This window comes from Macrotis lagotis, chromosome X, assembly GCF_037893015.1.
Source record: "Macrotis lagotis isolate mMagLag1 chromosome X, bilby.v1.9.chrom.fasta, whole genome shotgun sequence".
NCBI lineage: Eukaryota > Metazoa > Chordata > Mammalia > Peramelemorphia > Peramelidae > Macrotis > Macrotis lagotis.
Window position 1 is genome coordinate 651040561 of NC_133666.1, and position 144179 is coordinate 651184739.

The following is a 144179-nucleotide window of genomic DNA, read 5'->3' on the forward strand; positions in this document are numbered from 1 at the left end:
CACTTTAGGGCGGCTAGGTGGCGCAGTGGATAGAGCACTGGCCCTGGAGTCAGGAGTACCTGGGTTGAAATCTGGTCTCAGACACTTAATAATTACCCAGCTATGTGGCCTTGGGCAAGCCACTTAACCCCATTGCCTAGCAAAAACCTAAAAAAAAATCCACTTAAAAAAATATAGATTCCTCTGAGCAAAAAGGAAAGTTTATTTTTAGCTTTTCTCAAGAAAAGAGGACACCCCCAAGTCTCACAAAGATAGTGACGATCAAGGAGCTGCCCTGAGGTGACAGTCAAGCAAGATTATATGGTCTAGTGTGATTCCCCCCTCCCTAGCCCCCTCTCTTCCAACCTGACTGGTTAAGGTTTTCAGAGTTACAATCTTTATACGAAAAATCTACCCAGCAACAAAGAGAAGAATGAAAGGTTTAAATAAAATATTACCTCACCGTCTAGATGGCAAGGGTATCAGAAGAAGATTTCTAATGACTTTCTGTTAAATAAATTAATGTCTGAGTATTCAAGGTCTTCTAAGGAACTCTACTATCTCTTTAGTTTAGCACTTATCAAACAAGAGAAGGCAGGCTACTGTTCTCACAGTCTATTATCAAACAGGTGACTAACTAAAACTGCAAGTTCTCTTCCCTGGCAGTATTCCAATATTTCCCCCCCCCCCCAACAGAATCAATGCAAGGTCTTTCTGGAAATAGTCCACTGTTTCACTTCCTAGCAGAATCGGGAGGGTGTCTGACTGGGAATGCAAGGCCCTCTCTCTCTCTCTGTTCTAAGAATAGTTTAAGAGTACTAATCTGCCTTTTTTTAAAATGACTTTTAACCCTGAGAGGACTTCATTAGGAATGTTAACTCTTAAGATGGAATATTCCTCTCAATCCCTCCTCTTTTTCTAAATATATGTATACCTATATATTTTGGCATCTGAAGTACTCTCACACTATCCTTGATACTCTCTCAGGTTCTATTCTCTCTCTTCCAGTCCACTTGGGACCCATCTTCTTTTTGGAACCCTGAGCAAACAACCCATACACACACACATATCATAAACACAACAGAAGAAGATGAACCCATCTGGTTTCTCTCTCTCTTTTGCTCTGGATACATTCAATATCTTTCTGTATCTACAGAGTTCATTCCAATCTCCAATTCAGATGACTTGTTGAGATCTCCTTCTCTGGTAAAGGAACATCTTAACACAACATCTTATCAGACAGATTCATATTTTCATTAACAAACCATAAAATTCTAAAGCTATTAAAATTCACATTTCACATTGATATACATACTTTACTCTAACAAAAATACAACTTCCATAATTGTTTGCAAGTGAATATGTTGAAAATTGTTAACTTGAGCTTATACCATTTACATTAGATGACCATCTTTGTACAAAGAGTATCCAGCAAGTGACATACAAATAGCCTTAATCTCTTGCTCTTCATTAAAATAATCACTCAAGTATCTTTAACTAAAATAAATTCTTCTTTCTTCCCAAAGTGTTTCTTAACTAAACTATAAGTAATTCTTCTCCTGATATACTCAACGGACTTACATTCCCTTCTCAAAGTAGCACTTGAAACTGCTACTGCAAGAAGTGTATCTTGAGATTATATAACCTTCTTTATTCTTCTTACTTAAATATCCTTTCCCCAGCACAAAAGAAAAGAAAAGAAAAGAAAAGAAAAGAAAAGAAAAGAAAAGAAAAGAAAAGAATCTTTATTCTTCTCCAAACATATAGCTAACAGCAGAGGTTAAAACCACATGCTGGCCTATCTAGTTATTGACTTCCACTTGACCTAAAATTTCTATATCAGATTAACTTTAATGATTTACTATAAAGATCTGGGACATAAAGGAAAATCCCTTTATAGATATAATTTTGAGTGTCAGTTTCTAGGCAGAGGTCATGCGGATAGTCAAATGCCTTAAGTCAAATCTTAGATTTAACTGATGAGACCTTATTCAGATGTCACATTTGGGGAAGTCAAGTCAACAGGATCCAACCTCAGATTGTGCTGAAAATTCACCCCTTTGGCTTTTTCTTCCAATACACCTGTCATCTGTGTAGTGTTCAAACCTCCTTCAGGCTTCCAGACTTCAAGAGAGCATTGACTCAATAGCACTTCCCTTGCTGATCATATCTGATGTTAGACACAAAACAAAAGCCAATTAAAAGTCCCATGATCTGGTTCAAATCCAACCTCAGACAGGTTCAAATCCGACCTCAGACACTTAATAATTACCTAGCTCTGTAGCCTTGGGCAAGCCACTTAACCCCATTGCCTTGAAAAATCTAAAAAAAAAAATCCCATGATCTAAAATAGTAATTCCATTTAATTAGATCTCCCGAGTGAATCCACTTCACAAGGACTAAATGCTAATTCTAATCTGGATTGGGGGGAGGCGGTCACAATCAATCAGTCCCCTTCCCTACACATATATTGACTATATCTACTCTGAGTGTTCATGTCATCAAAATACATTCAATAAAGTGACTTTCTAAACATTCAAAAAGCAGTCAAGTTACCCCAACATCTGGAGTATTCTTTGACATACCAAAAAAAAAACTTCTTCACAAATATGTTTCATAATTCAACTAGAAGGTCTATCCTCCTGGTGGCACTAACTTCTAATCTGCAGACCCACATCCCTTTGTCTGAAATCATATCTGTTTTATTACTGGACAAAGATGGTATATTAGAGACCTCTTGGATATCCTGCTGTATTACAATAAATAAACACTCCCTTTGGCTAGGACATTATTCTAAGAATTCTCACATAACAATTAGCCAGAGACTGTCATAAAAAAAAATCACAAATTATTATTATCATTATTTTCTTTTCCATGTTGCTTAGGTGCTTTTACTTCAAAGCAAATAACCACAACTTTGAGATTATAAATATAAATATATATATTCACACAAACATTACCACAGAAATTCCAATTTATATATATAATTGTCAAGTTCTTATGCAAACAATTCTCTATAATAAACCTGTTTAATTATTAGTCATGTTTGAAATACAAATTATTATCTTTTAGAATTCATTCAATCCACTAGTTGAATATCTAGAATATCTCTAAATTTAACAAAACAGTATCTAGAATATCTTTAAATTTAACAAAACAGTAATAAGTGTAACACATTAAGAACTAGATTTCACAAAACAACCCTTCCATTATTACATTTATACCTGGACCTACAGTTCTAGAGCAAGGTCCGACACATCATTTAAAAATTTCAGGGAACACAGACGGTCTTTGATAACTTCCCTCATTATTCCTATAAAGCAATCAATCATTAATTCCAGGTTTGACCACATTACAGTAAAATAGTTTATATTTCCAAAAGTAGATCACATATTTGATAACACTTTTTGTTGGTTTTTTTTTTTTTTTTTAGTTTTTTGCAAGGCAAACGGAGTTAAGTGGCTTGCCCAAGGCCACACGGCTAGGTAACTATTAAGTGTCTGAGGCCGGATTTGAACCCAGGTACTCCTGACTCCAGGGCCAGTGCTCTATCCACTGTGCCACCTAGCCGCCCCTTTGATAGCACTTTTCAACAACTTATTCATTGATAAGTGATCTAATTAGGATTACACAGCTTTTAATTTCCTAATCGTTTTCCAAAACTCACATTTATACAACATTATTGGAATGGATATCTTGCAGTTACACTATCCTTCTAAATCTGCATTTAACATGGGGGAAGAAATCTGCAATTTTACTTTTTAAAAATTTAAACATTAAATCCTTAACCTGCATGAAACATAAAGTGTCCACGCTGACATCTCATTCTCTTAAAGCAAAACAAAACAACAGGTTTTCTTAAAGTTAACCTTATAATTATCTTTTACATGCAAACCTCTTCTAAATTTGTGCTTTATAAGCTTATTTATCTCTTCTTCCAAATTCTAAAATTCTCCATGAATTTCAGTCTTATACATGTGATAATTTCAAAAGCCCAATGTATACTTTTTACCCATACTAGTGTTACATTTACATATATAATTTCTTCTTAAAGAACAGACCTCAGGGGTGGCTAGGTGGCACAGTGGATAGAGCACTGGCCCTGGAGTCAGGAGTACCTGGGTTCAAATTCGGCCTCAGACACTTAATAGTTACCTAGCCGTGTGGCCTTGGGCAAGCCACTTAACCCCATTGCCTTGAAAAATCTAAAAAAAAAAAAACCAGACCTCAATTCATTCATTGTTCATTATTGTAATGCAATTTTAAATTCTCAAAAAAAAATGTTCAAATCTGTTCTTATAAAAAGTTTACTAATTTTTCACTACATATTTCAATTTCATGTAGTTTCCCTTTACTCCCTAGAATTTCACAACACAGAAAAATTCTTAAGACCAATGATTAGGTGGCTAGGTGGCACAGTGGATAGAACACTGGCCTTGTAGTCAGGAGTACCTGGGTTCAAATCCGGTCTCAGACACTTAGACACTTACTAATTACCTAGCCATGTGGCCTTGGTCAAGCCACTTAACCCTGTTGCCTTGCAAAAAAAACTTAATAAAAAAAGACCAATGATTGCTAAAGATCCCTTTTTATGATTACAAGATTTTCTTTATACTTCTCTTAAATTCCAAAAGTCATATTCAAAATAGCCTTAAATCATTTTCTTTTTCAAACCCCCAAAAAAGTTGCAAATTCTTTTTTCGTCTTTATCAGTGCAATTCTAACTTCTCAATGCTCTAACTTATAAGTTAGATCAACATTTCTTAATATTAGAATGCTTTATGTCCTGGGAATTGGAGATTCCCCTCAATTTGTGATATTAAAGTAATATGTATTAATTCTTTACCTTTACTGTTTATCATTACTCACTCACTCACCCCAATTCCCCTTGTTTAGTAATTCTGAAGCTTGATAAGATAACTCACAATCTATCTTTAATGCTAGCCTCCACCAAGGCCATTCTGTCCCTATCTATTACAGCATTTCCATTAATTCTTTTTCCATCTATGACTCTGGAGGAGCCATAAAATATTAAAATAAAAAAAAAAACCAAACCCCTTAATTGAATTTGAAATCACCTCCCAAGCCTCCAAAATCCCTAAAATCAATCCTCTTACTTATACAATATCAAACCTGCTCAAATATGCTGTCTACATGCTTTAACGAATTTCCAAATGATTCAAAAACCCCAATTGTCTCTATGCTTCTCTTCCCTGTACTTTCAGAACCTCTTACATTTTCCCTTAATATTCTGTTCTACTATTCTTTTTCATTAACTCTTTTTTTTAGGTTGTTTTGCAAGGCAACGGGGTTAAGTGACTTGCCCAAGGCCACCCGGCTAGGTGATTATTAAGTGTCTGAGGCCAGATTTGAACTCAGGTACTCCAGATTCCAGGGCCGGTGCTCTATCCACTGCACCACCTAACCGCCTCCTCATTAACTCTTTTTAACTGTAGTTAATACTGTTCTGAACTCACTTTATAAACCATAGACATGATTCTACTCTTCAGAAAACATTTTCCATTCAAAGGATTTAATATTCAACATTTCTTGATTTTAACTGGTAAAATATTGAGAAGGCAAACAGCTACTTAAAAAAAAATCTCACAACCTAATTGGAATATTACCAGCTCCCTTCTTCAGACTGAATAAACCACATAACTTTTCTCATAAGGAGGCAGGTCCAAAATCTTTCTTGGGGGCTCTTTTGATCTTAGGTTCCCCCCCCCCACCTTTATTCCATTACTCTCTATAATAACTAACATTACCAGAATCTCAAAAGTATAATGTTGCCTTATCATTCTGGTAAAAGATTAAATATTTAGTTTCCCTTTTCTGAAATTTCTGTGTAACCAAATTATATACTTTAGAATTAACCTGACTCTCTTGACTTTCTTGGATTCACTTTTCTCAAAATCTTTTTCAAATTAAAATAACAGTTCTTTCTGTGACTTCATTATTTAACATATTTAGTAATTTTCATTGTCTCTCTAACTTCAAAAATAAGGTTGCTTTTTCTTAATAAATTCCCTTTTTGCTCCTGTTTCTTTCCCAAGGTCAAGAGATAACAAACCAAAAAAAAAGACCAGGCAAGGGGCTTGGAGAAAAGCAGCAGGGAGGGGGAGGAGGGAGAGGAGGAGAAAGCATTCTAGCAACACAGAATCATAGTGAAAAAGTGGGGAAAAGAAAAAGTCAACAGCATTTATCATTTTCTACACTTTCCCCTGATATTTAATTTCTTATTCCAATTACTAAGTTGAAGTCCCAAGGGACTATCTCCTGGCACTTCTGGAAGGATTACAATAATTTAATACTGCAGGTATGCTTTGAATTTGACCCTCCCATTTTTATAGCCTAATGTTGTCTCTTGGAATTTCTCCTAGGAAGATTTATTTACTTTGTTTATACCCTAGAGCTCTCAATCGGCACTTCCAGACCCTTCACCTTTGCCCTTTGGCCTCTAACTGTTTGGGCTTCCCAGGAATCTCTCCCTGGAATCTCTCCCCACAGATTGCCCGGCAATTCTACAGGCTCTACCTGCGTGAATTGGCCCTTTGGCCTTGAACCACCTGGGCATGGCAATTTAATTGCATGGGAGCATTTCCTCTCTCATCCATTTTTTCTGCCCCAATGAACCCAACCTACAGATTTGGATCCCTTACTGGAGGCGACCAGAGTAGGGTTACTTAGAACCTGCTAGGCTTGTGTACACAAACTTACAGACCCTGGCGCCATCCTCCGATCTTTCCTGTGCCATCTCCTTGTAATCCTGCTTCCAGAGGTCTTCTGGCTTTCAGTTTTGCTCAAGCTAAGTCTCTCTTGGATTCTTTCCCTCACTCCTCAAGAGATCTACCTGGGCACTAAATCACAACCTGATGATAACATCCCAGCATGGCGCCTGCTTGTGCTTATGCCCGAGAGTCTCAGGGAGGGGATTAAGATTTCCCAGCCAATGCACCATAAACTGTGTGGGATAAGAATCCACTTAAAAAATATATAGAGGGTGGCTAGGTGGCACAGTGGATAGAGCCTTGGAGTCAGGAGGACCTGAGTTCAAATCCGGCCTCAGACACTTAATAATGACCTACCTGTGTGGCCTTGGGCAAGCCACTTAACCCCATTGCTTGCAAAAACTAATATATATATATATGTATATATATATTTATATATATATATATATATATATATATATATATATATATATATATATATATATAGAGAGAGGACAGAGAGAGAGAGAGAGAGAAAATGAGAGAGAGACTCCTCTGAGCAAAAAGGAAAGTTTATTTTATCTTTTCTCAAGAAAAGGGCACACTCCAAATCTCACAAAGGTAGTAAAGATCAAGGAGCTGCCCCAAGGTGACAGTCAAGCAAGATTATACGGCCTAGCACGATTGATTTCCTCCTCCCTAGCCCCTTTTCTTCTAACCTGATTGGTTAAGGTTTTCAGAATTACAATCTTTATGTGAAAAATCTACCCAGCAACAAAGAGAAGAATAAAAGGTTTTCATAAAATATTACTTCACCATCCAGATGGTGAGGGTATCAGAAGAAGATTTGTAATGACTTTCTGTTAAATGAATTAATGTCTGAGTATGCAAGGTCTTCTAAGGAACTCTACTATCTGCTTAGTTTAGCACTTACCAAAGAAAAGGCAGGCTACTGTTCTTACAATTTATTATCAAATAGGTGGGTAACTAAGACTTCAAGATCTCTTCCCTGGAAGTATTTCACTATTTCCCTCCCTAAAAAAGTCAATACAAGGTCTTTCTGGAAATACTCCACTGTTTCACTCCCTAGCAGAATCAGGAGGGTGTCTGACTGGGAATGCAAGGCCCTATCTCTCTCTTCTAAGAATAGTCTAAGAGTAAGTCTTTGTTTTAATGATTTTTAACTCTGAGAGGACTTCACTAGGAATATTAACTCTTAAGAGGGAATATTACACTCAATTCCATAGAAAATGAAGTCATAGCAATACTAAATATATATATATATATATATATATATATATATACCAAATGGTATAGCACCTAAATTTTTGAAGAAGTTGAATGAGTTACAGGAGATATTAGACAATAAAAACTATACCAGTAGGGAATCTCAACTTTCTCCTTTTAGAACTAGAGAAATCTTTTTGTTAAAAAGATTTTATTTATTTTGAGGTTTACAATTTTTCCCCCTATTCTTGCTTCCCAACCCCCACAGAAGGCATTCTCTTTGTCTTTACATTGTTTCCATGATATACATTGATCTCAGTTGAATATGATGAGAGAGAAATCATATCCTTAAGGAAGAAAAATAAAGTATGAGATAGCAAAATTACATAATATGACAATGGTTTTTTCCCCTAATTTGAAGGTAATAGTCTTTGGTCTTTGTTCAAACAAATTCAAACAATTCTTTCTCTGGATACAGATGGTATTCTTCATTGCAGACTTCCCAAAATTGTCCCTGGTTGTTGCACTGATGTACTGAGCAAGTCCATCAAGGTTGATCATTACCCCCATGTTGCTGTTAGGGTGTACAATATTTTTCTGGTTCTACTCATCTCACTCAGCACCAAGAACTAGATAAATCTAACCTAAAAATAAATAATAAGGAGGTTAAAAAGGTTGAATAATATTCTGGAAAAGTGAGATATGATAGACCTCTAGAGAAAATTGAATGGGAATATGGCACTCTGACAAAAATTTATCATATCTCAAGATATAAAAACTTCACAACCAAATACAGAAAAGCAAAAATAATAAACATATCCTTTTCAGATGCAATACAAATTACACTCAGTAATGGACAATGGAAAGAGAGATTAAAAATTAGTAGGAAATTAAATAATCTAGGTTCTAAAAAACCAAGTGGATCAAAGAACAAATCACAGAAACAATTGATAATTTCATTAAAGAAATGACAACAATAAGACTAATATGCCAAAATTAATGCAATGTAACCAAAATGGTACTTAGGGGGAAAATTACATCTCTAATTGCTTATAGCAATAAAAACAGAGAAAGAGAAGATTGATGAATTGGACGTGCAACTAAAAAAAACTAGAAAAAGAACAAATTAATATCCCCAAATAAATACCTCATTGGAAATTCTGAAAATCAAAGCAGAGATGAATAAATTAGGAAGTAAGAGTATTGAACTAGTAATTAAAACTAGAAGCTGGTTTTATGAAAAACAAATGGATAAACCATAGATAGGTTAATCTGATTTTAAAAAGGAAAGAAGAAAGCCAATGCAATCAAAATTAGAAGAAATGCAGAAAACTGGGAAACAGTTTTCACAGCTAATGTTTCTGATAAAGGACTCATTTCTAAAATATGAGGAGCACTGAATGAAATTTATAAGCTCATAAGTCATTCCCCAATTTATAAATCATCAAAGATATGAACAGGAAGTTTTCAGATGAAGAAATTAGAATTATTTATAGTCATATAAAAAAATGGTACAAATCATTAGAGAAATGTAAATTAAAATACAGCTATCAGATTGACTCAGATGACAAAAAAGGAAAATGGTCAATGTTGGAGAGGACATGGGCCAAATGGAACATTAATGTACTACTGGTAGAGTTGTGAACTGATCCAACCATTCTAGTGAACAATTTTTAATCATGCTCAAAGGGCAATAAAACTGTGCAGACCCTTTGATCCAGGGGAAAAGACTCATGTGTTCAAAAATATTGTATCTCTTTTTGTAGTGACAAAGTATTGGAAATTGAGGGGGTTGCTCATCAATTGTGGAATGGCTGAATAAGGTATTATAAACGAATGTTATGAAATACTATCATTTTGTAAGAAATCACAAGCAACCAGACTTTAGAGAAGCATGGAAAGACTTTCATGAGATGATGCTGAGTGGAGTGAGCAGAACTAAGAGATCATTGTATGCATTAACAATGACATTGTGAGGTGATCAACTATGATGGATGAAGTTCAGCGATCTAGGACAATCCAGAGACCTATTAAGGAAAATGCTTTCCACAGAGAAAAATGAATGCATGCAAAACATTCAGTGTTCAATTTTTAGAATTTCTTTTATGCTTTTGCTTTCTTTCTCATGTTTTTATTTACTCTCAGTTCTAATTCTTCTTTTACAATATGACTAATATGGAAATAGGTAAAAGATGATTATACCTGACAACTTTTACCAGATTGTTCACCATCATGGTGAAGGGGAAGGAAGGGAAGATGGTTGAAAAATACAGAACTTATAAACTTGCAAATGGATGAATGTTGAAAACTACCTATTATATAATTGGAAAAATAAAATAAAAATTTAAAAGTTGGAGAAAACAATGAAAGGGGTGAATTCACTACAAAGAAGGGGAAATTAAGACAATCAAGAGTTATGTTGCTCACTTATATGCCAATAAATCTGACAAAGCAAATGAAATGAATGCATGAATATCTACAAAAGATTAACACAAAAAGATATATAATACTTAACTCAGTCTTAGAAAAAGAAATTGAATCAGCCATAAATGAAACCTCCTAAGGAAAAATCCCCAGGGTCAACTGAATTCATAAGCAAATTCCACCAAGCATTTAAAGGACAATTAACTTATAAACTATTTGGAAAAAGAGGCAAAGAAGGAGTCCTATCAAATTCCTTTTCTTTTAAGTTTTTGCAAGGCAATGGGGTTAAGTGGCTTTCCCAAGGCCACACAGTTAGGTAATTATTAAGTGTCTGAGGCCAGATTTGAACTCAGGTACTCCTGACTCTAGGGCCAGTGCTCGATCCACTGCACCACTTAGCCACCCCTCAAATTCCTTTTAAAACACAAATATGGGTCTGATACCCATACTAGGAAGAGCCAAAACAGAGAAAGAAATTAAAAAACCAATTGCTCTAATGAAGGTTGATGCAAAAATTTTAAATAAAATATTAACAAAGAGATTACAGCAACATATCACAAGGATCACACACTGTGATTAGGTGGGATTTATACCAGGAATGCAGGTCTGCTTCAATATTAGGAAAACAATCAGTATAATTGACCATATTTATAACATATGATTATCTCAACAGATGTAGAAAAAGTCTTTGACAAAATACAACCCCCTATTAATACCACTAAAGAGCATAGGAATTAGTGGAATTCTTCTTAAAATGATAAATAATATTTATCTAACACCATCAGCATTATCTTGAATGGGGATATGCTGGAAACTTTCCCCCAAAATCAGACATGAAGCAAGGAAGCTCATTATCACCTCTGTTATTTAATATTGTACTAGAAATGTTAGCTATAGCAATAAGAGGAGAAAAAGAAATGAAAGGAATTAAAATAAGCAAGGAGGAAATAAAACTATTACTCTTTGCAGATGTTATAATGTTATACTTAGAAAATCTTAGAGAATCAGCTAAAAAACTTATTAAATTTTTTATAATTTTAGCAAAATTGCAGGATACAAAATAAAATCACAAAAATCATCAGCATTTCTATATATTACCAACAAAGTCCAAGAGCAAGAAAAAGAAATCCCATTTAAAATAACTATGGATAATATAAAATACTTGAGTCTACCTGCTGAGACAGTTACTATATAAACACAACTATAAAACACTTTTCACACAAATAAAGTGTGATCTAAGCAACTGAAAAAATATTAATTGCTCATAGTAGATTCAGATAATATAATAAAATGAAAACTCTACTTAAATTAATCTATTTATCAATGTCATACCAATCAAATTATCAAATGCTATTTGATAGATCTTAAAAACGAATAAAATTCATCTGAATGAACAAAAGCTCAAGGATATCAAGGGAATCAATAGGAAAAAATCTGAAAGAAGGTGGTCTCACTGTTCCAGAATTCAAACTGTATTATAAAGCAGCAATTATCAAAAACAATGGTACAGGGCAGCTAGGTGGCAAAATGAATCAACCCTGGAGTCAAGAGGACCTGAGTTCAAATTTGGCCTCAGACAGATACTCATTAGCCTGGCCTTGGACAAGTCATTTAACCCCATTGCTTTGCAAAAATAAAAAATAAAGCAACATGGTACTGGCTAAGAAATAAGAGTGGTGGATAAGTATAATAGATTAGGTACAAATTACATTATAGTAAATGATCATAATTATCTACTATATGATAAAACCAAAGATCCAAGCTTTGGGGACAAAAACTACTGGGAAAACTAGAAAACACTATGGTAGAAATTGTTTATAAACCAACATTTCATGAACTTCAAAATTTACACATAAAGGGTGATTCCATAAGCCAATTAAGAGAGGATGGAATAGTTTATCTGTTAGATTCATGGATAAGGGAAGAATTTAGAACCAAAGAAGCTATAGAGAGCATTACAAAATGTAGAATAGGTAATTTTGATTATATAAAATTTAAAAAGTTCTTTTTACAAGCAAAACCAAATTAAGAGAAAATTATAATTTTATTTATTTTAAGAAAATTATAAGAAAAACAGAAAACTGGGGAGGGGAAATTTGCAACAAATATCTCTGATAAAAGCCCCATTTCACAAATATATAGAGAACTAAGGTCAAATTTTTAAGAATAAAAGTCATTCCCCAATTGATAAATGGGCAAATAAAGTCAGTTCTAAATAACAAGAAAAATATTAATTACTCATGGTAGACTGAACCAATATAAAAAAATGACAATTCTACCTAAATTAATGTATTTATCAGTATCATACCAATCAAATTGTTAAAAAAAGTTTTCAGACACAGAAATCAAAGTTATTTATACTAGTCATATGAAAAAATGCTCTAAATCATTATTGATCAGAGAAATGAAAATTAAAACAACTCAGTTTTTTAGTTGATTTTCTAAGATTTTCTAACATTATATATGATTTCTAACATGATCTCTCATTATATATGATTTCTAACATGATCTAACATTATATCATCTGCAAAGAACAATAGTTTTATTTCATCATTGCTTATTTTAATCTTTTCATTTCTTTTTCTCCTCTTATTGCTATAGCTAACATTTCTAGTACAATATTAAATAATAGATCACCTCATATCTATCAGGTTGGCTACTATGACAGAAAAAGAAAAATGTTGGATGTTGGAGGGGATGTGGGGAAACTGAGACATTAATGCATTATTGGTGGATTTGTGAACTGATCCAACCACTTTGGAGAACAATTTGGAACTATGACCCAGCACTATAAAACTGTGCATACCCTTTGATTCAGCAATACTACTGCTAGGTCTATATCCTAAAGACATTCAAAAAAAGGGAGGGAAAGACCTATTTGTATAAAAATAATTATAGCACCTCTTTTTGAGGTGGCTAAGAATTCAAAATCAAAGGGCTGAACATCAAATGGGGAATGACTAAACAAACTATAGTATATGATTGTGATGGGATATTATTGTGAGTATAAGAAATGACAAGCAGGATGATTTCATAAAACTGGAAAAACTTACATGAACTGATATATAGTGAATTAAACAGAAGTAGGAGAATGTTGTACACAGTAACAGCAATATTGTTCATTGAAGAAATGTGAATGACTTAACTATTCTTGGAATACAATGATCCATGACAATTCCAAAGGACTAATAATGAAGTATACTATCTACCTCTAGAGAAAGAACTGATATTAATTGAATACAGACTGAAGCATGCTATTTTTCACTTTCTTCCTCTCATTTTTTCCTTTTATTTGAGACTTCTTGTATAAATTGACTAATATGGAAATGTTTTACATATTGTACTTATATATAGCCTATATCTGATTGCTTAACATCTCAGGGAAGGAGTAAGAGAAAGGGAAGGAGAGAGAATTTGGATCTCAAAACTTTAAATAAAAATGTTTCTGAGTTCAGATTTGTCCTCAGACACTTAATAATTATTTAGCTGTGTGAATCTGGGCAAGTCACTTAACCCCATTGCCTTGCCAAAAAAAAAAAAAAAACTGGAAAAAAAGTTTAAATTTTTTTTTAATTTTTTAATTCCCAATTTTTTGCCCTTCCTCTTGCCCCTTCCTCCCTTCTTGAGAAGTCAAGCAAAATGCCAATTTTACATGTGAATTCCTATATTAGCTATGTTCCAAAAAAAAAGTAACAAACAAACCAACCAAGAAAAATTAAAAAAAAAACCCTGCTTCAATCTGCTCTCTCTCTCTCTCTCTCTCTCTCTCTCTCTCTCTCTCTCTCTCTCTCTCTCTTTCTCTCTCTGGATATACCTAGCATTTTTCTTCATGAGTCTTTTGGAATTGTCTTGGATCATTATATTAATCAGAGTAGCTAAGTTTTTCATGACTGGCCATCATTGCACTACTGCTGCTATTATGAACAATGATCTGGTTCTTTTCACTTCACTTTGCATCAGTTCTTATGTCTTCCCAGGTTTTTTTTTTTTTTGAAACTTTCCCAGGGTGGAGAGTTTGAAGGGAAAGATATGAAACATATTGAGCTTGAGATGTTCAAGTGCCATCCAGGTCAATATATCTAATAAGTAATTGGTCATCTGAGATCATAAAACTCAGGAGAGAGATTAAGTTGGATAGATAGATCTGAAACCATTTATGTAGAGATGATGTGAGCTGATAAAATCATTAAGGGAAATAGTAGAGAAGATAAGGGAGTTCCAGAGAGAGTATTGGGGGACACTAATAATTAGTAGTTGATGACCTAGAGGAAGATTAAGCCAAGGAGACTGAGGACTAGTCAGCCAGATAAGCCAGGAGAATCAGAGGAGAACAATGTCCAAACTGAATGATGTACATAATTCTAATGGTCGAGTTTGGCCCTGAAGAAGAAATGTACTATTTTCTTACTGAAAGACTCAATTATATTTGCTGTTTGTTCAATTTACTCTTTTTCTTTCTTTTTTTGGGGTGGGAAAAGGGAGAAACTATATAAACATAGAAACATGATATGGATTTTTTTAATTCCCCCAAATAAAGGGGGTGCTTTCAGCATTAAATAGGAATAGCTATGTGAAGCTCTTTTCACTGGGTTTTTCCTTCCATCCCCAAGATGGTTAGAGATATCTCATTGAATCCTCAAAAAAGCAAAGTTAAATGAGGTTCAGGTGGACCGTGGGTGAGGTGGGTCAGAGAATACGCTTCAGGAGTTCCAGTGGAGATGGTGCTGTGGTGTACCATTGGGAGTTATGACGAAGGGGGTTCCCAGACTGTTAACAACTGCATTGTCTGAGTTCCAACAAGTTCCCAGGTAGAGTGGGGGAAGGGATGCCAAAGGGGCAGAAGGCTTCTAACAATCCCCTGAGACAACACACACCACTTATAGACAAACACAGTGGAGTGTAAATCGATAGAGCAAAAACCTACATCGTCAGTCAAGTGCAAGCTGACCTAGGAAAGTTGTTTAATGGGGACTCCCTCTATAAAATTTGTAGACAGGAGCTGCCTGGAAAGTGGTAGGTGTTATTATTATCATTCCTATTTTGCAGTTGAAGAAACTGAGGCAGGCAGTGAGTAGTTAAGTAAATTACCCAGGATCACACAGCTACTGTCTGAGGCTGAGACACAGCTATTGTCCTAGGCTGGATTTGAACTTATTCTAGAATGAGGGCTTTATCCAATGACCTTAAGGAAGGAAATGGCCTGAGAATGGTGCTGTATGATAAGGTTGGATGATCTGGAAGATGTAGCTTCTTTTGGAGCTAGGACCAGTATTCCACCCATCCCTTTCCCCCCATTTATTCTCTCTTCCCTTCCCCATTCAATTCAGTTCAATTTGACAAGAATTTATTAATCACTGCACACAGTAGGCCCCGGAGATTCACAGACAAAAACAAAATAGTCCCTGCTCCCAGAATGATAAATACAAAATGATTCTGGGTTTGGGAGAAGGAGCAGGGGAGGAAAGGGGTCTTGTGGGAAACGTTGAGCCTAGAAAATAATTCCAAGATGAAGCTGAGGAGGGGAGAACATTCCAACATCCATTCGTCTTCCCAGTTCATAAATGGAATGTACAGGGGACAGGAAGATACTCTCCTCTCCTTTATCACATACAAACAATGACTTCACAAAGGAGAAATTGAACTTGACCTAAACCCATTGCTTTCTCCTTGCAAAAACCATCAGGTCCAAGGAAGGTACATGGATCCAAGAAGGCTCAACCCTTTCTTCTCCATCCTTAATTTTAGAAGATCAAGAGGTCCCTGGGTTTATGAGCATAAAACAATCCCTGGTCAATCAGAGACATCAAAAGTGGACTCCTGGGTCTAGAACTGACCAGGCCAAAGTTCTGGTCAGCCCCATTAGTTTGGATTTCTCAGTCTCTCTCAGTCCACTTAGGAGCCAATTTAGATATCAGTTTCTCTAAGCAGGTTGCTTTCCTCTGCCTCCTTTTGTAGCAGCTGATCCTGGGGCCAGAAGGATGAGGGGCCTGGGAGCTTCTTGATCTCATGTGAATAGTCATTGGTATCCTGCAAGGGAGAAGAATAAGTCAGAATCAGAATAGGTCTAGCCCAAGGATCCTATATTAGGGTCAATACTTAGAGGGTATCCCCAAAGGTCTAATGTGGTTTTAGAAGTTTATAAAACGTTAGATGACTTTTCCCTGTCTTTCTTACAAACTGTTATGAAAATCAAAAGAAGAACGTATTGAAAGATAGATACTTTGGAAACTGGAAATAGGATTCAGATTTCTCATTCCTCCAAGGCCTGGATGGGTCCCTCTGGGAATGGTCAATAAACCTCTTCCAGAATTCTTTCTCCTCAAAGGCCCCTCAGGGAAGGGAAAGGGGAAGGGCTTCTAGACTGAGAATCTATCTGGTAGGCAAGTCAGATGGAATGCCTAGTTTCCTAGGAAGCTGTCAGCTCTGAGAACTTAAGCCACAGCCACCAAGGGAGAAGTAAGCCACTGTGGTGGGCTTTGGCCAGGGACTGCCCCACCCTTCACTCTGCCCAGATTGTTTCCATAGAATCAGGATAAGCAATTATCCACAGGGCAGTGGAAAATTAACCATAGGAAAAACAAGATTACAAAATGGGATGGGGGAGAAGCCAGGAACAAATAATCCTTACTCCCACAGACCTGGTCACCTAGTGCCCCCTACTCTTTTAGTCTTCTTAAACCTTACTCCCCTCCATGTACTGTTTGATCCAGTGCCTTGACTTCCTGACTATTCCATGAACAAAACACTGCATCTCAGGGCTCCAAGCATTTTTTTCTGGTTGATCCCCCATGTCTGGGATGCTCTCCCTTCCTCATCTCCACCTCCTGCCTTCTCTGGCTTTCCCATATAAGGTCTCATCTTCAAGAAACCTTCTCAAACCTCCCTGAATCCTTCCTTTTCTTCATTATTTTCTATTTATCCTGTAGACAATCTGTTTGTATATATTTATTTGATTATCTCTCCCCTTAGATTATGAGCTCCTTGAGGGCAGGGACTGTCTTTTGCCTCTCTTTGTATCTCAATGTTTAGTGTCTGCTTTGACAATTAACAACTGACATAGTATGTTTAGAGGAACAAAAGCAACTCTAGGAATAGGGGTTGTTCCTTTAATGACCTAGGGAGACCTTCACCATCCATTCAGGCTATTCTGTAAGGAGGAAAGCCACATCTGATTGCAACTGCTAACAGGTTAGGATTTTGATCTATATATTAGTGACTAATATTCTTATATCCTTTGATGACTATCACAGAAGAGTAATTAGCACCACTATAATTTGAAATGTTCATTCTTGGCTAGATCTTAAACCTGAGGTTCATCATGTTCAACAGCCTTCCCAGAGGCCATGGGGTGGTCTTCCTGGTCCAGGTTCAGTGAATCCCCCTTCCCCTGTACCACTCCAGCTCCCCCAGTTGTCTGTCCGATTTAGTTTTGACCTTGGAGTTAGATAAGCCATCCTCCAGGGGCATTGACTTAGCCATGGGAGCTACAGATGACATCTGTTTCATGACGTCCCACCACAGAAGCCCGGGGCCCAGGTCATTACGTTTGGTGGGGCCTGTGGAAGAGAAGGAAAAAAGACAAAATATGTAGTCTGAAACTTCTTGGGAAAAAAGGTCAGGAATACATAGACCCTTCCCAACCCCCACCGCTCCAATGACCATTGAGATGACTGCATCATTTATGACCAGTTGGGCAGAGATTGGACATTTAAGCCATTTAAGGTTCCTCTCAGCCTTGACTTTTAAAAAATTTACCTTTGAGATTTGCCAATCTATGTTCTTAAAGTTTCTCTAAGTCATGATTTCTTAACCAGAAGCCTAAGAATTTGGTTTTTGATAAGTATCTTTCAATATAATTGATTTATTTTGTAATCCTATGTATTTTGATACATGCATTTAAAAACAGAGGCTTTTGCCAGGCTGTTGAAAGGGTACAGGATGCACAATAAAGTTAAGAACCCCTATTACTAACTCAGTTCTGTGATTCAATGATGTAACTATCTGTCCTCGTTGACTTAGACACTTTCTTTCCTGGAAACAGGGTGATGGCTGAGAAGATCATCACAAGATCTAGCATGCTGCCAAGACCCCATATCCTCCAGGAAGCCTGGTCCAAGACTGTGTTACCTGTTAAGTAGCTGATTAGGATGCCACCCAGCACTGTGGTCAGTGTGCCCAATGCCCCATAGTACAGGTAGGAGATGGCATAGAAGTCATCAGCAATAGGAGGCCTGTGGGGAGAGGACAGTCATCAGCTCAGCTACCCCTTGCCCCTCTTACCCACCACATTTTCCCAGACCCAGACCCTGCTAGGGATGACTAGCACTGACCTGACCCTATTCCACTGGGATTTTCATCCCCAGATAACCTCTGCCTATTTCCTCTCAAATTCAACCAACAAACATTTTTCTTTGTCTTCTCTTGAAGTTGGGAAGATCTGAGGGCAGGGCCATATCTAGAAGTCGGGTGGGTTGCTCTCAGTAATATTGAGTGCTCTTCATTGGAAGTCTCCATGTATCAGAAATATTGGAGAGAAGATTCCCATTTTCAGAAGACCTCCAGGTATCTTCTAACCCTGGTATTTTATTGTTTCTCCCTCTCAGACTTTGGACTCCCTGAGGGCAGAGATACTTCTCCTTTCCTCACCTGTCTCCTGGGGCAGAAATAGTCCTAGGTGGAAGGGTCCCCATGGTCACAGTGACATTTAGGGCCTCACTGACATTGTAGACGGGACAATAATCTGTGAATGTAGGCAACACCCCCATGGTCTGTGGGCTTGGTGGGTACAGAGTGGCTCCCACAGCCACCCAGAAGGAGAGTAGGAAGCCTACACCCAGGCCGGAGAAGACACCCTGAAAGAGAATCAGAACATCTAAAATTACAAGTGATCTTGGAGATCATCTATCCAACCCCACATTTTACAGATGAGAAAACTGAGACCTAGGAAGGGAACATGAAGAGCCTACTCTCACACAGGAGAATGGGACAGATGAAATGATTGATCAGCTAGTGAGATCCCGTAGCAGGCAAATTCCACTCTCCACCTTGGGAACCAGACCTGATAGATTGTGCAGTTAGCCTTTTGGGTTCTGCCCTTTTAGGACTGAAGTTTTCCCAACTCTCTAATAAGAGGGCTGGTCCCCAAGCTGGCTCTCCTACCCTCCCTTGCCCTTTCCACCCTTCAGGGCTTGGGCATGTGGAAACAACTTACCACAGTGTTGCAGGCCGGAATGAACATGCCCAGGATGAAGGCTCCAAGCAGTGGACCACTGATCACACCCATAACAGTGAAAGAGCCCTGGGCAGGGAAGGGGGTGATCAGGGTTTGCACCTGGGTTTTCTCTCCTCCCTACCCTAGAGACTAGCTTTGCCCTAAGAAAGAGCATAGTCAGTCTCCTGCCAGGAAAGGAGATTTGGCTTGCTAGGAACCGAGAGACTCTGATGTTCACATTTCAATAAATAATAAATGTTTGTATAATTGAAAAAAATGAATGGCATTAGTCCTGTCTGATTCTCTGTGACTTAAAAATAAATCCCTTCCCTCATCCTAGCCTCGTTTCTTCATTTGTTAAATGGGGATGATGGATCCTACATGGTCTTCCTCCCATGGTTGAGAGAATTAAATAGGAAAAAAAAGACAAGAAAACACTCTAAATATCTAGTTCAAGAGTGGGAGTTGTTCTTGGAGGGAAGGGTCACATTAACCCCCCATCTTGGGGGCTCTCCATGGACAGGACAGTGTCTCGCCCTCAGTTTTCCCAGTGGTTCTCTGTCTTTCTCCCTGGAGGCTGTGAGTTGAGGTTAGTATTTGGCCCTCTCTGGCTCTTGGGAGCCAGGTCAGTCTGCTGGGGCATGGACCCTTCCCAGGACTAGGGGCTCACCTGAAGGACACCACCTCCAAGCAGGGAAGACAGGGCAGCCACCGTCAGACAGGCTGAACCATAGATGAGAGCTGGTAAAGGTCAGAGACAAGGAGAGGTCATTAGCGGGACTGCCCATTGGAGGGGAGAACAGGCAGGGATGGGAACCCTAGGATTCCTCTCTAGCATCTGAGTCTTAGGTCTGGCCATCTCTCAGGGGTCTCCAAGCTTGGCTTTGGAGAGCTGACCCTTGGAAGCCTCCATGGTCCAGCCTTTGCTCCCTGAGCACCTCTCCTTCCCTTCCTGCCTTCACCCAGGACTTACATAGCCCTTTGGAGATCAGAGTCAGTTTTTTGGGGCTGAGAGTTGGTAGCCGGGGTTTGATCAGATCCTCCACGGTGACAGCGGCCATGGCATTGATGCTGGTGGATGCCGTGCTGGGGAGACATTAAGCATGAGAACAGGGCCTACCCTTTCACTCCTCAAACTGGCACCACCCCCTCTCTATCTTCCTTGCCCACAGTCACATAGAACCTCAGAATACCAGCCACAAAAAACACCCTGAGAGCCAGAACCCAGAGCCCTTAGGACTTAGAACATCAAAACAGCAAAGTTTAGAACACGAAATATCAGATCTGAGAGGAATCTTAGTGTCTAGACTATAGCAGGTCAGATATGGGCATGACCTTACTACCTAGATCATGGAATGTCAGATCTAGAAGGGCTATTAATGCCTAAAAAACACAATGTGAGAGTGGAGGAGCCTTAGGATACAGAATGTCAGAACCAGGAGGAATTTTAGAGAGAAGAGTGTCGGAGCTTGAGAAGAAGGGTCCCTAGGACATGGACTGTTCAAGCTGGGAGGGACCTTGGAAAGTAGAATATCAAGGCCTGGGATGCATCTAGAACATGGAAAGGCAGAGCTACAAGGTAGCTTACACAGCCTGAGGAATCCAATGAGGAGAGAGTCCTTCCAAGGGTACTTGTCTGTTTGGAGTTTTGTGGAAATATTGCAATGGTCAGCCCCCGACCCCGACCCCGACCCCAGCCCATGAGATATTAGATTTTACCTTAAGGTGCCACTATAAGCACAGGCAAGGAAGAGTCCAGGAACACCGGGATAATCCTGGAAGATGTCTAGCACCAGGTAGGGAACATACTGGGGTGGAAGAGAGAAGACTTGGAGAAGGCCCAGAGTTCACTTGCTCTTCCTACACCTCCCCTCACTGTAGCGAACAAATCCCCACCCAGGATGGCCCCCCTAAGCAATAGCCCCTGCACCCTACTGGGGGAAGCAGGAGGAACACGTAGATTCAAGGTGGGAGTGGGGGTGGAGGGGAATGAGAATCGAATCGAATCTGTGTATAATGGGAGGAGACAAGGTCAGGAAAGGCCCCCCCAACATGGGGAGCTCGGAGAAAGCCATGAAAAGATAAAGCCCATAGAAGGCCATGGCAGAATCGCAAGCACTAGGAGGAGACTCAAGTCCAGTTTCCTCATTTTATATATGAAGAAAGTGACAAAATGAGTTGAAGCAATGACTTGTCCAAGGACATAAAACTAGTAGATGAGATTGAAGTTGGGGGTAGATTTTAGAGAGGGGGAAAAAACCTCAGAGTTTGATACTCTAATTTTACAGATGAGGAAAGTAAGGTCCCACAGGCAGCTAGCAATGGAGATAAGCCTGGGAGCCCAGGGCCTCTGACGCCAGATGCTTCCTGCTAAGCCTCAGTCCTTGCCGCAGGCTGACCAGAGGACTGACCACTACCCAGATAGAGTCTGGGCAGGACAGAAGATGCAGGGCCTCCTCAATGTAGGATCTCTATTTATTCAGCTAAGGTCCCAAGAGCCTTTGATCTACAGGCCAGACCAGCTAAACCAACACTCAAGAACTCCCCAACCTTCACAGCAGATGAGCTATCCTCATAAGAATGGCATGCTCTCTCTCATACTTTATTATTTTTTTTCTTAAGGATATGATCTCTTGATCTCTCTCATCACCTTCAATTTAGATCAACATATATAGCATGGAAACAATGTAAAGACTAACAGACTGCCTTCGGGGGGGGTGGGGGGAGGGAAGGAAGAATGGGGAAAAATTGTCAAATTCAAAATAAATAAATAAATTTAAAGTGGGGGGAAGGAATGGGGCATGTTAAAGGAATTATGGGTTCTAGAGCAGGAAGGGTACTTTGAGGCTGCAATATGGCTCAGTAGTTAGAAATCTGAGTCTGGAGTCTGGAAGACGTGAGTTCAAATCTAGACTCACACACTAGCTGTGGGACCCTGCGCAACTTCTGCTTGCCTCAGTTTCTCCAATTGTAAAATTTTGATCATAATAGCACCTACCCCAACAGGATTGTTATATATATATATACCAGTGAGGGGCTCATATATTGCAAAATGCTTCATCAAGGCTAACTGCCTCCTCTTGAAAGAAACAGGACCAAAAACAGCTAAGTGATTTGTCTAACCTGGGAGCTAGCAGTGATGGGATTGGAACTTAATACTTAAGGTTTCCAATTCAGGGCCACACTTCTTCCGTGTTGGGCAAGGCAAGATCGGAGGAATCTGTATGGTATTTAGAACAAGAGCTGGTTCTCAGATCAAATCTGGGACCACCTGCTTTTTTGTTTGATGTGCAAGCTAAGAATGGTTTTTTGCCATTTTAAATAAAGTTGTATGAAAGCTAGTAACTGTCCGGATATGACCATAATTTTCCAGTTCCTGATCTAGCAGCAGAAGAAAATAAAAATTTATAGAGTACCTACTATAGATCCCTATCCTTTGCCCTAATGTCAAACCTAGTTGAGGCCTTTACATGTTTAACATCTACCTAGTTCATTGCCAGTTGTCTCCTCCATTGGGGGCAGCTAGGTGACCCAATGAATAGATTTGGTCTCAGATGCTTACTAGCTCTGACATTGTGCTCTAAGGGTCATTTAGCGCTAACATTCTGTGTTTCAAAAATCTTCCCATTTCAATGTCCTAAAGGCCTTATATATTACCACTGCCCTTCCTGGCTCATCTGGGCAGTTTCTTCCCCTCTAAGGTGCTCTCCTTGAGAGCCCCAGAAACTGGTCCGTTCTCCAGGTGAATTTACCTGGTCAGGAGCAGAGATGAGGCCAGCCTGCAGCGGATCGCAGTCTCTATACAGAGCAAACATGATGATGCCACAGGCTACAGCACTGCCCACAATGAAGAAGAGTCCCGTCTGGTTGATCAGCAGGGCCCTGGAGATAGAGAGAGGGAAGCAGGCATGCCAACAAGACCCTGTGGTTGGTGGACTGGGGAGCCGGCCCCATGGGGGAAGGAAGGAGGGTGTGGACAAGACGTAGATTGAAGGGATCTGTGATGTGGACACCCAAGGATCAGAGACATAATTATCTCCTGCCAGGATCTGATTAGAAAAAGAATTTGAATGGTTTTGCAGGTCCTGGACAAAGGAGAGATAGAGTTTCCTGACAATGAGAGCTGCCCCGATGTGGACCTGGCTGTTGGGTGGCCCCATCCTCCCCCCCTCCCTCCCAGCACCTTCCTGGTGCTCAATCACTCACAGTCTGGCCTCCTGCTCACTCTTGCAGGCCACATAGCGCTGGACCTGGGCCTGGTTCACCCCATACATGGACAGCCACACTAGGGTGCCCCCCACTATAAAGGTCCAGAAGGTGTAACGTCTCCTTGGGTCCAGGTCAAAGCTGTAAGGAGAAAGTTGGGGTGAGGGGGTGAGAACAGGGTCAGAATGAATCATTAGGAAGATTAAGGGGGGGATCCGGGTATGGAGCCCAGGGACTGCCCCTAATCAGAAGCAGCCTCCAGGACAGGGCTCTGGGAGATAGTAGTCAGGTCCTGTTGGGGCCCATCCCTAGCCCCCAATCTCCTAAGGTGGTATCAAATATCATAGAGTTATAGACTTAGAAGGGGAGCCTCAGGGGTCTTTGCATTCAGCCCCCTCATTTAAAAGATGAGGAAACTGAGGCTCAGAGAGATTTGCCCAGAGTCCCACAGGTAGTAAGAGTCAGAGGAAAAATCTGAGCCAATTCTAAGGTTGGGGAGAAGAAGACTGATTGGTGAGAGTGGTGGGAGTGGATGGGGGAAGAGATGGGGTCAGGAAATAATCTGCAGGCATCATGAACTTTGACATCAACCTGGCTCCCACCCTATGACTCACCTGCTTTCTAGTGACAGCTCTAGTGACTTGATCTAGTAAGCATCTCTAACCTCACACCTTATCTTTTAATGTTATTTTATTTCATTTTTTCAATTACATGCAAAGATAGTTTTCAACATTCATCTTTTCAGTAATCTTTTGAGTTCCACATTTTTCTACCTTGTTTCCTTCCCTGTTTCTTCTCCATGAGATATATCTGACCTCACTCCTAAAGAGATTCTACACGCAATAAGGCTCCTTCTTTTTCTCAACAGTCCTTTGCTTTTAACAACCCCAAAGGAGACACAACAAAGAATTGGAAATAACTGAAACAAGTGAACCACCACCACCACTATAATCACCACCACCATAACCACCACCACATTGCTCCTCGATGACTCATAGTTCAAATCAATAATCCACTCACTTGTAATCAAGGAGTATGGTTGTACAAACAAATCAACTTACTGACCATGAAAAATGTTGTATGCCTCATTTTGCACCTGAGGGCCACTACCTCAGTTCAAAAAGGAAGGAGGCTCTTCCCTCACCTTCCCTAATCAAAGCTGAAATCTGGAAATTCTTCCCTAAACAAATCCAAAGCCTGAACCATTTTTTATCCACTCCAGTCCTAATTCCAAACTCATCCCCCACCACAAATCCTAAATTCATCCTATGACCCTAAGGCAATTTAATAAACAGATTTTTTTAATCCCTGTTCTAATGGGGGCCAATCTATCCTTTGCTCTAATGAATATTTATCATTTCTCTCCTGGGTTATCACACCAGCCCCCTGATTGGTCTCGCTGCTTCCCATCTCTCTACCCTACAATGCAACCCATCCTCTACACCGCTGTCAAAATAATCTTGAATGGAATTTCTTTTTCTAGGCTCCCCCCCCATTGGATTTTGTTATTAATCTAAAGAAAGGCTGATGATTTTTCCAGGACTAATTTTTTTTTTGTCCTGAAACTTTACTGAGGATTTTATTTCATTTAATTGTTTCATTAAATCTCTAGGGTCCTCTGGGCAAATTCTTGGGTCAAATGCAAAGAAGATAGTTTTGCTATCACATTTTTTATGTTTATTGATCCCTTTCTTTTTCTTCTCCCATTGCTCTAGCTAGGGTTTCTATATCACTATCAAATAATAGAGGACCACTTGATGTCTTTGTTTCACCTCTGATATGTCAAACTAATTTTAAGGCACTGGTCAGATCACCTCAGGATGGTGTTCAAAAATCATCAGTGGCTCCCTATTGCTTGTAGGCAGAGGATTTAAATTCCTCATTCCAGGAAGTAAAGACAGCTACAATCTGACTACAGACATTACTCTCTGCTTGTCAAACTTTATATTCCTCATTAGAATTTAGATTTTCTTTTATCATTCACATAACACTTCAAGATTTCTGAAGTACTTTTCAAATATTATCTCATCTGATTCTCACAACAACCCTGGAAGATAGTTATCATTATGATCCTCATTTTACAGATAAAGGAACTGAGGCAGGCAGCAGTGAGGAGCTTTGTTTAGTAAGTATCTGAGGGTGGATTTGGACTAGGTCTTCCTGATTTGGGTTCTGTCTTGGGACCTTTCCCCAGACTTTCTTCTGTACCTGGAACATTCTCCCTTCTCTCTTTCTCTTAGAATCCTTAGCTTCCTTCATGTCTTAGCAGAGGCAGTCCCTCTTCCAGGAAACCCCAATCCCCTAACTGTCCTCTTCAAATAGCCCTACATTTATTTATCTGGATATATACCACATCCCATAGCAGAATGGAAGCTCCAAGAGGTGTATCACCATACAGCAGTTGAGTTGAATTGCAGGGTTTAAACTTATTTCCTAATCATGCCTCTACATCAGCATCAGGGGGTTTCTTAACCTGGGATCTACAGACACAGATTTCAGGGTGTCTAAGAACTTGGATAGGGGAAAAAAATGTCACTTTTATTTTCTCTAAGATCTAATTGAAATTTAACATTTCCTTCAATTATGAAGGATTTCCTTCAATTTTAAAATTATATAATCCAAGAAGGGGGTCATAGACTTCAAAGGAGGCCAGGCACAAAAAAAATAGGAAGTAGGAAGTAGGAAGAACTCCCATATAAATATTATTTAACCCTAATCCCAAACTTATCTCTTCACCCTGTTGCTAGCCCCAACCTCATTCCTCAGTCCTAATGCTAATCCTCAAACAATTTCCTTCTCCATCTCTAACACTGTCTTTGGCTCCTTTCCTGGGTCCCTTGGAGCAGGCCCTTTTTAAACCCAAGGGTACAGTCCAAAAGCAGATTAAAATCTAACTGGGAAATATTTTACAAAATAAATAAAAATATAATATATAGCAGAGATAATGTTAATTTCTGATTTCTAATCTTATTTTTAAATCAATAGTCTTTTATAAATATCCATTTCTGCTGGGGGTTTTTTTTGCCACCCCTGCCTTAGAGCTACATGAAGGTCAAGTTCTGATATCTGGAATACTTTTCCTCTTTAAAATATGAAGTCATATGTAAATCCCATATCTTTCTCATAAGTAACAATTTTTAATATAGAATTTGGTCAAATTTCCCTTCGTAGCTCCAGAGATTCCCCTGTTCCTTCTCTCTATGGGTTCCATGCTACCCTTCTTTCAAGACCCTAAAGTCATCTTTGCTGAATTCTGTAAGTAGATTTCAAAACACTTTGTTTCCCAGAACCTAATTGACTGGAGAGATGTTGCATTTATTTCCTTCTCTATGTTGGCACAGCTCATCACACTAGCCCATTATCATCTCTCTCCTGTGCTGTTATAATAATATTCTAGTTTAAAAAGAAAATGTCACCTGATCCAGCTGTTCTGGAGAGCAGAACTATGCCAAAAGAGCACTGAACAGATAATATCCTTTGATCCAGCACCAATACTAGGCCTATATCCCAAAGAAATAATAAAAACTGGGAAAAGTCTCACATGTTCAAAAATATTTATAGTTGCCCTTTTCATAGGGGCAAAGAATTGGAAATTGAGGGGATGCCCATCTATTGGGAAATGACTGAAAAAGCTTATTAGGAAATGGCTAAATAAATTATGGTACTATTGTTCTGTAAGAAATCATGAGGGGTAGGACTTCAGAAAAGTCTGGAAAGACTTGCATGAACTGATGCTGAGTGAAGTGAGCAGAACATTATACACATTAACAACAACATTGGAAGATGATCAACTATGATGGACACAGCTCCTCTCTGCAGTTCAGAGATCAAGGACAACCTTGAGAACTGCTATGGGCAAGTCTACCCATATCCAGAAAAAAAAAAATTATGGGGTCTGAATGCAAAGCCAAGCCTGCTATTCATTTTTTTAAATCTTCTATGCTTGTCCTCTCTTTTTCATGGTTTTTTTCTTTCCCCTTAGAGAACATCACTAATATGGAAATCTGTTAAACATGATGTGCATGTACAACTTTTACCAGACTGCTTGCTGGCATGGGGAGGGGACAAGAAAGGAAGGTGGTAGAAAAATGTGAACCACAAATTTGCAAATGGACGAATGTTGAAAAACTACCATTGCATTGGAATTTGAAAAATAAAATAAAATTTCAATTAAAAAAAAGTTCCCCTATTAAATCTATCTTTCACCCAGTTGCCCAAATAGATCACCCTAAAGGAAAAGACAGACCATATCACGCCCTTGCTCCAGAAACTTCAATAGCTCCCCTGTACTCTACATTTCAGTTAAATTAGTTGACTTGTTTTTCTCCATAAAAGATATTCTATCTTTCACTTGTGTGTCTTTGCACAAGCTTTGTCCCTTCTCAGTCCTGCTCCAGTCATGCCCATTCCTCCTCCTCACAATAACTGAAATACTCTCTGTCTTCGTCTATACCTCTTGGAATTACTAACTCCCTTCCCATCTCAGGCACCTGCTCCATGAAGCCTTTCTTGACTTCCTTATCCTCTACCCTCCAAGTGCTTAGTACTCTCTCCAAAAATTTTATTTTCATTTAAAAAACATGGTTTTCTCTTTATTTTTCTGTGTCTATGTTCTCTGTTGTAGGATATATATATATATATATGCATATATATATATGTATGTATGTATATGTATATATATATATATACTCCTTGAGAAGAGACTGATTGCTTTGTCTTCCTATCTCTGGTGTCTAGCAAAATTCAGGGTGTATTATATGAATGAATGAATGAATGAATGAATAAAAAGATTTTAATTAAGGGCTCATGACATGCCTCACACTGACCTAAATTGCTGGAGATACAAACATAGAGAGACACAACCTGTGATCTCAGGGATTATCCATTCTAATAGAGAGAGAGAGAGAGAGAGAGAGAGAGAGAGAGAGAGAGAGTCCTAAAGGGTGATCCTGAGGGGAAAGGCAGTTTTGATCTGAATAAATGACCAACTATTGAATCAAACAGTCTTCCTCTCGGGTTCAGTCCTACCCCCTTCCTCACTGGGAACAAGGGTTCTAGAAGTAAGGGGCACACTCACTCATTCAGGTTGATCCGGGAATGATTGTGGGCAATGTCCAACACCTTCTGCACACCACCAACCAGAAGTGTGCCCTGGATCAAGATGGCGACAAAACCGGAGAGCATCACAAATACCTGGAAGACGTCTGTCCAGATGACAGCCTTCATTCCTCCCTGGAGGGCAGGAGTTGGGGGAAGAAAAAGAAAAAGAAGGGAGAGAGGTAAGGCTTGTTCAATATTTCCAAACCTGCTAGGGGAGAAGACGTGTATAGGAGGATAGAAGTAGGAAGAGGCAGAAGATGGGCACTCCAGGGTCTCTCTTAGAGAGGAAATAACTTTTCCCCCAGTTGTCCATTCCTTTGCCTAGCATGGGAAACATGGGCCTGAACAACTTTAGGTTGTTTGGTACAAATTCGGCATATGAAGAAGCCCTTGATCTCTGGTTTCCCACTTGGCTTCCCAGCCTCATTGTTCTTAAAATGTTCTGACCCACTTAGAAGGATCCCTTACATTGGGTCAATTTTTTTATACAGGATTTAGAACTGGAAGAGACATTTGAGTTCATCTCATCCAGCCCCAGGTTACAAATGTATTATTTATTCTAATTTTCATGACAATCCTTAGAGGGAAATGGGAGACTATTCCACATTTTACTGATAGGGAAATTGAGACCCAAGGACTGTCTAAGGTCTCACAGTCAGTCAAAAGTGAAGATGCATTGAAGCTTAAGTCTCCTAAGTACCAGTCCAAGGTAACAGTCTTCACTGAGGAGCCCTGGATATGTCTCCCAATTATCATTAGGTTCATTGTCACTAAAGACAGCTCAAGTATTTAGAGAAGAATAGATCAATGTGAGATAGGCAAGTTGGAGAGAAAATTGGAATGATTGGGACCAAATATTGGGCTGGGCTGGGTCCCTGGAGATGCTTACCACAGTGGTGTAAAAGGTGCAGATGGCACCGGTAGAAAGTAGAGATGCCCAGATATTCAGCCCTGTTACTGGAAGCAAGAAAGTCATAGTAGGCAGACAGTTCAAGGGAAAGATGAGATTATGTCACACACCCCCTGCCTCAGACTGGGGGGACTCTCCAAAGCTAGGAGTCATGTCTGTCCTCAGACTAAGGGCTCCTTGATAGCAAGATCATGTCTCCCCTCAAATTTGTAGTGTCATGTAACCCCCTTCCCCCAGACAGGAGTCTCCCTGAGATCAGGGCTGTGTCTTCCTTCAAACTAGAGACTCTCTGAGGACAGGACCACATCTCCCCTCGGACTGTGGGTTCCCTTAAGCCAAGGCCATGCCTCTCTCTTTGAGGTCTTCTGGCACTGGGAGGTCTCCTTCTGGGTCATACCTTGATTGAGAATCAGAGCAGGAGCATAGATCACGATTCCTGTATACAGCATCTACAGGAAGATAGGGAAATGTCATGCCTAATGGGGACAGCCTACAATCCGTACGTGCTCCATCCATACCCCAGGATATACAGATTCCCCTCCTATCAGAGAGTTTTCTGTCAAACATCAGCTGTCATTCACCAGGCAGGCTGGAGGTGATCTCACAGGCACCCAGACTTTGGGGTGATGAGCATCTAGGACCTCTTTTGGCTTTCTCTGGGGGCCTAGCTCATGTTTTCAACAGAGGAATCTCTTTCTGATGTCTGCTCTCAGTCCCTGTCACTTCTGGTTCTCCCACTTCCATTGCCCTGCCCTAGCCTCAGCCCCCAAGGGGCTTAAAAATCCTGGCAAGGAGGAGCCACCTCAAAGTGGGAGATTTTCATGAGACTTTCCAAGTCCTGTCCAAAGTCCTGGTCACCATTTCTCCCCTGGAGAAGCCAGAGGTAACTCCAAAGACTGAGAGATTCAACCAGAAAACCCAAGGACAACTCAGTTGGGGGACCCAGGGAGTAAAAGTTGAGGAGACTGAGTCTGCAAAGGGGTAGGTTTGGGGCTGGGCACTGTGGAGGGAGGGGACAGAGGCAGCTCACCGTGGCGATGACATACTGGATGGTGCCACACAGACGAACTGAACGGCTAAATCTCAGCTCCAGATACTGAAAGGGGAATGGTAAAGGAAGATCATATTCTCTGAGCCACCTCGGGACTCTGATGGCCTGTCTTTCCTTGAAGAACCTCCACTCAGCTTTCTATTCCTCCTGTTCTCCAACTCATACTTCCAGGGCAGAGAGAACCCATGGACTGGAGCCATCAGAACACTCAGACCTTCAAGCACCAAAATAATCTCTTTTTTTGGATAGAGGAAGAAACTGAGGCTCAGAAAAAGGAGACACTTGCTTGAGGTTGCCCATTCAGGGACAGATCTGGGATTTCCTGGCTCTTAGCCCTGACCTGGGTTTTTTTCCCCATCACTAGTTTGTCTCTTATCCACAAAGCCATATATCATACTACTCTCACCCTGCCTTCATGAAACCCTCTCCTGGCCTGCACAAAGCCACAGTAACATAAACTGATGACTCATGTGTGGACCAGGTCCAAGCATACCCTGGGGTGATGGGGTTCATGCATGTGTGTGTGTGTGTTGGGGGATGCTATCAGGTAGATGGACTGCGTGTGGACTGTCTTGTCCATAAACAACCAAAGCCAGTTTGACCTCTGGGAATACTGGGAATGCTCCTCTCTTGCCTATCTGGGGTCTGGGGCAATCTCTAAGGCCCACCCTTACCCGTTCTAACCACAACTTTGGCACCGATTCCAGACTCTCCTGGGGTGCAGATTGGGCAGGCCACAGAGCATCCTTGGGCAGGTGCTAGGCTGGAGGCCTAAGAAGGTGGCTGTTGGGGAGTGGGAAAGAGTTCTCCTCATCTCCCCAGGGTACCTCAGGCCTGCCAGCTTACCTGATATGTGCTGGTGAGTCCCAGGCGGTAGAAGATTGGGAGGAAGAGGTAGGCAGTGAGAAGAGTATTGAGCACCTGACCCAGACACATCCAAAGGAATTTGAGGCCATAACGGTAAGCCTCAGCGGGCACTCCCAGAACCTGGATGGCTGACATGAAGCTGGCTGCCAGGGAGAGGCCCACCGGTCCGGCTCTCATCTTTCGTCCACCAGTGAAGAAGTCCTCCGCAGTCTTCTGCCCACCCCGGGCCAGCCCGAAGAAGAGCCCGATGGCCGTGGAGACCAGCAGCATGAGACCAAAGACACCATAGTCCCAGATACCAAAGGTGGGCCGCTCGGGGGCCCAGGCCTCCATCCCCACTGGGTCACCTGCCAGGGCTCCTGGCTCTTTTGCCTTCCCTGGCTACACGTCTTGCTTCCCCCACTGGTTGCCTTGGTTAAAGATTTGGCAGGAAGGAAGCAGGGGGAATCAGCCCAAAGAAAATAAACAAGGAGGAAAAGGAGAAAGGCAGCAGAGTGGGGGGTGGTCCCCTGCCTAAAGGGCTCCCTGAGTTGAATCAGAGGAAGGATGCTCAAAGACCCACCTCAAAACAAGGACCCTGGAGTCCTCAGCTTATGAGACACCTCCTTCCTCAGCACCTAACCCCTCAGGGCCCAGTCACCACTTAGTCCACGGGGACTGGGAGCCTCTGTTTCTCCTCAACTCTTTCAGCTTTGGGCAGGGAGTGTCCTGAAGAAGGGAAGGGTGCTATGAGCTTCCCCACTTGTCTCTGGAACCAGTAAACAGCAGCTGGCCTGGCTGCCACCCCTCCTGATACCTGTCTGCTGAGACTAGGGCTGAGGCTGAAGTCTGAGCTGGGAATCCTGGGACTCAGCTAAGGGAAAGGGCCACGAGCTTTAGTAGTTTTCTTAGGGGTTACTCAGGTCCCGCCTACTCATGACATACCCAGGAGAGGGTGTCTCCTTGGGGGAGGCGGGGTGACAGGCACCCTTTAGGTCCTGAAGTGAGAGGCTGGCCTGGGGCAAGAGGGGAAGGTAGGAGTCAGGAAGGGTGTGAGTGTGTGTGAGTGTGTGTGTGTGTGTGTGTGTGTGTGTGTGTGTGTGTGTGTGTGCGCGTATGTGCGTATGTGTGGAAGAGGAAGGGGGAAAGGAAGAAATAAATACTCAAGATTTCCTCTCCCATCTCCACACTCCATTACATAGTGCAGGGCCTGGGGCTCCATCCCTCCAGGTAGGGATTCCTGCAGAACAGACTGGGGAGTGGTGTGGGTGAAGGGAGGCAAACAGATCTGACCCAGAGACGGCAAATTCTCATCCATCACTTTGAGGCCAGGCCAGTGACGAAAAGCATCGGGGGGGGGGTACCCTGCTCCCTCTTCCCTCGCTCCCCTGCCTCAAGGGTTTCCCAGAGCCTGCCCAACTGTCCATACTACCAATGTCCCTGTCAGGGGGGATCTTCTGCCACCACCAGACGGGTCCTTTTGCTCTAGGCCAGGTCTCCAGGGAAGGCTCAGGGACAGAGAATTGGAAGGGAGCTTAGAAGTAAATGAGGAAACTGGCACAGTCCCAGTCCAAGGCCCAGGTTGGTCACTAACGTATTCTCCCGTCCTGGGTGAGGCCTTTCTCTTCTCTGGGACTCCTCCTCACTCAGACTGCAGAGAAACTAGCCCCTGGGGTATCTTTCCCAGCTTTGGGACTGGCTCAACACCGGATGAGAGGATGGAAGGGGAAGGTACTGGAGGTCTTGGGTGGCACAGGGTCCTGCCTAGACCCCAGTGTCCCAGGTGTGAGTGTGGATACCAAAAGGAGCTTGTGTTCCTGTCCATGTATCTCCACTGCCCCCTCCTGGGAAGAGGGATGAGAGCCAGAAAGTCCGAAGAAAAAGATGCCGAACCATAAAGTATCAGAACTTTAAAGACCCTTAGAATGCCAGACCTTGGGAGGGTCCTTAGAACACAAAACATCAGAGCTTGGGGGTCCTTAGGACAAAGGATGCCAGAGGTGGGAGGACCTTTAGGACGCAGGATACTGGGGCTGGGAAGATCCTTAGAACACAGGATGTCAGAGTTGGGAGGACCCTTAGAACACAGGATATCAGAGCTGGGTTAGAACAAAGAGCACAGAATATTCAAAGTATACAGTGTCCAAGGGATACAGTGTCCAAGTTGAGACACTTAGAGATTGTATTATATAAACCCCTCATTTTATAGCTGGGGAAACTGAGGGAGACCTAGAGTAATGACCAGACCAGATCACAGGAGTGTCACAGATGATTAACCTCAATTAACCATCCTCAAAGTGCCACAGAAATCTTGTTTGTCATTATAACTACTGACGGCACAGCCAGTAGAAGCAAGGGCTCCTGGATTCCAGCCATGCCCTCACATCCCTCCAGGTTCACTCTAACCAGCCCAGGGAAGTGTCATATCTAGGAAGGGTATCTCTTGTATCTCTTGGCCCCGAAGCCCTGGATGGAAATAAGCTCATTGAGTTCATGATGAAGGGGCCCCTGGAGGGTCTCCTAATGCAAAGCGGGGACCCTACCTGAATCAGCAGGAAGGATGTGCTGACTTGACCTCCCCCCAGGACTAACCTCCAGTCCTGATCATTAGACACGTAAAGAGATTATGTATGTTGCAGGGGGGTGGGGAGAAGGGAGATCTTGCCCTGTGTTGTATGCCAGGGCACCAGGCCAAGCCCAGCTTGCCTGGCCATTGTGCCTAGGGCTCTGCTGGGAAGAATAATGATAATAAATGAGATTTATACAGCATGGTAAGCTTTGCAAACCTATCTCATACAATCTTCACAACAACCTGGAAGGTAGGGCTACTGTTAGTTTACAGATGAGGAAACTGAGGCATACTGAGGAGAATCACACAATTGGTAAGTATTCTCCACTTTACCACTCGGCTAGCAGGCTCCCAGGTAAGGATGCCCAGATGGGAGGAGGGAGGCGAGCAGCAGTTGCCTTGGTACTCCACAAGTCCTGTGTTTTGGGGTGTGGATGACTACTCAGAGATTGGGCTTGACTCAAGGCAGGGAAAAGAAACCAAGTTTTTTTGGGAAATCCAGACCATCAGTATGCAAATTTCAGCAGAGGCTTCTCCCTAATCTTCTAAGAACTGTGGGCAATCCAGGTAATCTGCTCCTGCCTTCTCCCGAGGCACAGTCCAAGCACAGCCCCTACCCAAGACCTCTCCTGGTTCCTCTTTTGGTTAAAGTTGCTCCTCCCCATGCCCAAAGGCCTGCCTAGTTCTATCCTGGCTATTTGTCTTATGGATTGAGACTCTTCTTTAGTTCAACCAGGAGAAAGGGAGCTCCTGGAGGGAGAGTCAGTTGGGCTTTGGCTGATGTATAGATTGGTACAATGTCTGCAGGGAACATATTGGGTATCCTTGGGAGATTGATGCTGAATTGCACTGAGTGTCAGAGCTGGGAGGGCCCTTAGAACACAGAATGTCAGAGCTAGGAGGGTCCTTAGAACACAGAATGTCCTAGCTGGGGGGCCCTTAGAACACAGAATGTCAGAGCTAGGAGGGTCCTTAGAACACAGAATGTCATAGCTGGGGGCCCTTAGAACACAGAATGTCAGAGCTGGGAGGGCCCTTAGAACCCAGGATGTCAGAGCTGGGAGGATCCTTAGAACCCAGGATATCAGATCTGGGAGGGTCCTTAGAACCCAGGATGTCAGAGCTGGAAGGGCCCTTAGAACAGAGGTCAGAACTAGAAGGGGCTTTAGACTATAATTTCAGACAATTTTTTCGACTAGTATTTCTGACAAAGGACTCATTTCTAAAATATACAGAGAATTGAGTCAAATTTTCAAAAAAAACAAGCCATTCCCCAATTGACAAATGGTCAAAGGATATGCAAAGGCAATTTACAAATGAGGAAATCAAAGCAACCCATAGTTATATGAAAAATTGCTCTAAATCATTACTTATTAGAAAAATACAAATTAAAGCTTCTCTGAGATACCACTTCATACCTCTCAGATTGGCCAACATGACCAGAAAGGACAATGATCAATGTTGGAAGGGATGTGGGAAATCTGGGACACTAATACATTGTTGGTGGAGCTGTGAATTCATCCAACCTTTCTGGAGAGCAGTTTGGAATTATGCCCAAAGGGCAACAAAAATGTGCATACCCTTTGATCCAGCAATACCACTACTGGGTCTATACCCAGCAGAAATGATGGAAAAGAGTAAAAACATCACTTGTACAAAAATATTCCTAGCAGCCATGTTTGTGGTGGCAAAGAATTGGAAATCAAGTGAATGTCCTTCAATTGGGGAATGGTTTAGCAAACTGTGTTTTATGTATGCCATGGAACACTATTGTTCTATTAGAAACCAGGAGGGATGGGAATTCAGAGAAGCCTGGAGGGATTTGCATGAACTGATGCTGAGTGAGATGAGCAGAACCAGAAAAACACTGTATACCCTAACAGCTACATGGGAGTGATGATCAACCTTGATGGACTTGCTCATCCCTTCAGTGCAACAACCAGGGACAATTTGGGGTTGTCTGCAATGGAGAATAAATACCATCTGTATCCAGAGGAAAGAATTGTGGAGTTTGAACAAAGATCAAAGACTATTACCTTTAATTAAAAAAAGAAACATGTTATCTTATTATGTAATTTTGCTATCTCTTATAATTTATGTTTCTTCCTTATGGATATGATTTCTCTCTTATCACATTCAACTTTGATCAATGTATAGCATGTAAACAATGTAAAGACTGGCAAATTGCCTTCTGTGGAGGGTGGGGGGAGGGAAACAAGATTAGGGGAAAAATAAAATCTTTCTTTAAAAAAAAAAGGATATAGTTTCAGAATTAGGAGGGACCTTAAAATGTCAGAATGGGAAGAAATTTTAGAGCCTAGAATGACAATACTAGAAGGACCCTGAGAACACAGCTCATGAGAAGTAGGAGGGCCCTTAGAGCACAGAGTATCTATGACCAGAGGATCTTAGATCAGAGAAAGTCAAATCAAGAATACTTGGGACATAGAATGCCAGAGATCTCAGACACAGTATCAGAGTTTGGGGGGACTTTCTTTCCTACCTAATGTAACCCCTTCATTTTATATTAGAAGACAATGAGGAGTGATCCATAGTCATATGAAATATTGCTCTAAATCTTTACTGATTAGAGAAATTCAAATTAAAGAATCTCTGAGGTACCACCTCACACCTCTCAGACTGGCCAATATGACCAGAAAGGACAATGATCAGTGTTGGAAGGGATATGGGAAATCTGGGACACTAATACAGTTAGTGGAGCTGTAAACTCATCTAACCTTTCTGAAGAGAAATTTGGAATTATTCCCAAAGAGCAACAAAAATGTGCATGCCCTTTGATCCAGCAATATCACTACTGGGTCTATACCTTTAAGAGATCATGAAAAAAGGTAAAAACATCACTTGTACAAAAATATTCATAGCAGCCTTGTTTGTGGTGGCAAAGAATTGGAAATTAAGTGAATGTCCATCAATAGGGGAATGGCTGAACAAATTGTGGTATATGTACATATGGAACACTATTGTTCTATTAGAAACTAGGAGGGCTAGGAATTCAGAGAAGCCTAGACGGATTTGCATGAACTGATGCTGAGTGAGATGAGGAGGACCAGCAGAACATTGTACACCCTAACAGCAACATGGAGGTGAGAGCAATTTTAATGTACTATCTCATTCCATTAGTGCAACAATTTGGGACAATTTTAGGGTATCTGCAATGGAGAATACCATCTGTATCCAAAGAAAGAATTTTGGAGCTTAAACAAAGACCAAAGACCTTTAATTTTTTAAATTATGTAATTTTGCTGTCTCTTTTATTTTTTCCTTAAGGATAGGATTTCTCTCTCAACACATTCAATTTTGATCAATGTATAGCATGGAAACAATGTAAAGATTATCAGATTGTCCTCTGTGGGGGGGAGGGAAGGGATATTGGGGGGAAACTGTAAAATTCAAAAAAAATAAAGTGAAATTTGGCATATTCACAAAAAAAAAAGAAGACAATGAGGTCCAAAGCAGAATCGTGACTTGCCCAAGATCCCAGGGAAGAGAGTTTTCATGGCAGACTCCTCCTGAAATAGTTCCCATTCCCCCTCTGCCCTTACTGTAACAATCCTTATGGGGCTTAGATCCAACTTATCCTTGGGCTGGTAGGGTGTGTGTGTGTGGGGGGGGGAGAAGATAACCAACACCCCCCCCCCCCCCAACCCTCTTCAGTGTTTTTTAACCTCTTCCCCTACAAGCTTCTGCTTACACTTTGGGTGGTTGAGTCAGTCAAGTCAAAGTTGGAAAGGGGCTTATAAGGCTAAATAGAGCTAGGGCTGGACAAGTCCTGCCTCTGGAGCCTCTTAGCTCATCTGTCTGGATGAGGATAAGGCAAAGGTTATGCAGCTGAGAACCCAAAGCCCTTCCTGTGGAGTGCCCATAGCATCTTGCCTGGCACCTTCCAATATGGGGAGGCAGGTCAACAGAGTAGAGGGGAAAGGAGATCAGTCATGGATTTCGCAGGGGTCAGAGGCTCCACTGAGGCAGACCAGTGTCTAACCGAGGTTATTATCTTTGAATGGAGGAAGGGGATTGGAAAACCAAACTGGGGACACAAAATCTAGACTATCAGAACTGGAAAGTCCCTTAGAAATCTGTCATTTTTCAGAAGGGAAAACTGAGACCCAAAGAGGGGAATCAATTGGAATTCAGCAGAGATTGAGACTCCTGGGAACCTTGGGATGTCCCAGAGCCCACAGAGATCATCAAGACCCAAACACAACCTTGGAGAAGGGAAGATGGATCTGACAGAGACTCCTGTAGGCATGATGTTCAGACCTGAATTAAGAATACTTTTGACTTTCCCAAAACTATTCCCCACTCAACCCCAGCTCCTACAGAAGCCTTCCCAGACTGTAAGGAGGTGATGTCTTATTCCAGTGGCACTAAACTGTTTTGGTCAAACACAGAGGAGGAATCAGAGAATATCTCTTGAGTGCAATGAATGGATGAATGCCAAATGGTTTTTTAGGGGAGGGACACTGGGAGGTGAAGGGGGGGTGTGAATGACCACCAGGAATGCTTCAAGAGAGATGGTGTGGTTCAACAGAACAATGGGTATGAGATAACCCCTACCTCTGATGCTTACTTCCTTTTTTTTTTAGGTTTTTTTTGTTTTTGTTTTTTTTAGTTTTTGCAAGGCAAATAGGGTTAAGTGGCACAGCTAGGTAATTATTAAAAGTCTGAGACCAGATTTGAACCCAGGTACTCCTGACTCCAGGGCCGGTGCTTTATCCACTGCGCCACCTAGCTGCTCCTGACGCTTACTTCCAATGTGATCTTCACCACTCTGGTCAACAGTTTCCTCATCTGTAAATGAGGAGGCTAGACAAGATAAACTCTATAAAGTGCCCTTTGAGCTCCAGGGCTATTACTTTATGATTTTCCTTTCCTCTTCTTTTCATTTTAAAGAAGAGGAAACTTGTCACCCCAGAGAAGAGAAAGTCCTGACACAAAGTCACCCAGTGAGTTGTTGGCACAGCCAATCCTGGAAACCAGGCCTCTTGGCTTCCTGGAAAGCTCCCTCTCCCTCCCTCTCTCCAAAGCACAGAGAAAAGCTGAGCAATGCCCTCTGAGGAGTGAGTTGTTTGCCCTGGGCCCAGAGCCCAGGGGACTCTCATCTATCTGTTGTCAGCAGATTCAAGAGAAGCTGTCAAGCCCTAGGGTATTGGACCGGTCCCCAAAAGGAGGCTAGGGCGTAGCTTTGGCTAACCCAAGGTTCCTACCTTCTTCCCTTCTGCCCTTCTCCCAGGTGGTGCCTTCATGGGAGTGGCCGCCAGATAAGAACCTATAAGACTTGCTTTTAAAGTACAAGGGAAGATGGACAGGCCATCTGAGGACACACCAGTCTATTCTGCCTGTCTACTCCTCCTGATACTCACTTTCCCTGCTGTGCAGTGGTCTCAAGTCAAGGTGATCAAGGAAGGGCCAAGATTGGGAGGTAGAGGAGAAAGAGAAAAGACCCTCAGGGAGAAAAATCTGGTAAGATCAGTTCAAGCCTCATCTCATCTAGGACTCCTGGTTTTTCTTTTAAACTTGGGCCCTGCCTAAAATTCTCATTAATCAGAAACAGATTTAGAATAAAGAATGTCAGGGCTGGGAGATTAATTTAGGGTGATGGTGGCAGTGGTGGATGGCAGTGGCGGTGGCAGTGGTGATGTTGGTACTGGTGGTGGTGGGACTTTGTCCTTCATTATCAAAGACCACCAAAATGACATCACTATATTAGAGATAAGTTACAGTGTGTCCAACTGTGACTGAGCAGAATAATACAAGCTCAGAAAGTTCCACCATAGTTTGGGCACAAATAGTCCAGGTGAACACCTGGAGTGTTTACCCTAAACGTATCTCATGTTTTCTTTGAGCTGCTTTAGTTCTGCCTTGCTCACGAAGGGCAGCACCCTCTCTGATGAGGGCATGCCATACTGGGCGGTCCTGTGTTGCACAATCAATTCCAGACTTCTTAATTAAGAGAGAGACCTTGAGTGTGTCCTTGTATCACTTTTTATGAGCCCCCCGGGAGCACTTGCCCTGTGTGAGCTCTCCATAAAGTAATTTTTTTGGCAGGCATATTTTGACATTCTAGCAACATGGCCAGTCCATTGTATTTGTGCTCTCTGTAGTAACGTTGAAATGCTAGGCAGTTTAGCTTGAGAAAAGACCTCAGTATCTGGTATCTTCTGCCCCAGGTGATCTTCAGAATCTTCTAGAGACAATTTAAATGGAAGTGATTCAGTTTTCCAACATGGCACTGGTAGATTGTTCAGGTTTCACAGAAATATATCAGTCAGGTCAGCACAATGACTCTGTAGACCTTCAATTTGGTAGTCAGTCTAATATCTCTTCTCTCTCATACTTTCCTTTAGAACTTCCCAAATACTGAACTGGCTCTGGCAATGCCAGTGTCAACCTCCCTGGAAAGGACACTGCCAAGGTAAATGAACTTGTCCACAGTACTCAAAGCTTCTCCATTTGCTGTAATCTACAGTCTCATATATGGATAGTGTGGTGCTGGTTGATGGAGCACTTGGGTTTTCTTGGTGTTCATTATTAGACCAAAATTAGTTCAAAATTAGCCGCAGGGAATCGATCCATATTTTGTTGCATCTCAGCATCAACAATGTTGAGCTGGTAGGTAACTTAGGACACTGGAAGTCAGGATAGGGAGGGTGCTTAAGAATTCAGAATTTCAGGGTTGGGAGGTAACTTAAGGGTATAGAAAATCAGGGTAGGAAGGGCTCTTAAAATTCAGAATTTCAGGGCTGGGAGGGAACTTAGGGCACAGGATGTCAGGGCTCTTAAAAACAAAAAGTCGAAATTAGAAGCTCAAGAAACTTATTCTGAAACTTTAATTATTCTGAAAAGAAATCTACCCATAGGTTTCACCAGATTATCAAAAGCATTCAGAACACAAACTAGGGCAAGAACTACCGCCATCATCCCAATTTTACAGAGAAAACAAAGAGAAGGAAAGTAATTTGTCCAAGAATGTGCTGCTAGTAATGGTTGTGCCAGATCCAGAGTCTTGGTAGTGGTTTGGGACCCTTTACATTAAACCCAGTTCTCCTTTCCACCATGCCACCTTCCTCCAAGTTTAGAATTGGAGAAACCAAAGAGGGATGGATTAGCCAGGTTCTGGAATGAGAGATTTCATGTTTGGAATTCCTCAAGAAGTAAAGCCGATTTAATGGGACCAGAATCAGCCCTGTGTTGGTCCAGCTCCTGTTGGGCAAGTATGCTCCAGCCTCTGATCTCAGCTCTCCATGCATTGGGTCCCCTGGGACCAGAGGACTGTTTCCCTCTTAAGTCTTCCTCATTCCCACCACCAGTTGGAAGTGGGTCAAGCTGGAGGCTTTGTCTTGAAGGTGCCAATACTTCAAAAGAGTTGGAAGTTCATTGGTGTAGGTTCCCTTCCCCAACCCACCCCTCCACAGTTTCTATGACAATTCTCCTATAGGAGTGGGGAGCAAGCTGGAGTTGGAATCAGGAAGACCGAAGTTCAAATCCCACTCCAGATGCTTACCTGCTACAATGCCAGGCCAGTCTATTTTATTTTTGTTTTCGAATCTGTAAAATTGGGCTAGAACACCCTCTGCATCAGAGTTGTAACCATTGAATGATCATGTTTCATTTAATGAACAATTATTATCTTAAGCCTTTTTCCTAGTGATGAGCCTCCTCACCCTTGGCTACAATGAGTCCCCAGAAAACAGAACCCATGTTTCATCACGAGACCTGGCTTCTAAAACTTGAATTCTGCTGAATGAGGATTTTGGCCAAACCAGTAAGTGTTTTGAGACCCAGTTCTCGGGGAAGTTGAGGTTGAGGGGCTCTGAGTTACAGTGAAAACAGGGAACACATTAAGAGCCCCCTACTACCTAGGGAAGGAGAGGAAAGGAAAAGAGAGTAGAGGAAAGGAGAGGGGAGGAGAGGAGAGGGGAGGAGAGGAGGGGAGAGGAGGGGAGGGGAGGGGAGGGGAGGGGAGGGGAGGGGAGGGGAGAGGAGAGGAGGGGAGGGGAGGGGAGAGGAGAGGAGAGGAGAGGAGAGGAGAGGAGAGGAGAGGAGAGGAGAAAAGACAAGAGAGCCACCAGCTTGCTATATGGAGAGATAAACTGGCCCAGGTCAGAAAAGAAGAACAGATCCAAAGAGGGATTGAACCTGAGACAGCTGAACTATAGCTGGCTAGTTAGCTATATGGAGAGATATATTATATACATACACACCAGCATATATGTGTACACACCACACATGAATCATGATGCACACATGCAACCATCCATGCAAAGGCATATAAACACACATTTTTGTATATATGGATGTAGGTGTATATTTACACCTGCATACACATGCAAACAGGAAAATATATTAGGAAATATAAATAGGAAAATATAAATTAAAATTTAATGACAAATGTAATTGAGAATATCAAATGCATTAATATTTAACAAATCAAAAATGAATGAGAGTTTCAGGGAAAGTTCCAATACTAATTTGCAGGTAACGTACTGAAAATAAAAACTGCTGAGGTGAGAAGTTAAATGATTTGCCCCAGGATCACAAAGCCAGTCAGGAGCCCAGGGAGAACTGAGCCCTTGCTCTGACTCAGTCCAGATGCCTCCCCCAAGGCTGCCTCATCTGGCTTATTTTCCCACAGGATGTATTGTGAAAATGATGCACTCCTTGTCCCTGTACACTCTCTGCTGTGATTCATTCACCTGAGGAAAATGAGATTGGATCTAAAGGTTCTTCCTTTAGTAAAATTCCTAGGAAATAATCAGAATGCAAATAGGATCCAGAGACCAGTCATAACTGACAGATTCTGGACTCAAAGCCTTGGTCCCATTCACTTCCAGCTTTTTTAGGGAGGAGCGACCCTGAAAATATTCAGACCCCAATCCTGCCCAGAGTAAAGGGGTCCCTCAGTGAGCCCAAGCTCAAATAAAAGCCCCAAGAATAAAGTGCTGGGCTGTGGGTGACAGGGTCAGGGATTGGGTAGATCATTCCCTCCCAGGGTACATGCTGGTGACCAGTCAGGGCACATTTCAAGCCTCATTCCCTTTCCAGCCTGAGGCCTCAACTACCTAGTCCCACCTTTCAGTGGGAGGAAAAGTGGGTCTCTCCCTCAAGGAGAGACCAAGAAAAAGGTTCCAGGAGGCCAGTTTGACTAGAGAAAAAGGCTGTGCTTCAATGACACATCTGGTATAATAGGGCATTTAAAGTATTTTCCTCACAATCATTCTATGAGGCAGGTTGTGAAAGGATCATCATCCCCATTTTATAAATGAGGAAACTGAGGTTGTGGAAAGTCAATGTGCCCGATATCACCTAAGCTGTCAGGGTGGTCAGGATTGAAGGCAGCATGGTGCAGAGGAAAAAGACCCTATTTTTGAGTCCCAAATCCCAGTTCCTCGCACCTTTGCTGGGTTTCAGAGTTGTCAAGTAAAGGAGTTTGACAAATATTCAAGTATGTTACTTGTAGTTCTTTTTGTGGTGGTTAAAAGAACTGGAAACTAAAGGAGGTAATCACTCATTGAGAGACAGCTGAACAACTTCTGGCACATGAACGGAATGGAAAACTTTTCTAAGAAATGAAGAAAAGGACCCTGAGAGATGCCTATGAGTGGAATCAGAAAAACAATTCTAAAATAACATTGTAAAGACAAATACCTGGATAATATTCAACAACTGTTATGGGGAAGGATTATAAGCAAGTAAGCACCAACTTTGGGCCACGTTCTGTGTTAAGCTCTTTATATTATCTCACAAGCCTGGGAGTGAGCAAGACTATGATTAATCACTACTCTATACTACAGATGTTACTTCACTCACCTCCTGATGGGAGATAGTGGATTCAGAGAGCAGAATGAGACATGCTTATTTTGTTTTCTTATAGAAATGCTTTGCTTGATTCTGCATGTTTTGTTAAAAGGGATTTTCTTTTCCAGTTGAGGACATGGGGGAGAAAATGGATTTTTATTAACTGAAAAAAAATTTTTAAAATCCAGGTTAGACAAGATGGTTCCTGAGGCTCCATCTAGCACAAGATGATGCTGACTTGCAAAGATCTCTCCTATCACTGGAATCTGAGCTTTTGAAACAGAGGTGTTGAGTCAAGACCCTCTACTAATTACAGCATGCCACCTTTTCCTGGTATGTCAGGGCCAAAGCCATTGTGGGAAGGCCACAAAGGGGTTTCCCAGACCAACTTTTACCAGCCCTGAGGGCACCATCAGCTTGTTTAAATACACTTAGGATGGCATAGTTAGAGAAGAGCGTGAGTTGTCTGAAAGTATGGGCTTGTTCTGCCTTGCTACAAAGTGCGGAACTAGAAATAATGGAAAAGCCAGACATGGTATATGGAGGTGATAGAATGATGGTGCTGAAAAAATGATTAAAGGATGATTTATAAAGGAAGACCTATACAGAACAGTAAGGTGAACAGAACTGGGGCAATTTAATTTACACAACTATGGCAACATTGTAAAGCCAACATAGCATTTCATCTACTCCAGAGGACTTATGAAGAAATACATTATCCAACTCTGAGAGGCAGAAAGGGGCATTTTTCTTTCAGATGTGGTCAATACGGGAAACGTCTTGCTCTTCAGTACTTTTCTAACAGGGTTTTACCCTTGTTTTATCTATTGGGGGGGAGGTGGCGCAGGAGAGATGGACCTTTTTTTAAAAAATGCTCATAGATTTAAATGTTTTAAGAATTTCTTCCTAACAGTAATTTGTTGTTCAGTCATTTTTGAATCATGTCTGACTCTTCATGTCCCCATATGGGGTTTCCTTGACTATATCGGAGTGGTTTGCTGTTCCTTAACTCAATTTATAGATTGTACAATAATTCTAGTCATTGTACAAACCAAGTATTTTATGGGATCCAAGACTGGAGAACTTCTAGAAAAGATTATCTGACACTGCTACTTCCTTACTTTTTCAGGGAATCTCTTAGTAAAGTTTCTAAGGGTAGACAACTATCATTTCTCATCTTTGCCACCCTGTTTCAAAGTTTTCAACCTCATTTCAAAGAGAACTAAAACTTCAGTAACATGGCTGGAAAAACAACAAAATTTTGTTGTTTCTAATTTCTGAGACCTGTTAATACCATCCTTCCTGCAAGATCAAGCCAGTTTTGGCATCACTTCATCACCACCCTCTGCTCCTTGATTAGATGGAGCCACGAGTTCCAAAAAACTCCACTGGAGCAGGGGACCAAATTCTTGAAGTCACATTCAGATGCCCTTTTCATATTTTACTGTATTCAGCACAGGAATCAGTGCACAGTAGGAGCCGACTTGGAGAAGGGATGTGACCTGCCATTCCAACATCACTGATCCAGCTTCTTTTTGTGGATCACGCATAGGGCACCTGTTCTGAGGCTGTTTACCCTGAGCTTTTTTATGGTTACTGTAATGAACATGGGAGGGAAATGGCTTCATCATTTAGACCAAGAGTCAACTACCCTTATGACAGGGATGTTGTTTTCTCATCTGTAAACCTAGGACAATGTTCCTTTATTGGTATCCCTCAATGGCTTTGAACAAAAGACAACTCTCTGATCCTTCATTTCCTTGTATGGGGCCTCTGGGAAGTTTTTAGGCTCCGCTTTGTTTTCATTCATATGAAACACTGGTCTCCCTTGGATTATATAATATATAATATATATATATATATATATATATGACCTCCAAGTCTATTTGTTATTCCAGCTACCTCAGTGTTGAGAAAAGTCACAAAAATTAGCCTGGTAAGAAATCCCCCCCCCGCCCCGTCACTGCTTTCAGTCACCAGTCATGGGCAGTTAGGTGAAATGGATGGAGTACTGGCCCTGGAGTTAAGAGGATCTGAATCCAAATCCAGTCTTAAAACCTATTGGTTGTGTGACCCTGGACAAATCACGTATCCTCTTTAGCCTTGAAAAAACAAAACACCAGTCTGCTCTGGGTTTCCAAATAGGAAATTTATTTAAACAGATCAAATAAAACTTGTGCCTCCTTGCCTCTGCACTTAGAAGAATGTATTGGGCCTCTTGGTAGTAAAACGTGGTTTGTGCTGGCGACGCAGAACTCTGTGGGGCAGAGGGAACTTGATTTTGGAGTCCTGAAAATCAAAGAGATTGTTAGAGGGACCTATTTCACCTGCTTTGCTCTCCCATCTCAATCTTAAACTACAACTTAGCAGGACCTTCACTATCAAACCATGTTTATCAGCTTACTGTATCCAGCACTGTGTTAAGCTCTCAGGCTACACAGAAATGCAAAAATCCCCCCAATATAAAGGGTTACAAAGCCTTTCAGAAGTGTTCTGGACCGGCCTTGTCAACTACAAAGTCCCCAGCTGTGCCTAGGATTTGCCATGTGGACCCTGGGCAAGCCCCCCTGCCTTTGTGATAATCCTGTACTATGTTCCCTCTCACAGGCTCACACCACAACTGTGGGGCAAGACTGTAAAAACACATTATAATCAGAAAACATGGGTGGTATCAACAGTCACACTGAGAACAGTTAGTGACCTGCCACTCACTGTGAATCTGTTTGCCTCAGGAGAGACATTTTGATGATTGCTGCTGACCCAGAATTTTCTAAGTATTTCCTAATATGCATTCTTTTTCTATCAGTACAGAAACTGAGAAGTAGCCTCACGAAAACATGCCATACCTCAAAAGAGCTCAATAAGAACTTGGAAATCCCATATTGCAAGTCTGGTCATTTAACTAAGGCCTAGAAAAATGGAAAGCTTAGAACACGCTACTCCAACCCTGCCCATTTTATAGAAGAGATTTTAACTGGAAGGATCCACTTCAGGAAAATCCTGATGTATCTTAAATTTCACTTACGTGAAACTGCTTGACTGCTGGTCGGCGGCACTTGCTGGCAGGAATTTCTTCCACTTTCATGATCTGGATGGAGTGGGCTCGGGCACGGTGACGGGCCCCCATATCTCGGTCTGCCAAAATAACCAGAAAAGGGTTGAAAAATAGGGATAACCCAATTATCCTAACCATTCTCAAACCCAGAAGACAAACACTTCCTCCTCCTCCCCCAATTTAGTTAAAGCCTCTTTCAAACACCATCTCCTTCTAATGAAGAAGTCTTCACATCCCTAAAGTTTTTTTTCAACAGACTTCATTTCCTGATCTGCATGTGTTTCTTTTGTCCCATTCCAACTACCTGCTAGACTGAACTAGACAGGAACAGGGCCTAGGTCTGATCTTCAATTTTCCCCATCACAGGGCTCTGCACACAGCAGACCTGCAGAAAAGATCTTTCCAGCTCTGACTTTGTGGAGATGGACAAGGGAACCAAATTTCCAACAAGCGTGACCAGGAAGAAAGCTGCCTGTGCCTGATAACCTTGGGGGTCAGCCTCAAAGGGCCATGGCCTGATGGCAATGTAGAACCCATAAATTCACTTTCTGGAGCACTTTCATTAGCTCCAGAAAGGCGACAAGGTCCATTTACTGTCTGCACCCAAGGTAAGACCATTGTTAAGGAAAAACAAAGATCTTTTGGGGTTTGAGTGCAGCATTAAAGAAAAGCCCTCACACTGCCTAGTGGTATAATTCAAAGGGCCTCTCTCTTCTCCCCTCAGACTTGGAATCTCTTAACTGAATGGGCCTATTTCTGTGTTCCTGATTCTCAAGGGCAGGGGGTGGCTTAGTTGATTTTCCTCATATGAGACAAATACTCCACCAGCAGAATGGTGGGAAGGCATTTTTACTGCTGCCTCATCAGCAGAGAACTGTGGGTTTGGTGAGATTGAGTGCATGGTCATTTAGGGGTTAAATTTATCCAGCAAACATTTTAAGTCTATAAATCTGCATTCTTGTCTGAAAAAAAAGTGGTGAGAATGCACTGCTGCATCCAGCCTGCCTCAATGTTGCCACCAAAGGTCAATGATACTGCCTTCACAGAATCTTTGAAGCATCTATAAAATCAGGTGTCCAGGTGAGGACAGCTCCCCTGCAAAGACAAGACAGTCCTGTGCAAGGCACCAAAAGAATGCAGGACAGAGCTACAGGAAAATAGAAGCCCTCCAGTCTCTATATCTTGTTAGTACTAAGGTGGGACCACTTGAGCCTTAGTTTCTATCAAGAGCTTCAGACACTGAGATGCTCATGCTCTCACCAGGCATGAAACATTCCTGACATCTCTAAGGAAATCCAAGGCACCCCCAGAGGGTCAATAAGTAACAGCCCTGTGAAAGATCAAGCGCCAGGGGCAAGCCACTTAACCCCATTGCCTTGCAAAAACTAAAAAAAAAAAATCAAGTCCCAGACTTTTAAACCAGCTTTCCCTACTACTGTCATTAACTTGGGAAGTGACATTTGCCAGGAGAGTTAGGGCCTCTTGGCAGAACTTTAGTTGGGCGCTCATCAACCTCCTCCAAAGAGAGAAAGCAAACAAGCTGAGGAGCCCTACAAAATCACAGGTTTGACTTTGTCTCACAGGCCCAAGCCCTGGCCTCTCCTAAACATTTCCCTTGTTCAAAAGGAGAAACATTCCTTCCTCTTTGTCACACAGCAGACAGTAACTGTCTCTTAAATTTAATCTGATTTTGTTCTTGAAATCTTAGTCTGTAAAAGGTCCCAGGCAAAATCCAGAAATACAAAAATCTCAAATGAAAGCCAAGTGAAGGGGCAGCTAGGTGGCATAGTGGATAAAGCACCGGCCCTTGAGTCAGGAGTACCTGGGTTCAAATCCAGTCTCAGACACTCATAGCCGTGTGGCCTTGGGCAAGCCACTTTTCACCTTTTAAAGTAATTCCTGAATACTTCAGGAGAACTTTCCCAAAAATCTTATGATAAACATCTATGGCTTCTTGTGTTAGTTGGATATTCTCAAATTGGTCTATGCACAAATTCTTAAACACGTCAAGAACCTGGGAATCAGTAAATTTAATGATATCCCCAAATAAAGTATTTCTTAGTTTTCCCCAAACCAGTTTTTCTCCTGACTTCACCCATTCTGTGAAAGATACTAGCATCCTGTCACCCAATGTTCTTCACATTTTTGGATATCATGAGCCCTTCTCAGAATGCTGTTGCCTAAATAACTGAAGGAGATGCTAAGTTTCACTTTAAAAATATTTCCCCCCCTCTTAAAACCCATTGAAATTAGTCTAATGGATTTCAGATTAAGAATCCCTTCTTAAGCCACTGAGTCTCTCCACTTCTTTAATTCCCACAATCCAACTGGTTGCCAAATCCTCTACTGGAATTTGATCTCTTCTGACCCAAACCCTTCTTTCTTGAACTATGAAAACTGCCAAACTGGTCTCTTGTCCCCTTTTTTATTCAAGCTAAAACCAACACTCCCCTCCAAGGATTGCACCATCTGCCCCCAAACTGTGGGAATGGCATTTAACAGTGATCACCCTTTACCCAAATGTTCTTTCAACCTTTTACATCCTTCAAGTTGCACCTCAAATGCCTCCTTGTCACAAAGCCTTTCTTACAGTATAAAATGTTTTTTCTCTCTAAAATTTTAGTACTTTCTATCACAATGACTTGGATTAGTTGTGTCTGAGCCACTGAATGGGATTGGTGGACTGAGTTCAGATCCCAGTCCAGTCTTCCTATCCATGTGACCCTGAGCAAGTCTGTCATCTATTACATGAGGATAGTAGTTACTTCTGTTTTTTTGTTTGTTTTTTTTTTCTGGGGGGGTACTTTAAAGCATTTGTCAAATGTTATCTACTATTATAATCATTATGATTAGCCTGTGAGTTCCTTGGATGAAGATGTATTTTCTCCACTAAAGTTTTACATGATCTAATATAAATACACACATATATATTTCTAGTTTTTTTTGCAAGGCAATGGGGTTAAGTGGCTTGCATAATTATTAAGCATCTAATTTGAATTCAGGTACTCCTGACTCCAAGGCCAGTGTTCTATCCACTGCTCCACCTAGCCGCCCCAATGTATATATATTAAATGGCTTAACACGCACTTGGCTAACAGTAAATAAAAATGTGACAGCCTTATTTCCTCAATTAGACATCAAATTCCTTGAAACACCTCTTGACAACTTTAAATACTTGCATATAGCTGGCAGCCTAAGCACTCAGGAGTGAGTTAGATGGGAAGCCCTGGGTGCACTGGAGATCAGGTTCTCTAGGGAAAATGTTTCCAACAGAAAAAGACCAGCATGACCACATTTGGGCTCACTCAAGTCTCCACCTCCCTCTTCCATTCCAAGAGGCATAAACTGGCAAGGTGTCAGAACCCTGCCAAACAAAAACCAACATTAGTTGGATTTCCATGCCCACTTAGCCTCCCAATCCCAAGAGTATCAGCTAAGAATGTCCTTACAGCACTGAGTGACGGCACCAGCAGTGGTCAGGTCTCTGTACTCCCTGTACATGTTGTGGGTTCCGCTCCTGGAATCGTAACGCAGCCAGATGCCAAAATTTTTCACCCTAAGAGGGGACTTTTCAAAGACCTATTAAATGGAAGCGAACAACAACTCACTAAGAATCTTTAAACAATTCACTTAGCCCAGCTCAGGTTTAAAAAAAAAAAACCCAACCTTCCCTAGAAGGTTCCCTAAGGGAAACTGGGCCATTGGAAAGGGCAGGAGTGCCACCTACAGGTTAATCAAAAATGCTACATGGCCCCACCCACTCCCAGTTTCTCCAGGGAGCTCAGGTACCTGTCCGCAGTATACTATCTCTCCAGAAGACTTCTTCATCTTTTTCAGCTGGGACACAAAGTACCAGAATCGGGACTTTGCTACGACATGGTTAGGCGCAAAGATCCGCATGCGATAAAGAGGCGGCACTGGACTCTTGGGAGTAGGCAGGCATCTTCCAACTACCTTGTACTCTCTCAGCTGAAATGACAGAGCAGTCAGGTCTAAATTCCTCCAACTGGAAAATCAACCAGGTTTGCTACAAGTACCATAGGTCTTACTGGAGTCGTAAAATATAAAGCTTGGATTGACCTTAGAAATCATACTTCACCCCTCCTCCTCAGAGGTAGATGCTATAAAATCCCAAGGCCAATTATAAATCCAATGAACTTTCCATCGAGTTTCTTCCCTTTACCAGTCTTGTGTATACAAGTCAATTCTCTTTCAAAACGGCCTTGATAGATGCTTTATATAAGTACACTGTATATACATAAATCTATCAATCACGAAACTTTTCCCAAAAGGGATACTGCAAGAGAGTCTCGATTTTCAACTTTGCCCATATTTTGCCAGGGCCTTTCTTTTCCTACTCCTTCATTTCAGTAAGATCAAAGATTTTCAGCCATAGCCCAAGAGTTTCAGAATATCCAACGTTCAGTCGATTCTGAATATTATCATTAAAATAGGATGGAACAAAACTGTGGCCCCCACTCCCCCTTGCAGCGAGGGGAGGGGAACAGAAAAGACCACCCTGACGAGGCATCCTCTGACAATCGGACCACCTCTCCCTTGACAAGGGCAGGCCGTGTACAGGAACTTCCAGAGTCACCCCGGGCCCAGGCTCTCTTGCCACCCGTCTCCTCCACCAGCTCCCCAGGGTACCCTTGAGTAATCACTGGTTTTGTTAGATAGACCCCCCCCCCAGCTTTGTCGGCATTCGGGGAAGGGGGACGAGGGCGGGCCCCGACCCTCCTCTAAATGTGGGCAGAGATGGGGGGCGCCTCGGTGGCGGGGGCGCGGCGGCCCAAGCGGGAGCAGGCTCTCCAGGGGACCCCTCCGGCTTCACAGGCTCCACGCGGAGCCGCCATGTTGACCCGAGCCCCAAGGGCCCTCGCGCGCAGGCGCCACCAGAGCCCGTCCGGGGCGCCGGCCGGCCGCGTGGCCCGGGCCATGCCCCTCACCGAAGGCCGGCCTGTCCGGCCGGCGGGCCTCCGGCGCGGCTGCCCTCCCTCCCTTTCCCCAGTCTCAGCCCCGGTCCCGGCGCAGGAAGCTTACGGTGCCCGAGGCCTTCATGGTGCTGCCGCCTCACTCCCCGCCAACCCGCAAAAGGAAGTAAGGCTCGGCCGTGCTGCGTCTCACCACCCTTCCGCTACCGGAAGTCCCGCCCTCTGCGGGAGGACTAGAGACATCTTTATTGTCATAGGCGAAAATGCCTGCCTTTCAATACACTTCCTCTTCTTATTGGATAAATCCGTGTAGTCCTCCTCTCACCGCCCCCTTAGGAGAGACTACAATTCCCGTTCCACCCCCGAGACTTGATTACTACTTCTCCCAGCGGGCAACGGGGCAGTTACGAAAGGAAACCGCAGGGGCTCATGGGCCGCCGTCCTCCAAACGCCTCCTTTCCCCGCCCCGCCCCCAGTGCCGGAAGGGGCGTTAACTAGCGGGGCATCTCGGGAATAGTAGTCTTCCTTTCCCTGTCTTCCCACTCCTCATCCCCCCACACACGTGGCTCTGGCTTCCCGGCATGCACTTTCGAATCCCAGGACCACCCTGGCTGGGTGGTGTCAAAACTAGTGGGATTGGGTTTATTCCAGTATCTTTGGAGTCCTGTTGTACAGGGCGGGACACTGAGGCCGCGCGACACGCCCCTGAAGCGCGTCTGCAGACATCTGAGTCCGGCGGTCAGATGAGGACCAGGATGACTGGAGATGGTCCCGGATGCCAGGCAGTCTGAGTTCAGTGACATGTCCAAGGGCACGCAGTCAAATTTGAACTCAGGTCCTCTTGACTCTTAGGATCAGGTGGCTCAGTGGACAGAGCACTGGGCTTGGGACCGGGAAGTCTCCTAAGAAGCCTCAGACACTAACTGTGTGACCCTGGGCAAGTCACTTGTCTGCCTCAGTTTCCTCATCTGTGAAATGAGCTGGAGGAGGCAATGCCAAACCACCCCAGTATCTCTTCCTAGAAAACCCCAAATGATGTCTAGAGCGTCGTTAACTACTGGAAAATGCCTGAACAAAACCGCCAACTGTGGGGGTGGGGTGGGGGCTGCCCCTCATCCTGGAGTTTTATGTTGAGGTGGGGGTGGAAAATGTAATAAGTTAAATAAACATGTAGATAAATGTCACCTATAAATAAATAAACCTTTATTAGGCATCTACTCTGTGTTGGACACTGCTCCAGAGGATACAAAAAGAGAATAAAGATAGTCCGGGACCTCAAGGAGCTTATCATCTAATGGGAAAGACGACATCCTTGGAAGGTTTCTGCTCTTAAGTCAGATGGAGTCTCCATATTGGTCTGAAGGAAGGTGGCAGTCAAGGTGGTGATGATGGCTCGACATATCTGACAAAGTGTTTTCCCCCCTCAAAAATTATTTTATTTTTGTTCTTGTAGCTCCAGGTCCTAATAAAAGGCCTCACACGGTAAATGCCTGTTGAATCAAATATCCTAGGGTAAACAGCTTTCCCCAATTTGCCTGCTCTTGTAATATGTTTAAATATAATTCCCAGGAGTTTGGGTTTTCTCTTGTAGATTGATAAAGCATTTTTTTTAGGTTTTTGCAAGGCAAATGGGGTTAAGTGGCTTGCCTAAGGCCACAACACAACTAGGTCATTATTAAATGTCTGAAACTGGATTTGAACCCAGGTACTCCTGACTCCAGGACTGGTGTTTATCCACTACGCCACCTAGCCGCCCTGATAAAGTATTTATTAAGGATTTATTGTATGTTAGACACTCTGCTAAAAGTACCTAAGAATAAAAAAAAGATGATTTCTCCTCTCCAGAAGTTTATATTTTTGATAGTGATAGACAAAAATAAAAAAGTTCCCTCCCCACAGGGAAAGGAACACATGCTATCTTTTTCTTTTTTTAAGGTTTTTGCAAGGCAATGGGGTTAAGTGGCTTGCCCAAGGCCACACAGCTAGGTAATTATTAATTGTCTGAGAACGGATTTGAACGCAGGTATTCCTGACTCCAAGGCTGGTGCTTTATCCACTGTGCCACCTAGCCACCCAGAACACATGCTAGCTTGTGAATCATGGGGAACCATGGAAGATATCTAAACAAAGGAAGAAACCCTTAGAGCTGGACTTTTTGGAAACTGGTTCAGCTAACCTCTGAGGAAGGGATGGAGGAAAAAAGATTAGAGGTGGGGATAGTGATTAGGCTTCTTTCCTAACCCCACCAACCTGCTCTAGGACTGAGAACGCTTCTCCCTCTTTAGAACTATCTGTTAGGGTCTAAGAGACACTTTCAGATATTAGGAAGGTGTTTTTCAGCACACTCTAAAAATTAATGAGCGGTACCCTCAAATAGGAAGCAATAACAATCCCCTTTTCTCTTTATTCCTTCCAAGTTACATGCCTGGCCCTTGATATGCAACAACTGTTCCCAGACAGTGTTTTACTGTTCATCCAGCATCCCCTATACCCCTTACATCTAACAATCTCCTGCCACTTGTTCATTCTCATTCTTCCTGTCTTAATCATAGGCTCCAGATAGGAGCAAACTAACCCCAATCCCCGACGGCCTGCCATCTTTCTTAACTCTACACTACCTATGTCCCACCCCAATTCTGATCATTTTATTATTGTGTCCTCTGGAATTCCTGTTCTGTAAAGGGACAAATCTTCTGGACCTTTCTCTCTCTCTGGCTCTCTCTGGACCTTTCTCTCTCTCTGTCTCTCTCTCTCTCTCTCTCTCACACACACATTCTGTCAGCCCTTATCAAGACCTAACTTTCCCCCTGGCAAGGCCCCATTCTTGGCCACTTTCCTCCCTTTCCAAATTGTACTCCCTACTTAGCCAAGTCAAATCTATACTGCCCTTTGCCCTCAAATCCTTTTCCCCCTATGTCTTATTGTCTGTTATTCCTTTCCAAATTCCCATTCCACATTACTCCTGTTATCCACCTCCTCTATCCTACTAAACAACTGGAGGAAGCTGTACAACCTTGCTAATTAGCATTATAAATTATTGTTAAATTTAATTATTATAAATTAAATTATTATTTATAATTAACATTATAAATTGTTACATAATTTCAATTCAGTTCAATAAATTCAGTTTAATTAATTCTACATGAATCTTCAACATAGCAAAGGCATTCTTTGTTCCCTTTGCTAATCCCCTCAACTATCTTGTACTTAAATAGTTTGTATTTCTTCTCTTTATAGAGGGTATCCTATATAGGCCTTGTACTCCTATATACATCTTGGGAGTAGGGATTATTTCATTCCTTCTATTTGTATCCTAAGTTCTAACACAATGCTAGGTAGATAATAGGTGCTTAATCAATGCCTGTTGATTGATTGGTTGAGTGACATAATAATGAACCTTTCACAATCTGGCTCTAAAACATGGGAGTCCAACCTTTTAGCTCTTCTGGGCCGCATTGTCCAACAAAAACTTGTCAAGGGCTACATGTAAATTTAATATATATGATTACATTGTAACTCATCACCAATGGGTAGAATAATAAAATGTAATGATGCCACATGAGTGGGTTTTCGAGGGCTGCATACAGCTTGTGAGCTGAGGGTCAGACACACTTGTTCTGGTCTATTTTTCTAGGTTAATATGGCTTATAGGTTTCCTTTCAAGCATTCTAGAACCCAGTCAAACTTGTCTACTTAATTTTCTTCAAATCCCCCAATTCAGCCTTACATCCATGCCTTTTTACAAATTGTCCTTCATACCTGGAATATACCCCTTACCTCAGCTTCAAAGAATCCAGGTTACCCTTGTATGCTCCAGCATAGAATGTTTAAAAAGGCACCAGACAGAACAATAACTAAGATCAGAGACTAATAGTGGTCAGTCTCTTATCTAGTATGGGACTGCACAAGATATCCAGAAACCTGCAGGTGACGGGGCAGGAGGAAGCTAGGTGTGCTCCAGTTAATGGTCTGAAGTCTGCAAAAGCAAAGGACATACCATCTTCACAGAGTCTGATGCATCAAGAGGCAGAAGTCATTGTGAACCTTAATAATCAGAACCTTGGACTTATGAAAATTAGAATTATTAAATGAATCATGGTAGTCACTTTGTAATAGACCCTAAAAAGAGTTTGATGATTCTTAAATTATCTCTTCTTGCCTCACTTTCCAGATCAGTTGTTTCTGATAAATATTCTTTTAATCTTTCAGTCTTTTATTCTAATAATGAGGCACTTATATGGCACAGCAGATAGGGGACTAGACCTTCAGTCAAGAAGACTGTTCAAATTCTCACCCAGACACACACTACCTTTACAATGCATAAAGTCTGTGTTAACCCATCAGGACTTTGGCACTGATCTGTTGGGGCAGCTTCAGGGGAAAGTGACAGGCTCCCTCGGTCTCTACCCAGGAAGACAAGACTTTGGGATTAGGTGGAATGCACACTTCTGACAAAGAGGAGACAAGGTCATCTCAATAATCAAGTCACCACCATAGAGGCGATAGAGTCAATTCTGGTTTGGAGATTGCATAAGGTAAAAGAGTCAGATAGTGTTAAGGTCAGGATCCAAACTGGGCCAATAGGAAGGAGGCAAAATTTGGAGGTTTGGGCAGCAGGCAGGGCTTGGTGCCAGCCACTCTGGCCAGAGTTGCAGAGGTCACAATATCTCTGGCATTACAGAATGCTACTCTTCCTAAGAGCTCAACTGTGGGGCAGTGTCTAGCCCTCACACAATGCCCCAATCCAGAAACAGTGACTCTGAGTCTGAAGATAGATACAAATAGAAGAAAACATCAAATAGTGGAGAAATTAAGTTAAGAGAAACCCAGGAGAGAAACTCAGAAGAGAGCATCTTCAGAACCTCTGAAAAAGAATGGCTTAGCCCCAAGACTCTAAGAGCAGCTGGAAAGAATGAAGAGAAACATTTTAAAATGGAATTAGAACTTAAATGAGAAGAAAAACTTGGAAGGAAAATAAATGATTTAAAACAAAAAAAAATGTAAATCAACTGCCTGAAAAACAGAATGGATCAAACAAGAAGAAATATAATGATAATAATAAAACTTTATGGCTTGCATAACAATTTAAGATTTACAAAGTACTTTACACATATTTTCCCATTTGTTCCTCACTAACAACTCTCTGAGGAAGGTTTTATTATTATCCCCATTTCATAGAGCTCACACAACCTGTGTGATCCATTATCTTATAATTCTCATTTAACCCTGGAGAGAACAGAAGTCAAGTGACTTGCTTAAGACTGTAGAGGTAGTATGTGTCTTGGTCAGGATTTGAACTCAAGTCTTCTTGACTGTGGATCTAGTCCCCTATCTGCTATGCCATATAAGTGCCTCATTTTTTAGAACAAAAGACTGAAAGATTAAAAGAATATTTATCGGAAACAACTGATCTGGAAAGTGAGTCAAGAAGACTTTTTAAGATCTATTACAGGGGCGGCTAGGTGGTGCAGTGGATAAAGCATGGGCCCTGGAGTCAGGAGTACCTGGGTTCAAATCTGGTCTCAGACACTTAATAATTATCTAGCTGTGTGGCCTTGGGCAAGCCACTTGGGCAAGCCACTTAACCCCATTTGCATTGCAAAGACATAATAAATAAATAAAAGATCTATTACAATATGACTACCATGATTCATTTAATGATTATAATTTTGCTACAAGTCCTATTCTCTTTAGCTATGTAGAGTATAAGTTAATATTTTTGCTATAAAATACATAAAATATAAATTGCTATGGGACATGCATATTATACATACATTATATATGTGTTTTTGTATATAAATGTCTATATACATATGTATGATGAAGATGAAGGAGGCCATGACATCAGGGAGGTGATGCTATGATATGCATGTGAATTAAATATGATTGAGGGGATACTGTGCTAAATCATTAGCCTCACTTTCTCCTTTGGAGTCATTTGGGTCCAGGGACCAGATATGGATCAGGACAACAGGAAATAGCCCTGGGTGTGAGGCAGTCAGACTTAGGGACTTGGCCAAAGCCAAAGCCATACAGGTACCAAGTCAAGTGCCTAAGGCCAGTTTGACCTCAGGTCCTCTTGACTTCAGGGGTAGTACTCTATCCACTCTGCCACCTAGCAGTTATACATAGTTATACATGCATATTTATAGGCAAAAACATATTTCATATGTGTATGTGTCTCTGACATATGTATACTGTCTAGATCTATTGCATATATATACAAATATGCATGTATCTATATTTTTATGGAAGCACATTTATGTATAGCTAGACTTATAAGTATATCCTTTGGGTCTTTTTGCATTAGAATTTCATTCCCAAGCACTGCGTGGCCACTGTTCTTAAGATGAAAGTAAAAACCATTCTAGCATATTGGGTGTCTATAACACAATCAGAGGGAGCAGCTAGGTGCTGCCATAAAAAAGTCAGGAAAATTCATCTTCCTGAGTTCAAATCTTGCCTTAGAAACTTAATAACTATCTGACCTGAGCGAGTCAGTTTACCCTGTTTGCCTCGGTTTTCTCATCTGTAAAATGAACTGAAGAAGGAAATGGTAAACCATTTGTGACCTAAATAGGGTCACAAAGAGCTGGGCATGACTGAACAACAACAAAACATGAGCAGATCTTGTCACCTTCCTTTGCTGATGTAGCCTCTTCACCTGAAGAACACTAGGGCACTTGATTCTGGGAACATTATGATGAAGCATAGGACAAGTTCCTTAGAAAGACTTGGAGTTTGTACAGACATTCTGTAATACTTTCTCAATCAGCTTACCATTTGAGAAAGAGGGATTTCTCTGACTGACTTTGGAACCATTCACATTCCCTTTATCCTCTTCAGCCATGACTTCTTTTTGCCTCAGTTATCATTGAAGAATTTCAATGACTTCCTTGCTCACTGCATCCAATGAGAGACCATATGGGGAGGAGTAGAACCTTAAGGTCATCTCCTCTCAGGGGCTGTGAAGCCCCAAGAAATAGGCTTCTGTTTTTGGATTTTTTGCTGTGGTCTTTTTTTTCTCTGTTCTAGGTGAAGAGAGTGGAGCCTCCTGGTCTAGTGAATTTTAAAGGTCATTGTGGCTGTCTGTTGTAGTTAGCCTAGCAATCGCTCCCCAAGGATCAAAGAGCTACCTTCTGGGTAGGCCATCAGAAACTGAGGCAAGGATTCATCTGGCATGCATGTTGTATCTGGACATGGAGTTAAGTTGAACCTACTCTCTTCCAGATACCAAGGTGGTTATAAGGGACTGCATGTCCCTCATACTTCTGTTTTTGCTATACAGGTGTCATAAATTTTTTAGTTCAGTTTTAACCTATTATAGCAAATTGTGTGGCACTTTTGGATCACTCTGTATCTTGGAAGTAAATTTCCCTTTATAAAAGGTTGAGTATGTCTGATTGTGGCTGATCAGACCAAATTGAATTCTAAAGACTCTCCTACAGGTTGGGAACAAATAGCTCAATTGGAAACACAGTTCCTTGACCCCTACATGATGATGTCATTTTGTGTCTCTTTGAGCATGAAGGACAATAACCAACCAACAAACCCTTCATAGACACTAATTGATATTAAGTGTTTAGATGGAACTAATCAAAAGAGCTTATCAAAGACCTCTAATAATGTAGGGAACAAAGGTGGTGGGGACTTGAGTTCAGTAGAGAAAAAGAGAAAAAACCCTATGGGAAGCCTGAAGGATTGTATCCAGGTCTGGGTAAATGAGGCCAAGGCATATATTCCCTACTAGTTTCCAAATTCAAACCTGATTACTTGATGATGATACTTGAATATTAGGAAATGTTTAATAAAATAAAAACATAATACAATATTAAGGGGAAAAAAGAGACAACCGTCTTCTGGTCTTAAATCATTTCAAACTATTGGAAAAAATGAAAATGGAACTGGCCCAGAAAGCAAGGAAGATGGTTGTAGATTATGTAACTGCTGAGAAAGACGAGTAGACATGGAGCCATGTGGAAGCATTTCATTAACACAAGATTCTCCTAGACAGGTCACTCTCCTGTGATCTCTTCTTGACCTCATTTGGACTGATCTGGTACATGAAGGAATTAGATTCTGATCTGTCTAAATCTGTGTCTACATTGATCTACTGCTTCTGGACTGAAATCTGAAGCAGCTGAGTTGAAAATAGTTGTGGATCAGCAGGGAATATGACATACTCTGCAGGATCCACCAGATAGGAAGACTGATACATAAATGTAATGTGGAAGCTCCACCCAAGATTCTGGTGGAGAGATACTTGCTTGAGATTGCCAAAAACTACACTGATCTTTATGAACCTGATCTGTGGTTATGACAGAAGCCCCTTGTAGAGTGAGTCAGATTTTATTGATGTTGGATTCATAGGTAATGTGTGTGTGGGGGAAAGATGGTCATGTCAACATCTTAGACTTTATACTAAGACATTCTCCAAATGGATTCATGACTTAAATATAAAAGGTGCTATCATAGACAAAAAGAGAAATGTGGAAGAAATTACCTTTAAGATCTGCTTTATTTTTGTTGTTCAAGCTGTGTCTAACTAACAGGATTAAATGACTTTCCCAGGGTCATATAGCTACTAAGTGTCTGAGGTTGGATTTGAACAGGAAGATATCTTCCTGATTTTAGGCCTAGGAGTCTATCTACTCTACCATCCAACTGCCCCAAAGGGTTCATTATCAAACAGAAACAGAGAGGATCCTCAAGATAAAAAAGAAAATTTTGATTATATAAAATTAAAAAGTTTGTACAAACAAATCTTGATATAGTTAAAAATTAGAGGGGAAAATTGGTAAATGGATAAAATGCAACAAGTTTCTCTGTTAAAGGTCTCATATAAAGATATATAAGAAACTTCTTGATTATATTTATCATAAAGCATTCAAGAAGGTCTCTCTCCCCTTTCCTAATAAGGACACCATTAAAGTGTTCTTCTTAGTGCAAACGGTCTCCTAGCAAGTGGTATCAGAGATGTCCCCCTTGTTAGTCAGTATTGAGCAAATTAAAATTTTTAGACTAAGTCATTCTTTGATAGTTAAAGGATATGATCAGGCAGTTTTCAAAGAAAAGTCCAAGCTACCAAATCTCACCTGAAAAAATAATTTAAATTGCTTATGATAAGAGAAATGCAAATAAAGGCAACTGTGAGGTTTCTCCTTTTGCCTATCAGACAGGCAAAGATGACAAAAGATATGTGAAAATATTGAAGATGTTTTAGGAAGACATATTGGTGGGCCTCTTTTTAGGTCTAATCATTCCAGAAAGTAATTTGGAACAATGTACAAAAAGTTGTTATATTGTGTGTAAAACTTTTGAGCTGTTATCCACTTTAAGGTCTGTACTTCAAAGAGATCAAAAAATGAGGAGAGGGTCCTACAACATACAAAAATATTTATAGTAACTCTTTTTGTGGTAGTCAAAAATTGGAAACTAAAAGTATACCTTCTTTTTTTGAGGAATGACTAAACACACTGTGGTATATGAATGAAACAGCATATTTTATACCATAAGATTAAAAATGCACAGTTTCAGAAGTAACTGGGAAGAACTCTATGAACTGATGCAGAGCAAAGTGAAAAGAACTAGGAAAAAAATTATTTTTCAGCATTGAAGAGAAACAACTTTGAAAGACTTTAGAATGCTAATCAATTATAATGATAAACCAAATGTCCAGAAAACTGAAGATGAAACACATGAATCACTTTCTGCTAGGGAGATAACATGAGCTAATAATGCAGAGAGAAACATATATTTTTGGACATGGCTAATGTGGGAACTTGTTTTACTGAACTATGTATATTTATGATGTTTTCTCTTCCTTCCTTCCTTCCTTCCTTCCTTCCTTCCTTCCTTCCTTCCTTCCTTCCTTCCTTCCTTCCTTCTTTCCTCTCTCCCTTCCTTCCTTCCATCCTTCTATCCTTTCCTTCTTTCTTGGGTCAAAACTGATTAGAAAACCTAAGAGGCAGCATTTCTTGGGAAGTGTGGGAGGGACAGATGTATGTAAAATACAACTCTAGGGCGGCTAGGTGGCGTAGTGAATAAAGCACCGGCCCGGGAGTCAGGAGTACCTGGGTTCAAGCCTCAGACACTTAATAATTACCTAGCTGTGTGGCCTTGAGCAAGTCACTTAAGCCCGTTTGCCTTGCAAAAAAAAAAAATACAACACTAAAGGACTGATAGGAAACATGCTATCTATCCCTAGAGAAAGAATTGATGGTGTCTAAATACAGATTGAACTATACCTTTCTTTTGCTTTCTTTATTCTTCTTGAGGTTTCTTTTCCTTTTTCTTTTTTTTTTGGTGGGGTGTCTTTTTTTTCACAACATAACTAATACAGAAATTTTTTGAATGACTATAATATTGAATTGCTTGCTTTCTCAATAGGGGTGGGGAATAGGAGGAAGGGAAAGAATTTGGAACTCAGTTTTTTGTTTTTTGTTTTCTATTTTTCTGAAAGGCAATAGGGTTATGTGACTTACCCAAGATCACACAACTAAGTAAGTATTGTGTCTGAGGTCAAATTTGAACTCAGGTCCTTCTAACTCCAAGGTTGGTGTTCTATCCACTGCACCAATTAGCTTCCCCCCAGAATTCAGTTTTTAAAAACTGTTTTTACATGTAACTGGAGAAAAATAAAATACTAAACAAATAAAATGCATGTAATTATGTATTTTTTTTAGTTTTAGTTTTTTTTTTTGCAAGGCAATGTGGTTAGGTGGCTTGTCCAAGGCCACACAGCTGAATAATTATTAAGTGTCTGAGGTCAGATTTGAACTCAGGTACTCCTGACTCCAGGGTTGGTGCTCCATCCACTGTGCCACCTAGCTGCCCCATGTATTTTTTTTTTTTACAAAAAAAGCCAATCATAAAAGAGGAAGAGAAGGAGGTGATAGGTTCACAATACTAATTGTTGAGTCCCAATGGAACACTGCCTATTTCTATGCCCACATGATTACCAAGTTTTCCTTTCCTATAGCAACCTCTAAAGAGTCTATCAGATTTTGCCAATGGAGAAACTTATCAGTTATTTTCAACATCCATATCTCTCAACTGCCAGCAAATGCCTCTCCCTTAAATTATGAATTTGTTGATGATGTTAATGCTGATAAAAATGTCTCTTCTACACAGGTTATTGTTTGTAGTCCTAAGCCAGAATCTCCTCCAAGACTCTCCTTAAAAATTATTGATATCTTTTACTCTGTGTTGCCTGAGTTGCCTTCAGTCACCAAAGCACAACCAACCAAATGTGCAGATGCCAACATCTCAGCATCTGAGAATATTGAGTTTGATGCTCTTTCCCAAAGATTTAAAGAACTGAAGATCAAAATGTGGAGTTTTCATCCATTCATCTTTTTTTGTGTGTGTTTATTCCTCTGTCTCTGTCTTTCTCTCTCTATTTATTGCCACAGAGTGCCAGGATTTGGAAGCGGAACTAAGTAGTTCTTATAATGAAGATGACATTCCTTGTATTTACAAATGTTTGCTTCTTCCTAAACTCTTTTCCCGCTCTACTGAGTTCTGCCACTTTCCAACTTTTCCTGACTCCAAATAGAAATGAAAATCCTATGAGAACCAAACAGAGAACGGCTCATATCAAAGGTAGTTAGCTCCTTAAAATACTCTTTGTCTCCTGTGAATGGGATTATAGGTTTTGTTCTTGGCTGTTTTGAAGCATTTCCACAGATGGAAAGAAAAATGAAAACATTGTGGGAGAAGCAAGACTTTGTTACACAATGGAATACGGAAGAGTGTAATGTGAGACTTTTCATCCCTAGGTGGACTAAAATGCATGACAATGTATAAGAATGAAAGGAGATTATTTATATATGAGTGGAATATTCCCAGTAAAACTCTCACAGGGTTAATATTCCTAGTGGAGTCTTCTCAGGGTTAAGAAATATTAAGAAAAACAAACTTATTATTGGACAATTCTTAAAAAGACCTTTCATTCCAAAGAGAAGCTCATGAGCCACCTACTTTATGATAAGACTGTTTTTGCAAACTGGGAGATCAGTCTAACCATAGACATTACTTCATTAAGACAGTGATGAAGGTCTCAAGTTACCTCACCATCTGGTGGCTAAAATATTATGAAAACATTTCATTCTTTTCTCTGTGCCTGTTGCTGGGGTAAGATTGTATCCCTGGAGACCCAGCCAATGGGTTAAAGGAGAAGGTGTTTAAGGAGTGGGGACCTGCCTTAGGACCTGCATAATCTTGCTTGACTGTCCTTTGAGTGCATGCAGTTCTTAGATCATGAATATACCATTCTCTTGAGATAAGCAAATAAAAATTTTCTTTTGCCCAGACAAGACCCTGAAGATTTTTTTAGTGTATTTTTATCACATATATATTATTTAGACATATATGCATGTGTGTTTATATATACATATGTTTGTATGCACACACACATATTTTTATTGGCTGTGAAATCATATTATATCTGGATTCAGTTGCCGAGTTTTTGTGGAAAGTTGATGGATGGCCCCTCTTAATTCTACTGGCTTCCCAAGGAGCCAGCCCAGAAGCATCCTTCGTTCCTTAGTTGGAGAAGTGCATTTTTCTTCCACAAGAGGGCAGCCTTAGACAAGGCCCCGTGGGAAGCTGTCTTCTTGTTTTCCTCTGGCTGAGGGAGAAAGTATCTGCTCAGGTTTCTATCTCCCTGAATACAAGTATTCAAGGCTCTCTAAGGGTGTGATCTGGGAATAAGAAGGGAAACCATTAAGATTGTGGGGAGGGGGCAGCTAGGTGGTGTTGTGGATAGACCACCGGCCCTGGAGTCAGGAGGACCTGAGTTCAAATCCAGCCTCAGAAACCTAATAATTGCCTTGCTGTGTGACTTTGTGGGCAAGCTACTTAAATCCCATTGCCCTAAATTAAAAAAAAAAGACCTAGAAAAAGGTTATGGGAACCTTCAATAATTTAATCTTAGATAACTTTGTTGGTATGTATATGAATATGGTTGTTCTCTACTTTGCCCAGACTGGGGCTTCTGACATTATCTTATGTTGTGTTTCATCCTATTAGCCAAAGCTGCTTTCTCCTAGTGGGAAAAAGATGGGAATATTCCTTTTTGTATATAAGTACGTGTACATAAGTTTTAAATTGTGTTTTTTGATATTTTGATGGAGGTATAGATCACATACTAGTAACTCCTAGAAAAAGATAGAAATTTTTTAAAGTTCATTGTTCCTACCCTATGAAGTGAAAGAATATTAGGTAAAAACTTTTTTTTTTAGTTTTTTGCAAGGCAAATGGGGTTAAGTGACTTGCCCAAGGCCACACAGCTAGGTAATTATTAAATGTCTGAGGTCGGATTTGAACTCAGGTACTCCTGACTCCAGGGCTGGTGCTCTATCCACTGTGCAACCTAGCTGCCCCTAGGTAAAAACTTTCAATGAAGGAAAAGTCTCTATAAGGACCTCAATAAGGCACTTGACAAAATAATTCAAAACCAATCATCTGGCATTTTCCAAATAATTTAAGAAAATTTCCTGGGAAGATTATGTCTATATCATGTTGCATGTATCCTTTAAATATTAATTATTCCTTAGTTTTTTTTGCCTTTATTCTTAAAATCAATCAAGGAGGTCTCCCTTCTTTTCCTAATGATAACCCAATAAAGTGTCTGTGTTGGTTCAAATAGCCCCATAGCAGAGAGAAAAGCCTCCTTATCCCCTTTGTTAGACAATCTTGAGTAAACACGGGAACATTCCACTCTCCTGTGTCATTGTGTCATCCCCTTCAGCCTGTTGTTACACTCTAAAGATCTAAAAAGATCTAAAAGATCTAAAAAAGATCACTAAAAGATCTAAAAAGCAAAGGTAGCAGATAAACTTGTTTTCTACCAGTTATCATTTTGGAGTCCATCAAAAAAAGTAACACACATCAAAGATAGGATCCTTATTATACAGAAAATATAGCTGGAAAGACATCTGTGGAACTGTCATACCCAATTTGTACACACACATTTGGAGGGTAGTAGAAGTCTTCTCTGTTCTCCAGTCCTGTGGTCCCAGTTAGCTATGTAAAATAGTCTTTAGGAAACATTTTAGTTGTTGAACATATAAAATATATGTACCTTTCTATTCCTTCTAGTATGGATATTGGGGGTTGTTTTTTTTTTTTAGGTTTTTGCTAGGCAATAGGGTTAAATGGCTTGCCCAAGGCCACACAGCTAGGTAATTATTAAGTGTCTGAGGCCAGATTTGAACTCAGGTACTCCTGACTCCAGGGCCGATTCTCTATCCACTGTGCCACCTAGCCACCCTGGATATTAAGTATTTACATATTCATTTATTTGGAGAGGATTTTACTATCAAATATAGTCATTGAGCTAAGTCTAATTTTGATTCACTGGAAACCAAGACCAAATTTAAAAAGAAAACGCAAAACAAGAACAAAACCCAGATAGCATTATTTCAAGAATCTTAAGAGAATCTATTAGAAACAAAGGTAAAAGTGAGACTAGAAATAATCCACCTATCATGTCCTGAAATTTCAAACTGAAAACATCTAATAACTAAAGTCTAGAGCCTCTAATCCAAAGAAAAACTACTATATGTAGCTAGAAAGAAAGAGTTCAAGAAATACCAAGGAACTATAGCCACAAGATTTTGATGTAACTACCATAGAAAAGAGAAAATTTTGAAGTAGTCTATTTAAAATGTAAAACTTAATAGTAAAACTTAATAGAAGGGGCAGCTAGGTGGCGCAGAGAATAGAGCACCAGCCCTGGATTCAGGAGTACCTGAGTTCAAATCCGACCTCAGACACTTAATAATTACCTAGCTGTGTGGCCTTGGGCAAGCCACTTAACTCCATTCATTGCCTTACCAAAAAAAAAAAATAACTTAATGGAATACTACGAGGGGAAAAATGAACCTTCCATATAAAGAATTTTCAGAAATTCCTGATGAAAAGTTCAGAGTGGATAGAATTTTAAAAATAAACCCAGGAGACAAGAGAAACTTAGAAATATTTTAAAATATACATTATTATTATTAGTGATAGTAATAATAAAGTAAATGCTTTGTACAAGTGAAAGGGAATAAATAATGATAAAATGTTTGCATTCTGAGAGGGAGGTGAAGGAACATTAAATGTCTCTCCAGAATCTTTCTGTCTTTAAGGATCACAGAGGGATTGAAGAAAGACAAACATGAGACCTAAGCATCATTTTCTTCTGTTTGGTTTGTTTTAAAAGAGAAAATAAAAAAGGATAGAGAAGGGAATACATTAAGGAATAAATGGGAAAGAGGAAATTATTATTTTTCACAGTTGGGGTGCACCGAGTGTACAAGACATGGAGGAGGGGTCAAGGAAAAGTAAACAGCATCTCAAGAACTTTACACTTCTCTGAACTGGTCAAATGAGAACTGGCCATAAGAGAGAAAAGGGGAAATTTAAGAGAAAAATAGAGATGGGAAGGAAATAGGAACAAGCAAAACACATAACTTGAGAGTGGTTCATAAAGGAGAATATTTTTAAAGGAAAGAAAATTTAAGAATCGATGTTAGGTTTGGACTAGGAGGAGAAGAGAATATGCTGACTTCTTCAATTATGTTAACAGTTTTTTCTCTTTCACCTTCTTTATAAACAAAGGAATGGGGGACAAAGACAAAAAAAAGTTATGAGTCTAAGATAGAGGTAAATATATGATAAACAATCAAATGTGATAGAATGATTTTACTCATTAAATGGAAAAGAAAGCAGAATGGATTTAAAATCAGAATCCAACAATATGATACTTATAGTAAATATACTTGAAATAAAGATTAATAAAGAGTTTTTTTCCCTTCAAGAGCTCTGTCATTAAAATTTTTTTTTAATTTTTATTTAAGGCAATGCAGTTAAGTAAGTTGCCCAAGGTCACACAGCTAGGCAATTAAATGTCTGAGGTTGGATTTGAATTCAGGTCCTCCTGACTCCAGGGCTGATGCCCTATCCACTGTGCCACCTAATTGCTTCTTTTCTTCAATGTGTTCTGGAAGTCCTTGTAGTTAAGCAATTCCTAGCATGTTACTTCTAGTAAATATTCTTGAAATAAAGACTTACACAGAGTTTTTTCCTTCAAGAGTCCTAATTTTGGGCAGCTAGGTGGCACAGTGGATAGAGCACTGGCCCTGGAGTCAGGATCACCTGAGTTCAAATCTGGCCTCAGACACTTAATAATTACCTAGCTGTGTGGCCTTGGGCAAGCCACTTAACCCCATTGCCTTGCAAAAAAAAAATTGCTCTAAATCATTACTGATTAGAGAAATGCAAATTAAATCAGCTCTGAGGTACCACCACACATCTCTCAGATGGGTCAATATGATCAGAAAGGAGAATATTCAATAATGGAAGGGATGTGGGAAATCTGGGACACTAATACATTGTTGGTGAAGCTGTGAATTCATCTAACCTTTCTGGAGAGCAATAGTGAAGTATGCCCAAAAAATGTGCATACCCTTTAATCCAGCAATACCATTACTGGGTCTATACCCTGAAGACATCATGAAAAAGGGTAAAAACATCACTTGTACAAAAATATTCATAGCAGCCCTGTTTGTGGTGGCAAAGAATTGAAAATCGAGTGAATGTCCATCAATTGGGGAATGGTTTAGCAAACTGTGGTATATGTATGTCATGGAACACTATTGTTCTATTAAAAACCAGGAGAGATGGGAATTCAGGGAAGTCTGGAGGGATTTGCATAAACTGATGCTGAGTGAGATGAGCAGAACCACAAAAACACTGTACACCCTAACAGCAACATGGGGGTGATGGTCAATTTTAATGGACTTGCTCATTTCACCAATGCAATAATCAGGACCAATTTTAGAGTACCTGGGAGGGAGAATACCATCTGTATCCAGAGAAAGAACTGTGGAATTTAAACAAAGACCAAAGTCTATTACTTTCAATTTTTTTAAAACAAAAGTATCTTATGTGCTGCATAATTTTGCTATCTCTAATATTTTATTTTCTCCTCAAGGATATGATTTCTCTCCCAACATATTCAATTTTGTTCAATATACAGCATGAAAACAGTGTAAAGATTATCAGATTGCTTTCTGTGGGGGGGATGGGGGAGGCAAGAGAGGGTAGAGGAAAAATTGTAAAATTCAAAACCTTACAGAAAATGATAGGTAGAAACTATTATTGCATATAATTGGAAAACAAATAAAACATTAATAAAAACATAAAAGGCAAAAAATATCCCTTGCTTCTTTTCTTCAATGTATTCTGGAAATCCTTGTAGCAAGTTATGCTTTGTTTCCCCAATGAACTACTTAAACTCCTATTTCTCCTTTGAAGAGTTACCTTTGAGGAGCTTCTTAACCCATATTTAATTTAAAAATTAAAATTTTCCCGTTCAGTGACAGAATTGGGATTTTTGTGCTAGTTCTGGGCTCCATCCCCATTTGCACTCGTGCATGAAGTAAGCAGGTTCTGACTCTTCCTTGTCCTCCACAGTTTGGATACCACTACTGATGTTATTGCTTTCAGTTATTTTTTTCAGTCTTGTCCAACTCTTTATGACCTCATTTGGGGTTTTCTTGACAAAGTTACTGGAGTGGTTTCATCTTCTTCTGCAGTTCATTGGAGAGATAGGAAATCTGAGGCAAACCAGATAAAGTGACTTGCCCAGAAACACACAGGTAGTGTCTGAGGCCAGATGTGAACTCATAAAGAGAAGTCTTCCTGACTCCAGGCCTGGCATTCTAACCACTATACCACTTAGCTACCCCACCACTGTACCCTTCCATAAATCTGGATGGAGTGTTTGAGGTGATATCCAGGCTTCCATCTCTATATCCTGGTGGCCTGATGAAGAGATTGCCATTGACTCTACTCTTCCTTCTGGACAATCATCAACCAGGGGATGTCTCTGTCTCTGCTACGGCTCTGAATCTGTCTGTCTGTCTGTCTGTCTGTCTGTCTCTCATTCTTCTTTCCCCCCTCCACCCCTCTCTTTAAATCTTTAACTGGATATCAAAGATCATAACGATTTTAGACTTCCTGGAAGCCCTCTACAACTTTGTAAGAACATCCCAGATACTTTGCTATCTCATTTCCTGAGCAGTCAGTTGACTGGCTGACTGGCTTGAACCCCTTCTAGGTCTCTGAGAGACTCCTAGCTTCTCAGAAACCCCTGGAAGCATGAATCCACTGCCTGGCCTATTTATCTGTATAGAAACTTCCTGAGTCCATCTCTGATGGTGAATCTTGACAGTCAAGGCCAAGACCTTGCCAGTTTGAAGTGTTTGAGATTTACTGACTTTGAACCCTTTGTCACATCCTTGCTCAGTATCTACTCAAGCTTCCAGACAACTTTCGCAGCTCTTGACTATATAGAGGAATTTGCTAGTGTTTCCCTTTGGTTCTCTTGATTATTATACTCATTTAAATTGTCCATTGGGATCTTTAGCAGGGGAATTGGCCTTTACCAAGGTCTTTTATGTCACTATCATAACCTGGAGTCTCTAGACTTCCTCTTTTTTTTTTTTTAAAGGGTTTTGTAAGGCAAACGGGGTTAAGTGGCTTGCCCAAGGCCACACAGCCAGGTAATTATTGTCTGAGACTGGATTTGAACCCAGGTACTCCTGACTCCAGGGCCGGTGCTTTATCCACTATGCCACCTAGCCACTCCTTAGACTCCCTCTTTCTTAACAAGACATCATATTTTTATTACTAGAAGATGAGAACACCATTGACCCCTACAGATTTAAGTCAATTATGTGTTTATATACTTTATACAAAGTATTAAGGGTTTGCTAAAAAGTCCTAGGAGAATAAAGAAATGACTCATTGTCTATTGGTTAATTATTTCAAGGGGGAGCACCAAAATCAAATGTATCACTCCTTTATTGGTGATTGCCAAACTTTGAACTTATTTCTGCACTAATAGCTCTTCTAGTCACTTATTATAAATATATGTGAAATTGAAGGCCAGATCTTTTACATTTCACTTCTCCTTTAAGTAGCTTTAAGAGGGGTTTGGGGATGATGGGGTATTTAAGGAGAATTAACACTTCTGCTGTGAGAGCCCTTTTCAGAGCTGCTCATTCACCTTTGGTGTGCATCTCCACCCCACTCTTATCTGTGACTCCAAGAAACTGTGATATATAGAGTGGTTACACCCAAGTAAACTTTCTCGGTGGACAGGCTAAATAGGTTGAAGGCAATCACAAGGGGCCTCAGACCCATCACTGAGTTAAACAAGCATGTAAAGACTTCACTTGGTAGAACGGATGGATGAGAGTAATTTGTACCAACAACCTTGCAGATGGCTAAAGCAGGTGCTCTGTAGGGCCAGAGCTTGATTAGACATGGAAGATGCATTCCCTTTTCCAGTCATCCTGACCTTTGTCTTGCCACTGGACTTCAATAGCTCAGGAAGAGAGAGTGAGGTTTAGGATTATGTACAACTCAGCCTCACTTCAATCCAGTCCATGCAGAAGTCAAAACACCACCCTTTGATATCATTGGTTCCCTTCAAAAATGAAGGACAAATGAAAATGGAGTTTGAGTTTGTCCAATCTCTCTGCCATTGACTTAAACCCCCACCGATGATGTTTCCCCTTCCTAATTTTAGAGGTCCCATGCACACTTAACAGTCAGATTAACTTTTACAAAGGAATATTTACTTCAAAAATATACCTCTGTAATACACAAGGATATTATCCCTCTCCCCCTACCTCCATCCCATCTTGATCACTTGAGAAGGAAGGGGAATTAGGTTTGTGACTTAATTCATTTCCTCCATCACAATCAATTCTACCTTATTCCAAACCCCAAAATCCAAGGGTTTACCTCTTGGTCCCTTGGCTTCTCAAGACTTCCCTGTGGACCTCTCAGCACCATCTAGCCTGAAATCCAAGGTTGGAGTTTCCATTACCAGGGACTGTTCTACAGATGCCTAGAAAGGTAAAGGATAAGTGAAGCAGTCCAAAATTCTAAAAACCATTTCTCAGGACCATAAGGCCTGTATTCCTTCCCTCCATCTAATTTAATTCATGGTGCTCATATGGTGGGTGCACAGGGCTTTTTACCCTCTGGCAACTGCTGGAAAGAGAGCAAGACTATCCCAGGTTGGTGGTTTGAAAAGTGCAACCTGTTCCAGGTAGGCAGTCAATGGAAAAGACTACCCTGACTCCTAAGAGGGGAGAATGCTAAACATCTTCTTCCAGAAACAGGTTCCTGGTGTTTTGCATCTGGTGTTACCACCTTAGGAGATATGAGCATATATGAAAGGCCTTTTATAGATATAAAATGGATCAAGGGATTCTGACAATACTAGCATGCTGATATCTATTAATTACAATGTTCATGAATTAAATTCTATGACTCTACCAAAAGGCACATTAAGCAGTCATTTCTCTGATGATATCAAAATATCATTTAGAAATGAGCTTTTTTTTGTTTTTGTTTTTTAGGTTTTTTGCAAGGCAAATGGGGTTAAGTGGCTTGCCCAAGGCCACACAGCTAGGTAATTATTAAGTGTCTGAGACCAGATTTGAACCCAGGTACTCCTGACTCCAGGGCCGGTGCTTTATCTACTATGCCACCTAGCCGCCCCTAGAAATGAGTTTAAAATTAATATACACCAAGGAAAAATAGACCTTGAAAGCCTTGAACTTGAATCAGGAGTCCAAGTTGAACTAATGAATAAAGACAATACTTATAAATAGCCTATTCTGGGGTGGCTAGGTGGTGCAATGGATAGAGCACCGGCCCTGGAGTCAGGAGTACCTGAGTTCAAATCTGACCTCAGACACTTAATAATTACCTAGCTGTGTGGCCTTGGGGCAAGCCACTTAACCCCACTTGCCTTGCAAAAACCTTAAAAAAAAAAAAAGAAGCAAATAGCCTATTCTTCTCCAGGAATGTCACATTGAACACAAAGAGAAAACTGAGTCTAATAGAATTAGAACATTTCACATATGCAGCTAGGTGGCACAGTGGATAGACCACTGATCTTGGAGTCAGTAGGACCCGAGTTCAACTCTGCCCTCAATTACTTACTAGCTATGTGACTTTGGGCAAGACAATTAATCCGCATTCTCACAAAACAAAAATCACCTGTGTAAAACTAGTCTTAATCTATACTTTTAGTATAGTAAAAAGATAAGTGATTTAGGAGCTATTCAAATAAAACATATGCAATGTTAATAACGTTAATAAAACACAGGTCTCGTTTATCCGAGGCCCCTATGCAAAGATCAGAAAAGAAAAACAGTAAGAGATGTTTTCAGAGCATTCCATAAATAGGATAAAATTTTATAGAAATACATCTATAGAAAAACATATCTCAATTCACAAAGGAAAAAAACAAAAGCTGACAACAGATAGATACCCCTGTATTTTCCTAATATAATTAAAAGTCTTCTCTAAAGAAAAAAAAAGAAAGAGGTCTAAGAGTAAAATCAAATGGCCCTCCACAGAAAACATCCCAGTGAACTCCACCAATATACCTATGAATAAAAACATTGACCAAATGGTTGTCAGACCAATTTGTTTTAGAGATTTATGATATTGATTCAGGATCATATCATCTCCATCAGAATTACGGAAGTTTATCCCTTGATTGATGTGGATTATGCAATAGTTACCTACCTGTATAGTTTATTACTGCAAGTCGAAAAAAGGTAGTAGTCCTCAAATACTTGGAATGACATGATGAATGGCTGGAATGATAACAAGATTCTTCCTAAACTTAGAGACAACAAATTGTCTTACTACAAATACAAACCCCCAAGATATCCTTGAATTAAACAGATAAATTGTTACTGGATCCAGCACCTATAACAAACAGAACTATTGCTCACAACTAACAATATATAAAAAATAAATAAATATAAATATAAATTTAAGAACAAAGTTTTTATTAAAAATTTTATTTGAGTTTTAAAATTTTTCTCCCAGTCTTACTTCCCTCCCCCCCACCAGAAAGCAATCTGTCAGTCTTTATTTTGTTCCCATGTTATACATTGATCCAAAATGAGTGTGATGAGAGAGAAATCACATCCTTAAGGAAGAAACAAAAAGTATAAGTGATAACAAGATCAGACAATAAGATATCTGTTTTTTTCCCCTAAATTAAAGGGAATAGTCCTTGAACTTTGTTCAAACTCCACAGCTCCTTATCTGGATACAGATAGTATTCTCCATTGCAGACAGCCCAAAATTGTCCCTGATTGTTGCACTGATGGAATGAGCAAGCCCATCAAAGTTGATCATCGCCCCCATGTTCCTATTAGGGTGTAGAGTGTTTTTCTGGTTCTGCTCATCTCACTCAGCATCAGTTCATGCAAATCCCTCCAGGCTTCCCTGAATTCCCGTTCCTTCTGGTTTCTAATAGAACAATAGTGAAGAACAAAGTTTTTTTTTTTTTTTTTTTAGTTTTTTTCAAGGCAAATGGGGTTAAGTGGCTTGCCCAAGGCCACACAGCTAGGTAATTATTAAGTGTCTGAGACTGGATTTGAACCCAGGTACTCCTGACTCCAGGGCTGGTGCTTTGTTCACTGTGCCATCTAGCTGCCCCAAGAACCAAGTTTTTAAATAGATATCACTATACTAAATATTTGAACTATATGGAATGATTAAGTATTCCAGATATGTAGACCTGCTCAAAGAAATGATGGCCATATGGGAACAAGATAAGGTAGGTTTATTCTTATTATTTTGTTTCCTACTAGAGTTGCCCCCAAATCCCCAAATACTTCTGGTGAGACTAGAGCAGATGAAATTACATCATGATATTCTATTCAGTTAGAAAAAGTCTATTCTCTGCTTCAGTAGTGCAAGGAACATTAAATATTGCAGAACAATGGCAGACTAGTTACTTATCCTTGGACCATTTCTAACCTTACATACATGACCTTGTTTGAGTTTCGTGGCAACTCTGAGAAGCAAGTAAGACAATTATTCTTATTTTAGGTGAAGAAATATTTTCAAAGGAATTATGATGATATGAAGTTTGTCCTTTGGCCTCAAAGAATCAGGGAGGTGATGCCATGACAAGCAAGTGAACTGGATTTGAGTAAGGGAGTATTGTGCTAAGTCACCAGTCTCACTTTCTTCTCCAGAACCATCTGGGTCCAGTAACCAGGTATCAGGATGATATGCTTCATAACTAGCCCCTAAAATATGGGCATCCTCTACTTTGCCCAAATTGGATGACACTTCATACATTCTGCATCCTACAGATGATTCATCTTTACTTCTTTGCCCACACGGTTCCTTCTGCCTGAAATGTCTTTCTTATCCTGGGAAACATTAGAATGAAAGAGTATCACCAGTCTTCCTTGGATTCTCCTTCTCCCCTCCTCTCTCGATTCTCTTCATAGGTAAAAAGGGCTTAGACTAAACTGAGCTACTGCTTACTGGCTTCCAGGGCCCAAATGGATACCAAAATACCAAAATACCTTTTGGTATTTTGCTTCCTATAATGCTCTGGGTCTCCAGAATCGAACCAATCTATTCCTTTTTGTCTGCAGCATCTAGCTAGACCCTTTATATAAAAAAAAAAATCACATAGTAGGTGCTCATTAAAATTATTGTGGATAGAATTCCATCCTAGAAGCCAAAATGTCCAAGTTCAGTTCTTCATTCTGTCCCTGACTCATTCTGTCCTTGGGCAAGTACCTTCTCTGTGGGTCTTGGTTTCCCCCTCTGTCACTGAGGAGGTAGGACTTGTTTGTGTGTAGGATGCCTTCCGGCTCTGATATTTTGTGACTCTGTGTGAGCTCAGCTTCCTCTCAGACGTGCTCCTCCACCCCCTGTAGACTTTCTGTAAGTCAAAGCTCTTAAGCAGGAAATCAAGTATCTCTAAGGGGGAAGGGGGTGTCCAACAAAAGAGCCCATGGGGCTGGGGGATTTTCTTCTCACACAATAAGAAAGAATTCATAGAGTTGTCTTCTCCATAGGGATCGACTCCCTCCCTGGAAGCTTCAGCCAGGTAGGTACCCCAGACCTGCCCTGTGGTATGGGAGAGGCAGACTTGCCTTAGGGCCCCATGATGGGGATGGGAGGAGATATAAAGTAGAGCAGGAAGACCCTGAAACCAAAAGCAAAAGTTCTTTGGGTGGCAGTGGCTGTCCCTCAGTCTTATGACCAGAGACTCTAAACTTAAAGGGATTGTAGAGATCATTTCTTCATTTCCTCTCATTTTCGGGATGATGAAACTGAGATCTGAGAGGTTAAGAGATTTGTTGATGTAACACAGGTAGAAGTATCTGGAATAAGGTCTACTTCCTCCTGACTCCAAGTTCAGCCCTCTCCCCCGGATCTACAATCCACATGGCCTGAGTTTTACCTCTAGTTTCAAGAAGGGGGAACTCCCATTCAACTTCACATCCCATCTGCTTTATGTCCAGTTGCGTTGTGAGGTTCATGGGTCATGAACTGTGTATTCCGGCTAAATTGTCTCTCTAGCAGCCCCAGGAGAGAATTGCGTGTGCAGCAGACACTTGACTTGCGGGCTACCTTCACCTGCCCAAGAATAGATCATCTGGAGCATGTTCTGTCTTATCTGCGGTGAGAAGGTAAGCAGGGCTGGGTCTCTGTAGTGTGTGGGTGGCAGACCACCTGAGAACATCAGGGGCCATGGGAGGCTTTGCCTTGGTAGCTTAGATGATGTCGCCTTTCTTGGCCTTGCTTTCTTTTTCTATAAAATGAGGAGATGGGACTAGAGTTCTAGCTGCCAGTATATGATCCTCTGACCACAGCTACTCCAAATGATCAGCCACCCATCTGTTTACTTCCTACACCCTAAACTCTTCATTCTCATCCTCCTCCTCCCTACCCCCTACTCCACAGCTGCTATTCCACTCATCTCTTTGGCCAACCAAACACTTGGTACAGTTGAGTCTAGATTACTGGACTTTGAATGCCAAACCCAGGGATTTAGATGTTCTCTGGTAGAGGGTAGAAGGTGTCTGAATGAAGGTATCTTATCACGGTCACAGAGTTGACAAACCCAAAGATGTAGACAAAGTACTCCTGGATAGATTAGGCTCTCCTAATATTCAAACTTGTTCCCAAACCCTCTATCTTTTGCTTGCTGACCAAGTCATCACCCTGGGATACCATCTCCCTAGCCATGTTTCTTCTCCAGGTAGGTGTATCTGAGGAGGACAGGGACCACCTGGCTCAGAGGAATAGGGAAACCTAGGACCCTAGGCTCTATTGGCAGCACCAAGACTAACCGCGTATAGCCAAAACCCCAGGGGGAACTACCTTGTTCCCACAAAGTGAGAGGGAGGAGCTGTCATCCCACTTCTTCTTTTGGGTCTCCTACCCATTGGGCATCATTGTCTCCCTGACTGAGACCAGGGCAGAGAGTACCACCATTTTCTGCTCTCTCTTCTCCCAGGCTTGAGGCTGTCATGGCACCTCTGGGTGAGGACACCCCCCTGATTGAACAGCGATCCTACAGCCTGTCCTCCAGTGAGGCTGGCTCTCTGCAAGTGTTCCTGTGTCCCCGAAACCCAGCATCCCCAAAGGTCCTCACCTTCTCCTTCGGAGAATATTCTGCTGAAGAACTCTGCATGCAGGCTGCCAAGGCCTGTGGTGAGCAGAGTGGGAGGGGGAGAATCAAGTTGGAGGGCTGTTGATTCCAAGTTTGGAACAGGATCTGATTAAAGAAAATCATGATCCCCCTCATATCCCTACTGAGCCTCCATCTCCTTATTAAGCTTCCATCCCTTCAATGAGATTCTATGCCCCTGTGGAGCCCCCATCTGCCCACGTGAGGCTTATCCCACTATTCAGCGCCCATCCCCTTTCAGCTGAGCCCTATTCCCTTCACTGAACTCTGCTCTCACTGAGCTCCCCCCAGTCTTACTGAGCTCTCATTCTCCCATTGAGCCTTAGGTCTCAACTGAAGTTTTATGATCCTCACTAAAGCCCTGTGTCCTCACTGCTCTTATGCTAGTACTTAGCACAGTAAATGAAACAGCAGGCACTTAATGCTTGAGTTTTACTTGACTTAGCGAGCCCCATTTTCCTTCTGATGCCCCACCTCCTCACTGAACCCCACTGAAGTCCCTACCCTTTCCTTAGGCTAGACTCCACAGTACCCCCATCCCATCACCAGGGCTGGCCTCCTCCCCTACCCAGTCCCAGACCCCTCTAAAATCACTTTGAGCTAGAAAGGTCTCCCTTCCCACTCCCCAGTCTCCAACCTGAGTGAACCCATCCTCTGCCTCTTGCAGGTATCCTTCCTGTTTGCCATGCTCTCTTTGCCCTGGCCACTGAAGACCTGTCCTGCTGGTTCCCACCCAACCATATCTTCACAGTGGAAGATTCTACCATACAAGTCCTCTTTTACAGGATCCGGTATGGGGTTGAGGTGGGGTGGGGACAAAAGCAGTGAAGAGGAAGGGAGGGAGGGAGAGGAGGAGCTGAGGTTTCCTCCAGATGCTATCTGCACAGATGCCTCCGCCATACAAGCCTGTCTCTAGTCCTAGCTTGTCTTCCAGGTCAAGACTACCTTAAATCACAAGATTTTGAGCTGGAGGAAGGGGGTGCTGTCAGAACATAGAACATCAGAGTTTGGAAGGCCCTCGGAACACACAATGTCCAAGCTGGGGAACCTTAGAACATAGAATATCAGAGCTAGGAGGGTCCCTAGAACACAGAATGTCTGAGCTAGGAGCATCCTTAGAACACAGAATGTCTGAGCTGGGAGGGTCCCTAGAACACAGAATATCTGAGCTGGGAGGGTCCTTAGATCACAGAATATCAGATTTTGGAGGGTCTTTAGAACATGAAACATAGAGTGCCCTACAACTCTACATAGGTCTTTTAAGCATGGAATGTCTGAATTGGAATAGGACATATAATTTCCAAACTACAAGGTCCTTTAGGGATCATTAAGTCCAACTCCTTCAATTTAAAGATGAGGAAGCAGAGGCCCAGGGAGGAGAGGACACTTGCTAAGTTCATATAGTCTCTGTAGAACTGAATGTTTTGACTCTTAATGCAAGGGGAATGATGTTTTAGGAAAGTCTGGGAATCTCTTTTTGCTAACTTTATTGGGATAAAAGAGATGGCTCTTCTTCCCCTCTTCTGAGGTGAGGGCTCAGGTGCTCTTCAGATAGAGGAATAATTCAATGACCTTAGGTAGTCCCCTCAAGACCCATAATCCAGGGAGAAGTGGATCCTGTCCCTCTCTTTTTTGCCCTGTGACTCAGGATTTGTCTTGTTCTTCCGTTAGCTTTTTCTTTCCAAACTGGTTTGGTGTGGAGAAGTGTTACCGCTTTGGGCTGCAGAAGGACAGAGCCAATGCCATCCTGGACTTTCCGGTCCTCGAGTATCTCTTTGCTCAGGTCAGTCCCCCCCCCCCTACAAATCAGAAGACACCCCCATCACTTGTATAACAAGGACATAAGCAGGGGAGAGGCATTGCAAAAGGCAATTCAGATTTTCCCCACATCCCCTTGCTGACCTGGGAACCACAGTATGAGATATCTCAGTCTAGGACCAAGATCAACTTTCATTAGTGATAGAATATTTATTTGCATGGATTGACTTCTTAGGGCTGTTAAGATGTGATTGACAACCTTAGAAGGAACTCATACATCAATGAGAAACTCATCAAAGGAGAAATAAAGTATAAGCACTTGAATGGTAACTATGAATGAGTAAAAGCAGATTGGGAAACAGAGGCAGGGGAGTGCCTGTCCTGATTTCAAGGGAAATGTGTTTCCCCAATCCTGGCAGGCAGCCTGTTGAGATGGGCATAGTCACACCTCCACTTTACTCTATGTAACAGGAGATGTAGCAAGACCTAGAACAGTGAGACTCTTGGTAGATCATGGAAAGGACTGGGAGTTGGTAATGGTAATCTTGATAATCAGTTTAGGGCAAATCATGGGAAGGAAGTATTCTCTATCATATATCCCATATAATATGGGATTGCCATACTAGTTATAATTGTTATAGGAGTCTGAAGAGGTTTTCTGATGTGAATATAATTGGTGCTCCAGTTTTCCTCTTTGCAAAATGGGTGCAATAATATTTGAATCACCAATTTCATAAGTTTATTATAAGGAAGTGCTCTGCAGATCTTTTTTTTTTTTTAGATTTTTTGAAGGCAATGGGGTTAAGTGGCTTGCCCAAGGCCACACAGCTAGGTAATTATTAAATGTCTGAGGTCGGATTTGAATCCAGGTACTCTTGACTCCAAGGCCGGTGCTCTATCCACTGTGCCACCTAGCCGCCCCTGTTGTGCAGATCTTAATAAATGTGATTAAGAGTCATCAGCACTGTCATCTATAACAACAAAATCCAGTCACTACTTCGGTCCTAGTAAGGGCTCCCAGAACCAGATCTCATTTTTCTTTTCAACCCAGTCTCAGCATGTAGGGGAAAAGGAGTTTGTCCACACCATGGTCAAAATAGAAAGAGGGACCAGTTCAGTACTGGAGGTCAATTGTATCATGAGTTATTGCTGCCTCAGTACTCCAGATGGTAGTATGGTTGTCCTGGATGGGTCACAGGATCATAAGAAGTTTCAAATAAAAATGAAGAAGTTGAGATCCTAGAAGTCATAGGACTCAAGTCTAGAGATAAAAGGGATCTCACAGACCATCCAGTCCAACCTCCCCATTTTATAGGTAAGGAAACAGGGAAGTTTCCAGGAAAAGGAAGTCATTCACCTAAGGTCACAGGGGGAGTAAATGATTCAACTGTGTGTGTGGGGATGCCCTAACTCCAAATCTAGAGTTCAGTGTGAAGGATGAGTTCATGAGAATATTGGTCTGGATGGCTCTTGTTTTGTTTCCCCATGGAGAGTAAAGGGGCTTCTTCCCACAGTCCCGAAATGACTTCATCAGTGGGAGGATGAATCTGACGCTGAGTCTCAAGGAGCAGGGAGAATGTCTGAGCCTGGCCGTGTTGGATCTGACCCAGATGGCACAGGAACAAGGCCTATGCCCCAAGGAGATTCTCAAGAGTATCAGGTGAGGACACCCTCCCTCCCCAAGGAAGGTGGGGAGATGGATGCGCTAATCTCTGACCTGGGCTACCTTTTCCAGTCATCAGTTCATGAACTCTCTTCCCTACTTGCCTGATCACTAACCCTCATTTCCGCATCCCCACTCCTAAGCTAAATTGGGGCTGGAGTAGGCCCTCAAAAAAGAGATAGAAGGAAGAGGAGACACAGATCCTCAGAGACTGAGGTGAGAAACATGATTTCCACATGGTCTTCAGGAAGCTTCCTGCCTTTTGAAAAATGATAAGACAGCTGAAATGAATCATTCAAAAAACACTATCCCTGGGGCAGCTAGGTGACACAGTGGATAGAGCATGGGCCCTGGAGTCAGGAGTACCTGAGTTCAATTTGGCCTCTGACACTTAATAATTACCTAGCTGTGTGGCCTTGGGCAAGTCACTTAAGCCCATTTGCCTTGCAAAAAGAAACAAAACCTAAAAACCCCCATTATCCCTACCCTCAAGGAGCTCATATTTTAATGGGGGAAAACAACATGCAAAAAAAAAAGATGTATATAAGATAATATGTAGAATATAATGGAAGGAAATCTCAGAGGGATGGTACTAAGAATGGTAAGGGGAAAGGAAGGGAGACCAAAAAGACTTCTTCAGAAGGTGGGATCCTGAATCTTAAAGAATGCCAGGGGACTTAAGAGGCAGAAATGAGGAGGGAAAGCATTCCAGGCTTAGGTTCAGCCAGTGCAAAGGTGTGGAGGTGGGAGATGGAGCATCATATATGAGAATAGTAAGGAGTTAAGTGTAGTGTGGTGTAGATCACAGACTACATGGAGGTGAGTCAAAAATAAGAATATTGGAAAGTCAAGGTAGGAAGGGGTCAAGTTATAAAGAAGCTTTACAAAGGAGGACTTTAAAAAATGTTAGTGGTAATATAGAGACACTGGTCCTTATGGAATGGGAAGGGGAGGAACATGAACAGATCTGTGCTTTAGAAAAATTCCCTTGGCTGCTGAGGAGAGGATGGACTGCCAGAGACTTCAGGAAGAGAGTGCAGTGGTTCAGGCAAAAGGGGATGAGAGCCTACACCAAGGCTATGTGACTGGAGAGAAGAGTTTACATAAAGGAGATTGTCATTTACATAAATGACAAGATTTGGTAACAGATTGGTTATGCAAGGTGAATGAGAATGAGGAGGTGAGGTTAATGACAAAATTCTAATATATGGGCAAAGGTTCTCAACTAGGAGAGTAAAAGGAGGGATACCAGAGGATAAGAGGCAAGAATGTTTGAAATGGATGTCGTGGACAATGTGAGAGGCAATCAATTATGAAGGAATAGAATACTTGCCTTGCTGTGGTGAGAGCCCAGTTGAGATTAGATGACATAAGTTTATAGCAGATCCAGTGGACAGAATTTTGTTATTTCCTTCTCTGTTCGAGAGCACAAGAGGCAGATGGTGGTTGGCAAAAGTATGGGGCTGGCATCGCATGATCAATTCTAGAACAACAGAAAAGGAATGAGAGACAGAGTTCTTAACCTTTCTACCCCCTTAGCAATTTGGTGAAGCTGATGATCCCTTTTTCAGGAAAATGTTTTTAAATGAATAAAATAAACTCCATATATTATAAAGGAAACCAATTATATTGAAATACAACCATCAAAATATTTTTAAGCAATCCAACAAGTTCAGGACCCCAGGTTAAGAACACTTGGTAGAGAGGATAGTGTAGACTGCAGAGTATACCAAGGTGTCATGATGAGAAAGGGGGGGATGAGTTTAACCAGGGCAGGATGATGGCCTGGAAAAGAATTGAACTGTGGAGGACATGAAGATCATGATAAGGACAAAGGACAGGTTTAGGGATCATAAGGTAGAAGGAAAATATGGAGTAATAAAAAATTATGGTCAGATAAAAGAAATTTGGAGTTTGTGAACAAGTAAGGGAAATCCTCATGGGCAATGGCAAGGTCATTTCTGAATGTAACTGAGGTGGAGTATGTCATGGGAATAGATTAGATTGAGAAATTGGAGAGTCAAGGCAATGGAGAGAGCCCTGATATCTATGTTGAAATTCCCAAGTATGAGGGCAAGAAATGCAGAGGAAAGAAAGATTGTGAGGTTGGCACTAAATTTATGGAGGAAGGAAAAGAATGTACTCTAATCCAATAAGGTTTTACTCTGATCATTCCCTAACCCACTACATAAAAATCATAGGAAAAAACCATTAGCATATGAAATAAGGTTGTTGCTGTTTGGTTATGTCAGACTCTTTGTGATCCTATGGACCATAAATTCCAAGGGGTTTTCTTAGCAAAGATACTAGAGTGGTTTGCCATGTTTTTTTTTTCCCATTGGATTAAAGCAAACAGAGGTTAAGTGACTTGCCCAGGGTCACACAGCTAGTAGGTTCTGAGGCTGGATTTAAACTTAGGAGGATGTCTTCTTGACTCTAGGTCTAGTGATCTATCCACTATGGCACCATCTAGCTGCTCCATGAAATAAGAAGTTGAGGACATCCATCATATGTATCTGGGATTAGCCCAGAGAAATTCCTTCAGAGCAGGAATCTTGTCTGGTAAATTATCCAATCATAGATTTAGTGTTGGAAGGGCTTTCAGAGACCATCAAGGCAAGATGAGGAATCTGAGGTTCATAGTAGTCAAGCCATTTGTCCAAAGTCATACAAGCAGAAGGTGTTAGGGATGGTATTTGAACCCAGGACCACAAACTCCAAAATCCATAAACATTCTACTGTGCCACACTGCCTACTAAAAGGGGGATAGAGAATCCCATCTTTATTTTAAGATACAGAAATTGGGAGGGAGGACTTTTCATCGTCTAGGAGGTGTATACCTCTATGTCTAAGTGTGGACTGACTATTAGGGCTTGGTTACTCTTCATTGCCTAATCCTTCTCCCCTTGCCACACACTTCTTTTGTTCTTCCCTTGGATTTTCCCTTGAATCTCTCTCTCACTCTTGCTCTCTGGAAGAATGGTTTTCCTTTCACACCTGATACAAGAAGAAAATGGAAAGGAAGAATGACCAAAGCAGAGCTTCTCCTACCAGTTCTATCTGGTAAAATATCATACCTGTTTGTCTTCAAATCTACAGGTCCACATTTTTCTTTCTTCCTGCTCTGGAAAATTATAAAAATGAATCACTAATTTTCTTTTGTTCAATTCAAGCTTTCAGCCAGGAAAAATCTTTCCCACAAATGTGTACTGAAGTTTAAAACAAAGCAAAACAAACTCCTATTGCTGTCTTTCAGACTTTCCCCTCTATCATCTGTCTCAGAAGAGTTTGTATGAGGAATACAAACAGATCAGGGATGTAATGGTTAGTTGCATTTATCTTAGAAAACAGGTTTTAAAAAAGGGAAACAAAGTGAAGGAAGTTCTAAGAATGGAGATATAGGGGAGAGAATAGGCACACCTTTCTCAGGAAGGGAGGAGGGGAGAGGGAGGACTAGGAGACATCACCATCTTTGACCTCAGCAATTTAAACGCCAGAGCAAACTCAGGATCTGCCTCATGATTATGACTCATGGGTCACCATAAGGTCCCTCTCCTATAGCCCAGCATGGATAGAGTTCTCTGTCGTGTGTGTGTGTGTGTGTGTGTGTGTGTGTGTGTGTGTGTGTGTGTATGAGAGAAAGAGAGAGAGAGAGAGAGAGTATGAATGCAGCTGTTCCACAACACAGCTGCTGGGGGTGGGACTGGGGAGAGGTTTCACTTCCCTTGGTGGTCCTGGACATCAGGGTGAGGGCTTATTCAGCTTCTTTTAGTTACACCAGACATAGGCCATGACATCAGCCCCTCCTCCCATGCCCCATGAGCCAACTCAGCACGTCCTCTCCTCCTGCCCTCCTCCTCCTCCCGGACAATGATAGATAGGAGATCCATGGGACAATAGTCTTTGTATAGATCATCTTTCAAGTGAGTGGAGGTTAGGAAAGTTATGGGCTTTTCACAGTCCAACAGGCATCCGGCCCCCAAATAACCTGTGTAGGAACTTTTTATCAATCTCTAGTTTAGGATCATAGATTTAGATCTGAACAAGACCTTGGGGGCTATCTTGTCTACCCTTCCTTCCCCATTTTAGAGATGAGGAAATTGAGTCCAATGTAATTCTTGATGCTTAATTATATTACATATGTTTGCCCATGCAAAAAGTTCACCTTTCCTGCTATCCATAACTTCTCTAGTCCTTAAGCTCTAATTTGAGGCACCTAAACATCCTGTCCTTGACTCCTGCACCTACTCAGCTCTCCAGGTTCAGTCCTCGGAATCTTCTTTTCCCTCATTGGCCAGCTATATCCATAGATGCTCAGTTATGCTGTCCATTATTGCTATCATTATTGCTGCCCATTCCTTCTCTGCTTTACCTTATCTGAGCTAAGTGTTCAGTGAGGGCCTTTATTTTTATTTTTTAGTTGTTTTTGGTTTTGATTTTGGTTCTTGCAAGGCAATAGGTTTAAGTGACTTGCCCAAGGTCACACAGCTAGATAATTATTAAGTGTCTGAGGCTGGATTTGAACTCAGGTCCTCCTGATTCCAGGGCTGGTACTCTATCTACTGTACCATTTAGCTGCTTCCTAGGGCTACAGTCTTAAAAAAAAAAAGGCATCAGTGAAAGGGATTTAAAGGCACAAGTAAAAGATTTCTACCAAGAGTGAGGGAGAGAGGGGGCGGCTAGGTGGAGTCTAGGTGGCGGCTAGGTGGCGCAGTGGATAAAGCACCGGCCCTGGAGTCAGGAATACCTGGGTTCAAATCCGGTCTCAGACACTTAATAATTGCCTAGCTGTGTGGCCTTGGGCAAGCCACTTAATCCCATTTGCCTTGCAAAAACTTAAAAAAAAAAATGAGGGAAAGATTCTTTACCTGACACCCCCTGACTCACAGAGTTGGAACACATTTTACCAGTGTCTAAGATCCCACCAGGACAAACTCTGAGTTTGAATTTTATTTTATTTTTCCAATTATATGCAATGGTAGTTTCTCAGCATTCATCCATTTGCAGATTTATCAGTTCTACATTTTTCTACCACTTTCTCTTCCCCCCTCCCCCACAGCAGCAAATAGTTTGGCAAAAGTTGTACATAAACATTCATTCCTGTTTAACATATTTTCATCTTAGTTATGTTGTGAAAGAGGAATTACAACTAAGTGGGGGAAACCCATGAGATAGGAAGGAAAAACACAAAAGAAGTTTTAAAAAGTGAACATAATACGCTTTCAGAGTCCCTAGTTTTTCCTCTGGGTGTGGATGGCATTGACTATGGCAGGTCTCTCAGGGTTGTCCTTCATCTCTGAACTGCTGAGAGGAGCTACATCCATCATCTTAATTAAAATTTTGAGCTTTTAACAGACGTCTTGTACCCTGACGAAATGGAAAAAATTTGCCCAAGACTATGGAGAAATAAGGAAAAGTATGTTTCCCAAATAGTGCAGGTGTGGCAGTCACTGGAGTGCTGACCTTTGTCAGAAAGAACAGGATGTGGTCTTGACTCCTTTATATGCAGCTTGCCTGGCTTGGGCAGCTGGCCACCTTCCCATGCCCAAGCAATGTCTTGGATCCTAAGTTGCTGAGTGGTTGTCCATGGGCACTGGAGGGGGGAGCTCCCAGTCAATTCATAGCCATGCTTTCAGGGAAGAAACCTCTTCTCTAACTAAGAAGATCTATAACTTCTCTGCCATTTAGAGGCTTAGAAAGATGCCTAGGAGCCCTGTGAGAATGAGATATTCCCAGGATCATGTAGGCAGTGTGAATCAGAGGACTTCAACCTGGGACTTTTTGACTCCAGAGGTGTCACATTGTTACTGTCTTCCCTTGGCCTCTCTGCAGCCTTTGACACTGTGGATTATTCTCTCTTCTTTCATACTTTTTCCCCTCTAGTTTTTTTTTAATAGGTTTTTTATAGGGTTTTTTTTTTGCAAGGGTTTTTTTTTTTTTTTGCAAGGCAAATGGGGTTAAGTGGCTTGCCCAAGGCCACACAGCTAGGTAATCATTAAGTGTCTAAGACCGGATTTGAACCCAGGTACTCCTGACTCCAAGGCCGGTGCTTTATCCACTATGCCACCTAGCCGCCCCCCCCCCCTCTAGGTTTTTCAGGACACTTCTCTCTTCTGATTCTGCTCCTACCTCTCTGACTGCTTCTCCTCAGTTTTCTTTGTTAGATCTCCAGATCACATCCCCTAGTCATGTATGCCCCATAAAGTTCTATCCTAGGCCAGCTTCTCTTCCCCCCTCTACCACTTCATTGGGTGATCTCATTAGTTCCCATAGAGTTAATGACCAACCCTCCACTAATGATTCTCAAATCTACTTATTTTCTACCTCTTTTCTGACCTCAAGTCTTAATGTCTCCAACTTCCTATTAGATATCTTGTGGTGGATAGACTGAAGACATCTGAAACCCAACACGCTTAAAACTGATCTCATTCTCTTTCCCTTATAGTCTTCCCTTCTATCTATCATCTATCTATCTGTCTGTCTACCTATCCATCTATCTATCTATCATTTATCTATCTATCTAGCTATCCATCTAGCTATCTATCTATATCTGTCCATCCACCCATCCATCTTTCTATTTGTTCATCCATCTATCTGTCTATCTAATCAGTCTATCTATCATTTATCTATCATCTATCTAATCCATCTATCTGTCCATCCAACCATCCATCTTTCTATGTGTCCATCCATCCATCTATCCATCCATCCATCCATCCATCTAGCGATCTATCTATCTATCTATCTATCTATCTGTCTGTCTGTCTGTCTGTCTGTCTGTCTGTCTGTCTATCTATCTATCATCTATCTATCTATCTATCTCTATCGCTTGTATGTACATATTTATAGTACTTATATTTGCAACAGAAGCTCCTTTGGGACAGGGATTCTTTTCCCCTTTCTTTGTATCCTCAGTGATTAGCGCAGAATGAATAAAAAAAGCATTTTATTATAGTATTATATAATATATAATAATACATAGTATTAATATTATATTAATATAATATATAAAATTGTTAATATATTAATAAATCATTCTATTATATAATAATATATTATTGCTATAATATATAATTATATATGATTTATATAACAATATATTATATAATAACATTTAATATTATATACTAATAATTATATATTATTATTACATGATATGTCTGTAATGTGTGTACTGCCCATGTAAGATATAAATGTCATATATATATGTATGTATATATACATATATATATATATATATATATATATATACACACAAACAAATATACAGGAAGACACTGATAGATATCTCTGGGATCTTATCCATCGAGTATCTACAGGGGGCTGAGATTCCCACCTTGAGGGGAACAGCAGAAGGCACCATGAGACTGACTGCTCAGTTCTCCTCTGAGAAAGGGGATCCTGGATTTGAATTCTATCTGTCTTGTCCCCTAAGTATTACTGGTCTAGGGACATTCAAAGCTCCCAGGTTCTCAAATCACTATCCTTTAAAGTGAGGAGGCAACCTAAGGTGCTCCCCTTAGCTTACACCTACCAGCTTCACTCCTTGACACCGAATGCTAGTTATATAATGACCATCACAAATAGTGAATAAACAGTGAGATAGATTTATCTAAGCAAATAGCAAACAGAAATGGAAATTATACAGATTAGATTATACCAGAAAATACATAGAGTGAATGAGTTCTCCCTCTAGGAGTAGGGTGTCTCAGATCAACCAAAATGGAGGCCCTAGTCTCATTCAAAGGAAAATTCCTTGCAATATCTAGGGAAGCAAGATGAAAATTGAGGACATGTTAAGGAACCAGATTCCTCTACCTGTCTATTAGAGATTCTCTGGAGGAGGAAACAAAGAGACAAAGAGAGTCTGGAACCACATATTCACTTCAAAAAAGTGAAGAATCTTTCTTCTCTCTCTCTTCTTTACCCAACCACACGTGATCAAACCAGCTTTTTCTTCCCCAGCTAGGAGTCTCAGGCAAAATGCACCAAGTTTGGCTTTTCTATGTGGGAACCCCTACTAACCACTAGGAATACAAATAGAAATGCAATGCAGTTCCTGCTCTCCTGGAGCTTATATTCTAATTAGATACCTAGATATAGAAGAGGGTTCATCTGTGGGGAAAGGCTGATGTCTCTGAGCTTATCTAAGGTTAAAGTGCTAAGGAAGAAGGCAACTCCCAAGAGGCTTAGGGTGTATTGGCAAGTCAGATGGCAGTGCCCAGGGATCTGAAGAGCATAGCATCAGGGCAGATGGTGGAGTCAAATCTTACCAGCTGGCAACTCCCTATTCACCCATATGGGATGAACAACAATGTCCATGGGAGGTGGAGGGAAGGTCAGCATTTAGCCAGAAATAGGGGAAGGAGCAAGGAACCCGGTAGAAAGGAAACCTTGGGCAACATCCCACCTCACTCTAATGACCACTTCCCGGTCCCTGTTTCATAAGGCCCCTGGGTATGGATGATGTGTGTAGATGGGATAAATCCCTGGCTTCTCCTCCCCCAGCTATAAAACCTGTATCCCAGGAAACTTCCGACGCTTAATTCAGAATCTCAGCTTCATGACTCGGAAACGTTATCGTCAGATGGTCCGCCGAGCCCTGCAGAGAGTGGCTTCTTGCCAGGCCGATATACACTCCATCATGCTTAAATATCTCATGGATCTGGAAAGGCTGAAACCCATTCGAGCTTCAGAGACCTTCAAGGGTCGGACACCAGGGACCGTATCTGGCCAAGACCTCAACTGTCTAATCCATGTGGCTGGAGACAGTGGCATCTCCTGGACTCCTGGGGGCAGTGAGGTGCTGTTGTTGGGTCCGCATTTGCTTTGAGGGTGGGAAAGGGATGAATGGCTCTTATGAGGAGTCCCTCATCTGATCTCCCCTTTCTTCTCTCCATATCTACTCTGACCAGAGCCCACAACCTTTCTGTGACTTTCCTGAAATCGTTGATATCGGCATCAAGCAGGCCTGCAGGGAAGGTCACCTTAATGAGAACCGGCTAGTCACTGTTACTAAGACTGACAACAGGATTCTGGTGGGTTCCACAGCTGTCAGTGTTCCTTGCTACCTGAACTCCAGGGCAGAGGTGGCTGGCTGGCTGGCTATAAAATGTAGGCTGAGATGCGAAGGGGAGGGTACGTTCTGTGCCTCACTTTCCTCATCTGTAAGATGTCAGTTGAGACATTATCCTTTATGCTCTTCCCAGTCTGGTATTCTCTGTTCTAAGATCCCTCTTACATTCTCAGCCAATCAACAGCACTTTTTAAGCACCTACTATATATCAGGAACAAGGATGTACAGTTAGTTCTGTGGTAACATTTATTTTGAAAACATGAATTTATTTCAACATAAATGGATATATTACAGAATAATTTGAGCATAACTTGGAATTTTGAGTTTACTTACACTCAATTTTGTCAACAAGAAATGGAAAACTGCACCCAGGAAAGCAGAGAATAAAATACCAGTTCACACACACACACACACACAAACACACACACACTCACTCACGTATACACACACACGCACATACACACACCTCAAACATATACCAGAGGGATGACAAAGTAATTTACAAGCTATACAATTCCTTTCCTCACTCATTTCCAATTTTTTGCCTTTTTTGCAAGGCAAATGGGGTTAAGTGGCTTGCCCAAGGCTACACAGCTAATTATTAAGTGTCTGAGGCTGGATTTGAACTCAGGTACTCCTGACTCCAGGGCCGGTGCTCTATCCACTGCACCACCTAACCACCCCTCATTTCCAGTTTTCACAAGCAAACTTACGGTGTAAATCTCAAAATCTATTTATTCTGGTAAAGTAGGAGCTGTGGGCGGAAGACCGCTGGTCCAAACGCATTTAGTCCTTACTTCCTGTTCCTTACCTTCTGCTGTCTCTGCTTCTGTTTCCTGAGGTTGCTACCCACCAAAACCACCCTGGGGTCCCCTGGAACTGGGTGTACAGGCAGCATTAATCCAAGTCTACGTATGGTATTACCACTGATTATGTGATGATTATGTATTTCTTAATTATTTACCATATATAATACTGTGCTGTCATTTTTTATTAGACCCCTATCTTTATGGGAAAGCTATATGGAGCAGTGGCTAGACCTCTGGGTTTGCAGTCAGGTCAGGAAGATGAGTCTTCCAGAGTTCAACCCCAGCCTCAGATATTTAGTAGCTACGTAACCCTGGGCAAGTCACTTCACTTCACCCTGTTCACTTCAGTTCTCCATCTGTAAAATGAGTTGGAGAAGAAAATGGCAAACCGCTGACAAGAAAACCCCAAATAAGATCACTGAGAGAGCTGGACATGACTGAAAAACAAGCTTTATGTGTCACTAATGAAAATTTTGAATTATACCTCTAATGGCATATTTCTCATAAATCCTATGCCCTTTATTGCTCATTTTTGCATAGATGACAGGAATGTATATATTGAGTTAGAGGAGAACAGGCTATAAAAAGAAAGGCAAAAGATAATTCCTACTCTTGGGAAATTCATAATTTAATTGAGGAGACAAGGAGACAACATGTAAACAACTAACTACAAACAAGATGTGAACAGGTTAAGTTGGAGGGAGTCTCAGAGGGAGAAACCAAGATAAAGGAGGACTGGGAAAAATTTCTTCCAGAAGGTAGGACTGCATTTGAGACTTGAAGGAGGCCAGGGAAGGTAGGAGGAAGAGATGGAGACCAGATTTGAGAAACAGTGAGTGAAAATACCTAGAGTCTGGAGATGGAAAGTCTTGTTCCTAGGACATCCAGGAGTCTGAGGTCACTGAATCATGGAGGAGGATAAGGTGTAAGAAGATTGGAAAGGTAGGATGGTGCCAGGAGATTTTCTACTTGATCCTAGAGGTAATAGGGAGCCCTGAAGTTTATTGAATTTTTTTAGTTTTTTTTTTTTTTTTTTTGCAAGGCAAATGGGATTTAAGTGGCTTGCCCAAGGCCACATAGCTAGGTAATTATTAAGTGTCTGTGATCAGATTTGAACCCAGGTCCTCCTGACTCCAAGGCTGGTGCTTTATCCACTACGCCACCTAGCCACCCCTGAAGTTTATTGAATAAGAAGGTCTGGTACTCCCCACCCCAAGTGATGTGGTCAGAACTGGGATATAGAAAAAGTCAGTTTGGTGGATGAATGGTAGGAAGATAGATTGGAAGGGCTTGAAGCACATTTGAAACCATGGCAGCTAATGAAATCACTAAGCAAAGCAGTATAGGGAGAGAAGAGAAGAGGGCCCGGAACAGAGCCTATGAGAGACCCTTATTGTTAGTGACAGGACATGGATTAAGAGGCAGGGAAGGAGACAGAAAGTGAGCAAACAGACATGTTAGGAGGAGATTTAGGAGAGAGGGATGCCCTGAAAATCTAGAGAAAAGAGTATCAAGACATCTCTGGAGAGTCGCCAAGGAGAATGAAAATGAAGAAAAGGCCATTGAAATTGGCCATCAAGAGATCATAAATAACTTTGAGAGAGTAGTTTCAGTTGAATGATATGGACGGAAGTCAGACAGCAGAGAGTTAAGAAAAGAATGAGAAGAAAAGAAGAGATATCTGTTTCATAGAACACCTTCTCAAGCAGTTGAATCACTAAAAGGAAGGAGATTTTAGGGCAATGGGGACAGGGAATCGTGGGAGAATTTTCTGAGGTTGGAGGATACACAGGCATGTTTGCAGCCATTAGAAAAAGAGTGATTGAAAATCAGAAAAAGGATGGAGATGGAAGAAGGGATGAATTTTGTCCTAAAGGATTTGCCAGCTCAAAAGTTCCACTTGTTAACACCCTTCTAACTCTGATGCCCTGGGTTCTAAGATTCTCTCAGCCCTAATATTCTGTGCTCTAAGGATCCTCCCAGCTCTGAGATCCTGTTTCTAAGGCTTCGCTCTGCTTTGACATTCTGCGTTCCAAAGACCCCCCGTTTCCGACATTCTGTGTTCTAAGGAACCCCTCTATGTCTAATACTCTGTGTTCTAAAGTACCCCTCAAGTCTGTGTTCTAAGGGCCCTCCCAACTCTGACATTCTGGGTTTCAAGGTCCTTTCTATTGCTGACATTCTCTATTTGCAGGAAGTTGAATTTCCAACTCTAAGGGAGGCGCTGTCCTTTATCTCTCTGGTTGATGGCTACTACCGACTCACCACTGATGCCCACCACTACTTCTGCAAAGAGGTGGCCCCTCCCCAGCTCTTGGAGAACATCGAGAACCAGTGCCATGGTCCTATCACGTGAGTAATAACCACCCCACTCTTTCCCCAGATCACAACCTTTTCTTGAACTGTGAACACTTCTAAGATTATATAAGTCTATCAAAAAAAAACCCAAAAAAAAAACAACCCACCACCAGGACTAAGGATCCTCCCCTTTTTGCCTAGAGTCAGCCACAGACCTAATCTCATTTGAACATGGAAAGGAGAAGCAATGTCCTTGGAAAGGCTGACAGAGGCAATTAAGAGACCAAATGTAACCCTGGGGCTTTGTAGAGTTAGGTTTACAGAGAAGTGGCAAGAGTAATATTTGTATCACTGAATTGAATCCTTGGGGGGAGACAAAGGGATGTAATGGAAAAAAAAAATGCAAGTTAAAGAAAATGCACCAGAATCCCCATCTCATTTATTTTTGTGACTTTGGACAAGTGATCTCTCCTTTTCTGTGCCTTAGTTTCTTCATCTGTAAAATGAGTTTAGACTTCATGACCTTTAATATTGCTTCCAGTTTCTAGTTTAGAAGCAATGGATTTGGAGATAGGGAAGTAGAGGCTTGGGCCTGGGTCTAAGGCTGTACACTTTTCAGGTCTAAGAGCCCCAGGGCTGGACAGAGAAATGATGATGACCTTTAGCCTCTTCCTCTGAATCTTTCCACCTCTGTTTTTCTCTCCATTTCCTAGTGTTTTTCTCCCTCTCCTGTAGATCTGAGTTTGCTGTGAACAAGCTGAAGATAGGGGGGTCAGTTCCAGGGTCCTATGTCCTTCGGCAAAGCCCCCAGGACTTTGACAACTTCCTGCTCACAGTCTGTATCCAGGTCAGGCCCAACAACCATCACCCATTCTTTCCCTTTGCCTAGCAGGGAAGTTATAATTTGGGGTCCCCGGGGGACTTGTTCTACTGTATCTTTATTCCCTTCTTAGCCGTTTGCTCATTGTATGGAGCCATAGCAGGCTTTTTGGGGCTCATTAAATCCACAGACCTGGGCAGCTGGGGGGTGTGGTGGATAAAGTCCTGGGGCTAGAGTCAGGAAGATGCACTTTCCTGAGTTCAAATCCAGCCTCAGACATTTACTAGCTGTGTGACCTTCGTCAAGTCACTTTACCCTGTTTGCTTATCTGTAAAATGAGTTGAAGAAGGAAATGACAAACTATTCCAGTATCTGTGCCAAGCAAACCTCAAATGAAATCATGAAGAATTGGACAGGAATGAAATGACTAAATAACAACAGCAAAGCTGGTAGAGCGAACTTTAGGATGGATTAGGTCACATTGATGTCCTGGGGCTAATAGCCCCTGGGTCCCTCTTGCTTAGCCAGCCTTCTTGATAGTCCCCCTCTCCTCACTGCCATCCAGACACCCCTAGGTCCAGACTACAAGGGCTGTTTGATCACCCGCGACCTTTCAGGGAACTTCTTCTTGTCTGGGCTGAACCGGCCCCATGGTAGCCTGCGCCAGCTCCTAGCATCCTCCCGGGGCTGTGGGCTCCTGGTAGATGGGACAGCTCTGAGCCTCAGTAGCTGCTGTCCCCCCAGACCCAAAGGTAAGTGACTGAAACCTATCTCTTGCTTCTCTGTATACTCTGAGGTTGGAATTTGGGGATGAAGAAGAGGAGCTTATAGAAATGTATCTCTTTTTAATCCCAACTCACAGAAAAATCTAACCTGATCATAGTAAGGAGGGATTGCAACCAGTTGCCCCCATCCCCAGTCTTAGCCCCAACCCAAGGCTGGCCTCAGCCCCAGCGCCAGCTCAGTCAAATGATGTTCCACAAAATCCCCGCTGACAGCCTGGAGTGGGTGAGCACAGGGATGGGGAGAAGGGAGGAAAAGGAAAACTGGGGGAGAGGGTAGGATAGACTAGTGGAAGGAGCCTTGAACTCTGGGGTCCTGATTCTATCACTACCTTGATGAGTGATCTTATACAAGCCTCTTCCCAATCTAAGCCTCATTTTTCCCATTTACAAAATGGGAATATTGGGGCAGCTAGGTGGCGTAGTAGATAAAGCACCGGCCCAGGAGTCAGGAGTACCTGGGTTCAAATCCAGTCTCAGACACTTAATAATTACCTAGCTATGTGGCCTTGGGCAAGCCACTTAACCCCATTTGCCTTGCAAAAAAAAAAAAAACCCTAAAAAAAAAAGGGAATATGAATGACTTCCCAACTCTGGGGGAAATAATGAGTCGGACTTACCTTCATTGGGGTTGGGGGACAGGACAGGACTTACATCCACTGCTCCCTATCTCCCTCCCTCCTCCTAGCATGAGAACCTGGGCCATGGCTCCTTCACCAAGATTTACCGTGGGAGCCGCCTGGACAAGGTGGATGGGGAGACCCACAAGGTAGAGGTTCTGCTCAAAGTGATGGACACCATGCACCAGAACTGTATCGAGGTGAATGTCCTCCACCCTGGTCCTCTTCCCTCTACCCCTACATTCACATTCATAGGGCAGCCAGCTGCTGGGCATGGATCCCAGCACCCCTGCATTCTTTGCTCCTTGGTTGGCCAAGGACCTGTCAGGGCATCTTCTCTGGGCCTCCTGCCAGGCCACATTCTTCCAGGAAGTTTGAAAAGCAAGGTCAGTGACCATGCGTCCTTTAAAAAGTGCATGATATTTCTATAGCCAGGTCAAGGGACTGCCCTCTGTTCTCATACAGCAGCAGGTGGGTCCCCTTCCTAGAAAAGAATGTTCTTACACACGCGCACACACACACACTCTGAGTTATTGGGAGGATATAATCTTTCTGGGGAATGGGGAATGAAGGAAGAGCCTCAAGATAACGACAAAGAGGGGAGGAGGCTCTAGAGAAGGGAAGCTTGCTGTGTCAGAAGAATGGAGATTAGAATGCAGCCCAGTGGAAGAAAGGAGAAAAGTCCCAGACTCAGAGCTACATTTAAGATAGGAGCCTCTTCTTAGAGGAGAAGAGCTGGACCCTCTCCAGAGGCAGCAGCTTCTTATGCTCCAAGCAAAGATGGTGTGAAAGCACAGGTGTCATTAGAATATGCTGCAAAGGTTAGGGAAAGTGAAGGCAAGGAGATAGGGCTGGGGACCCCCCTGCCAGGGTTTATCAACCAACCTGATGCTAGCAAGTGAGAGGCCTGCGCTCTCTCTCTCTCTCTCTCTCTCTCTCTCTCTCTCTCTCTCTCGGTGACACTATTGGGGATAAGAGCCATCTTGCGCCCATCAAGCTCACATTCTGATCTGGCAATTTCCATAGGGTTGGGCAGGGAGAAGGTGATGAGTTGGATGACCCAGGGTTAGAGAGAAATTCCTGATCCTGGACAGCTTGGACCAAATGAGCTGCATGGGACTTTCCATTCTGAGATCAGGAGATTCTGGAGGCTTAGGTTTTCCAGTAGTTGACGCTTGTTCATCTCCTCTTCTTTTCTTTCTTACTTAAGATCCTAGGAGGAAGCAGGGTGGGTTGGGAGAAAGAGAACTAGGCCGAAGATCGTGACATTTCAGTTCTTGCCCCACATCTCTGCTCTATCTTCTTATACAATCTTGGAAATATTATTTCCTTCTTCTGGAGGCTTCAGTATCTTCTTTTATATAATGAGGGAGCTGAGCTAGAGACCCTGTAAAACCTTATCCAGATCTGACATCCTGTGTTCTAAGGGTCCTCCAAGATCTGATATCCTGTTTTCTAAGGACCCTCACCTCTGATGTCCTGGGTTCTAAGGGTCCTCCTAGCTCTGACATTCTCTGTTTTTAGGACCTTTGACGTTTTATGTTCTAAAGCTCTTTCCTTGATGTTCCCTATTCTAGGAGTCTAGGAGTCCACAAGTGGTGGCTTCAGTCTTCATCTCACATGATGACTTTCTGATCACCATCAACACCCTCCTTTCTCCTAAAAGTTCCTATAATAACACGTCCTCTACAGTGAAACCCCCAAGTGCATGTCTGGGCTCAGAGAGGACTCAGAGGAAGGTCCAAACTGTCGCTTTCTATTTCAGTATCTCTCAGCCTTCTCAACAGAAAATCTCTCCTCTTAGGTCATGGCCTTTTGTAACCTCGTAGCTTCTGGTTCTGGGAATAGGCATCTCCCCCCTTCCTCTGCCCCATGCCAACCCACCTCAACCCTTTTAGCATCAGATGCTTTTGTTCCGTGACTGGGAACTCTAGTAGTCCCATGACAGACAGAGAAGAGTAGTTCTGTCAAAAGGGTCTCATGGAGGAAATTTAGGCCAGACCCTGAGGGAGAGCTGCCTGGCTGACAGAATGACTAGTTATTGGGAGGGGTGTGTGTGTGTGTGTGTGAAAGAGGGGGGACAAAGAGAGAGAGAAAGGAAAAAGATAGGGAAAAAGAGAGAGAGAAGAGAAAAAGAGAGGGAGAGAGAAACAGAGACACAGAGAACTGAGGCAGAGTCAGAGAGACAGAGACAGAGAGACAGTGAAAGAGACACAGCAGAGGTAGAGACAGACAGAGACAGAGGGAGGGAGAGACAGAGACAGTAACAGAGATAGAGAATGCTTCTGTTCAGAGATGGAAGGACTAGGTGATCCCATCAGCTCACATTCTGGGCTGCTGACAGAATAACTCCTAGCTTTGTTTCTGCCCAAGCCCATGCCCCTTCTTGCCTCAGGAGGGCAATGGTTGGACCTAGACCTTGGATCAGAAGGGGATGGAGATGGGGGGATGGGGGAGAGAGGGAGAAGAAAACCTTAGGAGGCTGGGGCAGCTTTGTTTTTCCACCTTTCTCTCTCTCAGTCCTTCCTGGACGCTGCCAGCATCATGAGTCAAGTGTCCCACCCACATCTTGTGCTTCTACATGGTGTCTGCATGGCAGGAGACAGTGAGTTCCCAGCCCAGAGGCCCTGTGCCCCCCCCCCCCATTTCCCCACCCAAGGGCTCTGTGCCTTCTCCCATTCCACTTGCCCTGGTCAGATCCTCTCCCACCCTTCCTTCCCCATCACTCCCAATCTCTTCCTCCTCATTTCTCTACTTTCTCCTTTCCCATTCTCTCTCCCTTTGTCTTCCATATTTATTTTCCCAATCTCTCTCCAGGTATCATGGTACAGGAATTTGTGAGATGGGGGGCACTTGATACCCACTTACGGAAGTGCGGGCCCCTGGTACCCGCCAGTTGGAAGCTCCAAGTGGCCAAGCAGCTCTCTTATGCTCTCAACTATCTGGTAAGCTTAAGAGAGAGGGGAGTGAGTTCTAATTCCACCTTCACAACATGATATATGTTAAATAGGATTGCACATGTACAATCAATTTCAGTTTATTCACTGTCATGGGAGGGGAGGGAGGGAAGGAAGGAGGGGAGTAGAAAAAAAATTTACAAAAGAATGAATGTTGAAAACTATCTTTGTATGTAATTGGAAAAATAAATAAAAATTAAAAAGAGAGATAAAGAGCCAGAGAGAGAGAGAGAGAGAGAGAGAGAGAGAGAGAGAGAGAGAGGCCAAGATCCTTCCCCACTTCCTCCATCTCCTGCCCAACCTTGGTTTCCAGCTATAGGTGTCCCTCTCCTAACCTATTTTCATTGTCTTGATCTTTGCCTCTCATCTAGGAAGACAAAGGCATCATCCATGGCAATATCTCCTCCAAGAAGGTCCTTTTAGCAAGGGTGGGGGCTAGGGGGAGCCCCCCCTTCATCAAACTCAGCGACCCAGGAGTCAGTCCCACTGTGCTGACCAAAGAGAGTGAGTGCCAAGAGGAGACTGTGTGGCCCTGGCACCTGACTGGCCACAGCCATTATTCTCCTGCTGTGCCTTCAGGGGAGAGAGGACTGTTTGGTCAGGGATGGCCAGGGAGAGAGAATAGTTGGTCCCTGGGCAGAAGTGGACATGGGATTTGAGGCCTCACTGTGCCCCCCCAACAATATTGCTGTGATCCTTCTCCCTTAGTGCTCACTGACCGGATCCCCTGGGTGGCCCCCGAGTGTCTATGGGATGTCAAGCTGCTGAGCCTGGAGTCTGACAAGTGGAGCTTTGGGGCAACACTCTGGGAAATATTCAGTGGGGGCACCATGCCCCTAAGTGCCCTGGAACCTGCCAAGGTAAGGGCAGAGTCCTGGGAGACAAAGCGCTTCAATTCTGAACCCATTCATTTATTGATCAGCTCTCTGATGTTGAGCTCTTCCCCTCTCAAGATTGCCTCAGTTTCCTCTTACCTAAAATGAGAGACATGGGTATAAAGACACCTCTGAAATCTCAGTTCTGACAGTTTGGCTTCTACTATAAATTCTATGATTTTAAAGGCCCTCCCAGCTCTGACACTCAGTCAGTCCATCAATGAAAATTTATGAAGCTCAGACACTCAACTAAGAATGGAGAAACAAAGAAATGAAATCATCCTTGCTTTCAGGGAGCTGACATTCCATCCAGAAAGAAAATGGGCACATAATTAGATGAAAAACAAATGCCAAGTTCATAATGAGAAGCAAGAGAGTGCTTAGAATTATGAACTTAGCATCAGGAAGACCTGACTCAGAAATGTACCAGTTACACCAACCTGGGAAAGTCACTTTACCGTTGCCTGCCTCGGTTTCCTCAATTGTAAAATGGAGATAATAACACCTCCCTCACAGTTGTTGTGAAGATAAAATGGGATATTTGTAAAGTGCTCAGCAAGTGCTTGGCAAATAGTAGTTCTAGGGTCCTCCCAGCTCTGATTTTCTCTTCTATAAATATCCTCTTAGTTCTGATATTCTATGCTTTAAGCACTCTCTTTTCCCTGACATCCTATCTCTAGTCTAAGGATGTTCCCCACCCCCCTCCTAGACTCTCTAAAATGCCTTTGATTAGAGTTTTTAATGGGTTAGGCAGCCAAGTTTGGGGTCTCAACTTGGGGGCCCTGTCTCATCTCTCCCTTCGCTTTCAGAAACTCCAGTTCTACAAGGAGAAGCAGCAACTGCCAGCCCTGAAATGGACAGAGTTAGCCACTCTCATTGGTCAATGCATGGAGTACACCCCTCACCTGCGGCCCTCCTTCCGAGCCATCATCCGGGATCTCAACAGCCTCATCACCTCAGGTACCCATCAGGAGCTGGATGAACCCCATATAGGATGGGTCCCAGGATGGAAGGGGACACACATGAAGTATCTGGTTAGAGTTATGTGGGAAACAGACCCAGCTGGACATAATCAATTAATCAAGCAATCCTTGTGAATCCTCTATCACATGGCAGGCATTGTGCAAGGCAACCCATCAAGGAAATAGCCTCTCCATAGTGAAATCAATAATACGAATATTTGTACTAAGTCTCTGGGAGTTGGAAGTGCCAAGGGCACTTTTTTACAGTTGGGGGGGGGGTTATTCCTTTTTTTTAGATCCCATACTCCAGTCAAATCTGGCTCCTGTGTCTTCTGCCATATACTAATTGGCTTAACTAAAGGTGAAGGCTCATGGAAGGAAACAATATTTATTAACCCAGTTATGGCTGAGACTAGTAGTACCCCTTCAGGAATTGCTATATAACCTTGAAGTTTGACTCCCAGGGGGTTTGGAATCTAAAGACCTGGGTTTCAAACTCTGCTCTGTTACTTCTCCTGGGTAAATCCCTTGGCCTTCTGGGTCTAACTGTTTCTAAGGGTCTTTTTAACTCAAAATGTTGTATTCTTGTGAAGTAAGACCATGGCAGGGATGTCAAAGGGAGGCAGATTGGAACTCAGTCTAAGAAAGAACTTTTTAATTATCAGATCTTTCTAATAAAGCACCTGGACTCACAGGAGGCGTGAGTTCACTATGGGCAGAAAAGCATCATTATAGGAATTGATCAATATGTCGGAATTGATGCAGAAGAAACGATTCTCATTTCAGGTGGGGGTTGGAGTGGGTGACTCTGAAACCTCTTCCATCTCTGAGATTCTGAACAAACTGAGATGAGTATTTGATAAACCTTAAGGACACAATGTAAATATGAGTTAATTCTTTTATTATCTTGCTAGATTATGAGCTCCTCTCAGATCTCTCACCGAGTGCCATAGCGGCTCGGGATGGACTCTGGAGCAGTGCTCACCTGATGGCTGGCCAGGATCCCACCCTCTTTGAGGAGAGACACCTTAAATATATCTCCCTGCTGGGCAAGGTGAGGGGCATATGAACTAAGGATGAAGAAGCAAAGGACCCAGGCTTAGCCTTAGTGATAGCTGACTTAGCCATCTCCCTTGTTAGGCTCTTCCTGATCCTTCCAGCTTCTCTTCCTTGAGCAGGCATCCTAATGGTCCCTAAAGTCTCCTAGATCTTGCTTCGTGACCTGTAGTTGAAATCTCTATTTGTTATGTCACTGGATCATTTCAGTTAGTTCCATCAGACTTTTAATATGAGGGTCAGGGTTCAAGACAGAACTGGGGAAGAACATGGAGAGGGGATACTCAGGACAAGGCAGAAGTTAATAGCTTGGTATAATAGAAAGGAAAAAATGTTCTGGAATCTGAGGATCTAGTTCAAATGTGATTTTGGATGAATCAATCTCCCTAGGTCTCAGTTTCCTTAACTATAGATAATGATGGGATAGGAACAAATGATCTCTAAGGTCTCTCCCACTTCTGAATCTATGCTCTTACAATTAGACTTGTAAGCTTCTTGAGAACAGGAATTGTCTTTTTTCTGGTAATTCCTCAGATAAAAAACACATAGAAGTACTTAAATCCTTTTTCTTTCTTTTATTCATTGTTCTTATAACATATTAATCTGTATACATGCTGTTACACATCTAAACTATGAGATCTTTGAGAGCAGAAAATGTTTTGTATTTTTTTTTATTTCCCCAACACAGTGTCTGGATATCATTGGCATTTAATCAATGTTGGTTGATCTGAACCATAGGGCAACTTTGGCAGTGTAGAATTGTGCCGCTATGATCCGCTGGGAGATAACACGGGTGCACTAGTGGCCGTCAAGCAGCTACAGAACAGTGGGCCCCAGCAGCTTCGGGACTTCCAGCGAGAGGTGCAGATTCTGAAAGCATTACATAGTGACTTCATAGTCAAATACCGTGGTGTGTGTTATGGCCCAGGTGAGTCCTGCCTGGGAAGGTGGGGTAGAGGGGAATTCAGTGGATATGGAATTAGCAGGAACCTCTGGCTAGTCCAACTTTCTTCATTTTAAAAAATGAAGGACTAGAGGGCAGTTGGGTGGCACAATGGACAGAACACCAGTCCTAGAGTCAGAAGGACATGAGTTCAAATGTGGCCTCAGACATTTGACACTTTCTAGCTGTGTGACCTTGGGCAAGTCATTTAACCTTAATTGCCTTACTAAAAAAGGGGACAGTATTAACTTGTGCTGAGTTTTGAAGGGACATAAGAATTCCAAGAAGCAGAAGTGAAGAAGGTGAGAATTCCAGGCATGGGGTACATACAGCTTGGGTAAAAGCAAAGATGCAGGAGATAAAAATTTGTGAACAGGAAATAGCAAATAGTCCAATTTGACTAGCATATATGTGAGGGAGAATAATGCATGATTAGTCTGGAAAGATAAACTTGGGAGGGGGCAAGAGAGAAGTTCAAAGGAATTTAAATGCAAAGTAGGGGAGGGAGTTGTATAATGCAGTGTGTACATAAATGAGGAGATACCAGGGATCAGGAAAGGCTTTCTGTAGAAGATGACCCTTGGTCAGAGTCTTTTTTTTTTTTTGCAAGGCAATGAGGTTAAGTGACTTGCCCAAGGTTACCCAGCTAAGTAATTATTAAGTGTCTGCATTTGAATTCAGATCCTCCTGATGCCAAGGCCAGCGCTCTATTCACTGTACTACCAAGCTGCCCCATTTGGTCTGAGCCTTGAGAGAGGCTCAAGATTCTAAAAACCAGAGGAGAGAAGCTAACTGTTCAAACCGAATGGGACAGTTACCTTGTCAATGGACTTTAAAATACCAGAAAAATGTTTTTCTCACAACAGCTCTGTGAGGGAGTAGATGGGGCTCTTCAGGTTATACAGTCGAAAAGCCCGAGTTTAGGGAGGGGCAGTAATTAGCTCAGGCTCACCTCTACTTAATGTTAGCATCTAGATTCAAACCCAAAGATGCTGACATTAGGTCCAGAGCTTTTTCTCTCCCATTCTCCTCCATGCTGTCTATTGACTTCCTAGACCCCATCCTGCTTCTGACTCTGGGGTTCTCCAATTCTCTGATCTTGGGGTTCTCCTGAAGATGCAGAGAGGAGAAGGGAGAGCAGGGTGGTGAGGGGTATGGAATGGGAGGATTGATGGGCAGCTGTTGTTCCTACCCAGGCCGACAGAGTCTGCGCCTCGTTATGGAATATCTCCCCAATGGCTGCCTCCGTGACTACCTGCAGCGTCATCGGACCCACCTAGACCCCTGTTTCCTCCTCCTCTATGCTTCCCAGATCTGCAAGGTTCCTTGGGGCTTAGGGCCGGGAGGAGGATCTGCGGTGGTAGGACCACAAAGATCTCTGGGTATAGGAGTGGTTCCCATCTTCCTTTAAGTCAGTTGGGCCTGGACATGAATGCAGACAGAACTGGGGAAGGACATGGGGCGGGATACTCAGGACAAGAACGTGCCTACGGGCCTTGTTTGGTGGGACCTGGGAAAGGATCAGGGTCCAAGTTAGGGAGATGATTAGCTCTAAATATTTGGGGTCAGGGTCAGGTCTGGGAGGGGGTCATCACAATCAGCACTGGTTTCCTCCCTGACCTCCAGCCCTCCTTCCAGGGGATGGAGTACCTGGGTTCTCAGCGATACGTTCACAGAGACTTGGCCAACAGGAACATCTTGGTGGAGAGTGAGAGTCATGTGAAGATCGGAGACTTTGGCCTGGCCAAACTTCTTCCCCAGGACAAAGAATACTATGTGGTCAGGGAACCTGGCCAGAGCCCCATCTTCTGGTGGGTGCCCAGGATCCGCAGTTTCCTCCCTGCCTCATGGGCCCTGACAAGAGTTGCAGAGTAGCCTCCTCCCTTCCATCCTTCACCCTGTTCTTATCTTTGGAGAGACTGTTATGGTCTTGGGAGAGTAAAGTATGTGTTTGACATTATGTGTGTGTGAGAATGTGTGTGTATTTGAGTGTAGATGTATTTGTGTGTGTGTGTGTTGTAAGAGTATAGGTATGTGTATGTGTAAATTGTGTGTGTGTGTGTGTGTGTACGTACGTGTGAAGGTCTGTATATGGTCATTCTGTCTCTGTGTCCCTCAGACATACATTTCTTTTCCTCTCCTCCTCTCTGCTCCATTGGCCTTTTCCCCAAAAGGAAGGAATAACTACAACATACAGCAAACATCTCTTCTTTTTTTTGTTTTTGTAAGGTAATGACTTGCCCAAGGTCACACAGCTAGGTCATTATTAAGTGTCTGAGGTTGGATTTGAACTCAGGTCCTCCTGACTCCAAGGCCAGTGCTCTATCCACTGCACCACCTAGCTGCCTAGCCGCCCCCAGCAAGAGTCTCTTAAGCACCTTTATGTCATCAAGCCCTGAACTCTGAACATAGGCCTTGCCCTTCTGGAGTGCCAACCTCCAACTCAAAGGGCAATTCATAAAGGTTTATTTGATGTTGGGAGCTAAGCTAGGCTGTAGGGAGAGGGTGGGCAAACTAGACAAACGACAACCAAACTCTGAGCCTGGACAGTCATTTAGGAAGCTTGCCTGGAGGAGGAAGTACCGGAATTGTTCTTTAAAAGACGGGTAGAAATCCAGGGGGTTTGGAGCTTGCAGAGGAGAGCAATGATTAAAGTAATAATGCTGACTAGGATCGCCATAGTGCTTTATAAACGTTATCTCATCTGATCCTCACAATACCGCTGAGAGGTTATTGTTATCATGATCCTTTATTTTAATTGTTTTTTTAGTTTTTTGCAAGGCAATGGGGTTAAGTGACTTGCCCAAGGCCACACAGCTAGGTCATTATTAAGTGTCTGAGGCCGGATTTGAACTCAGGTTCTCCTGACTCCAGGGCCCATGCTCTATCCACTGTGCCACCTGGCCGCCCTATCATTATCCTTAATGTTCAGATGAGGAAACTGAGGCTAAAGGCAGTTAAATGACTTATCTAGGATCACAGAGCTATTAAGTGACCAAGATTCAATTTTAACTCGTTTCTGTGATTCCAAGTCCAGCCCTTGATCCACTGGGCCACCTATGAGTATTAACATTTAGTGAATGATGAAAGCTTAGACAATGATACAGAAGTAAAGGAATTGTACAATTTGGGTGGAGCATAAAGCGAATTAAATGGAGTAATATGAGATGTCTGAAAAAGGATTATAGAATTAGCACCAGAAGGTACCTCTGAGGTCACCTGAGCCTCTCATTTTACAGAGGACAAAACTCAGACTCAGAAAGGGGGTTATTTGTCCAGGTTTGCACAAGTTATAGGATTTACACCCACTCCTTCTAATCCCAAATACAACCCTCTTTCCATGGAGTCACAGGAGGCTCAAGTCCAAGCTTTGGAAGATTCCTGACCCAAAGTGGGACAGGTCTAGGCATCCAGAAGATGGTTGTGGCAGTATTGTGAAGGTGGCAAACGGAGATCAAGAGTAGAAAACTCTGGAAGGAGCCTAGAGGCTACAGCCCATCCTGGGGGGTGGTCTTGGAAAGAAAGAAGATGGATGTAAGACAGAGTGCGGTGATTGGTTCTTAGACTTGGGAGAGTGGCAAGAGTCACAGATAACATGAGGTTCTGGAAATAGAAGATCTGAGGCCCAGATGGAGTCATAGACTAAATTACATAATCAATAGGATGATCAGAGTTAGAGGGAAAGACACTAGTCTGGTTTGGAAGTGGTGGTGGGACTTGTAGTAGAGAGCTCATGTAGGCGGGTGAGAGGTGCAAAGTTGGAATGAAGGCAAGACTGTAGATAAGAGATTTGGGTCTCAGAGGTAGTTGTGTGGGGCAGTGAATAAAGCATTGCCCCTGGAGTTAGGGTCACCTGAGTTCAAATCCAGCCTCAGGCACTTATTAGGTGTATAACCCTAAGTCACTTAAACCTGATTGTCTTTGAGAGAGAGAGAGAGAGAGAGAGAGAGAGAGAGAGAGAGATTTGGAAGCCATCTGCAAAGAGGAGGGTATTTGAAGCTAAGCATGCCCAGTATATAAGATCTCCCAGAGAAGGAGTGTAAAAAAGCTAAAAAGAGAAACCCCAGAACAATACCTGGAGGTCCCCTCGTGTTAAGGGCTCAGAAAGAGGAGTCAGAGAAGTAGGAGACAAACTAGGATGGTTGTTAGGAGCCGAGCAGCAGCAGAGAGGGAGAGGGGGATGAGAAGCTGGAGGTGGACAAATGGGTACATCAGACTTTTTCAAGACTCTTAATGTGGATGAAATGAAAGAGATGGAAAGATCAAAATTTTTTTTTTTAGGTTTAAGGCAATGGGGTTAAGTGACTTGCCCAAGGTCACACACCTCCTGACTCCAGGGCCGGTGCTCTATCTACTGCGCCACCTAGATGCCCCTCAAGATTTTTTTCTTTAGGAAAGGGGAGATCATCAGGAGCTAGCATCCAGGAAGGAAAAGCTGGAAGATGCTCCAGGACTGCAGCAGAGACCTAGAGGAGGCAGGGGCAGTGGGACTGATCAGCCTTCATGTTCATAAGCGTCTCTCTTCTTCTGAGACCGGGATGGGGGGAGGGAGGAGAGGGAAGTGGTCATATTAGCAAACATGAATTGTCTATTATGCTAGGCAGTGGCAAACCAGTCTAAGGCCCGAAGGAACTTCCATTCTATGAGAAACATTTGAATAAACAAGTTGTCGGAAGCAAGGCCATTTTGAAGGGGTGGCAGGGTATGGAGAATAAGGAAAGATCTTGTGGCAGGAGGCCCATGAGCTGAACCTTCCTAGAAAGTTGGGTGGGGAGAAGCTAAGAAGAATAGGTGGGGCTGACAATGTTTACATCCTGGACCACAGTTCAGTGGATCTTACTTTATTCCCCTGCTATGAGAGTAAGAGGAAATTAGAAACATTTAATTGTGGGGAACCGATAAGGTGACGTAGAAGGAATGTTGAACAACTTCAAAGGGCACAGCTGAGATTATGATTAATAACCTACCATTAGAATGATTATAAAAAATCATATAGAACTATAGAGGAGAGAGCTACACCTCCTTCTCGTCCTTTCCTTTTGCCTCCTATCCTCCTTCTCTTTGTTATCAGACCCCATCCCCTTCTTTTTTTCCTTAGTAAATAAATAAATTATTTTATTTATTTTTCCAACTACGTCCCATCCCCTTCTTCTCTCTCCTCCATTTGTGGGGTCCTAGCTAGCAAATTTTATTCTTGAGGCAAGTGGCCTCTGGGTTTGGGGGTTGGTTCATCTATCATAAGAGAGAATGTTTGAAGATACCAGAAGTTCCCAAGTTGCTGAAGTAGGATGAAATGTGTTCTGGGATGAACAGAAGATGAAAACGATCTTGGGACAGCACTGTGAAATTTTCCACCCTGAGACAGAGCCCTAGTGTTCCTACCCTTCTTCCAATGCTGTTCTCTTTCCTGCCTCCCTCTTCTTTCTGCCCACCAGGTATGCCCCAGAGTCCTTGTCAGACAATATCTTCTCCAGGGAATCTGATGTCTGGAGTTTTGGTGTGGTTCTCTATGAGCTTTATACATATAGTGACAAAACTCACAGTCCTTCAGAGGTGAGTACCTTTCCTCCTTCCCCCACCTGATCCCCTGTCAGACTGAGAGACTCTTTGGATTTGGAGCTGCCTGCCTCTATATCCTCGAGCTGTTCAACTCTTGTCCATGTGTCCTCCCTTCATCTTCCAGATGGGGAGGGGTGTCCACCCAATGTGTTGGGGACTTTCCTCTCCTCCTTGAGTATTAATGGTATTAATGGGGCTCCCAGTTATTCATTAAGGTCATCTCTTGATCTTGGTATGGGATCAATCCATATTTCCAGTGAATGAATGAATGAATGAATGAAGCCAAGGCTTATCTAGGCAATATTCATTCATTTAACAAGCATTGATTTAGTGTAAAACCCATCAGGCTAGAGGAGAGAGGCAGACAAATAAATACAGGCAGTATGTTGTAAGGAAGGAGGCCCTACTTTTGGAGTTGAAGAACTTGAGTTCTCTACTCTGCTACAGACAATCTGTGTGACTGTGATCAAGTCACTTCCAGTACCTCAGTTTCCCCATATATAAAATGAAAGTGTTGCAAAAACTCAGAGGTTCTTAGTTTTTTTTGTTTTTGATGCCATGGACCCCACTATCTAGTGAAATCTAAAGACTCTTTCTCAGAATGTTTAAAAAAAACATAAAAAAAATAAAATAACAAGGAAAACCAGACATTTGAAATAGATGACAAAGGTGAATAGAGTGGTGCATGTATATCTCTTATCCATTCTCTTAGAAGGGAAACCGAGACTGGTGAGTCAGGTCTGTGAATGGCATCTGGGGGCTTGCAGAACTGGTAAGACTGGAAGACCCAGACCCCTCCCACCTTAAAAAGAAATGGCTAACAAAAGGGTTTAAAAACAAGTTCATGGACTCTGGGTTAAATACCCCTGCTCTACAGGACTCTCCAAGATCACTTTCTCATTTTTGAGCTCAAAACCAAAATCTAAGTAAATAAATGTAGAGAAGATACTGTCTCTGCTCTCCCAGATTTCTCAGCCTCTGAAGCTGTGAATAGAGCAGCAATTATTAATCCAAATGTGAATCTAAGTAAATAGGAGGGGCAGGCATGAAGACTGTATGATCAGAGAAGACTTCCTGAAGGAAATGACCTTGGATGCAGAAGATGAACTCTTTAGTGAAAGGCAAGAAGTAGAAAGACTGTATTCTTGGCTAGTCCTCTCAGTCGGTTTTTCTTGGTCTTCTAAAGAAAAGTCCATGGGAATCCCCCACCTCCACCCAGAGGTCTTAGCACTGACCTGGGGCCCTACTCCCTGGCTCCACATCCCACAGTCATAAAGTGGCTTGTGTTGTTAGGCAAAGAAGGGGTTTTGTTCAACCATACACCACAGTACCTGAGGGACAACATATGAAGGATCTTGGCTTGCTTCTTTAACTAGAAGCTTGTTCAGTGGGATTGATCTCAGTATGGAAGAGTCGAGTGAACTCTGTCTTTTAGATCTCAGAGCCCCCTGAGACCCTCTGCCTCACACACCTGTGCACACACACGTACATGTACACACACACACACATAAACACACACACACCAGGACCTGCCTGGGCTCCTCTGATTCTACAAGGATTTATATGAACTGGCAGGTTCTCACTATGTGTGAGGTCTTCTCCCTTCTCCCTTGGACTTCCCCTTAATGTTTGTTGCCCTTTTCCTACCCCCATGCTCCCTGAGTGTCTCCTTCCCTCACCTTACCAGGAATTTTTCCGAATGATGGCTTGTGACCGCTCCATGCCCATCCTCTGCCACCTCCTGGAGCTGCTCACAGAGGGCAGAAGGCTGCCTAGCCCTCCTGGATGCCCAGGAGAGGTAAGTCAGTGTTCCTCTCTACCCCAATAGGGCTCTGGACTGGAGGAGCTGAGAAAGTGTAGTTCATTATTGCAGAAAAAGTTGGGAAGGAACTGGGTATGAGGGAAAAGTCCTCTCTTAGGGAAGTCTGTCTATAAGACTAAGCCCACTTTTTTCTCCTACTCATGCAGGTTCGAGAGATCATGAAGAACTGTTGGGCACTCAACCCCAAGGACCGCCCCTCCTTCTGTGACTTGGGTCCCCAGCTTGATGCTTTGTGGGCTGGGCGCAGAGGGTAGCAGCTGGTGGAGGTACAGGAGACAATGGAGAAAAATTCTCCATTTAGGAATTGTAGGGCCTAGGTTCAACTCCTAACTCTGGTACAGATTAATTATGGGATCTTGGGAAAATTTTCTTCCCTTCTTCTAAGGTCAATTGGTCTAGTTAATCCTTAAAGTTCTTTTCTAGCTCTCAAGACCAATAGTATGAAGAAGAGAAAGGCCTCCTTCCCTTTCTTCTTTTCATCTCACTGTGAAGGGCAAGACTGATTGTCCCTAGCCCTCAAATGGAGAAGAAGGACATGGGAACCCAAAACGGGCAACTCAGGACAGACAAGAAATGAAGAACATATATTGTTCCTTCTTGGGAAGACTCCTTATTATCTACTGGACCTAGAAGGAGGAAAGGGAAGGATCAACATTTGTCTCTGGCCCCTCCTCTATCCCTGTACCCTCTGGGCACTGTGATTCCTGAATCTAACTCCCCCCAAGCAGCTTAACCAATAATTAAGGACTCTATAACAACATTTAAATAGAATACAGAATTATTGAATTACATAGTCTAGGTCTGTTTTTGAAACACTCCTATTCTGTCCCAATAGATCTGGGTCACCAGCCCCACCCCCTCATTTGCTTGAGCTAACCTCTTGTTGGCTGGCCACCACATGCCCCACAGAATTTTCCCCAAGCATTATTGCCTTAAATATACCACCTAATATCCCCTACATGACTTTCCTGTCTTGAGAGTAGATCTTTGTAGCTTGCTTAGTATCCAAGCTGTTTCAAAATAGGCCATGTCAGGTGGTAGTAAGTTCCCCATCCATGCAGGTCTCTTAAGTGGCCGATAGGCAGATGAGAATGATCTGTCTGGCATATTTTAGAGGTAATTTGTTCTGAAAGAACTGGAATAAGTGATCTCTAAAGTGCCTTGGAGATCTTGTAAGACTGATGAACAGTTATCAGATGACTTTTAGCAAAGTTAACTTCCTTCCCAGAGATAATAAAACTGGTCTATTTGCTGTGCCATCTCCTGTCCAAGACTCTGCCCAGAATGCCCTCCTTTCCACTAGTTCCCTTCAACAAACCTTCACCAATACATACTTGCCCTGACTACCTCACAAAGAGGTTATAAATCGTAAAGCAGAAATGGAAGCTAATGACTGTTGTTTTACTCCTAACTGGGTCTCTGAGGAGTGGGCATCCCAGGGAGAAGGAGCCCAACATCATAGTGAAGTTGAGAGAGAGAGAGAGAGAGAGAGAGAGAGAGAGAGAGAGAGAGAGAGAGAGAGAGACCTAATCCATGGTCCTGGGAGTAAAAGTTAGTGAGGTGAAAGTACTGCCTTTCTAGGGTCCAGGAATCTGGAGAGGAGATAGGCAGTGGCCAGGTGGAGCATTGTGTCTGACTGGAGATTCACCCCAGGTCCCTCCAGGGGGAGGAAGTGCATCCCCCCCAACCTTGAGGGCCCATTAACAGAAGATACTAAATAAACATCTCCACAACTTCTAACAGGTCTGACGAGAGCTGCTCAAAGACTAGTGTGCATTGTGAGGGGATAAAAAACATTTAAGAAGAAAATTTCAAGGTATTTCAAAAGGCTTTCTTTACCTTGGGAGGGAGCCACAGATGAAATTTAATGACTAACAGTAAGTGGAAGTATGAGGGCACAGCTTCAGAGTGAAAGATGGGCAATCTGGAGCCGGGGGTCTGTTTGGTACCTTGGACACATCCCTTCTCTGCATTCTTTCACTCAAGCCACCCAATCCACATTATCCCCCTAGAACAGGGGAGGGAATACAAGAAGAAACATGGGAAGGAACATGGCAGCCTCTGGATTCTCAAATCCCTCCCATGTGTGGGAAAGTGCCTGAGGGGACAGTGGGGAAGCTGGGGATCATGTTTCCAAAAGTGATTGTACCTTGGAACTTCTTTAGATTCTTTTCTTTATTTGTTTAACATTCTGTCTGCACAACCATCATAGTTTCAAGGTTGTCACTGGGACTTAATGTTGTTGTTGCTTCTCCCGGGGTTACATCAACAGAAATGCCAACGGATAAACAATAATTGAATATTCAGCCCTAACTTTGTGGTTTAGGTTGGTGTTTGCTTCTAGGGATACCAGAGTGAAAAATGATAGTCCCTGCCCTTAGGGATCCCAGTGTCCATCAACCAGTCGATCAGAAAGCGAGCGTGTATTAAAGGTCTTCTGTTTGCCAGACATTATGTTACCTAGGCTCTGGGGATTGCTGTGACACCTGAAAGAAAAACTCAGAAACCATCATTAGACAAAAGAATTCTTTTTAAAATTTGCATTGCAAGGGAGAAGCACACAGAGTGATATTTGAGTACAAACTCATCTGGATTTTCCTGTAGAACCCTAGTTCAATAGTCAAGGTCACTTACTCAAAAATCAGTAAAGGTTTCTCAAGGGTCAGATATGTGTTGGGGATGCAAAAAGAAGCAAAAGCTGGCTTTGCTCTCAGAGAACTTACAGTCTAAATGCCACTGTTTATTAAATCTAAGAACTGGATTTTGTGGTTGTTACTTGTCTTTCATTCTCTAAGAAGACCATGATATCAGGGAGGTGACGCCATGAAATGCAAGGGAATTGGATTGGAGTGGAGGGGCTCCTGTGCTAAGCCACCAGTCTCACTTTGTCCTTCAGAGTCATTTGGTCCACTGGTCAGACATAGATCAGGATGATTGGTGATGGCTCTGGATGCAGTGAGAAATCTTGGCCTTTTTAAGTTCCGGTCTTTAACAAGTCCTTTATTTGACTGAGGCAATGTCCTTTCAGTGACTAAGGCAAGTAAAAAGAAGTGAAGCAAAGTAGGGTCTCTTTCATAGTTAAAAAAAAAAAAAACATCTGGAAGGGGAAGACCTTTAAAGTTTCTGACCAAAATAAAAACAATTCTATTTACATTCATTTTTTAACCAGTCTGATCCAAACAATGACCAAGTGGGTTTGGTCTGGGACATATTATTGGCCAGTCAAGGAGAGTTGGAGTGATTTTGATCTCCGAAACCTGGCAAGATATCTTGGAGTTTATCAACCTCAAATCACACTGGGCTCTCGTTGATTAAAACTGGAAAAAAGTTAGGCAAAAGACAGTCCCTGCCCTCCTAGAGATCAGAGGCTAAAGAAGGAGACAATATGCCAACAGCTATTTACAAATGAATTCTGGACAGACTACTTTCAAAATAACGCACAGAGGAAAGGCTCCAGTAATTCAGGGGGAATTGGGGCAGGCTTATTGTAGAAGGTTGGGGTTTTTGCTGGGACTTGAAGGAAACCAAGGAAGACAGGTGGCAGAGATGAGGAGAGATCCAAGAGAAACAACACAGAGTTGGAAGATGGAGTGTCTTGTTCATGGAATGGCAAGGAGTCCAGTGTCATTGGATATACAGATATACAAAGAAGAATAATGTGTAAAACAAACAAATAAAACTGAAAGGTGGGAAGTGACCAGGTTATACAAAATCAAAGCAAAGGTTTCTCTGTCCTTCATTCTCAAAGATCATGACATCAGGGAGGTGGTGTCATGACAATCCTATGTATTGGATTTGAGTGAGAGATTGCTGTGCTAAGTCACCAGCCTCACTTTTTCCTCCAGAGTCATCTGGATCCAGTGGCCAGATATGAATCAGGATGACAGGAGATGGCCCTGGATTCAAGGATATCAAGGGCAACTGGATTCAAGGATTCAAGGGCAACACAGGTGGCACAGTGGGGAGAGTACCACATACTAGCTGTGTGACCTTGGGCAAGTCACTTAACCTTGATTGCCTTGCAACCAGGGATTGATTGCCTGTTCTAATAGGTGACACCAAAAAGGTGCAAGAATTTCTAGGGATAGAGGTAAACAAAATTAACAATTAAAGAAAATAATATGTATTTCCATATCACCTATTATGTACAGGCACCTTCTGACTACTAAACCTTGAAGGTAGATACCATTATTATTCCCCTTTTACAGATAAAGAAACTGAGGCTAACAGTTTAGTGACCTGACCAGGGTCACTCAGGTAGGTTTGGATTCAGTACATCCTGACCCCAGATACAGGGGTCAATTCACCTAGCTGCAATTAAAAAGCATCTATCTGTCAAGATAGGCAGTGTACGATAGAGACATTTATTTTTTAATTAAATTTTATCTTTTTCAATAAACAAGAATTATTTCTCCCCCTTCCATCATTGCTAACCTTATTCCTTAATCCCCCCCCCAATATACTGAGAAAAAGAAATAAAAGTTTTGTAACAAATATGCAGGACCAAGAAAATTTCTTCCTGCAGTGCCATATCTAAAAATATGTTTCAAGCGGCATAAAACTCATCACTTTTTGCTCCAGACATTTAAAGGAACATATCAATGATTTATTATAGTATGGACAATTAACTATGGAAAGAAATATCTATTCAAATTGGACATAGGTACATAGTGAGCACCGTGAGGCATATTGCTGATGTAGCAAATCTCTGATTTCTTAAAACCAAGATAAGAGTTACTTGACTTTGAAGGTAGTGAAATTCAGTTTTAGGATAAAAAGTTAAAAATGAAACCATCCCTACCCTGGAGATCTTCCATTCTAAAGGAGAGACATTGTATTCAAAAGAATGTATGAATATAATATGAGTACTTGAGAGAACAAATATCATATTAAATTCTACAAAAAAGAAGTCAAAGAGGGTGATGTCAGAAAGATCTGGGTTCAAATCCCACCACAGACATTCTGCATTTCTGTAACCCTGGGTATGACACTTTATCTTAGTGCCTCAGTTTCCCCATCTATAATCTATGGGAGTTAGGTTTCACCTGAAACCCTGCAGATTGGCAAAGATGACAAAATACAGGATTAGTCAAGGTTGGAAGGGTTGTGGGAAAATAGGCCCACTGGTGCATTCTTGGTGGAGCTGTGAATCAGTAAAACCATTTCAGAAAGTAATTTGAAATTAGACAAATAAAATGACTAAAATGTTCATACTTAGCTACTCAGAAGCTCCACGTACTATATATATCCCAAGGAAGTCATTGATATGAAGAAAGCCTCCATAGGCCACAAATTATTTATAGCAACACTATTTGTGATAGCTAAGAATTTTAAAATAAAGTAGATGCCCATCATTTGGTGAATAGAAAAACAAATTCTGTACACTGATGTGATGGAACATTACTGTGTTTTAAAATATGACACTTAAGCATGGAAAGATCTACTGATCTGATACAGAGTAAAGTCAGCAGAGCCGAGAAAAATGATATATACAGTGACTTCAACAATGTAAATGGAAAGAACAATCACTAAAAAAAAGAATAAAAATGAATGTTATAAACAAATTTGGCTAAAAGAATGAGATATGTGAAGACCGCCCTATTTCAACTTTTTGCATTCCATGTATGTTGTACATGACTAATATTTCAATTGCTTTTATTGTATTGTATTGAAGAGTTATGCTTAAAAAAGCTCTAAAAAATACTATTTATTGGGGTGGCTAGGTGGCACAGTGGATAGAGCACCGGCCCAGGAGTCAGGAGGACCTGAGTTCAAATCCATCCTCAGACACTTAATAATTACCTAGCTATGTGGCCTTGGGCAAGCCACTTAACCCCCTTGCCTTGCAAAAAAATATAGTCTAAAAAATACTATTTATCATATGAGAGCAGCTAGATGGTGCAGTGGATAAAATGCCAGACCTGAGTTCAGATCTATCCCCATATACTTACTGACTGTGTGACCGGGCAAGTTGCTCAATCCCATTTGCCTCAATTTCTTCATCTATAGAATGAGCTTCAGAAAAAAATGGCAACCACTTCAATTGTCAAGAAAATCTCAAATGTGGTCATAAAGAGTCAGATAAGAAACAATATTAAATATATGGGATGACTCTTTGGAAAGGGGAGAGAGAGGGATGCTAAGGAAAACTATGGTGATAATATGGTGAAATAGCATGATGGAAAAAGACTTCAATAGTTCTTTTAATTAAATGATGAGATGGGACTTGATATTTAAGGTCCTCCTTTATATTTATGATCCTATAGAAATGGGGGGGGGAGGTGTAGGATAGAGATACTAGTAGCTACAGAATCTAGAAAGCCTTCATGTATATGGAGCTTCGAGAATTAGTGGTGAGGAAGGTGAGCATTCTAGATACAGAGGAGACAGTTCATGTGAGGGAAAAGGAGATCAACTTTCAAGTGTGAAGAAAAGTAAAAAGACCATTTTGAATACACTGTAGAGTGTGTGAAGGAGAGCATAATAAAGATAAAACTAGAAAGGTAGTTAGGAACCAGGTGTGAAGTGTTTTGAACGCCAAATAAAAGAGTCTACATTTGATCCTAGACACAATAGGGAAACAATGGAATTTATTGAGTAAAAGAATGTCACAATAAGACTTGTACTTTGGGAAAATAACTTTGACACCTATGTGTTAGATGGATTGAAGAGTGGGGTGGTTGCTGTGGACAGAGCAGGGGCCCTGGAGTCAGGAGGACCTGAGTTCAAATGTGCCCTCAGATACTTAATAATTACCTAGCTGTGTGGCCTTGGGCAAGCCACTTAATCCCATTGCCTTGCAAAAACAAAAAAAAAAATGGATTGAAGAGAAAAGGGGACTAAATCTGGGTTGTGGCCTTGTGAGGATAGAGAAGGGGTAGGTACTAAATATGGTTGCATAGGAATGAGTGAGAGTGAGGAGTTGAGGATGAAACTGAGGTACTTCAGAACCTCAGAGATGCTTTAATTTGCACTTCTCTAAACAATAATGATTTAGAGCAATTTTTCATATGGCTTTAGATAGCCTGTTTTCTTTGTCTGAGAATTGCCTTTACATACCCTTTGACCATTTATCGATTGGGGAATAACTTGGGGTTTTTTAATATAAATTTGCCTTAGTTCTCTATATATTTTAGAAATGAGTCCTTTGTCAGAAACACAAGTTGTAAAACTGGTTCCCCAATTTACTACATTCCTTTTAATCTTGGTTGCAGTGGTTTTGTTTGTGCAAAAAAAAATTTAATTTAATGTAATCAAAATTATCTAGTTTGTTTTTTGTCATGTTCTCCATCTCTTCTTTGTTCATAAACTGTTTTCCTTTCCATAGATCTGACAGGTAAACTATTCCTTGTTCTCTTAATTGGCTTATAATATTATCTTTTATGTTTAAATCCTGTACCCATTTTGACCTTACCTTGGTTTAGGGTAGCAGGCTAATTTTTAAGTTGATAATTTTGTATGACCTGTAAATCATGTTATAAATATACAAATGATACTTGGCAGGAAAAAGGTTCTCCATGCCTGGTACACAGAAAGAAGAAGAAAGAATAGCTAGTATTTGTTTAGCTCCCTAAGGTTTGCAAAGCATTTGACACATATGATTTCATTTGATTCTTACAACACTGGGAGTTAGGTACTACTATTATTATTCCCATTTTTACATATGAGGAAACAGATGAAGTAAATAGAAGTTAAGTGATTTTTTTCCAGGATCAGAGACCTAGTTAGGAGGTGGGATATGGATCATGATCCCGCAAAAAACAAAAAAATCAAAAAACACCGAGAGAAACCGACAGACAAGTAAGGAGAGAACAAAGAGAGAACAGTCAAAAACACCAGAGAGTAGAAATGATTCAGCAGGAGAGAAGTGGGGAAGGGAAATCATCATTGTCAGATGAAGCAGAGTGGTCATGAAGGACAAGGGGATTTATATCAGTAAGATATTTATTGCATCTCTGTGGTGGCAAAGAACTGGGAATGGTTGAATAGGCTGTGGCATATGACTGTGAAGGAATATTACTGCCCTATAAGAAATGCTGAGCATGTTGATTGCAAAAACAAAACAAAACATGGATAGACTTGCAAGGAGTAATGAAGAGTAGAATGAGCAAAACCAACAGTATCAACAATGTCATTTTTAAGAATAACTTTGAGGGGGCAGCTAGGCGCACAGTGGATAGAGCACCAGCCCTGGAGTCAGGAAGACCTGAGTTCAAATCCCACCTCAGACACTTAATGATTACCTAGCTGTGTGGCCTTGGCAAGCCACTTAACCCCATTGCCTTGCCAAAAAAAAAAAACAAAACCAACAACCAAAAAACCTAAAGAATAACTCTGAGTGACTAAGTCATTGAATATTATAAATTCTCAAATTAACTTCAAAAGATTTTTGAAGGAAGAACACTACATACAGAGAAAGAACTGATAAATAGAAGAACGTACAGAATGATTTTACATACATGCATACATACATATGCATGTCTAATAGCTATCTCTAGGCTGGGGAAGGAAAAAAAAAGAAATTTGCATGATACATGGCTCAGTGGATAGAGCACTGGCTTTTTGGAGTCAGGAGGAAGGGAATTTGAATCTAACCTTAGACATTTACTAGCTGTCTGACCTTGGGTAAGTCACTTAAATCTGACTGTCACACATCCAGGACCATATCTAGTTGTCCTGATTTCTATCTGCACACTAGGTCCAGATGGCTCTGGAGGAGAAAGAGAGGCTGGTGACTTAATACAACAACCCCTCACTCAAATCCAATTCATGTGCTTGTCATGGCATCACCTCCCTGATGTTGTGGTCTTCTTTGGGATGAAGGACAAACATTATTAAAAGAAATCCAAGTTGTACATACTGGTTTTGCAATTTCATATGTAATTTTAAAAAAATGTTAACTATGTTATGGAAATGCTAGTTTTATTTTATAAATTAAAATTAACTTTAAAAAAAAAAAGGAAAGGGCTGAGGAAAGACCACCAGATGGGGCAATTAAAAATTACTTAAATCTCATAAAAATCTCATAAATTACTCAAAAATTACTTAAATCTCATAAAAAATACTTAAATTACTTTAAAAATTACTTAAATATACACATACATTTTTGTAGAATATTTAACAGATCATCACCTTTCTACTAACAAAATATACCCCAAACTAGAATTCCTTCTTTTTCCATATTGTGGGTAATTACTGAAACGGTTGCTGGTAAAGCTGAATGAAGCAATCTCTCTCTCTCTCTCTCTCTCTCTCTCTCTTTAAAAATTTTTTTATTTTTTCTTCAGTTACATATAAAAACAACTTTAAACATTCATTAAAAAAATTTTTGAGAACTTCCAGCCAAGATGGTGGAGAGAAGACAGGCACAGTTCTAAAATCTCCTGATCTTTGCTCATATATGATATGAAACAAACCTCTTAACAGAAATCCAATCAACAGTAAAAAAATTTTGGGTTCTAAAGTGTCTCTCTCCCCTCCTCACCTTCCCCCTCCCTTAGACAGTAAGCAATTTGTTATAGATCATATAATGATCAGGTAAAATATATTCCCATATTAGTCATGCTGTGAAAGAAGACAGATCCAAAACAGGGAGTAAAAAAACATGAAAAAAATTTTCAGAAAGTGAAAATTAGTAGAATTTGGCCTGCATTTAAATAATATCAGTTCTTTCTTTGAAGGTGGATAGCATTTCTCATCATGAGTCCTTTGAAATTGTGTTGTATCATATTGCTGAGAATAGATGTCATTCACAGTTGATCAATATTCAGTATTGTTGATGCTGTGTGCTCTGTTCTCCTGGTTCTGCTCACTTTACTTTGCATCCATTCATATAAGTCTCCCCAGGGAACAATCTTTCAAAAGATAATATGGCTAATGGTGAATATTTTTTTTTCTTTCTAAAGGCAAATTGTGAGTCTATGTAGTCTACAGATCACCAAAATGGTTTGGATTCACTACAGAAATTCTAGTGATATCTGATTATTGGGAAAGTCAGGGGACTTAGCAAGAGTTAAATGAGTTCAGAGACTCCTCTATTTTGACCTCCTACAGAGTCTTTTTTATTTTTTACATTTGATATTTTATTTTATTTTTCCAATTACATGTTATGAAAGTTTTTCATCAACATGCATATGCAAATTTATAAGTTATACAATTTCCTTCCACCCTCCCTGTTCATTCTGGTAAACATTGTACATATACATTTGTGTTTAATATGTTTACAGATTAGTCATTTTCAATATGAGGAATTAGAACTAAGGGAATAGAAAAAAAACCATAAGATAGGGAGGAAAAAACATAAGAGAAAAAATTTTAAAAAGTGAACAGTGTCCATTCAGATTCTGTAGTTCGGCTTTTTGCTTTTTTTTCCTTCATCTGGATGTGGACAGCATTGTCCATAACAGCTCTCCTAGGATTGTCCTACCTCTTTGAACTTCTGAGAGGAGCAGCATCTATCAAAGTTGATAAAATCACAATGTTGCTGTTAATAAGTACAATATTCTCTTGGTTCTGTTCCCTTTGCTCAGCATCAGTCCGTGTAATTCTTTCCATGCTTCTTTAGAGTTCAACCACTCATGATTTCGGATAGCATAATAATACTCCATAACATCCACACACCATGTTCAGCCATTCCCTAATTGCCACTACAAAAAGAGCTGTTATGAATATTTTGGAACGTGAGACTTACTTATTTCAATTTTTTATGATTTCTTCTGAATATAGGCCTATTATTGGTATTACTGGATCAAGGAATATGATCAGTCTTATTGTTCTTTGGACTAAGTTACATATCACTCTCCAGAATGGTTGGATTAGTTCACAACTCCACCAACAGTGCATTAATGTCCTAATCCTCCCACATCCTCTCCAACATTGATTGTTTTCCCTTTTTGTCATCTTAACCAATCTGATAGGTTTGGACTAATGTGAAGTAAGGATCCCATTTCTAGAGTCAACTGTTATGCAACATGTACATATAAAAGGAGGTCAAAGGGAAAGTAACTCAGGAACATGTACTTCTGAAAGCAAGAAATGATATTATCTTATTAATGGAAAGAGTTCCTGGCAATTAGGAGAGATAGATTTCAGCTCTGTTTATCTCTCTGTTAAATAGGGACTGAATGGTTCAACATATTCAATAAACATTTATTAAATTCCTTTTATTTATAGGACCTGGGCTCACCCACTCACAAATGAATAAATGAATTACAAAGCATTTATTAGTTACTTACTATGTTCTGAGCAAGGTTCTAAACATCTGAGGATATAAATAGAAAATCAGAGAAAAGGGCTAGCTAGTTGGCACAGTGGAGAGAGCACCAGCCCTGGCATCAGGAGGACCTGAGTTCAAATCTGGACTCAGACACTTATTATCTAGCTGTGTGACCTTGGGCAAGTCACTTAACTCCATTGCCTTGCAAAAAACAAAAAAAAAGAAAAAATCAGAGAAAGTTTCTATCCTCTAATGAGAGGAGAAATGTCAATACATATAGAAGATTTTGGCTGCCAGTCATGGAAAGATCCCATGATCCTTAGACTTTAGTGGCAAAGCAGATGGTAATATAGTATCTTCCATGTCATTGACACCGATAAAGACTGTATCTGTTTCTGATGCTGGACCATTGGACATTGCCAAGGTGAAGCCTTGAGACTTTAATAGGTATAACACCTGCCCATTGGTTGTGGTTGGTCAATCTTGGAGGTGATGGTCAAAGTGGTAGTAGTGATTTGACTTGCCTGTCAAATGTCACCACCTGCCTCTCTCTCCCAAGTGCCATTTTGCTAGTTAGGCTGACTTGCCTGTCTGCAGACAGTTTGGAGTTTAATGGAGATGACTGGCCCCCTTCTTTGCATCGTCCTTCTTGACCTGTCTAGTACCCTTCTCTCCCCCACACCTTACCCAAGTTCTCCTGGCACTACTCACTCCTGTTTCTCTAACACTCAAAGGTTTGTGATATATTATCTCATTTGCAACAGCCCAGTGGGATAGGTGATATTTTACAGATGAGGAAACTGAGGCATAAAAAAGTGAAGTGATTTCTCCAGAATCATACAAATGGTAAGGTACAAATCTGAGGTACAGATTTGAATTTACCTTTTCCTTACTGCAGTTCAGGCATTCTATCTAGAGAGTTACTTGTCTGCCCATAAGAAAAGAAGGTTCTTTTCCTACCTGTCTTGATAGATCTTTTCCAGTCTCTTGCTAGAATGTCATTATCTGCTGGAATGTTTTCTTGGTAATTTTCTTAGTAGTTTCAACATCTCCCATGGGCTCAAGTATGACCCAGTACAGATATCTGTGCTGAAAAGAAAACAAGATGTAATTAATGGAGAGACAGTTGACCTTGAAGGTTGTCAAAAGCTACAGTTTTATATTGATTAGTATGATATGTGTAAAGAATATACTAGTCATTTGGATTTGTCAGAGACTATTTTCACAGATAGGTTCTAATTCTGGGAAACAGTGATAACAAAGCAGTAATTTGTTTTACTCATGACAAGTCCTGAATTGTGCTTATCTGTGTTAAGGGAAGTGGATCAGTCTTGTTCCGTTCCCAGTATTATACAATCAACTCAGCTATTCTCACAAGAATCCTACATAGATGATCACAAGTGATATAATTGTTGTATTGTCCTGCATGGTGGGCATGTCCTGGAGAGGTCAATTAAGTCCCAATTTTGATTGTTCTTATGATCCACCTGCCCATTATTGATTATGTCTAAAATATCTGGTTCCATATAGTAAGGTGGAGCTTCAAAGAATGGAGTCATCCCATGATTCACAAATCAGCTCCTTACAAAGAAAGTAATTAGTAAGCCTCTATATGATTTACTGGCAATTTGCTTCTGACCTACTTTGTCACTATCAGGTTAGAGATAGCTCAATGAAAACTTGGTTAACAAGGTGGAAGACATGCATTCAAATCTTTTCTCTGATATAGACTGACTGAGTGGCCCTAGACAAATCATTTAATATCTCAGTGCTCTAGGTAAATGGTGGGGGCAGCTAGGTGGCACAGTGGCTAGAGCACCGGCCCTGGAGTCAGGAGTACTTGAGTTCAAATCGGACCTCAGACACTTAATAATTACCTACCTGTGTGGCCTTGGGCAAGCCGCTTAACCCCACTTGCCTTGCAAAAAATCTAAATAGATAGATAGATAGATAGATGATAGATAGATAGATAGATAGATAGATAGATAGATAAATGGTGCCAAACTCAAATTGAATCAGATTGACATAGAAAACCATAAATTAACATTATCTATGTTAGATTGTATTTTTTATTTATTTTGTAAAATTCAAAAATCATACAAAAATTTCAAAAAAGAAAAGAAAATGCTCCCAGTCCAAAGAAGCCTCCAATTTGAGGTGAGGCAGGCAATGTTGACTGGGATGGAAGTTGGATATCTGGGACCTCAACTTCTACTTTGCATCTATTCCTCAGGGCCTCTAGTAGGCTTGTTACCCCTGAACCCAGTCCCTCCCAGTAAATAGCCAGTTTCTGGGAGATTTGACTCTGAGCTTTGGGGATGATCATAGAGTAGCCAGAGATTCCAAGGGAAAGACTTGGGCAGCCTGGGAGATGGGAGGGAAGCAGAGGAGTGACTACTGTGGGGTCAGGGAGAGAAGGGGCCTTGAAAAGGACACTGATAGAGGGGGAGGAACAATGATAAGGAGTTGTCCTCAGCAGCAGGCTTTATGCTCCCTCCTCCGCAGTGTCCTTCCTCTCCCCCTTTGTGTAGGGCACCTTGTTCCCTATCCTCAGGCATTATCACTGGGTTCAAGGCCAGCCATGCTCAGTGTTCTGAGTCTCAGTTGAGGGGGGCAGGAATATCGCCTGTCCCCCTCCCCAAGTGACCTTTGCCACTTCCCTAGTCCCCCAGGCAGGTGTAAGTCTGGGACAATGAGAGAATCACAAGTGTGAGGAAGTAGTTAGGAATTTCTCCTTTCCATCCTTGCCCCACCCTAGCCAACTACAGCCAGCATCAATATTTCTTGATAAATATTTTCCTAGCTGAGACTAAATTTCCTTCTCCCACCCCAAGGCTTCCCAAGCTGTCACTCTTCAGTTCTATCTCTTTCTGTTTACCTCAGTCAGCCAAAGATGGCTCATTTTGCAGGGATCATCCAGTTTGAGAACAGGATCCAGTCCTCTTTATTTTTTTGAAGAGGTACAGGGAGGGGTTCAGGGCTGCAGCTCTTCTTTAATAACCCCTTCAACCTTTTTAGAATTCTTACATAATTGTTGTTCAGTCATGTTGTGATCCTATTTGGGATTCTCTTGTTAGAGATATTGGAGTGATTTGACATTTCATTTTTAGTTCATTCGTCAGATGAAGTGACTTGCCCAAGGTCTTACAACTAGTATCTGAGACTGGATTTGAACTCAAGACTTCTGGATTCTAGGTCCAGTTCTATATCCACTGCCCCTCTAATGTTATACTCTCCTAAATCCTGAACACTATACTCCATTTAATTCCTTCTACTTTTGCACTGCCTTTTCCCCTATGTAGAATGTTTTTCCTCCTCATTTCCATTTTCTTTCTTCCCTGACTTGTCTTCAAGTTTCATTTAAAATCCCATCTTCTGCAAGAAGTCTTTCTTGATCCCCATAATGCTATTTCCTTCCCTCCATTAATTATCTCCCATTTATCCTCTATATATTTTATTTTAAAATACTTATTTATGTGATGTCATCCCTTTACCATTTGGTTGGAACTCCTTGAGGACACAGACAGTCTTTTGCCTTTCTTTGTATCCTCAGAGCTTAACACAGAGCCTGAAAAACTGTAGGTGCTTAATAAGCTTGTGGACCTGATGATTTATCCCTTTCTTTCAAACTAGATCTCTTGAATGATAACATCTCTTCTCTAGAACAGTTCTTCAGCAGCTACCTGTGGAATCATGGTTTCAACACTAATCACTCTTCAGCAGTCCCTATCTCCAGGTCCTGTCATTATCCTGACAAAATTGGCATCAGACACTTACCTCCTGACCCTGGGCAAATGACTTCAATTTTGTTTGCCTCAGTTTCCTCATCTATAAAATGGTGATGATGATGATAATAATAATAATAGACTCTGGGATTATTGTAAGGATTTGATGAGATTTGAATCCAGGTCTTTCTGATTCCAACCCATTGCTCTAGCTACTGGTTGATTGGTTAGCAGTCATTGTCCTTCATTCTCAAAGACAGCCAAGAAGACATCTCCATGATGGAGTCAAGTTACAAAGCGTTTGTCTAACTACAACTGATCTGGCCATTAGAAGCTCAGAAGCCTCTACCACAAAATGGGTACAAATAGTCCACATGAACAGTCGGAGTGGAGATATCTCTTAGTTTTGGCACCTCACATTTCTTTTGAGCTACTGTAATTCTGTTTCACTCATTGATGAGGGCATGCCATGCTGAGTGTGCCTGCGCCTGTATCTTGCATTGATTCCAAAGTTCTTCAGAAAGAAAATTCTTGAGAATGGTCCTTGTATCACTTCTCCTGACCTCCATGTAGGCATTTGTCCGTGGAAGATTGCCATAAAACAGTCTTGTAGGCAAATGTACATTTGGCATTCAAACAACATGGCCAGTCCATGGAAATTGTTCTTTCTCTGTTGGAATGTTTGATTGTTCAACTCAAGAAAGGACCTAAGTATCCGTAGGGACATCTGTAAACAATCATGCCTTTACAGTGTGCTGGTGCCATCTGAAGAGGTAGCCATTAATTCCAGATATGATCTTGCTTTGATAGCCATCAAAAAAAGAGCTGCCGTTTTACAAACAAACCAGTATGAACCTCAGTTGGTTCATTCTTCTATAATAAATCCATAATAAAAACCGAGGAATTATAACTGCAGTTGTCTTCACTACAGAGGGGGGCAGGATTATAACTTCAACCCTGATACAGATTTTAGTTATGAAAAGTTTATAATCTTTGCCTCTTATCATCTATCATCACATGTTTATGGAGGGATGAGCAAGTCCATCAAGATTGATCATCACTCCCATATTGCTGTTAGGGTGTACAATGTTTTTCTGGTTTTACTCATCTCGCTCAGCTCTTTTGTAACTTCCAAGAAATCATATTTACAGTGTTTGGTTCTCTTGTGAACATGTAAGCTACTTGAATACTGTAATGTTAAAGCCTGGAATTAACATGTGATTGCTTTGAAGGGGTGGTAAGGGAAATATGGCCCCCTTCTGGGATACATCTGTGGATTCATGCATAATATAGTGATAGAAATATGATTTTGTAAAATGTACATATTGTTAATTGACTTGAATGTCTGGTTGTTTTTACTATTGTTTGATTGCATTGGAATCAATAACACATTAGAAATTTAAGGTTACCTAAGATGTTCTAATGGTTTTTAAGAATTCTGAAAGTAATAATTTGGGGTGGCTAGGTGGAGCAGTGGATAAAGCACCAGCCATGGAGTCAGGAGTACCTGGGTTCAAATCCGGTCTCAGACACTTAATAATTACCTAGCCGTGTGGCCTTGGGCAAGCCATTTAACCCCATTGCCTTGACAAAAAAAAAAAACCCTAAAAAAAAAGAAAGTAATAATTAGTATTTTGAAGATGGCTAGTAGTTAAAAGTTTATGTATAGAAGCTTCTAGCTATGAATGTAAACTGGGACTAAACTGTGGTTATTTGCTTTGAGGGAAAAGTACCTGTGTAATATGAGGAAGATAAAATAATGATGATAATTTGAGATTTCTCTGTGGCAATCTCTAGCTAATTGTTATGTGAAAAGTCTGGAGAAGACGGACAATCTCCTAGCCAAAAGGAAATGTTTAGTTATTTTAAACATACATCTCAATCTGCTTATTGTATTTCATTTTTAGTGCTGTTCTTCAGTATGCAAACAACAATTGGATTATGATTCTTTTTTCCCTGGATTTCTTACACTAAATTACAGCCTGGCACACTCTTGGTTCTCCTTAGTACTCACCTGAAGTTCTGGTTATGGGTAATTGCTATATTACAATCTATTGATAATTGATCTGCCTGACATCAGGTATGATAAAAACAGAAAGACAATATGAAAGTGAAGCCATTTAGCCCTATGGGGTCTGATGTGAAATGCTGAAGATGGAGTAAGTGACCTTTGAAAGAATGGCCCTAGCCTCAACTAGGCTAGGATTCTCTCTTTTTTTTTTTTAGGTTTTTGCAAGGCAAATGGGGTTAAGTGGCTTGCCCAAGGCCACACGGCTAGGTAATTATTAAGTGTCTGAGACCAGATTTGAACCCAGGTACTCCTGACTCCAGGGCCGGTGCTTTATCCACTGTGCCACCTAGCTGCCCCGCTAGGATTCTCTTAAAGGAATCCCTCACCTGGCTCATTGAAAAGGATTGTCTCTATGACTTCATAAGGGAACATGTCCTTGTGTCCCTCTCTGTTCTGTAATAGCAAATTGCCATGATCATTCCAGGTCAATCATAATTAAATATGAGAGTGAGCCATTCTAAATTTTAAATAATTGGCAAGCATTTTTGTCTTGCCCTTTTAACATGGGATGTGACTTTTTACCACAAGTTCCCTTAAGGAAAAGAAATATCAGTATGGTTGCTTATATCAGGTTAATGCCTTACTGGTATATTTTTTAACTGTTTTGAAGGAGAGAGATCCATTCTTTAACTAGAATTTTTGTTCATTCTAAACATGGTCAAATCAAAATAGAAAATTTTGTTGCAAATTACTTTTTGGACACATGCAGTTTTAAAATTTTTTTAGTATATTTGTTTATACATTTTTGAGTTTTTGTTTAAAACTTATGTGGAATCCATCAACGAATCTGTGTTATATTGGAACCCATGTTCTTATAAATGGTATTTTGATACTGGCTTAGGATCATAAAGTATAATTCTTGCCCCTTATAGATCTTCTAGTTTTTCCCTAATTATTGGACCTCTGTTGAATAGCCTTCTCTGTTACAATATCTCTGGTTTTTGCTTGCTCAATTTTTTCCTTGAGTTTTGTTTCTCTAGCTGTATATCTCCAAGACCAGCCTCTGCAGGATGCCAGCCAACTATGCCAGTCAATCATTCTCTGGACCCTGCCTCAATGAAGTCCTCGCCAAATTGACTCTGAAAGGCCCAGAAGAATCTGGGTCCCAAATAATTATGAGGGGGGAATGATGCAGGGGGAAAGGTGAAGAAAATTGTGAATATAGAAATTGGATGGAGATGTAAATTGACTACCATGGAAAAGATATAGAGAATTCTGTTTGTAACAGAAACCAAATTTGTAGTCTTAAAGGCTGCTAATCTTGCCAAATTGGGTGGAGATTCCCATTCTTAATGTAAAATTTGTATACTGATCTCCTTAGGTTTCACCTTCTACCTAATTCTGGGTCCTCTAAAGGGAAGGGAGTTCACTTTTTTTGCCCTCTGGATGAGAGGCAAGACAGAAAAACCTGCTTTGTACTCCTGCTCAGGGCTGCAGTCTTGTCTGACCTTTTGGCCCAGCCAGTGCTGCCTTGCTGTTTTGTTTTGTTTTTTCCCTCTCTATCTATCCCTTCCCATGTGTTGTAACTTCTTTTAATACATTTTTGTTTTATTTCCACCCTTGCTTTCCCGAGTCTGAATAATGATTCCTCATAGGCAGAACCAAACTCAAGTAGCCAGCAGCTACATACAGCTCATGAGGTAGGTGTACTCTTGGGACATCATGGAACCCATGACCTATTTCATCAGCATCTTTGTTTATCCCCTTCTCTTTCAAAAAGATTCTTACTTATTTAGGACAGACAATTTCTCTACTTCCACAAAAGATTGAAAAAGAATTTTGATGTGGAAGAATATAATAAGGTAAAAGAAGATCCTGAAGAGGCTGAAGTCTCTGCATTGTCTATACCAGCCTTTCCTAGTCCAGGAAATCAAAAAGAAGGATTTACACCTGATTTTATTATTTTTATGAATATTTATTAGTTTGTCCTGAGAACTGGATGTTTAATGACTCTCCCTGCTATTATAGATTTGAATGTTTCAGTAGGAAGAAATAAACTTTTTCAATTAATGGGGGGGAAAGTCATCCTGACAACCAGGTCTGGCTCTCTAGCCACTGCACCACTTGGCTGCCCCTCTCTAGTAATACTGACCATAGTACACTGCATTTCCTCCCTTTTACCTCTACACTGTCTTTTTCCATGTCTGGGCCATTCTCCCTCTGCATTTCTATCTTCTGTCTCCCCTGACGTCTTTGTAGCCTCAGAGCTTACAAAGAACTTTATCTTGCTTCACTTGCCTTTGAGTGCCTTATCTGATCAGGTCATCTTCAGAATCTTCAGTTTTCTGAATCAGAATGATTCAGTTTCCTGCCAAGATTGCTGGTGGTTTGTCTAGGTTTCACCACATACATTGAGATCAGAACAATGGCTCTGCAAGCCTTTGGTTTGGTAGTCTAATACCTCTTAGCTTCCACACTTTCCTTCAGTCTCTCAAACACCAGCAAAGTCCAAGTCTCTGATATCCTTGGCAATTTTTCTGGATGCTTATCATCCCTTCTGGATGCTGTCCTATACCTCTCCTTTCTTTCTCAGCTAAATTTCTAGAAAAGTCTGTTTCCTCTTCTCCTCTCACTCACTTCTTTCACCATTTTGACTTTTGACCTCTTTACTCATCAGACAAAGTTTCCCATGATCTCCTAATTACCAAATCTTTCTCAGTTTTCATCTCTTTTGACTTCTTTCCATAATTTGACATTTTTAACCACCCTTTCCTTCTGGACACTTTCTCCTCTCTGAATTTTTTTCCCCCTTAAATAAAAAAAAAAAATTCTGAACTTAAACATCAAAAAAGTAAGAATTTCCATATACATAGGCAGAACAATAAGATCATATATAAAATCTATTTCATAAACTTTAAAATCCATATATTACTTTCAAAATGATCCTTTTGTATGTACTTCCTTTGTATGTACTTCTTTCTTTTGTATATCTTTTTTTAAAATTTTATTTATTTATGGCAATGTGATTAAGTGACTTGCCCAAGGTCACACAGCTAGGTAATTATTAAGTGTTTGAGGTCAGATTTGAACTCAGGTCCTCCTGACTCCAGGGCCAGTTCTCTATCCACCATGCCACCTAGTCGCTCCTTCTGTATAACTTTTTTTTTTGTTTTATTTTTCTGTATAACTTTTTAAAAAAGACTCAATGGTTCTCACTCTTTTTTTGGAGGGTGCATCATTGATGCTATTCTCCTCCTCTTCCCTAAAAACAAATCTTGTAAGAAATAAACATAATTGAGTAAAATTGATCCACAAAGTGTCCATATCATCTCATCCTATGAGGAAATTAAGGTTCTGAAGTGACACTACCTAATTCTCCACTTCCCCTCCCCAAGAATGTTAGTGCTCCCATCATCATTCAATTTACCCATATATATGTGTATATATATATATATATATATATACATATATATATATATTTCTCTTGATTCTTCTATTTATCTATCAGAGTTCCTATTCTGTTGTGCCATTTTCATCAGAACTGCTTTAAAATCTTCTTTTTAAAGGATTCTCAGTTTTCCAGGGTAGGTCAATTCCCTTTAGAATACTAGATTTGCAATGATCTTCCTATTTATAATAGAAACAGTTTTGTGATTCTGATTGTTTCTTCAATGACTGAGCTCCTTTCCATGCCTGAAGAATTTTTTATTTCTTTGACTGGGAAGATAGATTTTGGCTATGATATTTTTTTTTTTGTAAGGCAAACGGGGTTAAGTGGCTTGCCCAAGGCCACACAGCTAGGTAATTATTAAGTGTCTGAGACCGGATTTGAACCCAGGTACTCCTGACTCCAAGTCCAGTGCTTTATCCACTACGCCACCTAGCTGCCCCCTTGGCTATGATATTTCTGCAACTTTTCCTTTTGAAGTTTTCTTTCAAAAGTTGGTTGGTGGATTCTTTCTATCTTGCTCTCTGGGATAAAATAGATCTGGGAAGTTTTCATTTATGATTTCTTGAAATATAGGGTACAGGTTTTTTTGTCACAATTTTCAGGGAATTTAGTGATTCTTAAATTATCTTTTTTTTTTAATCTCCTTTCCAGCTTGGTTATTTTTGATATCTGGTAGTTTTTTTTCCTGTTTTTCCCCAATCTTTTGATTTTGTTCTGTTGATTTTTCTCTCTCCTGGAGTCATTGATTTCTGTTTGATCTATTCTAATTTTCAAGGAATTCATTACTGGTTAAAATTTGCACCTTTCTGTTCAAAGTTGTTTATTCTCCTTCCAATTCTTATGTCCAGGGGTTTTACACCATTTACACCAATTTTTTTTTTCAATACTCATGTTGTCCCTATGAAAACTTCCTTTTTTTTTTCTTTGAGTCTCTGCTTATAGTTGGTTTTAAGGTTATGTGCTTATTCTGGGTTGGGCTTTGAGGATATCATTGGATCTATTATAATTCTGAATAGTGACTGGTGTTTTCTATAGTTTACTAATCATTCTGACCTTTTTTTTTTTGAAAGTGAGACTTTGTGCTAGGGCAAATCTCTATGTCCCGCTATACTTTGGGGTAGAATAGTAAGCCCTGCTTGGTATCGTCTTGGCTCTCTGCACTGCCTTCCACCTCCTAGGAAAGTTAAATGTCTCTACTCACCCCATATTTGAAGTTCAGAACCCTAGATATTTAGGACTTTTTGACTGTGGTATCTCAAGACAATGTGTTAAAGAACTCAGATCTGAGCTCTGGTATGTCCACACTCTCACTGTGGGATCCAAGGATCCGATTGTGAGTTTCTGACTCCTCAGTTGCCACTAGATAGAATGTCCTTTAGTCATCAATTATTTCCTGCCTCTCTTTGGTTTTATCTTTGTCATTATTGAGTCATTTCAGCTGTATAAGACTCTTCAAGACATTATCTGGGGTTTTCTTGGCAAGGATACTGAAGTGGTTTGCCATTTCCTTCCCCAGTTCATTTGATAGATAAGGAAATTGAAGAAAACAGGGTTGAGTGACTGGTCCAGGATCACATAGCTAGTAAGTGTCTAAGGATGAATTTGAACTTAGTTCTTCCCAACTGTAGGCCCAACACTATGTCCACTGCACCACTTAGCTGCCCCAGTTATTCTGTAACCTTGTCCAATTGTGTTGCAGGTGATCTTTCCAAAAATCTCCTTTCCTAGTGCTTATAGGCTTCTAGCTGAGTTTTGTGTAAGAACCCACTAGCTGTAAAGTAGCAGAATGTAAAATAAACCCACATAAATCATCAGCATTTCTATATAGGAACAACAAAGCCCCAGGGCAAGAGATAGAAATAGAAATTCTATTTAAAGTAACTAAAGACAACATAAAATACTTGAGAATCTAACTCCCAAGACAAACCTGAAACTGTATGAACAGTTACAAAACACTTTTCACACAAATAAAGTCAGATCTAAATAATTGTAAAAATGTTAATTATTCATGGTTAGGTTGAGCCAATATAATATAAATGACAATTCTGCCCAAATTAAATTACTTATTCAGTGCCTTACCAATCAAACTACAAAATAACTATTTTACAGAGCTAGAAAAAATAGTAACAAAATTCATCTGGAGCAACAAAAAGTCAAGAATATCAAGGGAACTGATGAAAAAATATTAAAAAAAAGTTGTACCAGATTTAAACCTATACTATAAGGCATCAAAACTGCCTGGTACTGGTTAAGAAAAAGAGTAGTGGACCAGTAAATTTGGATAGGTCTTCAGTAGTAGGTGACCATTGTTGCTATTTCCAACTCCATTCCTCCCAAGGACTCCATACCATGTCTGGTAATCTGAGCCTACTCTATTATTAAAGACAACTACAATTATGTTTGTCTTCTTTTGGTACATTGATGATAAGGCTTTCTAGGTCTTCATAAAATTTTTCTTTAACTTCTTTAACTTTCTTTGACGTCATGGAGGTGGCATAGGCACTGGTGTTGGTGACGGCGTTTTCCTGGAAGTGTCAAACTCATTGTAATGAATCTCTTCTTCACTCCTTTCGGAAGGCATTCAAGAATGATGACTAGATTAATTTTGATTACAAAACTACCCCAGCTCCATGACCTTCCCCTTCACTGTGGCCCCTGCAAAAAAAAAATGTGTATCCAGTTCCAACTTCAGTAAGCTGACCTTCATTTGCCAGCCTTGTTTCACTCAAGGCTGCTATTTGGATACGATGTCTATTGAGTTCTCTCACGAGAGCTGTTCATCTTTCAGGTCTATTGGATCTTATGTTGTCTATGCGGGCATGTTCCATGCACCAATAGTGAGTGGAATCTTCTTTGAAGAAGTTTTTGTAGTTTTTTTTGTGTATTGACCACACTGTGGGATTCCCCACCTGCCATCATGATCAGGCCAGGGTTGGGTAAGCAGACAATTTTTAGGGCACCTTTTCTGTCCCTTTCCTCACACCAGGAGGTGAACAGTGTGATCCTTAAGAGGGCTGCTCAGTCACTCAGAGGGCTGACAAATCCCACTGCTGCTTTCAGTGAAGAAACGACCCTGTGGCCCTGGGCCACCTGAGTGCAAGGTTGTGACTGCACCTTCCAGTATATCCACACCTGCTACTTCATCACCTGCCTGTCACCACAGGACTTTGAGGAATGGTTATTAGCGGTGTCCTTTGTTAGGTGCATAAATTGCATTAAAGTGAGATGGAGTTGCATGAAATCAACTGCCTCCCTCTCTCTTTCAAAGTCATCATGATCCAGCATAGCATGACAGTCAAGACAACAGGTGATGGCTCTAGATGCAGTGGATGACCTTGGCATCTTTGATGTCTAACCAAAGCTCTAAGCATTCCACTGTACCTGCTTCAGCTGGCTTCATGGTCGTTGTAATGGAGTGTTCTCTTCTGCCCATTCCACCAGTAGAAGACTTCACATGCTTGTGTTAGACAATCCCCACTACTCACAGATGAGTTTGAGATTCCCTCGGTTATCCTCAACCTTGGTTTAGGCCAAAGGGTTTACTAGGGTGTGGCCATTGTGCATGCTACAGCTTCTTGGAGTCACAGGTGAGAGTTAGATGACTCAGGTGGCCATCAAAGATGAAAAGCAACCTGAAAAGTAGCCTTCACACCAAGGTACTGGTCTTCCTTGAACACATGTTCCAAAATATTCATAGCAGCTCTTTTTCATAGAGGCGAATAATTGGAAATTGAAGGGATGCTCATCAATTGGGAAAAAATTGAACAAGTTACCAGATATGAATGCTATGAGATACTATTGTTCTATAAGAAACCCTGAATGGCAACTTAGATCAATATATACCACGGAAACAATGTAAAGACTAACAGATTGCCTTCTGTGGGGGGTGGGGGGGAGGGAAGCAAGATTAGGGCTACCTCAGTTTCCTCATCAGTAAATGGGGGATAATAGTTGCAACTACTTTTCAGAGCTGTTGTCAAGATCCAATGAGTTAACACTGTAGACAGAGCTGTGAATGTCTAGCCATTCTGGAAAATAATCTGGAACTATGCCTAAAATTTTTTTTAGTAACTTTGACTCTACTACTAGGTTTATTTTCCAGAGAGATCAAAGGAAAAGAGAAAGGATCCATATGTATAAAATATTTATAGCAGCAACAAAGAATTGGAAACTGTGGAGTTATCTATCAATTAGAGAATGGCTGAACAAGTTATGATATATATGAATGTAATGGATTACTATTGTGCTATAAGCAATGATGTAAGGGATGGTTTCAGAAAAACTTGGAAAGACTGAAACAAAGTGAAATGAGCAAAAGCAGGAGAACATTCTATATAGTACAGCAATATTGAATGATAATCATTTATGTATGACCTTAGTAACTGATAAACACAGCAACCAGCTCCAATACCAAAGAATTCAGGATGAAATATTCTACTAACGTCTATTTAGAAAGCTGATAGATTCAGAGTACAGACTGAAGCATATTCTCTTTCTTTGTTTCTTATTTCCTTCCTTCTTTCCTTTCTTCCTCTTTTATTTTCTTTCTTTCACATGACTAATATAGAAATTTATTTTTCATGATTCATAGTTGCAAGGGGTTTTATATTTCTTGCTTTCCTAATGGCTAGGGGTAGAGAAACTCTGAAATTGAAAATAATATATTACACAAAAAAATTTCTGTACTTTTTGTATGTTATCATTAAAAAATGACATTTGGCCTGAGTGTATATATATATATCCTTTAAAAAAGAACTGATAAAACTTAGATTCATCCTATCTCCCCCAGCAGATTGTCCCCTCTATTTTCATTTATTTTCTTTTAAGATTTTTTTTTTGATAAGGCAATGGGGTTAAGTGGCTTGCCTAAGACCACACAGCTAGGTAATTATTAAGTGTCTGAGACCGGATTTGAACTCAGGTACTCCTGACTCCAGGGCCAGTGCTCTATTCACTGCGCCACCTAGCTGCCCCTATTTTCATTTCTTTTCAATCTTTTCTTATCTACTAACTGCTTCCCTACCGCCTGCAGCCATGCTCATGTTTCCAGATCCTGGGAAAAAACTCAAACCCTCACTTGATACTTCCTCCTCTGATAACTATATAAGCATAAAAAAAGAAATTGTGGGTTTGGTTCTAGATAACAAAATAAATAATGTAATAAAATGAGTCACACAAATTTTTTGATTTTCCAGCACATATAAAAAGTTATGCTTACATTATATAACAGTCTATTAAGTGTCCATTATATCTAAAAAATGTACATAATAATTTTAAAGTGTCATTTGCTGGTGGAGGATCCTGCCTTGATGTTGGTTGGTTCTTGTCCTTCATTATTGAAGAACAAAATGCCATGACTATGTTTGAGACAAATTATAGCATGTCCAACTATGACTGATCAGAACAATATGAGCTTAGAATGTTCCACCACCATAGGTTGGGTACAAATAATCCATGAAACTGGGGTGGGTGCTCTGAACTTTCATATGTCATGTTTCCTTTGAACTATTTCAATTCTGCCTTTTTCATAGAGTGCAGCACCCTCACTGATAAAGGCACCCCATACTGGGTGGCCCTGTACCAGTGTCTCCCAAACTGCACAGTCAATTCTAAAGTTCTGCAATGAGACTTTCAGGGTGTCTCAGTATCCTTCTTCTGACCCCCTTGTGAGCGCTTGCCCTGTGTGAGTTCTCTATAAAAAAGGTTTTGGGCAAGCATATGTCTGGCATTCTAACAATCTGTCTAGCCCATTGTGTGATGGGCCTTCTAGCCCATGGTGTGATGTCGACTGATGGAGCACCTTTGTTTTCTTGTTAGACCAAAGTGAGCACAAGCAGCAGAGAATTGATCCAAACTTTGTTGCATCTCAGTTTCAGAGGATGAATTTACAGTGGATAGAACACTAGCTTTGGAGTCAGGAGGACCTGAGTTCAAATCCAGCCTCAGACACTTAAATTGACTTCGCTTACTTAGTGTGACCTTGGGCAAGTCACTTAAGCCCACTGCCTTGCAAAAACAACAACAAAAAAAAACTCCAATCTCTGCAAAGTGCAATTAAGAAGGTCTGCTTGTAGTATATCTCTTATACCCCTTATTAACTAAACTCCTTGAGAAAATTGTCTACAATAAATGTCTCCATTTCCCCTCTTCTAAGGCTCTGCAATCTGACTTCCAAACGACTGATGATCAAATTTGAGGGCCTTTTCTCTTTCTCCTTCTTTCTTGACCTCTTTACAGCATTTGACCCCATGGATCAACTCTCTCCTCCTCAATACTCCCTTCTCTCTAGGGTTTCAGGACACTGCTCTCTCTTGATTCTCCTCCTACCCATCTGCCTTATCTTTCTTAGTCATTTTTGCTGGATCTTTGCCTAAGTCATGCCCACTAACCATGGGTGTCCCCCAGGGCTCTGTCTCTTCTCTTCTCCATTTATACTACTTAGTGATCTCAGCAGCTCCTAGGGATGTAATTACTATCTCTATATTGCTGGTTTTCACATCTGCTTTGTGTCGTTGTTCAGTTGTTTCAGTCATGTCTGACTCTTCTTGCCCCCATTTGGGGTTTTCTTGGCAAAGATACCAGAGTGGTTTGACATTTCTTTCTCCGGTTCTTTTTAACAGATTAGAAAATGGAAGTAAAAGTGGCAAGTAATTCACTCAGGATCACACAGCTAATAGATGTCTGAGGTGAAATTTGAATTCAGGTCTTCTTAACGCCAGGGGCAGCTTAGAGTTAAGAATTCTTGGTGTTGTTTAGTCATAGTGGATCATAATGATACACTCCATGTGACCCCATTTGGGTTTGTTTCTTTTTGAGGAGGGCAAGCAAAGATACTGGAGTGGTTTGCCATTTCCTTCAATCATTTGGCCAAAGAGCAAACTGAGGAAAATAGGGTTAAGGGACTTGACCAGGATCATACAGTTAAAGTATCCGAGGTTAGATCTGAACTCAGTTCTTCATGACTCCAGACCTGGAGCCTCTTAGTTGTCCATGTGATGGTGATAATCCAGTAAATTTTTAAAAAAGTAAAAAGTACAAGGAGACAAAGACTAGATCTGTGATTTCTACTGATAAAAGGAACACCCTCTGAGTCAAGTGCCAATCACTATATTAAGCTGTGAGGTCACAGAGAAAGGTTGAAGGTAGCTAATGGAAGGGTTACAGCATATTAACAACTGTGTAAAACAAAATATACATAAGATAAACTAGAAATAATAGAAGGAATCTTCCAGCATATCATCAAGGGTGGGGTGATAGAGTCAATCAAATCCTTCCCACTTAAAATTACTGGCAAGATGTTCCACTTTCAGAAAATTAGGAATGCCTTCGAGGATTCATTCAATCAGAGGTATTATCTAGATATTAAGTCAATAAGGATTTATTAAGCATCTGCTGTAAGGTTAAATTATGAAGGATTTTTTGTATCTGATCCTGGAAGTGATAGGAGTTACTAGAATTTCTTGAGTGGTAGGTGATGATTTGGTAAAACCTGGGCTTTATAAAAATCATTGGTAACTGAATCAAGAATTGATTTGAGTGTGAAAAGATTTCTGAAAGCAGATGATGGCAATAATAGTCAAGGGGGTGAAAAGATCGAGATCAGAATGGTGGCAATGTTAGAGGAAAGAAGGGGGCCTATTCAAGTGATGTGGCAAATGTAAAATGGACAGATCTTGGCAATGTTTTGGATGTGGGGGAGAGGAAGAGGAAGAGATAATAAGGCATCGAGAATGACACCCAAGTTGTGTGTCTGGGTGACTGGGATGATGGTGATATCTTCAATAATAATAGGGAAATTTAAAAGGGGGAGAGGGTTTGGGTTGAAAAATAATGAATTCAAGGGGTGGCTAGGTGGCACAGTGGATAAAGCACCGGCCCTGGAGTCAGGAGTACCTGGGTTCAAATCCGGTCTCAGACACTTAATAAGGACCTAGCTGTGTGGCCCTGGGCAAGCCACTTAACCCCATTTGCCTTGCAAAAACCTAAAAAAAAAAAGATAATGAATTCAGTTTGGGAAAACAGACACAAGAAGTCTATTGGCTGTCTAGTTGAGAGACAAGAGCAATAGAGACTTTAGGGTTGAATAAGTAGTTTGTTGTTTTGTTTTTTGTTTTGCTTTGCTTTTTTTAGGTTTTTGCAAGGCAAATGGGGTTAAGTGGCTTGCCCAGGGCCACACAGCTAGGTAATTATTAAGTGTCTGAGACGGGATTTGAACCCAGGTACTCCTGACTCCAGGGCCGGTGCTCTATCCACTGCGCCACCTAGCCGCCCCCAATTGAATAAGTAGTTTTGAGGAGCAGTGGATAGAGAGCACTGAACTCTATGTCTATCCAGATTCCTCATCTGTAAAATGGGAATAATAACACCTTCATTTCAGGATCAAATGAGATAATATTTAAAAAAAATTTGCACAAAATATAATTAAAAATAATCAGACATGGGGCGGCTAGGTGGCGCAGTGGATAGAGCACCGGCCCTGGAGTCAGGAGGACCTGGGTTCAAATCCAGCATCAGACACATAATAATGACCTAGCTGTGTGGCTTTGGGCGAGTCACTTAACCCTATTGCCTTGCAAAAAAAAATAATAATAATCAGACATAACTGAAAAATGACTGGAAAGCAATGAAACCTTCCTGCCTCCATATCCTCTGGGCCACCTAGCTGTCCTCAAAGTCAGCAAGAACTGAATTCCAATCCTACCTGACACATAAATTAATGTATGACCTTGGGCCAGGTCATTTATCCTGTTCTATTTGGTTTCCTCTGGAAAATAGAAATAATAGCACTTTCCTCTCAAGATCAAATGACATGTTTGAAAGACGACTGGAAAAAGAATAAAAATAAATAAAGTTTAATTTTTAAAAAGAACAACGGGCACACATAAACTGTTTTTAAGATGTTTCCTGCCTTAATGGTTTTCCTTTGTTATAAAGGATTATCCAAAGGTCAGAGCTTTAATCAAGACATGACTCATATTAAAAACATCAGCAGAATTATGGAAAAGATAAAAATAATCTTTCGAAAAGACATTTCATAAGATTCAAAAGCTGTTGATGTTGTCTGGATCCCTCACCTCCCCCAAAAGAATAGAATCTGTAATGTAGTGACCTTGGCTTCAATTCCTGGAAACATCCAAAAAGGTTTTCTTACAAGGAAGTTTATAGAACATCAAGAAACTGAAGTGGGACTTCCAGGAAGTGGCTGTCTTTACCAAGAACAGGTCATGCTCCTTTTTTTTTTGTCATAGGATTACTGATAGGTCAGGGTAATGATTTCAATAAGAAATTATGTAAGATTTTTAAAAATTATCAGTAAATACAGTTCTAGGGGGTGGCTAGGTGGTGCAGTGGATTGTGTACCAGCCCTGAAGTCAGGAGGACCTGAGTTCAAATATGACCTCAGACATTTAATAATTACCTAGTTAGGCAAGCCACTTAACCCCATTGCCTTGCAAAAAAAAAAAAAAAAAGGAAAGAAAAGAAAAGTAAAATATAGTTTTATACCACCTTTATTTCCAAATATGTTGCTGTTTTTCAGTTATGTCCAGCTCTTTGTGATCCCATTTGGAATTTTCTTGACAAAGATACTGGAGTAGTTTGCCACTTCCTTCTCCAGCTCATTTTACAGATGAGGAACTGAGGCAAAAAGGTTTAAGTTACATCCCCAGGGTCACACAGCTAGGAAGTGTCTGAGGTCTGATTTGAACTCAGGAAAATGAATCAGCCTGACTCCAGGCCTGGTACTCTATCCCCTGTGCAAGATAAAGAGATGTGATCAAATGATAGTACAATTAGGTGTTTTCAGGAATGGTTGAAGAGTTATATTCAAACAGTTTCATCTGAAGATCCAACTGGTTACAGGATTTAGACATAAAAAAAATATTATAAGCAAATTAGAGGATCAAGGATTAGTTTACCTGTCAGATCTATGAAAAGGGGAGCAGCAAAAATGAACATACCCTTTGACCCAGCAATACCACTACTGGGTCTATATCCTGAAGAAATGATGAAAAAGGGTAAAAACATCACTTGTACAAAAATATTCATAGCAGCCCTGTTTGTGGTGGCAAAGAATTGGAAATCAAGTAAATGTCCTTCAGTTGGGGAATGGTTTAGCAAACTGTGGTACATGCATGTCATGGAACACTATTGTTCTATGAGAAACCAGGAGGGATGGGAAGCCTGGAGGGATTTGCATGAACTGATGCTGAGTGAGATGAGCAGAACCAGAAAAACACTGTACACCCTAACAGCAACATGGAGGTGATGATCAACCTTGATGGACTCACTCATTCCATCAGTGCAACAATCAGAGACAATTTGGGGCTCTCTGCAATGGAGAATACCATCTGTATCCAGAGAAAGAGCAGTGGAGTTTGAACAAAGTTCAAGGACTATTCCCTTTAATTTAGGGGGAAAAACACATCTTATTGTCTGATCTTGTTATCTCTAAGACTTTTTGTTTCTTCCTTAAGAATATGATTTCTCTCTCTTCACACTCAATTTGGATCAATGTAAAACATGAAAACAAAGTAAAGACTGACAGATTGCTTTCCGTGGGGGGGGGGGGGAGTAAGATTGGGGAGAAAATTGTAAAACTCAAAAACTCAAATAAAATCTTTAATAAAAAAAAGAAACTGGCTGGATTCAAATTTCAATTTGAATGCCACTTCCTTGCTCTCCCCACCTGTCCTCCATATGCAGAAATTGCTTTGGACAAATTCTATATTTACTTTTATGAGTAAATGTTATTTCCTTAATTTAATATAAGCTAGTTCATAGCAAGACTTTATCTTTGAATCCCTGGCACCTCACAAAATTCCTGACGTATTGTGGGGACAGGGACTAACCCTTGATTCCACTTGTATACCAAGTTCCCAGATGTGTACATTTCCTCTACCAACGCAAGTAAGAACCTTCTCTGCAACCTCTAGCATTACAGTGTCACCTAAAGAGTAAGGGATGTGCCAGTGGTCTCACAGTCAATATATAGCAGCAGAGTGCCCTGAAGCCAGGTCTCCTTGGATCTGGGGCTGGTTCTCTCCGACTGAATGAGGCAATGACCCACAAATTACTGCCTATTTATGAGTTAGTGAATATTTGTTATCAGGGCCTTAGATGAAGGTAGAAATAGTATACTTTTCAGATATACAGATGATACAAAGACAAGTGGGATAATTAATTGGACAATGAATGTCTGAGTGCTCAAAAAAGATGTTGAGAGGATAGAACTTAGGAACAATAAGACAAGAGATAAATGAAGTCCTCAAAAGTGGGTTCAAAAAATCAACATCATAAGTATAAATTGGCACAGCTACGGTTAGATAGCAGTTTATCTAAAAAAGATCAGAGAACTTTAGTGAACTATCCATCAATGTATGTAATTGTGATATGGTAGTCTTGTGTGGCATTAAGAGAAGTATAGGTTCAAGGTATAAGTAAAAAGGAACCTCCTGCCTTTTAAGGCAGTCAATTCCTCTTTGAGACAGCTGACTTCAAGTGTAACTGGTGGGAATCTGTAGCATGAAAACTGAAGAAAGACATGGAATTAAATATTATGGTCCTAGAAAGGCTTCAATCAGGAGGTGTTTGAATATATGGTTTTCGATTGACTGTTAACTATCATATAAAAAGGATGCATGAATGGCTAGAACAAGTGTATTGTGATTTTAAATGAGGTTCAGATTCATTCCTGCAAATGACACTCTTGCAGACACTCATGAGAATGAAAGTATTTTAATTACACAACACAAGGAATAAATTGATTACAATAACATCCAATACAGCAAATAATACATTAAAGACAAAGGATTAGTCATACTATGATCAAAGTAGAAGAAAAAGATAAAGATAACATCACCAATTCAGGGGAGCACCAACTCTGGACAGTCCATGGCTGGGGAAATCCCTTGTTCTTTTCAGCCTTTTGAGTCCTGAGTGGGAGAGAAAGGAAGAAAGAAAGAAAGAAAGAAAGAAAGAAAGAAAGAAAGAAAGAAAGAAAGAAAGAAAGAAAGAAAGAAAGAAAGAAAGAAAGAAAGAAAGAAAGAAAGAAAGAAAGAAAGAAAGAAAGAAAGTCCCAGGCAGAAAATATTCTCCATGGGTGAGATTTCCACCAATGCTTGGAGCCTCAGAGTATTTATCAGTGGAGAACAAAGAAGGCTAGTTGCTAATTTAGTTGGGAGGGATTCCCGAGTTCCTTTAACAGAAAAATGGGAAAAGTCTACAAGTCTACCAGTTTGAAGACTTCAAAGAAATGCCATAGAGGGCTGGAAGGTTTTACTTTGAATAAAGTCAATACTGTGAGAATAGCCAGTTCTCCCCAGTACTATCTGTATTCCAAGGAGTGGCTGGCTCCATTTGTCTGGAATGCAGCCAAATCACCTATGGCATGTGGGGGGGGGGGGGTAAATTCGTGAGGAAGGCACATCCTCATACAGGCTCGAGAGAACTTACTTATAAGAAAACTTAATTTTCTTATTCAACAAGGAACAATGGTTGGAAGCGACAGAGAAATTGATGTACACTTGATATCATGAAATGACTTCCAAACAATTGAGCTATACAAAACTGGATTTGGCTGTCTTAGGAGGTCTCTAAGCAAAGGCTGGACCACCAATTACTGGATACGTTGTAAAAGAAATTCTTCTCGAATATGGGTTAAACTAGATGATTTCTGGAATACCTTCCAACTCTGAAATTCTGTGACTTTACAAATATACAGACTGGAAATGTTCTCAGGGTTGACCTTCAAACACAGTCATCTTTGTATTTATGGGTATGAGCTTCCCTGAATAAATCTGAAATTTTGTAAACAAAAAAAAAAAACCAAATAGTTTCATCTGAATGGAAATATATTAAAAACATCCTTTTTGGATTTATCTAGAAATGTAAGAAATTCTATTTCTCTAATCTACAACCCTCTCCAGACTTTTCCCTTTAGAAAAGCAGGGAGAATAAAGAAAGATTACCCAAGTAGAACTTTGTCTAATGAGATCATTGTTACCCCAAGCCCTAAAATCATGGGCACCATTTGCTTTCAAAGTTAAGATATTGTTCAAAGTTAGGAACACTTCAACACTTAAGGGTTGTGGTACAGAAAGGAACTGAGCAGTGATGATCTTGAAATTTTAACCAAAATCTCTATTTTAGCATTTTTTCCATTGTTGAGGATTCCTATGTTACCTTATATTCTCTTAGAACAGAAAAGACATATATAAAAGGTGAAGATGGGGAGGAGTGGAAATAACTATGACAGTTTGGACATCTCTTTCTTTCCAAACTAGAAATGATTTGATTATAGACTAATGGTAAATTTAATAAAATTGCTTCTAGTAGACATGAGTCTAAATCACAGAGCACAATATTAGTATTAATATTTTTGTTTTAGCATTTTTGCAAGGCAATGGGGTTAAATGGCTTGCCCAAGGCCACACAGCTAGGTAATTATTAAGTGTCTGAGGTCAGATCTGAACTCAGGTACTCCTGACTCCAGGGCCAGTGCTCTATCCACTGCACCACCTAAGCCGCCCCAGTATTAATTTTTTTGTGGGCACTCAGGGCCTCTATATATGGCATCATGGACCAAAAACCCATTGCCTATAGCTTGTGGGTGGCACAGTAAAATAACGTGCTCAACAAAGAGTCAGGAAGAACTGAGTCAAATCTTGTCTCATATATTTAATCACTGTGTGACTCTGGGCATGTCACTTAACCTCTTTTTGCCTTACTTTTTGCAATTGTAAAATGAACAACTACCTTCTGTATTATTGCAAAGATCAAATGAGATAATGGCTCAATTTTTAAAATATTTATTTATTTATTTTAACCGTTTTTTTTTTTTTTAATTTGAGTTCCTAATTCTCTCCCTCCTCCCACTCCTACTTCCCACACTCTCTGTGAAGGCAATAAGATGTCAACTATACATATGAAATCATACGAAATATTTTTCCATATTAGCCATATTTCAAAAATAAAGCAAGAAACGTATAATTCAATTTACCAAAGTTCATCAGTTCTCTTTTGGAAAATGGTATTTTTTTGGATTCTTTGGATTTGTTTTGGATCATTATGTTGATTAGAGTAGCCAATTCTTTCACAGATTACCCTTATGACATAGATGTTCCTGGACACAATGACCTGGTTCTTCTCATTATTAGTCTTTTGAGATTGTTTTGGATCATTGTATTGCTGAGAATA

General features: G+C 41.2%; 3 protein-coding genes, 1 non-coding gene and 1 pseudogene across 6 annotated transcripts; 2 read left to right on the forward strand and 3 right to left on the reverse strand.

The window, feature by feature from the left end:
* Positions 1 to 15683: 15683 nt before the first annotated feature.
* Positions 15684 to 32524, reverse strand: SLC5A5 (solute carrier family 5 member 5). Its single transcript, XM_074200358.1, has 15 exons — positions 31665 to 32524; positions 30798 to 30863; positions 30165 to 30216; positions 29747 to 29814; positions 28835 to 28989; positions 23758 to 23898; positions 23304 to 23433; positions 21271 to 21359; positions 20525 to 20637; positions 20222 to 20292; positions 19552 to 19638; positions 18987 to 19192; positions 18468 to 18571; positions 17775 to 17896; positions 15684 to 16367 (listed from the first exon to the last, which is right to left on the reverse strand). Exons 1-15 carry the CDS (start codon positions 32016 to 32018, stop codon positions 16245 to 16247), a joined length of 1881 nt encoding a protein of 626 aa, XP_074056459.1. The 5' UTR covers positions 32019 to 32524; the 3' UTR covers positions 15684 to 16244.
* A 13658-nt stretch (positions 32525 to 46182) lies between these two features.
* RPL18A (ribosomal protein L18a) lies at positions 46183 to 52257 on the reverse strand. The gene is made up of 5 exons (XM_074204853.1): positions 52151 to 52257; positions 50897 to 51076; positions 50557 to 50686; positions 47078 to 47187; positions 46183 to 46341 (listed from the first exon to the last, which is right to left on the reverse strand). Exons 1-5 carry the CDS (start codon positions 52166 to 52168, stop codon positions 46249 to 46251), a joined length of 531 nt encoding a protein of 176 aa, XP_074060954.1. The 5' UTR covers positions 52169 to 52257; the 3' UTR covers positions 46183 to 46248.
* On the reverse strand, positions 47630 to 47766 carry LOC141503807 (small nucleolar RNA SNORA68). The gene has a single exon (XR_012473112.1). It is a non-coding gene; the product is annotated as a small nucleolar RNA SNORA68 (small nucleolar RNA).
* A 365-nt stretch (positions 52258 to 52622) lies between the features above and the next one.
* Positions 52623 to 65093, forward strand: LOC141499550 (IST1 homolog pseudogene; annotated as a pseudogene).
* A 10750-nt stretch (positions 65094 to 75843) lies between these two features.
* Positions 75844 to 111094, forward strand: JAK3 (Janus kinase 3). Of its 3 annotated transcripts, none has more exons than XM_074204854.1 (25): positions 75844 to 75994; positions 76471 to 76580; positions 77411 to 77607; positions 78252 to 78375; positions 79256 to 79367; positions 80857 to 81002; positions 89511 to 89805; positions 89918 to 90040; positions 93082 to 93239; positions 93921 to 94032; positions 94571 to 94757; positions 94868 to 95013; positions 95476 to 95607; positions 97928 to 98012; positions 98225 to 98352; positions 98736 to 98868; positions 99073 to 99224; positions 100049 to 100199; positions 101116 to 101255; positions 101996 to 102185; positions 103397 to 103521; positions 103839 to 104011; positions 107636 to 107753; positions 109447 to 109557; positions 109728 to 111094. In XM_074204854.1, exons 3-25 carry the CDS (start codon positions 77424 to 77426, stop codon positions 109833 to 109835), a joined length of 3333 nt encoding a protein of 1110 aa, XP_074060955.1. In that variant the 5' UTR covers positions 75844 to 75994; positions 76471 to 76580; positions 77411 to 77423; the 3' UTR covers positions 109836 to 111094. The 3 variants fall into 3 exon arrangements, with proteins under 3 accessions (XP_074060955.1, XP_074060957.1, XP_074060956.1); XM_074204856.1 differs by having other exon boundaries at positions 76474 to 76580; XM_074204855.1 differs by lacking the exon at positions 75844 to 75994 and having other exon boundaries at positions 76102 to 76580; positions 109728 to 109847; positions 110005 to 111094.
* Positions 111095 to 144179: the final 33085 nt, after the last annotated feature.

What these genes read in the sequence shown, in the direction of transcription:
- SLC5A5 (XM_074200358.1), bottom strand. Translation starts at nt 32,018, where the DNA reads ATGGAGGCCTGGGCCCCCGAGCGGCCCACCTTTGGTATCTGGGACTAT. An exon ending in TCCCGGATCAACCTGAATGA is followed by an intron (nt 23,899 to 28,834) that starts GTGAGTGTGCCC and finishes TTCTCCTTACAG; the next exon opens with CTTTGACCTGGACCCAAGGA. An exon ending in TCATCTCTGCTCCTGACCAG is followed by an intron (nt 21,360 to 23,303) that starts GTAAATTCACCT and finishes CTTCCACCCCAG; the next exon opens with TATGTTCCCTACCTGGTGCT.
- RPL18A (XM_074204853.1), bottom strand. An exon ending in AGATAGTATACTGCGGACAG is followed by an intron (nt 50,687 to 50,896) that starts GTACCTGAGCTC and finishes TCCATTTAATAG; the next exon opens with GTCTTTGAAAAGTCCCCTCT. An exon ending in CAGCAGTCAAGCAGTTTCAC is followed by an intron (nt 46,342 to 47,077) that starts GTAAGTGAAATT and finishes TTTGATTTTCAG; the next exon opens with GACTCCAAAATCAAGTTCCC.
- JAK3 (XM_074204854.1), top strand. Translation starts at nt 77,424, where the DNA reads ATGGCACCTCTGGGTGAGGACACCCCCCTGATTGAACAGCGATCCTAC. An exon ending in AGACTGACAACAGGATTCTG is followed by an intron (nt 90,041 to 93,081) that starts GTGGGTTCCACA and finishes CTCTATTTGCAG; the next exon opens with GAAGTTGAATTTCCAACTCT. An exon ending in CTGTCCCCCCAGACCCAAAG is followed by an intron (nt 94,758 to 94,867) that starts GTAAGTGACTGA and finishes CCCAACTCACAG; the next exon opens with AAAAATCTAACCTGATCATA.